Here is a 127,796-nt window from a genome sequence, read left to right on the forward strand (position 1 = left end):
CCTAGTGTATCCGCAAAAGAATCTATTATTGTTTAGTTTGATATTAAATGATCAAATTATGATATAATTTTAGGCAAAGTCTATTTGGGAGCGCAGCAGTTAATCCATTCTTTCGTTTGTTGTTTGTTTTCAATGTGTAACTAAATAGAAATATGCCAGGTAAATAAAGGATTTCCAACGGCGAAAGAGTAATCTCCCCTGACCTATCAGTCTTATCGATATTGACATGTGTTTTGTTTTTATAGCTTATTGGGTGCGCTGAATAACTGTACTGCTAGAAACCATTTATAGAATTATTAATTATTAGAATAATAAGAGCGCAGCTCTCTGCGCGGCCGAATGCCGCGTAGAGCGAAGCTCTACTAACCATAACACGTGTGTGAGCATATAGATTCCAATACACTCCAGTACCCCTTGGACTTTGAAATTGTGTCCCGCGGGAAAAGTCTCGCGCCTCCATGTAGGCAGCCATGTTTTAATTCTCGTTATCAGCACGACGAGATTTGAAATTTCTGTACTAGACTAAATGTGTTATCAATATACGCTTTAAAATTACTGTGAGTAGTTTTAATTTACACATGTACAAGAACAACGCAATAAATGTAGTTGTCCAATATGTACTGTGTATGTTCTCAAGCGCACGGCACCGTCAGCAGTGACGTCACAAAACCTGACGCCAAAGATGACGGCACAGATTCGCGCGTATTTTTGATAGCATGGCATGTTGCCAAGTTTTCTCTGCATCTGATAAAAACAAGATTGAAGTACGTGTATATTGAACTATTCCATTTGGATTGTTTTGAATTCTTTCTAACTATAGATAGTATTTGCATGTCAGTGAAATATTTTATTGTTAATCTCATAGAAAAATATAGACAATATAAAGTTATGATGTTATAATCTTTTACATGTAGCTGAGCTCTTCTGAGGCTTTGCCTTAAATTCATATTAGCTTTGCTGAATTACTGGCATTGAGTTTATAACAAGAAAAACAATATTAGACATAAGATACTTCTACTTTCACTTTCTGCAAAAATACGGGACTGCGGCTACAAATTATATCTCAACGTCATTCTCCGTTGCCAGGCGGAAAATTCCAAAGCAACTGCTCACGTAAAACGGCTTTTAAGTTAAGATTCAGGACAAAATGTAATTGTTAGATTCAGGTAAGAATAAATTGGAAGTTTTATCTTTCACTAATGTTTTCATTTTGAATTTTTCCAAGCGTTACTTGTTTGTAATCACGCGAGAGTGTTATTTTGTAATCACGCGAGAGTGTGACTTTGGATACTGTCTTGCACGATGCTGGACCTTGTGTTGACTTCCTGTTTCCGGTTTACGAGAAAATTTTTCCAACTCTACATATATTGGGTGATTTACATAGAATAACGTTACCGTGACACCTTTATCACAAGAGTTCGCTTCGATGACAGTGTAACTGAGAATAAGTATGTGTCCGAAATACGTTTTTCAAGAATCTCCCTGGGTCGTTTACAGAGGTGATACTTTTGGGACCACTTTTACCCTGGGAGAGATTGAATGACTGTTCCATCCTTGATTTATTCCTTACAGATGCAAAATCCCTAGGGATTTCATCTTAATATGAATCATGCATGGCGTGGGAAGAGCGAAGCTCTACTTGTGTATTTTATTTTCTATTTCATGTTGAAGACATAATTCAGAAATAAAAGGACGTACTTCAAACTATAGAAGTATATGATATAATAATTGTCTAGCGTAAACTCAAAGAAATTAACTCAAAGATTCGGATTTCTCTGTGTCCATGCAAGGCCTGGAGTGCCGCGTATGTGAATCCTATGATTTCGCGCCATTTGTTGACGTGATGTGACGTCATGATTCCTTGTGCTCATCTTCGCTTGGAGGATATTTTGACTACATATCATAGCTTTTAATTTTCAAATTGATATTATTATTATTTTAAAAAATAATAAAAAAAGTTTCATTTCTCCTTTTATGAATTTGCATTAGTTAAATATATATTTACTTGGGAGAGCAGTACCGGAGCATCGCAGGCAAAACCGGAAGTACGAAATTTTTTTAGCCATCCATGCCTGCAAGTCATTGATCTCGATATGTACTTTTGCTTATGTACATGTTACCGGAACAGAGCTTCGATTTTCGACGCGCTTCGCGCGTCGAAAGAGCTTCGCTCTTATTAATTATTTTGACATCATAATATAATTTTAGGCAAAGCCTATCTGAGAGCGCAGCAGTTAATCCATTCTTTCGTTTGACATGTAAATAAAGGATTTCCAACGGCGAAAGAGTAGTCTCCCCTGACCCATCAGTCTTATCGATGTTGACATGTGTTTTGTTTTTATAGCTTATTGGGTGCGCTGAATAACTGTACTGCTAGAAACCATTTATAGAATTATTAATTATTGGAATAATAGTTTTGTTGAATTACTGGCATTGAGTTTATAACAAGAAAAACAATATTGAACATAGATTACTTCTACTTTCACTTTCTGCAAAAATACGTGACTGCGGCTACAAATTATATCTCAACGTCATTCTCCGTTGCCAGGCGGAAAATTCCGAAGCAACTGCTCACGTAAAACGGCTTTTAAGTTAAGACTCAGGACAAAATGTAATTATTAGATTCAGGTAAGAATAAATTGGAAGGTTTATCTTTCACTAATGTTTTCATTTTTATTTTTCCAAGCGTTACTTGTTTGTAATCACGCGAGAGTGTGATTTTGTAATCACGCGAGAGTGTGACTTTAGATACTGTCTTGCGCGATGCTGGATCTTGTGTTGACTTCCTGTTTCCGGTTGGTGAGAAAGTTTTCCAACTCTACATATATTGGATGATTTACATAGAATAACGTTAGGGATACACCTCTATCACAAGAGTTCGCTTCGCGAACGGGCCTTCGGCCCGTTCGCTGCGCTCTCTAATATTGTAACCAAATGTATAATAAGCCAACGTTTTGAAAATAACAATGCATTCGTTTATTGTTAAAAAGTAAAACAAGAACTCAAATTGAATTTTGACAGTATTGCCGAAAATGAGTATATTTACGCTGACAATAATGTAAAATGAAACCACTTTAGTATATGCTCAGCAAGGATCAATCCCAAAAGTGATATATATGTTATGAAAATTTCATCTTCAAGAAAAATAATTAATTTTAATTGCTTCCATATCAAATCCAACAGTCTGATTTGCCGCTTCTCCTTTTCTGAATACCTCTAATAGAAAAAAACAAACCGAAAATGACACGAAAACCCGACGTTATCGTGACGTCACAATAGAGACATCGCGACGTTGCGTATTGATGTGGTAAAATAATAAGGAGATGTGAAAATCCGCTACCTACATTTCAAAGAATCTCGAGTCAAAATCTATTTCAAAAATCCACTGGAGGCTGCCACTTCCCCCGCCGTCCTCGAAATCATGACGTCGCATCATTTTCTTTGACGTGATTTGATTGTTTCTGTTATGATGTCACAATGAATTTCCAGCCAATGAATGTTTCTGTTATGCCGTCACAACGAATTTTCAGCCAATGAAAATCGCTCAATGTTCTGTTACACTAGCGACATATGTACAACTATTACTTTGGGCGAAATCACTGAACAATGAAATAAAACAAGATAATTCACAATTTGTTATATAGAGAATACACGTTTAGTATCTTACAATACAAGGTTTATTTTGATGCGAGAGGAAAGCCGAAATGACTTAACTTTGCCGAAACATCTCGGCATTCCATGTCGAGCACCAAAACTAAAACTTTTATTAAGATACTAATAGTGTATTTTGTTTATCCTGCAAACATTTCCTTATAGACGGCATCCAAAACGGCTGCAAACTGCCGGTTATTTACTTTGTTTCGCACAAAACGAGAGACTTCTTTGACGCGCAAAATATCTGTCAAACAAATGCGGTTTACATACCAGTAAACAACAAAAAATTAAAATCATTCCTTATATTTACATTTCAACCGATTATTTCATTTAAATTTGAATGTCCCGATAAAATAAAACTTTGCTTTTTTAACGTTTTAAAGGAAATGTTATCAGTTCAGAAAGTACACAAAATATAGTTCCAAAATAACGATATATTTTTCATTCCATTGGAAAAGGTCCACCACACCTTCTAAACAACTTTATTAAAATATTCAAAACGTTAATTTTCATCACGCAGGTCGTATTATGTTTCCCGACGTCGCTCTAAATACCAGGCGTCAGTTGACTATTATTTCGCCAGATGGCAAAAGAGACACTAATATTCATTGTTAATATAAAGAAATGAATCAACTGTTTTAAAGTAAATTTTAATTTTTGTTTCGGACAAGTAACCTTGTGGCCCTTTCATGAATATCAATGAATTGTCATAAAAACTATGCCAGCTAACTAAGAACAGAACAATTCGTCAAGCTTTCCTATCATTGCTTCCTAATAAATAATACTGTATGTTAGCCTTCTTAGCTTTTTCGGAAGAATAACTAGGCCGGGCACCAAAACTAAAACTTTTATTAAGATACTAATAGTGTATTTTTGTTTATCCTGCAAACATTTCCTTATAAACGGCAATACCAATGTTTTTCTGAAGCTAATCCAAAACGCTTGCAAACTGCCGGTTATTTACTTTGTTTCGCACAAAACGAGAGACTTCTTTGACCCACTGATAACGAAATCGAGAGGTAACATTGTATATACCGGGATGAACTTCCGGTTATGACGTCATCAAGATGGCCGCCATCTCGAATTTCACTAAAGATTGAAAAATAGTCATAACGTTGACATTTTTCAACCGAAGAAGACAAATGAGGCATCAAAATGACCACAATAGAACAACAAATACATATCAGGACCATTTAATCCAATATATGTAGTTATTTCTACGCAGCAATTGAAAAAATCGGATTTTAAGCTCAAAAATGGTATTTTTTTAGCAAATTTTTCATATTTGGCTTGACGCAGCAAAAATGTTTACCAACAACAAACTATTTTCGTAAACAGTAATTTGACCTCTAATCACTCAGTAAAACATTTAAAAAATATAGAGATACAAAAAAGAATTATTGTTATACCATCATTTGGTTTACAAAACATCACCGGGTGCGTTTACAGGGTATATGCTATTTTTCTAACTCCAAACCGCTGACACTACAGTTTCCTGGTGTATTATAAGTTCCTTAAATAAGTTTGACTATTGGCGATTTATAAGTAGGAAACATGAATGTAAAGTTGACAGAATATCTAGGTAGGACAAGTCACCGTTTCATTTATTTCCTATGCATAGTATAAGCAAAATGTCAGATGGTTACCACAATGTCACATATTTCTTTCACTGAATCTCAATTATAGCCATTATCATTGTGCGTGCTTTCCCGCCTCATTGCACTATCCTCTGACGTGACTCGGCATGTATGGTAGCTGGTACATGCAGTCCAAATCAGAGTAATCGAGATATCAGTATCCAATTCGTCGAAAGCCAGAGCGTCGTCTTCGATGTCGATGAGCTGATGTGACACTACATTACCAGTGGTGTTCTAGCCTGTCATCTTTCATGACCCATCCATGGCCAGAGTTTATATCAGGAACAACAGGTTCAGGGATGTGGGATCTCCTTCAGATTCTAACATATCGTATATGCTGTTTCAGACCTCTCAGAAAATTACACCAGATCCAGATTCTTCGAATTGTGGAATGATTCAAGCACCATTCATCAACCTTGTGGACACTCGTGCGACTATAGATGGCACAGGTGATATCCTTGAGGTCTTTAATGAGGTCATAAATGTTAAATTTTACTGGTCAGACTTTCCCCAGTCCCTTGAAGGTACTGGTTGTGTCGCATCTGGTGTATGCAAGGATACACCATTGAAGACTCTCCAGAAAAATTTTTCTACAGTGCTCTCCAGACTTGGCAAAGAGAGAAACTTCACTGTAAACCTCATTCATTTGCTACCTAGAAATCACTATATATATTGAATTATGTGGACCCGATATGACTTTGTTGTTGTATTATTATTTGTCTACTTCGGTTGAAAAATGTTAATGTTATGACTATTTTTCAATTGTTAGTGAAATTTGAGATGACGGCCATCTTGATGACGTCATAACCGGAGCTTATACAATGTTAACATTGTTTTCTTTGTTGGTGTTGTTTTTACTGATTGACAAGAGGTCAAATAACTGATTAGAAACAATAGTTTGCTGTTGGCAAACATTTTTGCTGTGTCAAGCCAAATATGAAAAATTTGCTAAAAAATTACATTTTTGAGCTTAAAATCCGATTTTTTCAATTACTGCGTAGAAATAACTACATATATTGGATTAAATGGTCCTGATATGTATTTGTTGTTCTATTGTGGTCATTTTGATGCCTCATTTGTCTTCTTCGGTTGAAAAATGTCAATGTTATTAATCTTTAGTGAAATTCGAGATGGCGGCCATCTTGATGACGTCATAACCGGAAGTTCATCCCAGTTTATACAATGTTACCTCTCGATTTCGTTATCAGTGGGTCATAAGGCTTAAGGCTTCAGAAAAAAATTGGTTCGTTAAGTTGTGGGGGGAGGTGCACTTGGACCCCCCTAGATCCCGGCCTAAACTCTATATGACAAATTGTATAATTTGATTAAACAAGTAAGGTAACTCCTTAAGATTTAAAGTAACGAACAATTTATACAAGGGAGGTAATTCACTAAAATTTAAAGTAAAAAGGCGATGAACAGATTCTCTATTTGATAGATCTCGTGCAATCAATTACGGAATTTTCAGTAAATGTTTAGAATGATTAATACAGTGAAGTGGTTTCCAAAAAGGAATATAAGTGATTCGAATGTGATCATATTTTGATTTTAACAAAAATAGCAAAAATGATAACTTGCAATGAAATACATACATAGTGCTAGGAAGAACAATGCCTGAACAATAATTTAAGTATAACAAATTAGGACTGTTTAAGAGTTATTAAAATGTGACCATTTATTTATTTCTAATAAAATAATTTAATATTGTGTAATGAAAATGCATGTAATGCAAGAAAAAGTACAATATAAGAACAATCATTTTAAAATAACAATATAGAATTGTTCATAAAAAAATAAAATACAAAATCATATATACAATTGAAATTGTTAAATAAAACATTTTCTCACCTGTAAAATACAATTGGAGACAGCTTTTCAAATTGATGTTCATGTTTATTCGTCCAGTCCGAAAATGAGGACCTGGGCGATTTTTCGGAATGTTAAATATTGCTGCCTAAGGTGGGAGTTAATTACAAGATTTGATTGGGCATTTTGGAGATTTCCATTTTACATGTAAATGAGATAATCCTACCGACTGTAGAAGCATGCGCAGAACTTCGCGTGGTTTCGGATCCTGAAGTGATTGATACAAGTAATCTTACGTTAAGCAAGACAAAAATAGCCATTTTCACAATGTTAGCTATATTTTAACGACATGCTGAGTCCTGCTACCATTCTTCATATCTGGCATCTCAAAAGAAATTTTTTTTCTAAAATCAGCATTAAATTAAACAGTAAATGGCTAATTTACGAAACGTTTATTTTTTTTCTTTACAAATATTGGGTGGTCTCAAAACAAATACCAAAACTGTTTGATCAAGGTTGAAAAGAGAACTTTACGTGACTGTAACTTAACAATAGAGAATATCATGTATTCGAAGTGCTTTGTTAGTTCCCACCAGATATATAATTACATACTCTCAACTCAAAGACTTGAACTATTTGAATGTTTGATAATTAATCCACTGACAACATTGATGATAACACATTACCTATTATTAGTTTTTATAAGATTTAGATGCTTGATAAAAGGATCCCTGCCTTCCCCGACCTTATATTTGTCAAGTCGTAGTTGATCTGCACCCCCTCCCCAAAAATTTAAGAATACGCATTATACCCGTAGTGATTCTTAAATAGATATCAAAATGCATTTTAGTGGCCAATAATCATGAAACTCTCATTTGAAACTTTCGTTTAGACGTATTCGTCCCATATATATGTTTATGCTGTTTTTAATGTTATTTGTTATATATTTTTTGGCCTCGTTATTTTTGCTATTTATAATTTGCTTTAAATTTTGACACCATTGAAGTTTGATTGTTTCCGTATTGTAATGCATTTTTTTAATTCTTTATAGTGATTTCTTCATTTGGAAAAGATGGCAGGTCTTGGGGGAACAATACGAAAAGTCTATAATACTTTACCGTCTGATGGATAAATTTATTGGTAGTAAGGAAGCAGTCGCAGTAAGGAGAACAATTAACATTTTACAAGAGCTCATGAACAAATCCGACAAAAACCTAAAAACCTGATTTTACACCGGAAGCAAAGCTGAGGGAATCGAAATGAAAGGCTCGGACCAGGACTGCATGTTAATCATTAAAGATGTGATAGTCTTGTGTCCCGATCAGTACAGTGACATGCCAATTAATCGTGATATCAAAACCGTTTTGTGGATGAGAGCTACTGATAGCAGGCCTGGATAGGTTACCTTAGATTTAGATATACATGGGCGGAAATGTTCTCCACTATTGAATCGATCGGTAGTTTCTGTTGGAGATCGGTTATTTATTTCAAGTGAAATGTTTCAACGATCATTTGTTGACGATTCCTCAACGGCATTCCATATTAACGCAAAAACACATGGCCCAGCTTCAAATATGCAGGATAAAAATAGTAGGATTCCAATTGATTATGATATTGTGCTTTCTCTCCAATGTCTGAACTGGCCGAAGGAGGCGAATGAGTGGATAAATCGACCACGCCCCCATGGGTAACCAGATCAAGCGTTGAGGGATGAGATAGTACGTGGAGGCTACCTCAGTTATCAGTGGAAGAATGCGTACGTGATCTAATTGTATTCCCCGTGTCTACATTGCCTTACTGTAGTCCAAAAGCTGTCCCGATATTGATGAAACTCCTATCGGAGTCAAAGTCGGATCTGGATGAAGCCGTAGCTTACGTTACTACAACAAAAGGTATTGCAAACAAAGCAATTGAGATATTCGAGAAGCAAACAACCTCCGGGGGAAATAAAACCAAATATAAATCTTTAAGGAAATGCAGGAACCAGCTTTTACCAAATGCCGAAGTTTGTAAGAAGCCGGGATTATTAGCAACATAACATTCCAGACAGAAAATTACACAAAAGCCCTGACTATATGTGGATCCATGATTTGTTCAGTTCAGATTTATTCATATTCTGATATGAAGCTTAAGGATAAACTAAAATATGAATATCTGTATTGTGGTTGTGGGTATACCCTGCTATATGAATTCCAAGAGGCATTCGCACAATCAGTACGGATAGCGAAATAGGTTCCACATTTCTGTCCTTCGCAGTTACATCTGGAACAGTCAAAGCTATCTGATCGAGGGTATTTAAGTATACCTACGCTACCGTATGCATTATTCCTGTCCTTCCTGTGTTACCACGAGCTTGGTGACATCGGGAGGCGTAATTCAACACTCTTACAGCTCCGAACTGTAAACTATGACAAGCACCAGGGAGGCGATACGAACTGGATAGTCCACAATATGTTGGGTATTTGTTACGAAATGGTCGGAGACACACAGAGAGCGTTCGGGGAATATAGGGACTCTCTGGCTGTAAGAATGCCTTGGCAATATCAAAATCCTGCCAGGGAGAGGATTGAACGACTACTATGGGTCAAGTCATAATGACTAAAATACCGATTCGAAGGATTCTGAAGGAATGTGTAGATATGATGCAGTAATGATCGGAATATCATTTCCTGTTAAGGAACGATAAAGCAAATCAAAAAGTTGGAGCATATATAAATTATTGTACATAATATATACTACAATATTGGTTCCTTTTATGCTAGGTTTACACTATGTTCCCGGCGACCACGGTAGCCCCGTTTGCCCGGAACGTGGTGCGCCGTGGAATTTTGGCTATTTTTGTCTCTGTATTCAAGTTGAGCTAGGTCTTGTAAAGTTTTGCCACGGTCTTTTACGGATTACGTACGTGGTAGACCGTGGATATAGGGGAAAGTGCTGTTCCCGGAGGTTAAAGGTACACTACGGCTTTAGCACGGTCTATCAAGGATACCACTACGTTCTCTCTAGGCCTGTTACGATCTGATGAGGTCTGCTACGTTTTACACGTTTTGATCAAACTCCGATACGTTTTTCACGGTCCGCGAAGGCTTACTAGGGATGAAAGTCTGATGCCGGGCTTTTTTGGAGCAAATGAAACAATATTTATTGCCGAAAATGTCATTTCAAACACGTTTTGATTACAAAATTATAATTATCATAGCCAAGTGTTTCTACGCAAATATTTTTTTCTGAAATGGTTCTCACTTAATCTGCCTTTTGAAATAATAGCTTTGGTATAATATGATGATTTAAATGTGTTTGATAATGACTATTTCTATTTATTAATACAAATTACTCCATGAAGTAGCAAATATGTACCGGGCCAGGCAATCATATATTGCTTGCAACGCAAGACCGTAAACAGACGCAACACGCCGTATCACGTCGGGCTTTCAACCGCTACAAGCCGTGATGTGTCTTGACAGAACGCATCGAAATGGCTATCTTCCACCTTTGCTTGCCGTCAAAGCCTTGACAAACCTGGACAAAACGGCACAAAACGTGCAGCAAATCTGCATCGACCGTGAAAAAACATGGAAAAAAACCCAACAGAACGTCACAAAACATGAAATCACCGTGAGATTCCGGGGAACGTGCTTGCTGCCCGTTCCACCACGGACCGTCTGGACGTTTTGTTACGGCCTCGTACGCACTGTTAGGTTTTGTTACGTCAATCCCGTTTTATTACGTCCTGTGGCGTTCACCATCAGTACCGTGACTGCCGTGGCAAAGTTTTTGACAGTTTAAAAATCTGGCACGGCATCCACGGTATTCACGGCCGCTTACGTTTGTCTATCACGACCTTCTGCGCTGTCTCACGTTGTCTCGCGGTCACCACGTTTTGTCCACGGTGGTCTGAAACGGGGCTGCCGTGGCCGCCGGGAACATATATTAGGCCGGGATCTAGGGGGGGTCTACGTGCACCCCCCCACAACTTAACGAACCAATGTTTTTCTGAAGCCTTATGACCCACTGATAACGAAATCGAGAGGTAACATTGTATAAACTGGGATGAACTTCCGGTTATGACGTCATCAAGATGGCCGCCATCTCGAATTTCACTAAAGATTGAAAAATAGTCATAACATTGACATTTTTCAACCGAAGAAGACAAATGAGGCATCAAAATGACCACAATAGAACAACAAATACATATCAGGACCATAAAATCCAATATATGTAGTTATTTCTACGCAGGAAATGAAAAAATCGGATTTTAAGCTCAAAAATGGTAATTTTTTAGCAATTTTTTCATATTTGGCTTGACGCAGCAAAAATGTTTGCCAACAGCAAACTATTATTTCTAATCAGTTATTTGACCTCTTATCAATCAGTAAAAACGACACCAACAAAAAAACAATGTTAACATTGTATAAGCCTCGGTTATGACGTCATCAAGATGGCCGCCATCTCGAATTTCACTAACAATTGAAAAATAGTCATAGCATTAACATTTTTCAACCGAAGTAGACAAATGAGGTATCAAAATGATCATAATATAACAAAAAAAATCATATCGGGACCATATAATCCAATATATGTAGTGATTTCTACGCAGGAAATGAAAAAATAGGATTTTAAGCCCAAAAATGATAATTTTTTAGCAAATTTTTCATATTTGGCTTTACGCAACTATAATTGTTTCCCAACAAGAAACTATTATTCGTAATCAGTTATTTGACCTCTTATCAATTAGTAAAAACAACAACAACAAAAATATATAGAAATGCAAAAGAGAATTATTGTTATACCATCATTTGGTATACAAAACATCACCGGGTGCGTATACAGGGTATATGATTGCTGTTTTTTCCAAACCGCTGACACTACAGTTTCCGGATGTCTTAGAACTTCCTGAAGATAACATTGGCAATTGACGATCCATATCTTAACACATTTGAATTATAAGTTGGCTTAATATCTAAGTGGGACTTGACAATTTCCTAACAAAATTCATTTTCATGTTCGAAAGTTTGTAGACTAGTAGCGTCTCAAAATGAATTTTTACTGCACAACGCCAACTAATAGGGTATCAAATTAAAACTGAAGAAAGCATTTGTTTCCGTTAATACCACGACACTTTCCGAAATTTGTTTCTTTTAGAAATAGCGCATCCACTGTTAACTTTATTTTTCTGTGTGTAACGTAAGGAAATGTCAGATGGTTACTGCAGTATCACATATTTCTTTCAATAGTTCTTAATGATAAGCATTATCTTTGTGCGTGCTTTCTCGCCAGAGTGTCGATGAGCTGATGTGACATTACATTACCGGTTTACCATCGTGGTTCAAACTTGTCAACCGTCCATGGCCAGAGGTAACATCAAAAACATTGGGTTCGCGGATGTGGGAGCTCATCCTGTTTTCAACCTAGTGATTCACATATCGTATATGATGTTCCAGACCTCTCCGGTAGGATGGAAAAGACACCAGAGCCACATTCTGCAAAGGGTTGAGTTGCATCTCCTTAATTCGTATGAAGCACAATTCCTCATTCTTGTGAACCCTCAGTGACCATAGATGACACAGGTGAATTATTTGAGGTCATAAATGAGGTCTACAGTGAAGTTCCTCTCTTTGCCAAGTCTGGAGAGCACTGTAGAAAACTTTTTTCTGGAGAGTCTTCAATGGTGTATCCACGCATACACCAGATGCGACACAATCAGTACCTTCAAGGGACATGGGAAAGTCTGACCAATGAAAAACATTTAACATTTATGACCTCATTAAAGACCTCTAGGATATCACCCGTGCCATCTATAGTCGCACGAGTGTCCAGAGTGTTAATGAATGGTGCTTGAATCATTCCACCATTCGAAGAATCTGGATCTGGTGTAATTTCCTGAGAAGTCTGAAACAGCATATACGATGTGTTAGAATCTGAAGGAGATCCCACATCCCTGAACCTGTTGTTCCTGATATAAACTCTGGCCATGGATGGGCCATGAAAGATGACAGGCTAGAACACCACTGGTAATGTAGTGTCATATCATCTCATCGACATCGAAGACGACGCCCTGGCTTTCGACGAATTGGATACTGATATCTCGATTACTCTGATTTGGACTGCATGTACCAGCTACCAGACATGCCGAGTCATGTCAGAGGATAGTGCAGTGAGGTGGGAAAGCACGCACAATGATAATGGTTATAATTGAGAACCAGTGAAAGAAATATGTGACATTGTGGTAACTATCTGACATTTTGCTAATAATATGCATAGGAAATAAACGAAACTGTGACTTGTCCTACCTGAGGCTAGATATTCTGTCAACTTTACATTCATGTTTCCTACTTATAAATCGCCAATAGTCAAACTTGTTTAATGAACTTGTAATACACCAGGAAACTGTAGTGTCAGCGGTTTGGAGTTAGAAAAATAGCATATACCCAGTATACCCACCCGGTGATGTTTTGTAAACTTAATGATGGTATAACAATAATTCTTTTTTGTATCTCTATATATTTTATTGTTTTACTGAGTGATTAGAGGTCAAATAACTGTTTACGAATAAAAGTTTGCTGTTGGTAAACATTTTTGCTGCGTCAAGTCAAATATGAAAAATTTGCTAAAAAATTATCATTTTTGAGCTTAAAATCCGAATTTTTCATTTCCTACCTAGAAATCACTCCATATATTGAATTATGTGGTCCCGATATGAATGTGATGTTCTATTATGATCATTTTGATACCTCATTTGTCTACTTCGGTTGAAAAATGTTAATGTTATGACTATTTTTCAATTGTTAGTGAAATTCGAGATGGCGGCCATCTTGATGACGCCATAACCGGAGCTTATACAATGTTAACATTGTTTTTTTTGTTGGTGTCGATTTTACTGATTGATAAGAGGTCAAATAACTGATTAGAAATAATAGTTTGCTGTTGGCAAACATTTTGCTGCTTCAAGCCAAAAATGAAAAATTTGCTAAAAAAATTACCATTTTTGAGCTTAAAATCCGATTTTTTCATTTCCTGCGTAGAAATAACTACATATATTGGATTATATGGTCCTGATATGTATTTGTTGTTCTATTGTGGTCATTTTGATGCCTCATTTGTCTTCTTCGGTTGAAAAATGTCAATGTTATGACTATTTTTCAATCTTTAGTGAAATTCGAGATGGCGGCCATCTTGATGACGTCATAACCGGAAGTTCATCCCAGTTTATACAATGTTACCTCTCGATTTCGTTATCAGTGGGTCATAAGGCTTCAGAAAAACATTGGTTCGTTAAGTTGTGGGGGGGTGCACGTAGACCCCCCTAGATCCCGGCCTATATAGTGTAAACCTAGCATTACAGACTTGCATATAAGGTGACAAGAGGTATGCTCTCAAGATGGAATAACGAAACAAACTAAATGAAGACTTTTGTTAACAGAACGAAACAGAATAAATGAAGACTTTTGTTACCTAAGTAATCGGGCGACGTCTTATTTTGATTATGACGTCATTATTATTGTGACGTCACAATAGTGTTAGCTCATGTGTCTCCCGATATGATGACATGGCCGTAAGGAATGACTGAAAATGACATTTATGTGATTAAATGAGATACTATATAAAATCCTATTATTGCTGCAAGCTGTCTGGCGATTCACTCTGATATGTAAATCTTTTTTGTTAAACAAATTTTGTTGTCCCTTCCCAACAATATGCTATCCCATACTCTAACTAATTTACATTTCATTAGGTTTAAATGCTTTCCTTTCAAAATGATTTTTATAAGGTTATTTTATTTCTTTTATACACTTTAATTGTAATAACTTGTAATAGGAATTTTCTACGATTTAAATGTATCAACACAAGTATGTTATGTTGGCGGATTTGTTTTATAGATTTATTACCAGTTACTTCTTCGATGAAGTCATCTTAAGAAATCTATAATCATTAGGGATTTCCATTTACGGATGGAAATCCCTATTGTTATTGTTATGTTTTTTCTTATTATTTTTCTTTTTTTTCTTATTTCCACAAATCTTGTTAGCAGGATATCTCACTAACGGACTAATGTACGACGCTCAACTTTGGACACGTTAAGAACGTACATAAGATCTTGAAATGTGCGTTCGATTTTTTACAACAATGTTCAAGGTCAAGGTCACAGACGTAAAAAACAACTTTTTTCGACCAAACTTTAAACGTTCATAGCTTCATAACCGTACGCTGTTCAACGTGTGCATTTCGTTATTTATGTAGATCGCGATATCGAACGTTTTTTTCTTATTATTTGTTATCAGAGATTATGTCTAGGTCAAGAGTTCGCTAGAGGGTCAAATGAGGTCAAACAAAGATCAAAAATGAGCTTTACCATAGAAATGTTTTGAAAGGCGCATATGAAAGAATATGCTCTCAAGCACATAAAATGACCAATTTCAAGGTCATATGATTCAAAATGGCGGAGATATTGGACATTAAAAATCGAAATTTTTATTTTTACTTGGCGCAGACGTTTCAGCGCCTTTAAACCTGTATGTACAGTGTTGATTTTTCATATCTATCTTGTATGAACTTTTGTCTTCAAAAGTTATGGATTTTAAAGGGGTTATAAAGAAAAATGGCGGAAATATAGCTCTCCAAATGTGGCAATTTGTTCCATTTCCTTATTTTTTTCCCATAATTTGTGAGCTCATAGGGCCTTTATCATTTATTGTAGGGTGTTAATTTTTTGTAAATAAAGACATTGGCATATTGTCTGTACAGGGTTATTATTTCAAAGTAATGAATTTGAAAATGGCGGAAATATAGCCCTCCAAACATGCCGTTTCGTTCATTTTTAAATGTAAATTTCACTGTATTTTATGAAATTTCAAAGAGAAATGTTTTGAATTGGATGTTAAAAAACATGCTCTCAGACACATATAATGACTAATTTCATGGTTATATTATTCAAAATGGTCGAGATATAGGACATCAAAAATCGAAATTTCTATTTTTTTTTGTCCTTGCGACAGTTGTTTCAGCGGCTTTAAACCTGTATATACAGAGTTAATTTTTCGTACCTATGTTGCATGAACTTTTGTCTTCAAACATTATGAATTCCAATGGGTTATATAGAAAAATGGCGGAAATATAGCTCTCCAAATATGGCAATTTGTTCCATTTCCTTCTTTTATTCCGTAATCTGTGGCCTCGTAGCGCCTTTATTATTTAATGTAGGGTGTTGATTTTTTGTAAATTGAGACTCTGGCCTATTGTCTCTACAGGGTTATAATTTCGAAATCATGAATTCGAAAATGGCGGAAATATAGCCCTCCAAATATGGCAATTCAAATCCCATTAAAATTGGGAATTTGTTTTTCTCACCAGAGTCCCGCTGATTGGCTCAGCACTGTTCGTTCGTCCTTGTGTGCAAATTGAAATCGTATATCGTGCGTGTCTGCCTGTCCATCCCTCCATCCATCATTCAGTCCGTCTGTCTGTCCATTCGTTTGTTCGTGGGTTTGTTTTGTTTGTCTATCTGACTTAATGAAATATATCTCAAAGTATGTGCGTGCTGTACGCAGTGTGTGTCCTGTCATTTCGTACGAGCAGACAGATTAATAGACTGTCTATTGAGACGAAACAAAATACCAACCACTTAGATTTGTTATAGTGGAATCACGGTCGACATACACGACATGTTGTCAAGCATTTAAATTGAACATGGCGGCGATACCGCATCTACATGTAGCTCACTACAGGCCTACACATGGCTGGCATTTTGTTTACCTCTCAACTACACGTGGCTTTTTAAATATAAAACCGGAAACGATGGTGATTTGCTGCCGTTTACTCAACTAAATGTGTAGTCGGCGGCCATAACAAATGTGTGAAATAGAAGGGTCTCAGAAGTATTTCATTGTGCAGAGTTGTTTAATTTCACAAATGAGATATACCATGGGGGCAGCGGGGTATGACGACGATGCATTAGAAATATGCCGCTGACGTAGCGTAGGCCAAATCTTTCCTCCGATTTCACGTTTAAGAGGTATCGCGAGCTAACTATATATTAGGCAAAAACACATTTTAAAAGCCTAATAATATAGGCAGGTTTAGCGAACTGACACCCGCGCAGTGTTGCGTGTTAATAATCACATAAAATTGGTTGTTAAAATATGGCGGCTTCCTTTCACATACATCACACAAAATGAGATTTCATTTAAAAATATAGTATATATCTTTAATATCCCATCATAGGCAGTGATTCGTTCAATACACACGTATGTTTCACACTACAGGCAGTGATCCATTCAGTTGATTTTATTGCGCGAGTCCCATAAAATTGTAATTTGAAAACAAAATTTCAAAACTTAAAAACTTTTTAAGTGATAACATCAACTAACAACAACTTGGTGCATTGTCTAGACAGTTTATGCGTCGAAGTCTAGATGAAGAACTTTTTAAGGTAGTCCCTTCATCTTCGACTAATTGAGATTTTACTGTGTATCTTTACAGCAGGCAAAAAATATGCCACTTCATGTATGTGTTATTTATGTGTATATTTATTTCATCGTAATGCGTTCTAACTTTCAACTTTTTCAGCGCTGTTTGTTCGTCCATGTGTGCAAATTGTGATCACCGTATCGTGATTGTCCAATCTGTCTGTCCATTAATTCATGAGTTCGTGTGTTTGTTTGTCTGATCATGAGTTAATAAAATCAAATATGGAAGTATGTTCGTGGCATATGTCTGTAACCGGAAGTGTACACAGTCCGATTAAAAGACGGATGGAATGAAGGACACGTTGATACCCGTGTTCAACCAGATACATTGTGTATGTAATTATTATATTCGTTCTTTCTTTTTTTGTTCGTTTGTTATTTTCGTTCGATAGTTATTGTTTTCTTTCTTTCACTCGGGTGTGCGTTTGTTCGTTCTTTCGACCGTTTGTTCGCTCATTAAAGATAGTTCGATTTTATGCAAAGAGAAAATTATCAAAATGATCATCTGATCGATAACATGATTATTTGCTGGATGGAAATCCCGTGTTTTGATCGCGATCAAATCTAGTTGTTCTTGTTTTTATGCATTTGTTTTTTGCATTAAAAATCTTTTGGTGATCATATTGTAACATTTTTAAGAAGCTGTAATTCCCCATAGCTTAGTTAGAATAAATGTTTGTACATTGTTGTTTTTCTAATTGTGAACTATTAATGAAAAAGATGATTGAATAAGAGAATGGGTGTCATTTTCATGGTAATGAAATAGTGGTTTCTGATTGTTAGATTGCAGCGAAAATATGTATATAAGGTTTTGAGGGATGCCAAATATTATATAGTTATATCTTCAAGTATTCCATTCACAATCTGAAATCGGATGAACATTTTTATCAATTAAACATATACCGTTAAGGTGGAAATTTTAGCGAGGGAGAAATTTACGCTAATTACCCGAAGGACGTTTTAGACCGAAAATTGCCCCCGTCCCAGCGCGTCATGTTTCGTATATGTATGAAACTATGTTAAGAACATAGCATAATTTAATTGATGTTTATCCATGTTAATTGCGAAATTAAACGCTTGCGAAAATATTCACGTTTACAGTATGATTCCGGCATAATGATTTTTTTAAAATACTATGATTTCAGTGATGCATGACGATATCATGGAATATTGATTTATTGGTAATCTATTCAAAACTCATTAATAATATACATAAATGTATAGACCTGAATGAAGCATTCCCAAGAGGAAGGAACTAATGGGCATTCATAGTGAGCATTATTGTCAAGAACCCGATGTATTACCTTGATGGTATATTGTATCATGTGTGTTTGTACAAGAATAGTTAACGTATTGTCACGAAGTTGTATGTCTAATTATTGTGCTGTCAAAAGAATCTACTGAGAGATCAGAGCATTACAGTGCATACTATTTCTATTTTTGTCTCAACATTAGTAATCATGAGAAAGTGTCGAAAACTTGATCACATGCATACCGTGTATTCCGAACAAACCTCTCGCTTCAGGGAGTTCGACCACTGTAGAATCTCCATCTACAAAACAAAGCCTAGTCGTGTGTTTATGATTACTGAGGCATGACCTCTCTTGCTAGGATGTACTTAAAATCGATTTAGTGTTCAGCTGAGTATGACGGAGTGTTCAATACAGGATACAACAGGACACAACTGATGTGGAATCTGCTTACAACGAAAAACAACATTATTGTGGCTAGGATGATATTGTAGTCTTTAAAGGTTGGTATATAGATTGTGTTAATGTATTTAAAGATTACAATGTCCATTTAAACCTTTCTACTTTTGAAGAGGTACTACTTTGTTGAAAATACTTGATATGAACACTACAGGTCGAAACACGTCATACGAATTTAGTTTTCATATTCAAAGACAATGATAACCATGCTGAGTATTTTGAGGTGTTAAAAGGTAGATGTATCAAGTTCTATACATTAAGAAAGTTTCATTGATAAGAAAAAATAATTGTTACAACGTGTTCATGAAGACAATTCATTGATGCCTTACGGAATTGTGGCTGAGCTTTACATGTGGTACGTACACAGCCCATTTTTGTACAACATTAGGATGTTTTCCTCTTAAATCCTCGTTACAGTGTTTTGTCATTTATGCTGTTGTAGTGTCAAAATACAAATAAAAAATGACATTGTAAACTCGAATTTGACCTGGATAAACTTTAAATATCCATATACACCTACATTTTTACATCGAAATGACCGTAAATGTTGACATTCGGTGCCGTAAAACCATTCACCGGCTATTTATGTTACATTTCGATACGTTTTACTAAAGGTAGATATATTAAACGAACATCTGTACTCCTTCACTTATCATTTCCATGACGACACTTCTTTTTATTAACGCAGATAACCACTTTTCAGAGCGAACTCCGCATTTCAAAATCTACGATTCGACATTTTTGTTTTTACTACGAATCCACTTGTCTCAACTTGCTGACTAAAATCGATCTACTAGACCAGGTCTACAAAATCTACATAGACTGATTTATTTTGCCTTTGGTGCATGCGCAATCAGTATTTTATTCTATAAAGGATATAGTGACACGGAATTTTTCGGGATGCAATTAATTGTTTTTTTTATATTTTTAGCTTATATTGAAATTAAAAGCTCTTACTTTTCAATGGTGGTAATGGTGTAAAGTAAGTAACTTTTGTAACTGAAGAAAAATATTAAATTGTCTGCTTCTGTTTTTTTGACAATGAAAAAATACTATTTGTCAGCGGTGGAGCATCTTTAAAGATCTGTGAGAAGAATTGTAACAATATCAAAGATTGTATGTTCAGCGCACTGTTTAAATAAACATATACATGTACCTCACTAGGCCCTATAGAGACCGCAGAACCAAATTATTTCCCATAGACGACAATGTTTGCCACTGTCCAGGTTCAATGGAATTTTCAAGTCTGGTCACCTGTCACTAATTTTGAAGAACGGCATCTCGCATACCTGTGAATAAAAAAATATTAAGATCTACCATCTTGCTGAACTTTTATATGGGGTGCCATCTTATGCTGAATTCCGCACAAAAATGACCAAAATATTCATGAAATTCCAATATTGATTACCTCCCCTTGTCAGAAACACACTTGACAGAATTTGAAAATTTCTCATACTTTACATTAACATGTATTGCCCAACCCACACATTAAACATTTGAAACTGATGCTCACTGAATACCCAATCAGCAGGGTCCGAAACATTCACCTCTCTATGAAATTTTGCCCACGAGGTGATTTCCAGGAATCTATTTTTGGTTTGATTCTGCTGTCTATTGCATCCAATTCCCAATGTAATGGAAACACCAAACCACCTTTCAATTTTACAGAAAGTACAAGAATAGCCTCGCCAGGTTTAGGTCATGATTTGAATGGCGGTACTTTTTGAAATAATCGTTGCTAAAAACCAAAGAGAAAGTCGCACAGAATGTTGAATTCATACTTTACCTTTCAAACAGAGTGAATAAACCTCAATTTCAGCACACCAATTAAAAATCTCAAAGCAAAATGTCCCGAGTACGAAGAAAGGTCCCCTCGCTAAGTATGTCTAAACCGGACGTGACGTAGTGAGAAATAAAACCGTTCTATTTTTAGCTTGCAGTTATGATGATTTCTTTTTACTATGGACGTATGCCCCTAGGGCAGTCCTTGTCAGAAACTGGCAAATATTCAACCACGAGGAATGCATATTGAAACAAGAGGCACATAGGGCCTGTATCGCCCACAAATAATGTTCTGAATATAGGTTCATTGTTCCTTTTCTGAGGGATTTAAGTATTTACCTATAATTTCGCTATTGGGTCCCAATCCAGGAGGTCAAAGCCGAAATGTATACAAACTCTCTTCCCCTTCCCCAAAGGATGTTTCTGGCCGAATTCGGTAACAATCCATACATAACTCGATGACTAGAAGAAGCAATTTAAATTATTTACCTCTATTTCCCCTATTGGGCTCCGATCATTCTGCCCCCAGAAGCTCAGAGATAAAAAATTATACAAAATCTGCTCCCCTTCCCCAGAGAATTTTTCTGGCCAAATTTGGTTACAATCCATGCAGAAATCCATGACTAGTAGCGATTTAAATGATTTACCTCTATTTCCCCTATTGAGCCCCGCCCTTCCTGCACCTGGGGGTCAAAGCCAAATCTTACACAAACTTTGTTCACTTTCCCCAGAGGATGTTTTTGGCCTGGTTACAATCCATGAAGAGCTTAGTAGTAGCGATTTAAAGGAAATGTTGACGGACAGACGACGGACCCCGCGCCATGACATAAGCTCGCCGGCCTTTTGGGCCAAGTGAGCTAAAACTCGCGAAAAATATGTCAAATTTGTATCAAATGGGATAGGGTAACGTTAACGTTGCTTTTTGAAGTAATTGTCTGGTCTCGAACTCAACATGAATTGCCGTTAACAAAACGTTTGGTTCGTTTATGGACTAGCTAGAGAACGAAAGCGCTTTTAGCTCGGCAGATTTTGAGACATGTATTTGAAACACAAAATAGCAAAAAACATAAGGAAAACATATAATATGTAAGAATGAATGTACGGAACGAAAAACAGTTGAAATTAAGTAAATAACGTGACGCTACTCAAATTGGTACAATTTTTAAAGAAAATTGTTAAAATTTTCTAACGTATGCTTGAATCCAGATTTTTTATTTTAACATTCCACCCATAGAATGATGCACCCAGTTTTAATTTCATAATTTGTTTACTTGTCAGCAGTGCATATATTTATTAAAAGAGAGCTTTGAAGCATGCCCGGTTAAGCCCTGTATGTCAGCAGGTTTGATTTCCCAAAATGGTACATCTTCTAAATTTTATTTGATAAATAAATGTCTAGATATGATAAAAAAAGGTCTGAATTCATTTCAGGAAATATTTTAGTTGATTTAAGTCACATAACTGTCAAAAATATCCCATTCAAGCAATTGTTTTCCGTGTTTTAACATATATGGTGTTTTTAGGGTTGTCGCACGACATCGTATCCCGGTTTTTTTTCATAATTTCATTATTTTTATGTTTGAGATAATAAGCAACACGAGAAGCATATATGACATATGAAAATGCCAAAGTTACTGTTAAGCACTTTATTTGTTTTTTCAGGACAGTTAATGTTAGTTTATATTGTAAACTGAAAATTCTAAACATTACAAGTTTTGGTAGCGTCACGCTAGCTTGCATTTCATTACGGTCCACGCGTTTGCAGCTTTTACATTATTGATTTAAAAAATATTGACGTGTGGCGAAAATATGCCTTACCGCTGTGTCACACGTGTAACATATGTGTTTTCTTATTGTAAATGTTAGACAGATGTTTTATTGTTTTTGTAAGCGTTTCAACGACTCGGTGTGATTACAGTTATTATATTTCCCGCAAGAGGCCTGGTACAGACGTAAGACATGGATGATGCTATCACAGAATAAGTCCAATATTTCCTTTATTTCAAGCCCAGTCCTTAACAGCCCTGGTCATTTAAGGAAGTGACAGGTTGAGAAGGTGGAGGAAAACCACAGACAAGCTGTCAGTACCTGGCCAAATGCTCCACATGTGGTAATATGTTGGAACATTTCACCATGTTAATACAGTACATTAGTACTGGACCTGACATTCATTTATATGCATGATAAGTGTTACCAGGCTATATTTGGTCGGTTTAAAATATTAAAATAGTAAACTGAAGTACTTCACTAATTACAAGCAGCAACATTTATCTGTAAATCAGTTTGAATGTTCATTAGCTATATGCGTAAGGAGGAAGCAACCACGGATCATTGTTTCCATTCGTTAAATCTTCTTTTGTTGGTATTGTTTTTTTTATTTGCTTTTTTTTGCTGTTACTTTTTTTCCTTTTAATTGATTGGGTTTTTTTCTTTTTTTTTTTAAATTTTGTTTTTCTTTTTAGATTACCAATATTTACTCAATGTTTCTGTCTGATTCTTTCTTTTTCAGATTACGGTATGAAGTTCAACAATAAAAGGAAATGTTCTATTGCAATCGTCTGCATATTTATCGCATTGTTGTACCTTTCTTCCAAGATTTGCAATTTCCCTCGTACGCTTGTGTGTAATGTGACTAATATCAGTGAAGCACATTTTGGAACGACTAGAAAAGACGACGCTCCACTGGTCACATTATTTACATCATGGCGGACATTCCCGAAAAGGTACGAGGTCTATAACAACACATTACGTAACTGGCTGACACTACAACCTCACGTGAAACTCCTGCTGTTTACTAATGATAAAGTGTCGGAAAAGTATAAACAGTTAGGATGGACTGTCTTACCCATTAAACATCAAATAAAAAACTTCACTGTATTAAAATCGATGTTTCTTGAGGCAATGGAATTGATACCAAAGTCAAAACTTTACGGGTTTTCTAACGGTGATTTACTATTTACTGGATCATTTGTCGACAGTTTACTGGCTATAACTAAGTCACCACTACTTAGCAACAAAACATACATGGTAGTTGGACGTCGTCTAAGCACTCCGAAAGTCACACGTGAAGAGGCAAGTTCATGGGAAAACATACAGAAAGCATCCAAGCGAGGAAAACTAATGCCAGACACATATGGAATCGACTATTTCATCACCACCCCAAAGTACAATTGGAAAAATGTTCCCGATCTTCAAATCGGAAGAGCATTTTACGACAACTGGGTTGTGTATGACGCTCGGAGAAAGGGTTACAGTGTTATCGACGCCACTGGCAGTCTTCTGGCAGTTCATCAAGATTCACCGTTTTTTCCGGGCAGCCTTTCAGGCAGGAAAAATAACTTTGGATACATCAACAATACCAGAGCGAAGCTGAGCAAGGGCGTTATTAGATGTTGTGACCATCATACCATATACACTAATCAAACAACTCGGGTAGAACCGAGCAAAAAAATTCCCAGATATTGTCGTCTGTGATTGGCTATTACTGTTTCAAATCGCTCTCAACTTTTTGAAAATGTATATTTTGATATTAACGTTTACATTTTATTGTAACAGTTTGTGTAATCAAATGTAGACCGTGCTTTATGTTATAATCCGCGTTTTAAAGTTGTTTTCTATTTTAGGATTATTTTCGTCATTTTGATTTTAAATACCACACCTATATATAGCACATCCTATCACAAAGCTTTTCGCAGATGATACCAATGTATATGAGACAGTCAACAACATCGACGATTCGGGGAAAGTACAAAATGTCCTAAATGCATTGGATGATTGAATAATTCTGTAAATGAATCGTCACTCAACTCAGACAAATGTAAATGAATGCATTTCGAAAATAACAACACGGAAAAAGTATATTGAGAAGTAATGGTCGAACCATATTATGTAGTACACGCGAGCAAAGTACTCGGAGGTGATGTTTCATCTAAAAATTTCATCACACACGATCGACTTCTGGGAATAATAATGAGAACGTTTGGAACACTTAGCAAAACATGTGTTTGCTTTTATACAAATCTCTCATTCGGCCACAGCTAGAATATGCTACTGCAGTTTGGATTCTGCTGCTACTTAAAGTGATATGTACGAATAAATTGAATATTATTTTGCAATAGGTAATCTATTGGTAGTCTATTGAAGGCGTTTGATGAAATCGCTGTGAAAAAACATTTAGAACAACACCCGATTATATAGGGGCATATGTAAATATAATTAAATTCATTTTTTTTTATTTCCTTAGATTTACAAATTATTGGAATTGTTAAACATAACAAAATACACACATAATATATACAAATACAATCACATGGAAATTAGTCAAAGATAATTTATAATTGTAATATACATTGTACATTGAAAGCTTAAATTTGTATTTGTACATGAGATTTGTGTAGATGTATTATATGCAGTCACTTTGTATAATGTAAAAGATAATATTAGTTTACTATATAAAGGCTACACAACTTACAGGTTAAGTATGCAGTACTAATTTAAATAACTATACTGAAATAATTGGAGGCGGGATCGTTTTGTCATGGCCTCGAATATAAATTTTGCTAATTTACGTAGATCACTAATATTTTCGCAACATCACAATTGTATAACTTGTACCTAGGTGGTTTAGGTTTTACATATTTCTTTCTTAAATCATGATAATCAATACATGTTAAAATAAAGTGATATTCATATTCCACATCTAAATTGTAACCAAGGCAAATTCTTTGTTCACTCGCAGTAATAGTATATCTGCTTGTTTCGATGGCCAAATTATGAGCAGATACAAACAATAATGTAGTTGAAATTTAGACAAAATAATTCGGTATCTAGGAGATACATATATATTTGTATATAACCGAAAACTGTACAATGTTCGTCAGAGCCGAGATCTGTTCCCACTCCCAAATATTGTACAGTTTGAGGCTTATCTCTAACTTAAAACAAAGCAAGTCTTTGTGTTGATAAAGTGCACTTCAATTTCTAATATAAGCCAGTTTTAGCCTTCGTCTATGAGCTCAGGTAACTCTATTAATGTGCATTCAACCATGACAAATCCAATATAGAAAATGGAAACACAGAATTAGCTTTACCTGTGTTATATGTAATGAATAGCATTTATGAACGGAATGCAGAAAGCATGCTTTTGGGTTGGACAACTATCTGTAAATTCACTTTCATCATGTCCACCTACAGTGATGTAGGGATATTACTTTCTTAATTTAAGCGATATAAAAAGGTGACTTTCGTGACTTTTATTACTAAAAGGACATTTCTTTCCTATGTCTGATGTGGTAAAGAAATGACATATGAAACTAGACTTTCAATTTGGCGTTTGTTTTAAAGCGTCTTGCTAAAATGATTGCATATAAAATTGGTTTCCTGGCTAGTTCAAAACAGTCGATGCCCACAGAACTTACATTGAATTCAGAGAATTTAAAATTTCGACCTCTCTAGGGATTTATTTATACTTCATAATTAGACGGTTTCATATGATACTAGCAAGTCTCTCTTATTGTAGTTTATTGTACATATATACATAGTACATATATACATATGTTATATTCTCATTAAAATCTCTCTCCAAATATAGATTAAATATAACTCATTTTATTGGTAATTCCCACCTCCATGCTGACCAATCAGAATTGACCTGTGAACCATATGTGCAATTTCATTCAACAAACCAATGGGATTTAGGTTAAACTCTGAAATATTGTTGAAACAATATCAAAATAAGTGTTAAACTTCAGTGTAGATGATTTGGAAATTTTAAATTAAAAGTGGTGTACCTAAACATCAAGGTTTCAGAACCGGAAATTGGAGTTAATCCTGTAGATAAGTGTTAAATGGTGAATTCATAATAGGGATCGAGGAAAACTCAATCTGGGATGTATACAGAAATTCTGTAATGTGTTTAATTCCGCATCAATAGAGGATTAAATTCTCTCCATATTCATTGTGTAGGATGTTTTTCATGTAATTTGGATTAAAAAATTATGGAATATTCTTGCAGGTTGTGTGTTGTGTGTTAACATAATGGCTCTGTCTCTATGTCTTATCAAGAAAGATGAAGTTGTATACTAGATGTAAATTGGCTGATAAGCACATTAAACAAATGATTGCCAGAGTTCAAGGTTTTGATTTTCTGACCACTCATTCTATTAAGATATATTATTCATAATGCACTCAAAAGCTTGATGCTTTCACAAAAAATGTAGCTATCATGTTAGAAAGCAGCAATAGCCAGCTTTGGTTATAGATTGTCTTATCCAGGATAAACATCCAAAAATGAATGAATGCTTATGGTCAAAAGATTCTAATGCTCCAATTTGTTGCTAAATAGTATGTTATGTCTCTTTGAGAATTTGTTAAAAAGGTTGAAGTTAAATGTGGATAATTGCTAGGGTTGTAAAACCAAAGTTATGTCAAGAATTCTGAACTTTACGCGATAATGGTAAGGTAGACAAGAATGCTGTGGTGGACGATAGATTATATGATGATAATTACTGGATCTAAAAGCGAACAAAAATGTGCAATGGCTTTATTGAAGTCACGTGTGGACTAAACCACAAAACTCAGGTGTTATTCAGGAACATTTGAATAGATCCCATCTATAAGCAATCTTGTGAATACGCCGCTGAATGAGATTTCAAAGTGGAGCGTCAAGATAAAAGAATTACTAATAAAGTACAAAGATCAGTTTTATCAAATTAATCCCATGATTTGGGTAGTGACAGGGATCTTGCTGAACACAAAATAAATACTGGTCTCAACTCCAACCTATCCGACAACCGCCTAGGCGGGTTCCTCTTATCAATGGTTAAGGAGGTTGAGAAAGAGATAGAAGAAATGGCACAAAAAGGCGTAATCGAACCCTTCCGAGAGTCCATGGAGAACTCCAGTGGTCTTAATACGGAAAAAGGATTCAAGCCTAAGATTTTGCCTAGACTTAGGAATATTGTTTGATGCAAACTATCAAAGATAGTCATCCAATTCTAGGATTGATAGTACTCTTGACTCACTATCAGGTCACAACTGGTTTTCAACCATTTGACCTCAAAAGTGGCTACTGGCAAGTTAAGGTAGCCATTCTGAAGATAGACCCAAAACAGCATTTTCCAATTACCAGGGGAAGAGGACTTTGGCAATTTGTATCAATGCCATTTGGTCTTTGTAATGCCACCAGCAACCTTTGAAAGGTAATTGGAATAAAAAGTACTTATTCACCTATATCCCATGATATTTGCATGGTGTATTTGGATGATGTATACTAGTACTAGCCAAGACATTTGATGAACCACATCAATAACCTTGATAAAGTGTTTGGGAGGCTTCAGGAAGCTAATCTTAAGATGCATGCTAAGAAAATGTTTCCTAGTAAGAAACAGGTTTCATTTTTTGGGCCACATTGTTAGTGAAAGTGAGGGTATATCTCTAACCGATCCAGAAAAGATAGAGTCAGTCAAAAATTGGCCTGTCCCTAATTCTGTTAAAGAGGTGAGACAATTCTTAGGGCTATGCTCCTACTATAGGAAGTTTGTCCAAGGTATTTGCTACCATAGCTAATCCACTAATACATAAGTTGACGGAGCAGTACCAAAGGTTTACCTGGTCCTTGGATTGTCAAAGTGCCTTTGACACATTGAAACGGGCATTGACAAGCTCGCCGATACTGGCATATCCAAGGTCTGAAGGTGAATTCATACTGGATACAGATGCTTCTGACTCAGGTTTAGGTGCAGTCCTCTCTCAGCTACAAGAATGGGAAAGAGAAGGTCATATGTTACTATAGTAAAATAGTTCAGCAGATCTGAGAGAAAATATGTGTGTGACAGTAGAGAATTACTGGCAATAGTAAACTCTCTTAAACAATTTCACCACTATCTTTATGGCAATATTTCTTGGTCAGAAGTGATCATGGTGCCCTTACTTGGTTGATCAATTTAAAAACCCTGATAGGACAAAATGGCTCTAGATGGTTTGAATTATTATCTGCTTATCAATTTAAAATTGAATATAGAGCAGGTAAAGCTCATGGCAATGCTGATGCCTTATCTAGGAGGACCTTGTTTAGAGAGAAATTGTAGCCATTGTGATAAAGCAGAACAAAGGTATGATAATAAAAACCTGTTCTGATGAGGCTACAGATACTATTTGTAGAGTTACAAACAAGATCTCATAAAACAAACCATTGCCCAATGACTCTAGGGGAGACAACTCTCCAATGTCAAGATCCAAGGGTTCTGATCCAAACCAAGATATGTCTGATATACCCAAGGCAGCAGCTAAGGGTTCCACACCGGGACATCCGGATGTATCTGAAAAAGGAGAAAGGACTATTAATCTCCTACAAATTAAAGATAGTCAGAAAAATGATCCAGTCCTATAAAATTGTTGGAACTGGGTTAAACGTGGGGGAAAGACCTAAATGGCCTGATATATCTCATTTTAGGTGAGAGCACCAAGTTTTATTGGATGCGATTTGATTCCCTCACTATAAGAGATGACATATTATGTCACAAAATGGGAAACCATCCAAGGGGGACAACCCTTGTACCAAATGGTTATACCCAAATCCCTAACAGACTATGTGATGAAGCAGTTACACAATAGTGTGTGACTGGAGGTCATTTAGGGGAGTAAGAAAACACTCTCAAAAGTGAGAGAGCGATATTTTCTGGGACAGAATGTCGAGAGATATCAAACAGTGGATTAAAAGCTGTGACAAATGTGCAGCAGCTAGAAAAACACCACCAAAATGGCCGAAGGGTCCATTACATATCATACAATGTGGGTTATCCCTATGGAGAGATGGGCCATTGATGTATTGGGGACCCATTGCCTTTAAGCAATAAGGGGAATTCTTATCTCCTAGTAGTAGCAGAATACTTTACTAAATGGGTTGAGGGCAATACCCATGCGTAATCAGAAAGCTACACAACACAGTTGGTCACAAAAATTCATAGATAGAATTGTCACCATTTTCGGTGTGCCTATGCAACTTCACTCTGATTCAAGGGACAAACTTTGAATCAGATGTATTCCAAGAAATGTGTAGAATCTTGGGAATTGAGAAGACTCGAACCACACCATATAGACCGCAGTCTGATGGAATGGTTGAACGAGCAACACAGAACAATTGGAAATCATGCTCTCCTCATTTTGTGGCAGAGAATTTAAGGGACTGGGATGAACACATTAACTTACTCATGATGGCTTACAAGGTCATCTTCTCATGAAAGCACCGGGGTCTCGCCTTGTGAGATGGTGTTTGGTCGTAAACATAAATCTTCCTGTTGATCTTGTTCTGGGACGGGTTGTACCTGAAATGAACACGTGTACTAATTACACAACAACACTAAGGAAGCAAATGGATAAAATTCATGAGTTTGCTAGAGATAAAATTTACACTCTCAACAAACAAAATGAAACTTGAACATGACCGAACACTCACTCCTCAATCAATTCAAAAGAGGTGATCCAGTTTGGCGTTACAATCCTAAAAAAGTAGTGGTATTGGCTCCAAATTACGGTGCTCATGGGAAGGTCCATATGTCGTTATTGAGAAAATAAATGATGTGGTGTATAAAATCCAAAAATCTCCAAAGTCAAGACCTAAGGTAGTTCATCACAATTACTTGAAATCTCATATGAGGGTGATGAAAAACCAAATTGGCTCAAGAATTAGGAGATAGTCCTTTAATAAATGTAGGACTGTTGTCTAAATTACTATTCCAATTATTGTTCTGTCTCAGCGATATCTGAACACAATATAATTGCACTTTCTCTGCAATATGGATTTTGGAAAGAAGTCGTAAAACAGATATACCAGTGTACCACCTGTAAAGCTACCTTCGGAAGACGGGATGACAGGATACAAGCACCAGCTACACCAGGGGATATGGAACTCAATGGACGTGTCCGGACGCCAGGAAAATTCCAGTGAAGGAAGTGAACTGTGGAAAACATGAACAATTATTCAATAATTATTGAATTATAATCAAGATATTAATGTGAAGTTTTGTAAATATTAATTTAGTAATAATCAAATTATAGAGTATTATATTAATATACATATTTCTCATAATTATTGAGAATTAATAAAAAATTATAAATAATTATAACTATATGTATTGATATAATTATAGATACTAAGGAAGTGATAATTCCTCATTGAATTATACATGTAAGTATACGTATATAAGATGTTGATGTAGATTATTTTGTGTATTATATTGAACATATTTTTTTTAAAGTATTACAATCTCTGTTTATATAAATTCACAGCGTGTACTATATTACATTGGAATATATATGTGAGCAAATTATGGCTGCAAAGACTTACCACAGTAAACTCACCATACATGCATAATAGCTGCTAATTGGTTGTTTCTGAAGTCAAGCACCTGTGTTGTACATTGTGTACAAGCTCCAATATCTTTGGTTGAGTAAAACATGACATGCAGGCCATGACTTAATTCCTAAAAATGAAAATATTCGCAAGTGAACTACTGAAATCTCCTAGGATGTATATTACATTCGGGGACGAATGGGGTGGTTTTTAAAGAGGAGGGGGGTAGTGTTACGATCCGTAACGGCGAATATTTATACACAGGAATGTAAATTCATGACATCGTCATTATTTCCTAGTTCAGAACAATGGAGGCCTAGCCCCGATCTGAGAATGGTTATAAACTCAGCTATACATCAATGTGATATACGTGATTAAAAGACAGAGAGTCGTAATTATATTCATTATTGATATTGACATGATTAATAGAATGTATGTTGTATTATTATAATTACTTGTGCGACGAATAACTGTCGAACTATCTGACGATTTGAATCTGTAGCGTTAACGTTAGAGTTAAGTATGTAAGATTCGGATCAGATAACGAAATTGTCACAAAGTACACATATATTTTTTATCTAGGAAACATGTATAAATATGTTCTTGTTATGTTCATGGAAAGTCACCTGAACCATGCTGCAAGATTAGTATGTCAAAAACGTCTAGTCGATTCTAGCCAAATCACGTCTCTGTAAACGACAGCCTGCTTTCCGTGTATTCGCCAAATTTGTACCCAAATGGTTTGGATTTCGCGGATTTCCGCACGCGCTATGTAACAAGCGTTTTTGATTGGCTCGGACTCGTTGGATGATCACCAGCGCAGGCTATAAAAGGGGGTACAAAAATCGGACGAAAGTCAGAAATCATGTTGAAGCTCACCAAACGTTCACGATTGGTCGCCCTTATGGCCCTAAATCTTTGGAAAGCCTGCATGAGAGTTTCATTTCTGCATAACCATGACAAAATAGTGGTTCAGAGATGTTGAGAGATGTGAAAGTTCTGGGGGGGTATATAGGGAACATTAATAACGTTCCAAGGGGGGAATAAAACTCTTATAGGAGTTTAAGTTACAAAGCTGGGGTAAGGTTCAGTGTTGTCCGTTGGCTCGAGAAAACGGGGAAACGTTCTCCCGTATTCGGCAAAACACTAATTTGTAGAACGGAAGCACCAGTTGTCTATAGGTAATTACATTATTCTTATCTAATAATTATGTGGGTATTATAATTTGCAGTAGAATTTTTTTATAGTAGGTAATTTACTTCTCATTTTCGGAGCATTATACCATAAAAATAGATGGATTCACCTTTTTTGTTATGGAAATGTTATTATATTCTTGCAATGCCTAATGTATTCAAGAGATATAGATCAGTTGTTTAGTGTAGAATTATTTGTTATAGCCTTTGTAAATCTCTCCTTTTATAGCAGTACTGGTTACTTTGATGATTTATGATTTTAATAAATCATAAGTTGATTTTTATTACTGACTTTGTTCTTTTATGGAGTAGTGCACTATTGAAGCTGGATAAACTGGATCAGTAATTTCTTACATTCATGACGTAATTGATGTGTTTCAGCAACCCATTTGAAAATGTTACAAACAAGTTCCAGGTTTTGGTCCCTGTCTTTGAATAAAGTACATGAGTCTCCTCAATTTGAAGAATCATGATCTCAGACGGTATTGACAGCAAATTAACGTTCCATAGCTGATAATTCATACATTACAAATGTTTCTTAGAAAAATAATGTTTTACATGTTTTTGCCAAAAAAAGATCTCCCAGTATTTCGGATTCACTTTCAATTGATACTTCCATGAGCATCAATGTTCTATAAATTAAATATTCTTATGCCCTAATAGGAAGTAATGTACCTGATTATACCAGCTTATCATGTAAATATATAATTGAAATAAATAATTTCAATTATTGAGCTTCCTTACCAGCCCCAATTCTTAGTGGAACGCCCGGCCAGATTAAAGACACATGTTTTGTTTTGAGTTTGAATTTTGTTTCAATTATTATTGACCTCAAATGGACTTGGTTCATGTTTGTTTGAACCTTTGTGTCGTCAATGTATTAGTAAAATTGTGAAAGATTAGTGTGGAACCTTCGATATCAAAGTTGATCGATTGTCGGCTGACATTAATTTACAAGACCTTTTTTGAAGTGGTTCGGTTTGGAGAAAGTCCTTGCCGAAATTTATCGATTTTATTGGTGATTGCGGCGATTTAATTTTCGATTATAAACTGTCGTTTTGTTTACAACACCTGTTGCAACCACAGGTATACCATAAGTGTTCGTTTAAAAAAACCGAGTAGGGGATATTGCATTCAAGTTTGTGAATGTATCGCCTTCAAAAGAGTGAAAATCATACGTTTAAAAGGAATGGATTACAGCAATACTTGACTTTGTTACCGCTTTATTAAACGTAGTTTAGTTAGTTAGTATTTGCGTGAATGTTTTCTTGGGGATGTTCTCGCGATCGTCTGCAACCTATGGATACGGACCTATCGCTTCGGGTTACGATCAAGTAATCAAAATTTATATGGTCTTATTTTACCCACGATGGTTCAGTCGGACGATGCAGGTCATTATATGACATAGTCATTTTATAAACACATACATGGCTTCGTGGGCTTCTTCATTACAGATAATTTACGTTATGCCGACAATACATAGTTTCGTAAATAAAAAAAAAAAACGTAGTGATCTTGAATTCGAAACTTTCTCTTTATTACTAGCATGGCATGCAACAACTATGGTACAGGTATGTGTGTATTTCAGGGTCGGTTGATCAGACCTCAATGCAATCTATCGGTGTCGCTCAGGTAAGGCCGGTTTTCAGAAGTGTATTTTAGTTACATTTGACTATTCCGATCTCAAAATCGGTCCGGTATTCGGAATTGGGAGGGATCGGTTTTGGGAAGTTTTATATACTATTAATAAAGAGGAATTAATTCCATACATGACATCCATGTTTGGTTTCTAGAGGTGATCGGTTTTGAGAAGGTTCGGTTTTGGGAGGTTCCACTGTACTAGTCGTGGGCATCGGACTAGTTGTAGCTGTTGGAATCGATATCAATAAAATATAATTTAATTTTTACCAAACATACCTCATAGTGTTCAACATATACAAAACTGTTGGGGAAGACGCCCAGGAACACAATGAGACTGAGGATCCCTAGAGTGGCACCAATAAATATCAGCAGACGAGTGGACGAGGAACACACGCCTTCCTTACGTCGTAAAGTGAACCGGGCAACCCTGGTAAAGGCTGGATTCATACGACCAAAGGAAGTACACTCGTAGGTCTCACTGAAAATCATTAAAATAATCAATTATTGCAAACATACAGTAAAATATGTTTATAACAATAACGCTTACGACAATAACTAGTAATTTCCATTCCCTACCAATGTTATATGTTATTTGTTAGATGTGTATAATAAACTATACTTATAACGAAATAACTAATTTTTCTTTGTTTTCATACCAAATCTGGCTTTCTGAATGGCCAATATTTTTTTTGCATACCACTATGGAAAACAAAATATCTGAGAATGGCGTGAAACCCCGACGTTATTGTGACGTCACAATAGAGACATTGACGTTGCGTATTGATTCGGAAAAAAGAATCCCTTGAAAAACCACTATAATGTTACATTTAAACATACTTCATTTTATCAAATAGAGTATAAAATTAATTATAAGTATTGATGTCACTATTTTTTAATTTTGTCGGGTTATAAAAAAAAATTGTTTGCAAACTTTTGTGAGAATCCGCTACGCGGATTCACACACTTTGCAAACTTTTTCTTTTTTCATACCCGGATAAAATTAAAAAATAGTGACATCAATGCTTAAGTGATTTAATTGGTCTCTGTTTTACTATACTGTAACTGCAATCAAATTTTAGGGCAACATATTAGTACAATAATTTATTGGCAGAATCATACCAATTAATAGCTATATAAATGATACACAGAAAATATAATAAACAAAGCCATATTTTAGCACAGCATTTTTATCACTAAATGTGCTACACAGCATTTCTATCACTAAATGTGCTAAAATAAGATTACCATAATATGTATGTATTAACAGTATGTGTAATGAACAAGGATACAGATTGTGTTCAAAGAATGTTGGTACATTTATATGGTTACCTAATTTTAAACTTAATATCAGTAATCCTGATCTCAATAAAAATAAGGTTGACCTGCTTTACTGTGAAATATCTTTGATCATACTACTGACCTTACTATCATAGCACTAACCTTGACATAATGACTGACCTTGTTACCATGGTAACAACCTTGACCTTACCTTGCTGGTTCCCTCCTTCCTCTTTCCACATCTCTTTCAGGTCTTGAAGTCGTTTCTGAAACTAAGAATTGTCTGAAATGTTATTTCGGATGAAATTTAAAAACAATTGGCATATTTATCTTCAGAAACATAAAATATGAATAAAACTCTATTGATACTAATATGTAGTATAGAAACCAACCTCAATACTTAATGGAATATAGGAAATGACAATTAAAATGGACCTTGACCTTGACTCCTGCCAGATACATACGTGTTATACTTTGTGGTGGAGGGAACTTTTCCTCCACACCAGGAGGGAGGTCAGAAATATCCTTGTCCATGACTATAGGGTCGGCGGTCGCCCCTAACGACGACTCTCTATATGTGTCCCTCGTAGGTCCCTCGTCTATTGGTGGCTCCTCATGGTAAGATATCCTCCTTGGGTTTATTGACATCTGATTAAAATATAATTCAACGTTACTTGTATCTGAATAGGTTATTATTTTGTATTTAACTCACTCACTTCTGAAATTCTTATGGACTGGTTAAGTCTTAGATTGAGAATAGCCTTAATGTGTCTTCAGGGGGGAATGATTTAAATGAGTATTTAATGTTTAATGTTTAAATATTTATGTTTAAAATCAGTGCCATATCCTATTTCCGTCATTTTGGAACATTTTTATTTGCATTTATTTATTCTGTCTTAACATATTACAGAGTTATCTCCCTTCCAGGTCGGTATTAATTTGATGTCATTACTTTGTGAGCAAAATTACACTGTTTTCTCTGAAGAATATGACATGTATAGCACATAGGGTAAATGTTCACCGTAGATAGGCTTTGATGTATTCAGTGTAAATTTCCACGTCACTTTAATGTCCATGTTTTCAGAAATAACAAGGTTCTAAATCTATATATAAACCAAGTAATACCTGAACTGTCTGTTGAACATATAATTCAACAGGTATTGAGACTTTAACACCTACTCAGCAGTGAATTTGTACCTGTCATCCACATCAATACATAATGAAGCCATTATGATATTGAATTCTTCACAGGCACATGCCATTTTAAACCATATCATACTTGTGTCTTTTATTTTCAACATATGTATATTCGCAAATACATTAATTTGTGATCAAGGTATTTTACTTAATAATTTAATATACAATTATTAGTAAAACAACTGAATTCGTGTTCAAGCTCTATTGTGAAATAACATGAATACTTGTAAATGTAAATATGTATGTTGAGAAAATGAAGTGGTTGATAGGATATTGAGATTAAAATCCTTCATAGTTATATATAGATACAATTTCAAATCATACAGTTATATAGATACAATATCAAGCACATCATAAACTCAAATAATTATACTCTGTCAAATTACCAGGCAAGCATTTTAGCAAATTTAAATAGCTGTCACAGCCATAAACTCTATCAAAATCATTAAGATATTTTGTTGGCAAGCTTTTTTTATATTTTGACACTCGGGTGATTTCTATAACAAATATGGTATGTAGATTACTATATACAACTCAATAAACACCCAGGGTAATTTTGAATAATTGAAATAAGGGGGTGCTTACCCAGTAATAGGACCAAATTTGGACCGTCATTTCACAAAATTAAGTCATAACATCAAGTTGCAAAAGAAGTTGTATATAGAAACCGGTGTATAAGCTAAACATGGATATTTATCATGTAGCATTTACTCAGGAAAATTGTACAACATGTTTTCGTGTTTTCAATGTGCGTTTAATTCAAGGTAAGTGAAATTGAGGTCTCAAAAACGAAGAGGCACGCTTATAGGGACGGGGGTGTTGACTGGAACGAACACAGTATATCAATATGTCCAAAATCTCAAGATATATCTGCCGCCCCCGCCGTTATAGCTTGTTTGTACACAAAAGCTATGTCCTAAAGCTGCCGGTATAGCTTGTTTGTACACAAAAGCTATGTCCAAAAGCTGCCGGTATAGCTCGTTTGTACACAAAAGCTATGTCCAAAAGCCGCCGGTATAGCTCGTTTGTACACAAAAGCTATGTCCAAAAGCCGCCGGTATAGCTCATTTGTACACACAAGTGATGTCCAAAAGCTGCTAAATTGCTCTCATCAATTGTTTTGCTTATAAGTCATAAGATAGCTTATAAGGTTGATGACATGTTGTGTGAAATATCAAGATGTTGTGCACACAAACCTGAACAGGTTGATTTAAAAGATTAAAACTAAGAGATATTAAGGTGCTTAGGAAGAGAAATTACCCATGTAAACATGATACCAAAGTCTGTTTGTCGGCCCTGACTATACCTGTGAACATTACAGAATTATTTGCCCTTAAGGGTAGGTATCAATTGTGACACAAAAATTACATCATTTTCCTGAAAACTGTGACATAATAATAAGACATATATATATGCTCATGAAAATGTGACGTTAAAAATCATTATCTACCCACAAGGCCAGACAGAAACTGTAATGTGCAAATGCAGGATACCAGAATCCTAAAAGTCACATTATCACATTCACCCCTGAAATTTCAAAATAGACTGGTCTAGTCTTTGATATGGAAGAGTCTAAATTTGTCTTCAGGGGTAAATGAGCTAAGAATCTCTATATCTAAATCTAACAGTGAGTTTTGAGAGAGAGAGTTTTCAGAGATTCACTTTACTGACGTAGACTATTGTTACGGAACTGGTGCAGACACAACCGGTGGACCACGATCACAACACCATGAAATCAAACAAAGTGTACAAAGACACATTGCCTTACCCTGGTAGCAACAGGGGCAACCTGTATCTGTAATAGCCAAATTATCTTGGTTAATCAAAGGTAAAAAGATTTTATAGTAATTAGATACCCTTATTTTACAAGATCTGATATGGAGAAAAGTCAAAGACAAGAATCTGAGTCTATGGCTCATTCATAAATTAATCATCCTCAATATTAAAGGGGTTACTATCAATGTTACATGGGATATTAACACAGTAATGTATTGACTCATTTACTCCGGATATTCCAAAATGGACTATTCTGACCTTTGAAGAAGTGGAGTCTTAACACCTTTTCAGGGGTGAATAGGTTAAAATTCTACTTACAAGTTCCACCTCCTCTTTTGGCATTTCAGAATCCTCATACAGTTGTTTCTTCTTTGGACGCTGTGCAGGGTCAAACTTCGGTTGGTATCCCGTAGCCAGTGCTGTTCTACTTCCAGTGGCCAGAGCCGTTTTGTCTTCAAATTTCTGATAAGATGGCGGCGGGGACATGGGTAAATCAGGTATATCAGGTGATCTGTAGTCGGGAGGGGGCGTACTACAAGGGCTGTCAGGTTTGGGTTCGGCGATATTTGGTAGAGGGGAATTCGTTGGGCGATACAGGTCTTCAGGTTTGGGGAGATATTCTTGTTCATCACTGTAACTTGAGCCATCTTGAGATGCTCGGTCCTCCAATGGGGTGGAAACATCTCTCTCAACATCTTTAGGTGGAAAAGCTGAAATGCAAAGTTACCATTGGTAAGAATTTAACATCTTGAAAAACTGCTACAAGATTTCCATTACAAGTTACAAGCTAAGGTTATGTGAGGATAAGCATTGCATGCAACTGTATATTTTTATAATGCATAATCTTTTTAAACTCTTTTTGAAACTGCAATTTTTCACAAAACCTATACAGTGGACAAGTGATAATCTAGATGCTGTTATTCCGGAAATCCCCCAATTCAGATGGAAATATCTAGGAGCAGAATCTGGCCTGTAAACTAGTGTTTCGATTATCAAGGTCCCTTGTATCGACTTTTAAGGGTAGTGAAATTTAAAATATATATATTTGTAATAAAGCAGACAAAAAAAATACTCCTTTACATATCACAGATTTATCTGTCTTTGAGGGTAGGTATCGATTGTGGATTCATCATTTTGTAAGCGAACATTTTGTTATATTCCTTGAAAAATGTAACATTAAGCTCATAACAATGAATACCTAGCTGCAAGGGCAGATAACTCTGTAATGTGTGAATGCAGACTAGAAACATGCACAGGCAGCTGATGAGCTGATGACCAGTACCCATTACAATAACCTTTACTGACAAATACAAGTGACAAGCAAGTTTAGGCTTAAATTTGTGGTTATAAGGCTTTGTAACCATCACGTTAAACCAATGTTAGTTACATTCTTGTTAGTTCTAAATATTAGATTGATGAACTTTCTCCCTCATATTTACAATGTAAGAGTTTCTGCGAGTAAATTCTTCATGCATCATGCATACCTGTCAAAGAGTCAAATGTTGGCAAACCAGAGATCTCAAGTTTGCTAAATATCTCCAACTAGAGATTACAATATTCGACCCACTAAGCACCCAGCTGGGCACTTAAAAAAAAAGGAAGAAATATGGGGATGCTTAATAGAACCCAATTCCTAATGTAAAGCAAATAAACCTACATGGTTTTTATATTTTCAATATACATTTTAATTAATGTAAGTAAAATGAGGCCTGAAAAAGCAGGAGGGGATGCTTATTTGGGGCGCTTATTTTGCTATACACTATTTATGAAATTATCTGTAAGTAAACCATCTAATACTATTGCCCTCTTATTTCTTTTTACCAGTAGGCATTTTGTTAAGTAATGGTTAGATAGTCTTTAATTTTCCTTGAAATGTAAGTCTTTAATTTTCCTTGAAATGTAAGTCACAGTGGTTTAATTTTGGGGCACTAACAAAACCTTCATCTTGTAAAAGTGAATTAAGTTGTGTCTAAAGTAAGAAGTTCCAGTGACAAGATCACAGACACTTGCTGATGGAGAGAAGACAATATAATTGACAAATTTCAAAGCATTACCCCCACCCCCCCATCTCTCATCCCCTCCTTCTCTGCTCTACTCATGTATCTGTGACACACTTTACACATGGAAATCACATCACTTGGCTGCTGTTTGAAGGCAAACCAACCAATCACCCCTGAAGAGTCATTTGAAATCTTCCCAAAACTAAAGTTGGAACAGTTCATTATAAAATTTTAGGGGTGAATGAGTTTATGCAAGGAAGAAACAAACATGTCTATTATAGAAACTATGTCTTAGTAATTAACCTCTTTGTAGAGTTTCTTCACTGAAGGCATTGGGTATAGATCGTGCTCGCCTCTGCTGTAATTCGAGTTCCGGTTGAACCGATCTCCTCATGCGTTTTACTGAGGCTAAATAAAGCAAAGACAAAAGCAGGTCATGCATAACATAACATAACAATTAAAAAAATATTTCATATTTCTTATCTTCAAACATGATGATTTCTATGATGGTTCTGATCCCTGATAGATGTCTTTTTTCTTAAAGACAATAATACACATACAAAAGTTAAATAATTAGTTATATTAAAAATTGTTTTAAAACATAATTTTTCCCACCATTTTTTTTTCTTTCTCTCTTTCAAATGTTCAAATTTTCATTAAGTCAAAGCTGGTCTAGCATTCAATTTTGATATCATCTCTGTTTAAATTTATTCCAAGAAATAAAATTGTGTGAGTGCAGTTCATGCATATTGTGCTGTATAAATATTATAAAGAAATGTGAAATATCTGGGTCAGCAGTTTCACAAACAGTCCTTAACACTAAGGAACATCTTAACATAAAACTCCACATAGAAAAGCATTACCAGTAATTTACAGATTTTAAAAAAGGCACCAAAACTTTAGATTTCACTCTTAATTTCTGTAATGCTTTCCTATGGGGAATTTTAAGTTTAGAAATTTCTTAAGTTAAGGAATGCTCATGAAACTTGATCCCACATGACAATATGGTCCGTAACTACTATGGGTATGAATGAAGGTAGGAATAAAAATTTGACACACAAATGAAAATGTCAACTAATTTTAAGTTTTTTTGTTAGTATTCAATGTATACAATCTGGATAACTAATAGAAACATGCAGACCATAAACCAAAGGCAGTAATTATATAATGATAATTCTATATTTATGTATCTTGAGGGAGCTGAGGGCACACACAGATACACTAGTTGTAATAGCTTGTGACAAGCCAAATTAGTCACAGTGGATTTTTTTTAAGCAGCGATATTATTTTTAAGACCTTAATTACTAATTAATTGATAGTTTAATACTTAAATTACTTGTATGTTATAGTTGATATGACAAGCCCTAACAATAACTAACTTGCTATCAGGAAAAATTGAAAGCTAAAAATATTACAGGATTATGAATTGTAAAACTAATCCAATTAAACTCTATATTTTAATCCTTTATCAAAATATTTCAATAAAAGGTATTTCAAAAATTAAAATTAAAGGTAAATGAATAGCTTTGAAATATAGCTATATTTGGCATTTTTTCCTTTCATCAAATTATTATAAATGTTTAGATCTTTCGCGGCAGATCACAGATCGTTATTTAACCTGCATATTCCAATTGACGAAACCAATTTTTGACCCAAAGCTAGCCCTGTGTATATACCTTTATACTTCTTTCATAATATCAAATATGTAAATTGTACTGATTTTCAATGAATATTAAGGCCATACAAGGTACTGAAACATGAACAATATCAAAATGGTTTTCCACTCTGGTGACTGAACTTCTAGCATACAACATCTACTCTTTTTACTTATGATACATTAAGGCAGAAGGAAAAAGCATAATAAAACAGTAAATATCGCAAATTGAAGTCAGAGTAATCTTGATGCCCACCTCAGAACAATTAATCAATGAGATAAAAGTGTACTCAAACTTTCTTCATCTCTTTCTCAAATAAACACTATCTTCAAGATTTCTGTAATCTAGAATAATGCTTAAACCAAGAGATAAAAGATAAAGTTAATGTCACAGATGGAAAATTCATATAATCATATTCCATTTTCCATATCACAGAGTTATCTCCCTTCTCAGAAGGTATTGATTGTTAAGTCATTATTTTGTGCTTGAACTCATTTCCTTTGATGTTATTTTAACAAATACATGACATTCAAAATCAATACCTACCCAAAAGGGCAGATAACTCTTTAATATGCAAAAATGAAATATGACAATGAAAACAGTTTAAACAACTATTTTAAGCACATAAATTACACGACAGACAAAAGGCAATCTGACAGTTAACAGTCCATGGTCTGATGACTTAGGAGGACTGTGTACTGAAAATACTCTTACCAGCTGAGGACACACCAACTAACGGAAAAACAGAAATGGGCTGGCATGTTAGTCAGGACAATCCTGGATTCATTCGAGATGCATGGAGTTTGATAGTTCAGATTTAAACTGCTTGATTTGGATATGTTTTTAACAATTACCAATTCCACCATTAAGACTGTACAGTCTATATAGATATTTTGTGCTCATCTTCATAAACAGTTCTAAGATGATTTATCCATGACTATATGGTAACAAGGGCTAAGTTACCGTAATGCATATTCTCAAAATCTACCAAAAGTGCTAGAGCCAGTTAAAATATTTCCTCCCCTCCATCCATTTTTATCAATCTTTTCCCATGTATTTTGACTGATGCAAAGAGCAAACTGACCAAGTTTCAATTCAATCAGATTTTGATATGGTAACTTTGTCAAAAATGGACTATAATGCAGATGTCAATGATGACGCAGGAAAAAACACATCTTAGTGTCTCTTTCCTCGACTATCTTGAGGTTGAAGGTGAGAAAAAACAATAACATGTAGGCCAAGACTACATCCAATTTTCGATAAAAGATTCTTTTTAAGTGCTTTTAGAGACTTAGTTGCTTTTAGCATAACAGTTACAATTCTTTAATCTCCACATGGATTGCTTAACACTACTTGAAACAAGCTTACTTCTACAGTGACATAATTTTGTGTTTTAAAAATCTTTCACAGCGACTTTATTTCACAATTTAATGTACTTGTCATATAGATCTAATGTATTGCTTAACACTACTTGAAACCTGGTAAAGCTTGGTTTTATGGTCTCCTACATACAAATGAGCACTGATGAAAACTATGATCACCTATGTCCTATACTCAGATGAACACTGATCAAACCTACTGGTATGAATAATGATGTCAAAGTTTGTTAAGTATGATGATATGAAATGGTAATTTAACGACATATGAAGATGCTACACCTATGACATCTTTGTGACAGGTATGAATGTCTCACCTACAGTATCGTCTATCAGAGATGACCATTTTCTGGATACCTGCGGCATTGCGAAAATAGGCCCCTGGTCATCGTAAGCCCGTAAGGCCCTCTGCTGTTGTAAAACCTTTCTAGTCGCATCACGAAAACTCTTCTTTTCCTCATCATCTAACAGTAATCAAACCATAACATTTGACATTTCCAAGAAACCTTAAAATGAAATTTCCTGACAGTACGGAATCTTTTGAATTTAGATCAAAATTTTGTGACTGAAATCAAAATACTTTAATATTGAATGAAAAGTCAAGTTGAGGTAGGAACAATTTAGTATTAAGAGAAAGCATCATTTTAAAACAAATCTTCTTTTTGTCTTTTCTTATGGCACCTTTTTTTCCTTTCTTCCTTACTCTTTTTTAGAAAATTCATCTTTATGTGCCTTTAGTTTGTTTCTCTTTATTTCCCCAACTTCATTGCAATGTTTTGTACATCATTACATTTGTATCAATTTCAGTTGTTATTTCTATAACAATCATCTTTGAATAGAATCATATGTGTTCACTTTAGAACCAATCCTGTTCCTCAAAATGTTCAAGTGTTCAAAAATCATATGCACGAGTACCAAAACTTCAACCTATAAAATTGGCAATCTACAATGTTTACCATACATATCATAAGTGAGCAAGTAAACCAATTCCAGCAATACAAAATCACAAGACTATCATATTGATTGGCTAAAAAAAACAACGAAAATTTAGCACATAGAACATGATAATAATGAGCATGCACATAAAAGAGTGATTAGTTATTTTAATATCATGAATACATAGAATGCAGCATGCACAGATTAAGTTAAAAGACTCAAAATAAAATAAATTAAGCATCTGATATGAATGGCCGAAGGATATTACACGTACTTTTTAATTATGTAGCATAAGCATTAAGGCTATATAGTGTACATCAAAATACTCAAAATCAGGAATAAGAAAATTTGAACTAAAAAAAAACCAGAGATTTATTCTAATTGATTACAAATTAATAAGACAATTCTGAACTTGATTGATTATCAATTAACTTGTTCATGCACCCCTGAAAATTCATAATGGACTGGTCTAGTTATTGATTTAGAAGAGCCTAAATGTTTCCAGGGGTGAATGAATTGATAGCAGGATATAAATACTGTAAACCATTTTATTTTTGTGAATACAACATTTCACATCTTTGTTATTTTAACACATTTGCAAATACAATGTACCGGTATATGAATTTGCTATCAAGGGTTCTTCCTGTCAATCGAGTAGTCACATATACATTTCATCTGAATTCATGTTATTGCCCTCTTGCCAAATTACGAGAAAAATTTGTATCTCACAAGAAGCATCAACAATTTAGATATTTTAGATAAGGTTTCCAGTACAGATTAATGTCTTATCATGATATTTCTTTTGAATTTGAATATTCATGGGGCACTTCAAATTACACAGCATTTTTCAATATTCGGAACATATAAATATCTTCTTGACAAATGTATTCACACACAAAAAAATGGTTTAGATGATTTTTTTTCCAAATCATCTTGATTCAGCGGGCACACTTTCATTACCTGACGGTTGCGGAGTACTCTCATCTTAAACAGAATTTCAAAACATAGTTATCTCCCCCTACTTTCATACTAAAAAAACTCAAGTTTTTACGACATTTTTGACAAATGGTTATGTTTTTTTTAATTTTTTTTGTTATAATACTTTGGTTATCATTTATATAATGTTTCATTGCACCTTTCAACAACAAAAATTCTAATGTTCGGCTGTATGGAATGAGCAAAGAACATGACAGATAAAAAAAAAAGAAATTGAAATTGCTTTAAATCTGTCTGATATCTTTGATTCCCCTTTTAAATAAAGTATGAAAGCAGACTTACCATCTAGGCCTTCCACCCAGCCTTTGGGGTCACGCTTCTCCGCCATAATCGGTCAGAAGAAAATCACTTGTGTTTGTCTTATCTTGTAAGTCTAAGACTACAAAGAATTTAAAGAAAACACAGAAATGTTAAAATATCCAATTTATTAATAAACGACTCAAAAGCAAAATGTACTGTACAAAACTAAATAACATTTATTCAACTATCATTTTGGGCTGAGGGGATATAACAGCTGTGGTGTTGACTCTCCAGCAAATGACCTGGCCTACAGATACTTAAACTTTTAAAACATCTATTCTATTGATAATTAAGTTAATAGCTATGTGATTGGAGCTAGTGTGAAAATGTGTAAGCAAAGCCATGTAGGTACTGAAAAGAGTCAATTGTATAAGATTATAAGATAAACAAATTCTTGGGGGACTTACGAATTACAAATGATGTAAAATGCCCCATAACAAAAGGAATATTTTGCTGCAGAGCGGGGTGCCTAAACCCTAACTCCAATCATGGAAGGGGGAAGGTAACGATTTGTTCATGCTCGGAAACAGCTGGCAAGTGTTTACTCACTTAAAAGCCTTATTGAATTTTGAAACACAACTGTCATAAAAACTGCTGAAGAAACTTGGGCTGTGGTGATCGAGTAATTTAGAGATCCAGACATATCACAAGCTCTAGGCGTCAGATACAAATTCCATTATGCGATAGTTGCCAGATATCAACCATAATTCAGTGGTTTTTCTTCGGGTACTCTGGCTTTCTAATGCTTGATATTTTAATACCAGGTTCAACAATTTAAGGAAAGTAAAACACAGAATATAAAACTAAAAATTTTCAACTGCACATCAACTACAACCATGAACCTGCCAGTGTATATGCATTAGCTGAATTAGTAGGGGATACATCAATATCATTTTCCTAATCAAATTTCTGTTTCAATCTTTTACCGACAAAAATCAATATTTCATTTCCCAAGGCTACAGTCACAGCAGATATAGCAGATGCTTTGTTTTTAGAAATTTTCAATGTTGCTTAATCATAAGTTAAAAATTTTGAAGCGAGAAAAAGCTAAAGTAGGATTTCTATAGGATGGCATGGTACATTACACACATTCTGTTCATATTGCATGTTTCACATCTGTTGATGTAAAATCATATACCACAGTTACATGCATGTAGTGATGTCTGATATGCTTTCTACCAACATACCATCCTCAATACTCCAGGGGTTACGATCACTTACGATATCTACACCCCTGGACTATCTCATAGTGAAATTAAAGGCAGCTCAGCGAAAAACATATGATTAATCACAGGCTAACAAAGATTTCCCTTGAAGACTACAGAGAGAGTGACGCCTAACATCAAAGCCACACATAGTCAACCACAGTGAATCATTATACGGCTCTTTTGATGTACATCAAATGACTAAATTACCTATTCTATTCTGTTGCCTCCAGTTTTACTATGAAATAGTCCAGGGGTGTAGAGATCGTAAGTCCCTTATACATGCTTCGAATAAAATGAATAAATTCTTAAAAGGTATCCGTCCTAATAATTAAATATACTGTGAAAAATATTTAATCTACTTCTTACATCCATTCAGGGATAATGTGAGATGTTAATTAGGTAATATATTCAATTACATATTTTATTTTATCTACTCGAGTGACTCGGCTCTATAGACGTTTGCCGAATTAATAGTTTGTACTAAGTATATCAAAATCATTGATAAAGCGAACACCTAACAAAAGACAATCCGAAGAATGCATGCGCCTATCATAATATACCCACCGGGGTCGTCTGACTGAGATTCACTTGCTTCAGCCTTCTTTGGTGTTTCCTCTGATCCACCAGGTTTTGGAGTTGGTACAGCCTTTTTCGGTTTCTTCTCCGACTTACTGGGACATGTGATAGGTTGTGCTTTGTCACTTTTGCTCTTTCCAGCAGGCGGAGGAGGGATTGGAGTTGAAACCTTATCCACATCGTCACGTCCAAAATCCACAGGAATAGTTTCAGTGTACTCAATATCTGGACTAGCTGGTATTTCTGGACTAGCTGGTTTTTCTGGACTAGCTGGTTTCTTGGATGTCTTGGATGATTTCTTTGATGACTTCAGAAACTTCGCTTTGGTACTTTTTAAGAACTGATTCAGCCTCTTATGTGAGGACTCGGACTTCTTTGGCAAGACATTAGGATCCATCCAGTTGTTGATCATTGGTGCAAAAGGTGCCTGGAATGGGAACAATTCCAAAACATAATAAAACTCCATTTGTTCTGTAATGGTAGTAACACTAAGATTGATTCAAATAAAAAAAATACAAATTGGATGTTAACGCTTACATACCTTAAGTCATTTAGGAAAAAAGATGTATTCATAAATGACATGTACATAGTATCAGATGCAATATCAGGTGACAGAACATGTAAAACTGTTAAAGTGAACAGTCGGGCAAGGATGGCTAAAGTCGGTAAAAATGGTGTGAATGTATCCAGTATAATTTGTTATGAAATGGAAAAATAAAATCTCTCGTCAAAATCTGTCTGCGTACGAAGAAATTAATTTAAAGTATGGGAATTCTAAAACGTCCTCCCGGCTCATTATGTCCGTGGTTACATTTCCACACAGCCTCGCTTTCAATGCTTTCAAATTTTCTTTACTTTAATGGTCAGAACTGGGAAACTAAGCAGAACTTGACCGTCGTATTAATATGTGAGAACTTTTGGACGGCCAATGAACGCATTTAGACTGGTTTTCTTTGCCCGACTATTCACTTTAAAGTTATATGTGCCGTAACTGGGCGATAATTTTGACATGCTATTTTTTCATCATTAATTTATTAAAAACCATAAGGTTTGATGAACAAAGCTGTAAAAATCATTCAAATAGCTTCAGATGACTTATAAACGTTAGCTATAACACAGAAATTTTGTACTGTAAAATTATTGTTTTTATGCCTTAAATATGTTTAAATGAAAACATACCTGCAGAAGTCACTTTACAATTACTAAAAACATTGTAAAAATGTGTAATGAAATTGTAGACCACAATTAGGCTTCATGGTCTCACCGTATGTACTCATTTCACTTCATTATTTATGTAAATAAATTATTATAAAATAAATTTTAGTATTGCCAAAAATCATTTTCAGCTCTTATTTGTACATGTAAAATCAAAACCTATGCATTGAAAGCACTGTAATTTTCAAATAGTTGGTAATTTTTGGTGCTGAATAACATATTAAAAGCTCATCTTGATTTGTGAGTATGAAAAATACGGCACACATAACTTTAATTATTATGCTACAACTAGTGTTTGATTGTGTATCGTTTCCTGTACATTGACACACAAACGGAATATCGTGTACACACGTGTCGTGAGTGTTGAGAATAAGAAACTTACGAAAGACAAGGCTTGTATAAGATGAATGGTTTGTTTAGCTTGTGTACATTATACATTACAAATACTGTTACTCAGATGTTGATGCATCCTTATCTTGGTTCGGTCCTTGGTGATTACACGCCGGAGACTCAAGTTTGATTCTTTTTCAGACATTTGACGAAAATGTGTACATAATAACCTGTTTATCTTCACACTTAATAAAATCAATGGATTTCGATGATTCCCAATGGTCTCTTTGTAACTTTGAAAGAATTAAAAATAAGTAAAACAAAGAACTGAGAGTATATAAAACACTTTTAAAAGTGTACATGTTACAACTTACCGGTGGTCTTTTTGTGATACTTTCAGGCAAGACGAAAGTTTCAAGGTCCTCTGGATCTCCCTCTGCATAATACGGATGATCAGTGCCAGTGTAGGGGATCCATTCCCTTGTTCCCCGTGTGGGAGAGGTTATTGTGTCTCTTTGTACGAAGTTATCTGATTGGCGGACACCTCTACTACCACTAAGACGGCATTGCTCCTTGCGTGCATGCATGCTCTCAAGCTCTTCCTCAGACGATGCGTAAGTTGCACCTCCAACGGCTGAATCCTGGCTTTTCCTTTTGCCCTTGTTATCACTTCTATCTGGAAGCGTCTTCCATCCATTTACTGAAGATTTTGGTGAACTTGGTCTTGGTCCGACTTTTCTGCGATTGGCCTTGAAGCGATTATTTGATAAACCCTCCTTAGAAGGACCGCACATAATTACCCTAACCTTAGGCCTGGAGCGATCCTTGGATTGATCAGTGGTAGTTTCACTGGACTCGGATCTAAATATGCAAAATATATAATAAAGATATTTAAATGGTATGATGGCCATCTAGGATACCACAAAACAGCAAATGTTACACCATTCACCCTGAGGGTTAAACATGTTCGCATACAGGCCAGGGATGTTCTAGCTACTGTACTTTCGTCAACTTTGTCCTTTTTTAGATCGTCTTCCATTATATAGCAAACGTCCAAAGACCACTTGTAACAAATCATACTTTTATTAGATTGAATGGTAAGTACAAGATACATTCATTATTTTACAGACCATTTGATAGTCGTAAAATGGCTTATTGCGCATGGATCGGATACATGACAATATTTCTTTCGGTCAAGATACTGCTATATAATTTTAACAACGAACTCATAAATATCAACACCGAGAACACACTTGTTTATTAGTACATGTCCTAAACATTTATTACTCATGCTAGACATTTAAACGGCTACAAATTATATATGTTTGGGCATATGTATATATTTTTAAGAGTTTCTAAACAGAAAATTTGAAATAAAATGCCACGTATAATCTTATTTAGACTATTCTTGCATATTTATTTTTACAAACGTTAAACATTCCAACTTGTTAATATTTTCTCGTAAGAAATTGTATACGGACCAATAATTTTCAGTTTAAAATTTGCATAAAATTACTCACTACAAAATAGAAAAAAGACAGATGAAGAAATCAATATAAATGCATTTCAACTGAATATTTACAGAATGAATGACACTGCATAGTGCCATTTATAAGCTATTGTGATCCAAGCCGGTTCATCAACTCTCTTGAAGAGAGCATTTGCTATAGTGTAATTGTAAAATATATGATGTGTGATACTTGAAATGACAGACATAAACATGAAATGCTTACTGAGCCTGCTCAGATTCCTGGCTATCTTGGCTGGTGCCCTGCTCAGCTTGATCAGCACCCTCATAAGGGGGAGAAGGAGGATTGCTAGTGCTTGGGCTCGCTTCATCGCTGGACTCTAAATCTAAGATAACAAAATTTAATTTTTAGGTTTTAATATCAAGGAAAAAAACCATGTGTTGTGTTTGGGCTTTTTTTTCGCGCTAGAATACCGTATACCGGGAATTTTCACGATAATATGGGACATTGCTATGGTCACAAAATAATACTTAATTGAAGAAATATATACTTTCAACCAAATTGCGATATTTGAAATCGTTAAAATATCTTTTTTAGGTCTAAACCAAATTTGTACCCTAGAAAATAATCAGCTATCTAGTATATATATATCGAAGAATATTTTCTTTGATGTATGTTCATTAACTTTATTGTTGTGATATTAACTATAAAAAGAGAACTTTCATTGACATAATTTGTATAGGCATTTTAAAAAATGTTATTTAATGTTACTAATTAATGATAATTCGATTCGGTACCTGTGTCAGATGGAATCTGTAGATTGGCTGGTATCTCTACATCAGCCACATTGTTGGTTACGATGCCCAATCCATATTGCCTCCAGTTGGCCTGCAAAGCAAATTCTCATTTTGTCTCCACAATTCTTATAAATGCAGGTGATATTTCACATTTAAAAAATAAAATCCCTTCTGAGAACATAGGCATATTAAACCTTGAATTTTAGCAATATCATTTAGAATTCATGAAACATAAATAAGTGACTAACCATAAAGATAACATAGTTTACTGACACTCGCAATATGCATTATTATTTAAAAACTGACGGTCGCAACAGACCTATTAACTTTGATCAATAAACAGACACATTGACATACCGTGAACAACTGAAATGTGTAGGTCTTGGTTCTTTCCTTGGCCCATTTGTTAAATCTTTTCATGTGGACATCTACAAAAGATGCTGCCATGTCTCTCATATATTTGATAACAGCTTCTCTCCTTGGACTGAAAAAAACCATATGCAAATCAGTAATCGACGCTGTTTCTTCTAAAACGTTTGTTAGATGGATACAATATAATCAAGATAATTAAGTTATATGAACAATTTTGAAAGTCACAAATAAATATCACATGTTGCAAAATACTAAAAACAAGAGCTGTTGGAGAACAGCAAAGCTCGCCTATTCAGAAGAAGTTGATGTTCAAGTATTTACTATTTAAACATGGAAATATGACAAATTCACAGACTCAAAAACCCCCTAAAGGGCCCCAAATTGGTGATATTATCACGTTCAGCATCCATACACCTTAGGAAAATGAAATCATAAACATTTATGATCACTTTGCTTAAACAATTGACAAAGTAGAAACTTGCTCAAAAACTGTAACATGGAAATATGACAAATTAACAGACTCAAAAACCCCCTAAAGGGCCCCAAATTGGTTGTATTATCACGTTCAGCATCCATACACATTAGGAAAATAAAATCATAAACATTTATGATGACTTAAGCTTAAACAATTGACAAAATAGAAACTTGCTCAAAAACTTTAACATGGAAATATGACAAATTAACATACTCAAAATACCCTAAAGGGCCCCAAATTGGTTGTATTATCACGTTCAGCATCTATACACATTATGAAAATAAAATCATAAACATTTATGACTTAAGCTTAAACAATTAACGAAACAGAAACTTGCTCAAAAACTTTAACGTGAAATGGGACGCCAACGCTGACGCCGACGCCGGGGTGACAACATTAGCTCCCCCTATTCTTCGAATAGGCGAGCTAAAAATAAGATGTCGAAATAATGCGTCATCCTTCAAGAATTTTGACAGTTGACAATTTTGAGTGTAGGTATATAATTATCTCACAGCATTTGTGGAAGATCTTCAAATAAAAATAGCAGATAAGATATTTTGTCAATTATATCACCGTGGTCTCTTTATGATTTAAATTCAAAATTTGACAAAAATGCAGATCTTATGGCACCTTATGGCATTTATGTTATTACACAATGTCACACAAATTACACAAAATTAATCCTTTTATCATTAAACGAGAACTCAAACGCATTCTAGTGAAGATTGCCAGTTGAAATTCAGTCAAACCTGAAGACCTAATTCGGCAAACGTCAGTAACCAATGATCCTACATTATATTATTTCATATCTAGACCAATTGGTGGTGTGAAAGGAGAGAAGGAAATGTAGTGGCAAGACTGGGGATCAAGTCCTGACCTTTGAACTCTAACAGATTTCTCTACCGATTGAGGGTCGCCGTCGATCACCCAATACTTGTAACAGAGTTTGGTCACGGCACCAAATTTATTAGGAGTCGACAATTGCACAGCAGGACCGGAGTTCAAACAAGAGACCTTTATACACTAACCGCTGATCAAGAGCACTCTACCGACTGAGCTTCATTTACTTGGTTTCTTGCGATCGTAGTCTAATGTGTAGATACAAATGTACTTACTTGAGAGGTTCTGCTTTTTCCAGGGTATCAATGTATAGCTCAAAGGCTTGGGTAATAACATCCAGACGCCTTCTTTCAACAGCAGCAGCTCGATTGAAAATTGAACTGAACGCCTGAAATACCATACCAATTACCCTAATTATCTTAAGATTGAAAATAAATGCTTTAATATGCATGTAGTCTGTATTCTCATTACATTACAGGTTTGACATTAAGTTTTTATGGAATGAAGGCATGATAACAAATAAAATAGTTTAGAAACGGTAATATAAATACTATCTTTATTTAAACACAGAGTTGTCCATTTCACAGCCCAAAGCCATCTGCACATAAGATAATATAGACTATGAATATAGAATATGAATTAAGCCTAAAAGTTAAACTGCTTTTTAAAATATCTAAAAAAAACTCTCACCTATCCGAACGCCTAAAAAAAATCTTATTTTTGAAATTTAGAAGTGAGAAAATAAATGTATACAAGAAGAAAGTAACTATTAACTCAATAAACTGAGTTAAAACTGTGCCCAGGGAGTGAAACTGTCAACATATATTGTGCCACAAAATTCAACTGCATCTTCATCCTTCTATAAATAGATAGTTACTCTCCAAAATTCTCACAAAATGTGCATATTCACAGCTTTCTGATTGCCGGGCACATTCATAAAGTTTCTTTTGTATACCCTGGATGGATGATTTGCAAATACCTGCAGGAAATTTTTCCGAGCCTCAACTTCGCCTGCGACCAGCGATAGGAGTTTCTGGTAAGATTTGTTGATTCCGACTCTCAATCTCTCATCGTTAGACTCCAATTGGGTCCTAATTTTCCTGGAAGTTGAAGACTCCTCCTTATCAAATCCTTGCAAGGAACCTCCATATTTGCCTAGGCGGGTCTGGTTCACATCGTATTCAGACAGCTTTTTCTCTAGGGCCTTTTATAAAATTGTACACATATCAATAGAATCATGATGAAACAGTAAACAAGTTAATCAAACACTTTTGATACAAATCAGTAGAATGAAAGTCATTTTAATTTTATATGTGATAAACTGCAAATAAATCTATATTATTTTTGCAGTTTACCTTTTTAGCACTTATAAATGGCAGAACATTCGCATTAAAATATTCTTAATTATTGTGAGTTAGCGAAGAAACAAGCATTGGCTAAAATTGTGCCCTCGATCAGCCCCATCCCCACTCAGCCTTTCTTCCACCATTTTATCGCAAAAATTAAACAAGATTAATATATTAAAGCAAAAAAAAGTTGAAAAGTCAAATATCTGATTACAATCACCGAAAAATGCATGATAAAGCACAAACAAATTATCAAAGGAAGCATGCTTAGAGAAAATATGAAACAAAACAACGTTTGAAACACTAACAAACATCATCAAGGACAACAAACTCCAAGTGGTGATTGATAAATATTTGAATTTGACAAAAGTGACAACACATGTATACATACTGGCAGGCGACCAGTTCTCGCCGAGTACCAATTGTCGCCATCGGTATCGCATCTGTATCTGTACGATTACCACACAAATTACATCAATAAAGTCATCCTTCGATAGAAGACACCACCATGCTGATTTCCATAACAATTGTTTAAAAATGTGTGATCATACAAGTACACATGCGATGGCGAGAATTGGTCGCCAGCCAGTAAAGATAGGTGTCAGAACAGAGAGAATGAAGGTGACATTATACACACATAATGGTGATAATATATAGAGCAAAAGAAGATAGTATTATAATATACCTAAGTATATAGTGATTAGGGTGACAGCATAGTGATAAAGGTAACAGTACATACAAATAAGGGTGACAGTACATAGAGATAAGGGTGACAGTATATAGAGATAAGGGTGACATTACATAGAGATAAAGGTGACAGTACATAGAGATAAAGGTGACAGTATATAGAGATAAGGGTGACAGTACATAGAGATAAGGGTGACAGTACATAGAGATAAGGGTGACAGTATATAGAGATAAGGGTGACAGTACATAGAGATAAGGGTGACAGTACATAGAGATAAGGGTGACAGTACATAGAGATAAGGGTGACAGTACATAGAGATAAGGGTGACAGTACATAGAGATAAGGGTGACAGTACATAGAGATAAGGTGACAGGATATAGAGATAAGGGTGACAGTACATAGAGATAAGGGTGACAGTACATAGAGATAAGGGTGACAGTACATAGAGATAAGGGTGACAGTACATAGAGATAAGATAAGGGTGACAGTACATAGAGATAAGGGTGACAGTACATAGAGATAAGGGTGACAGTACATAGAGATAAGGGTGACAGTACATAGAGATAAGGGTGACAGTACATAGAGATAAGGGTGACAGTACATAGAGATAAGGGTGACAGTACATAGAGATAAGGGTGACAGTACATAGAGATAAGGGTGACATTACATAGAGATAAGGGTGACAGTACATAGAGATAAGGGTGACAGTACATAGAGATAAGGGTGACAGTACATAGAGATAAGGGTGACAGTACATAGAGATAAGGGTGACAGTATATAGAGATAAGGGTGACAGTACATAGAGATAAGGGTGACAGTACATAGAGATAAGGGTGACAGTATATAGAGATAAGGGTGACAGTACATAGAGATAAGGGTGACAGTACATAGAGATAAGGGTGACAGTACATAGAGATAAGGGTGACAGTACATAGAGATAAGGGTGACAGTACATAGAGATAAGGGTGACAGTACATAGAGATAAGGGTGACAGTACATAGAGATAAGGGTGACAGGATATAGAGATAAGGGTGAACAGTACATAGAGATAAGGTGACAGTACATAGAGATAAAGGTGACAGTACATAGAGATAAGGGTGACAGTACATAGAGATAAGGGTGACAGTACATAGAGATAAGGGTGACAGTACATAGAGATAAAGGTGACAGTACATAGAGATAAGGGTGACAGTACATAGAGATAAGGGTGACAGTACATAGAGATAAGGGTGACAGTACATAGAGATAAGGGTGACAGTACATAGAGATAAGGGTGACAGTACATAGAGATAAGGGTGACAGTATATAGAGATAAGGGTGACAGTACATAGAGATAAGGGTGACAGTACATAGAGATAAGGGTGACAGTACATAGAGATAAGGGTGACAGTATATAGAGATAAGGGTGACAGTACATAGAGATAAGGGTGACAGTACATAGAGATAAGGGTGACAGTACATAGAGATAAGGGTGACAGTACATAGAGATAAGGGTGACAGTACATAGAGATAAGGGTGACAGTACATAGAGATAAGGGTGACAGTACATAGAGATAAGGGTGACAGTACATAGAGATAAAGGTGACAGTACATAGAGATAAGGGTGACAGTACATAGAGATAAAGGTGACAGTACATAGAGATAAGGGTGACAGTACATAGAGATAAAGGTGACAGTACATAGAGATAAGGGTGACAGTACATAGAGATAAGGGTGACAGTACATAGAGATAAGGGTGACAGTACATAGAGATAAGGGTGACAGTACATAGAGATAAGGGTGACAGTACATAGAGATAAGGGTGACAGTACATAGAGATAAGGGTGACAGTATATAGAGATAAGGGTGACAGTACATAGAGATAAGGGTGACAGTACATAGAGATAAGGGTGACAGTACATAGAGATAAGGGTGACAGTACATAGAGATAAGGGTGACAGTACATAGAGATAAGGGTGACAGTACATAGAGATAAGGGTGACAGTACATAGAGATAAGGGTGACAGTACATAGAGATAAGGGTGACAGTACATAGAGATAAGGGTGACAGTACATAGAGATAAGGGTGACAGTACATAGATAAGGGTGACAGTACATAGAGATAAGGGTGACAGTACATAGAGATAAGGGTGACAGTACATAGAGATAAGGGTGACAGTACATAGAGATAAGGGTGACAGTACATAGAGATAAGGGTGACAGTACATAGAGATAAGGGTGACAGTACATAGAGATAAGGGTGACAGTACATAGAGATAAGGGTGACAGTACATAGAGATAAAGGTGACAGTACATAGAGATAAGGGTGACAGTATATAGAGATAAGGGTGACAGTACATAGAGATAAGGGTGACAGTACATAGAGATAAGGGTGAAAGTACATAGAGATAAGGGTGACAGTACATAGAGATAAGGGTGACAGTACATAGAGATAAGGGTGACAGTACATAGAGATAAGGGTGACAGTACATAGAGATAAGGGTGACAGTACATAGAGATAAGGGTGACAGTACATAGAGATAAGGGTGACAGTACATAGAGATAAGGATGACAGTACATAGAGATAAGGGTGACAGTACATAGAGATAAGGGTGACAGTACATAGAGATAAGGGTGACAGTACATAGAGATAAGGGTGACAGTACATAGAGATAAGGGTGACAGTATATAGAGATAAGGGTGACAGTACATAGAGATAAGGGTGACAGTACATAGAGATAAGGGTGACAGTACATAGAGATAAGGGTGACAGTACATAGAGATAAGGGTGACAGTACATAGAGATAAGGGTGACAGTACATAGAGATAAGGGTGACAGTACATAGAGATAAGGTAGTAATAGATAAGGGTGACAGTACATAGAGATAAAGGATGACAGTACATAGAGATAAGGGTGACAGTACATAGAGATAAGGGTGACAGTACATAGAGATAAGGGTGACAGTACATAGAGATAAGGGTGACAGTACATAGAGATAAGGATGACAGTACATAGAGATAAGGGTGACAGTACATAGATATAAAGGTGACAGTACATAGAGATAAGGGTGACAGTACATAGAGATAAGGGTGACAGTACATAGAGATAAGGGTGACAGTACATAGAGATAAGGGTGACAGTACATAGAGATAAGGGTGACAGTACATAGAGATAAAGGTGACAGTACATAGAGATAAGGGTGACAGTACATAGAGATAAGGGTGACAGTACATAGAGATAAGGGTGACAGTACATAGAGATAAGGGTGACAGTACATAGAGATAAGGGTGACAGTACATAGAAATAAGGGTGACAGTACATAGAGATAAGGGTGACAGTACATAGAGATAAGGGTGACAGTACATAGAGATAAGGGTGACAGTACATAGAGATAAGGGTGACAGTACATAGAGATAAGGGTGACAGTACATAGAAATAAGGGTGACAGTACATAGAGATAAGGGTGACAGTACATAGAGATAAGGGTGACAGTACATAGAGATAAGGGTGACAGTACATAGAGATAAGGGTGACAGTATATAGAGATAAGGGTGACAGTACATAGAGATAAGGGTGACAGTACATAGAGATATAAGGGTGACAGTACATAGAGATAAGGGTGACAGTACATAGAGATAAGGGTGACAGTACATAGATATAAAGGTGACAGTATATAGAGATAAGGGTGACAGTACATAGAGATAAGGGTGACAGTACATAGAGATAAGGGTGACAGTACATAGAGATAAGGGTGACAGTATATAGAGATAAGGGTGACAGTACATAGAGATAAGGGTGACAGTACATAGAGATAAGGGTGACAGTACATAGAGATAAGGGTGACAGTACATAGAGATAAGGGTGACAGTACATAGAGATAAGGGTGACAGTACATAGAGATAAGGGTGACAGTACATAGAGATAAAGGTGACAGTACATAGAGATAAAGGTGACAGTACATAGAGATAAGGGTGACAGTACATAGAGATAAGGGTGACAGTACATAGAGATAAGGGTGACAGTATATAGAGATAAGGGTGACAGTACATAGAGATAAAGGTGACAGTACATAGAGATAAGGGTGACAGTACATAGAGATAAGGGTGACAGTACATAGAGATAAGGGTGACAGTACATAGAGATAAGGGTGACAGTACATAGAGATAAGGGTGACAGTACATAGAGATAAGGGTGACAGTACATAGAGATAAGGGTGACAGTACATAGAGATAAGGGTGACAGTACATAGAGATAAAGGTGACAGTACATAGAGATAAGGGTGACAGTACATAGAGATAAGGGTGACAGTACATAGAGATAAGGGTGACAGTACATAGAGATAAGGGTGACAGTACATAGAGATAAGGGTGACAGTACATAGAGATAAGGGTGACAGTATATAGAGATAAGGGTGACAGTACATAGAGATAAGGGTGACAGTACATAGAGATAAGGGTGACAGTACATAGAGATAAGGGTGACAGTACATAGAGATAAGGGTGACAGTATATAGAGATAAGGGTGACAGTACATAGAGATAAGGGTGACAGTACATAGAGATAAGGGTGACAGTACATAGAGATAAGGGTGACAGTACATAGAGATAGGGCTGACAGTACATAGAGATAAGGGTGACAGTACATAGAGATAAGGGTGACAGTACATAGAGATAAGGGTGACAGTACATAGAGATAAGGGTGACAGTACATAGAGATAAGGGTGACAGTACATAGAGATAAGGGTGACAGTACATAGAGATAAGGGTGACAGTACATAGAGATAAGGGTGACAGTACATAGAGATAAGGGTGACAGTACATAGAGATAAGGGTGACAGTATATAGAGATAAGGCTGACAGTACATAGAGATAAGGGTGACAGTACATAGAGATAAGGGTGACAGTACATAGAGATAAGGGTGACAGTACATAGAGATAAGGGTGACAGTATATAAAGATAAGGGTGACAGTACATAGAGATAAGGGTGACAGTACATAGAGATAAGTGGACAGTACATAGAGATAAGGGTGACAGTACATAGAGATAAGGGTGACAGTACATAGAGATAAGGGTGACAGTACATAGAGATAAGGGTGACAGTACATAGAGATAAGGGTGACAGTACATAGAGATAAGGGTGACAGTACATAGAGATAAGGGTGACAGTACATAGAGATAAGGGTGACAGTAATAGAGATAAGGGTGACAGTATAGAGATAAGGGTGACAGTACATAGAGATAAGGGTACAGTACATAGAGATAAGGGTGAAGAGCATAGAGATAAGGGTGACAGTACATAGAGATAAGGGTGACAGTACATAGAGATAAGGGTGACAGTATATAGAGATAAGGGTGACAGTACATAGAGATAAAGGTGACAGTACATAGAGATAAGGGTGACAGTACATAGAGATAAGGGTGACAGTACATAGAGATAAGGGTGACAGTACATAGAGATAAAGGTGACAGTACATAGAGATAAGGGTGACAGTACATAGAGATAAGGGTGACAGTACATAGAGATAAGGGTGACAGTACATAGAGATAAGGTGACAGTACATAGAGATAAGGGTGACAGTACATAGAGATAAGGGTGACAGTACATAGAGATAAGGGTGACAGTACATAGAGATAAGGGTGACAGTACATAGAGATAAGGTGACAGTACATAGAGATAAGGGTGACAGTACATAGAGATAAGGGTGACAGTACATAGAGATAAGGGTGACAGTACATAGAGATAAGGGTGACAGTACATAGAGATAAGGGTGACAGTACATAGAGATAAGGGTGACAGTATATAGAGATAAGGGTGACAGTAAATAGAGATAAGGGTGACAGTACATAGAGATAAGGGTGACAGGATATAGAGATAAGGGTGACAGTATATAGAGATAAGGGTGACAGTACATAGAGATAAGGGTGACAGTACATAGAGATAAGGGTGACAGTACATAGAGATAAGGGTGACAGTACATAGAGATAAGGGTGACAGTACATAGAGATAAGGGTGACAGTACATAGAGATAAGGGTGACAGTACATAGAGATAAGGGTGACAGTACATAGATAAGGGTGACAGTACATAGAGATAAGGGTGACAGTACATAGAGATAAGGGTGACAGTACATAGAGATAAGGGTGACAGTACATAGAGATAAGGGTGACAGTATACATAGAGATAAGGGTGACAGTACATAGAGATAAGGGTGACAGTACATAGAGATAAGGGTGACAGTACATAGAGATAAGGGTGACAGTACATAGAGATAAGGGTGACAGTACATAGAGATAAGGGTGACAGTACATAGAGATAAGGGTGACAGTACATAGAGATAAGGGTGACAGTACATAGAGATAAGGGTGACAGTACATAGAGATAAGGGTGACAGTATATAGAGATAAGGGTGACAGTACATAGAGATAAGGGTGACAGTATATAGAGATAAGGGTGACAGTACATAGAGATAAGGGTGACAGTACATAGAGATAAGGGTGACAGTACATAGAGATAAGGGTGACAGTACATAGAGATAAGGGTGACAGTACATAGATATAAGGGTGACAGTTCATAGAGATAAGGGTGACAGTACATAGAGATAAGGGTGACAGTACATAGACATAAGGGTGACAGTATATAGAGATAAGGGTGACAGTACATAGAGATAAGGGTGACAGTACATAGAGATAAGGGTGACAGTACATAGAGATAAGGGTGACAGTACATAGAGATAAGGGTGACAGTACATAGAGATAAGGGTGACAGTACATAGAGATAAGGGTGACAGTACATAGAGATAAGGGTGACAGTACATAGAGATAAGGGTGACAGTACATAGAGATAAGGGTGACAGTACATAGAGATAAAGGTGACAGTACATAGAGATAAGGGTGACAGTACATAGAGATAAGGGTGACAGTATATAGAGATAAGGGTGACAGTACATAGAGATAAGGGTGACAGTACATAGAGATAAGGGTGACAGTACATAGAGATAAAGGTGACAGTACATAGAGATAAGGGTGACAGTACATAGAGATAAGGGTGACAGTATATAGAGATAAGGGTGACAGTACATAGAGATAAGGGTGACAGTACATAGAGATAAAGGTGACAGTACATAGAGATAAGGGTGACAGTACATAGAGATAAGGGTGACAGTACATAGAGATAAGGGTGACAGTACATAGAGATAAGGGTGACAGTACATAGAGATAAGGGTGACAGTACATAGAGATAAGGGTGACAGTACATAGAGATAAGGGTGACAGTACATAGAGATAAGGGTGACAGTACATAGAGATAAGGTGACAGTACATAGAGATAAGGGTGACAGTACATAGAGATAAGGGTGACAGTACATAGAGATAAGGCTGACAGTACATAGAGATAAGAGGTGACAGTACATAGAGATAAGGGTGACAGTATATAGAGATAAGGGTGACAGTACATAGAGATAAGGGTGACAGGACATAGAGATAAGGGTAACGGTACATAGAGATAAGGGTGACAGTATATAGAGATAAGGGTGACAGTATATAGAGATAAGGGTGACAGTATATAGAGATAAGGGTGACAGTACATAGAGATAAGGGTGACAGTACATAGAGATAAGGGTGACAGTACATAGAGATAAGGGTGACAGTACATAGAGATAAGGGTGACAGTACATAGAGATAAGGGTGACAGTACATAGATGATAAGGGTGACAGTACATAGAGATAAGGGTGACAGTACATAGAGATAAGGGTGACAGTACATAGAGATAAGGGTGACAGTACATAGAGATAAGGGTGACAGTACATAGAGATAAGGGTGACAGTATATAGAGATAAGGGTGACAGTACATAGAGATAAGGGTGACAGTACATAGAGATAAGGGTGACAGTACATAGAGATAAGGGTGACAGTACATAGAGATAAGGGTGACAGTACATAGAGATAAGGGTGACAGTACATAGAGATAAGGGTGACAGTACATAGAGATAAGGGTGACAGTACATAGAGATAAGGGTGACAGTAGATAGATATAAGGGTGACAGTACATAGAGATAAGGGTGACAGTACATAGAGATAAAGGTGACAGTATATAGAGATAAGGGTGACAGTACATAGAGATAAGGGTGACAGTACATAGAGATAAAGGTGACAGTACATAGAGATAAGGGTGACAGTACATAGAGATAAGGGTGACAGTACATAGAGATAAGGGTGACAGTACATAGAGATAAGGGTGACAGTACATAGAGATAAGGGTGACAGTACATAGAGATAAGGGTAACAGTACATAGAGATAAGGGTGACAGTACATAGAGATAAGGGTGACAGTACATAGAGATAAGGGTGACAGTACATAGAGATAAGGGTGACAGTACATAGAGATAAGGGTGACAGTACATAGAGATAAAGGTGACAGTACATAGAGATAAGGGTGACAGTACATAGTGATAAGGGTGACAGTACATAGAGATAAGGGTGACAGTACATAGAGATAAGGGTGACAGTATATAGTGATAAGGGTGACAGTACATAGAGATAAGGGTGACAGTATATAGAGATAAGGGTGACAGTACATAGTGATAAGGGTGACAGTACATAGAGATAAGGGTGACAGTACATAGAGATAAGGGTGACAGTACATAGAGATAAGGGTGACAGTACATAGAGATAAGGGTGACAGTACATAGAGATAAGGGTGACAGTACATAGAGATAAGGGTGACAGTACATAGAGATAAGGGTGACAGTACATAGAGATAAGGGTGACAGTATATAGAGATAAGGGTGACAGTACATAGAGATAAGGGTGACAGTACATAGAGATAAGGGTGACAGTACATAGAGATAAGGGTGACAGTACATAGAGATAAGGGTGACAGTACATAGAGATAAGGGTGACAGTACATAGAGATAAGGGTGACAGTACATAGAGATAAGGGTGACAGTACATAGAGATAAGGGTGACAGTACATAGAGATAAGGGTGACAGTACATAGAGATAAGGGTGACAGTATATAGAGATAAGGGTGACAGTACATAGAGATAAGGGTGACAGTACATAGAGATAAGGGTGACAGTACATAGAGATAAGGGTGACAGTACATAGAGATAAGGGTGACAGTACATAGAGATAAGGGTGACAGTACATAGAGATAAGGGTGACAGTACATAGAGATAAGGGTGACAGTACATAGAGATAAGGGTGACAGTATATAGAGATAAGGGTGACAGTACATAGAGATAAGGGTGACAGTACATAGAGATAAGGGTGACAGTACATAGAGATAAGGGTGACAGTACATAGAGATAAGGGTGACAGTACATAGAGATAAGGGTGACAGTACATAGAGATAAGGGTGACAGTACATAGAGATAAGGGTGACAGTATATAGAGATAAGGGTGACAGTACATAGAGATAAGGGTGACAGTATATAGAGATAAGGGTGACAGTACATAGAGATAAGGGTGACAGTACATAGAGATAAGGGTGACAGTACATAGAGATAAGGGTGACAGTATATAGAGATAAGGGTGACAGTAAATAGATAAGGGTGACAGTACATAGAGATAAGGCTGAAAGTACATAGAGATAAGGGTGACAGTACATAGAGATAAGGGTGACAGTACATAGAGATAAGGGTGACAGTATATAGAGATAAGGGTGACAGTATATAGAGATAAGGGTGACAGTACATAGAGATAAGGGTGACAGTACATAGAGATAAGGGTGACAGTACATAGAGATAAGGGTGACAGTACATAGAGATAAGGGTGACAGTACATAGAGATAAGGGTGACAGTACATAGAGATAAGGGTGACAGTATATAGAGATAAGGGTGACAGTACATAGAGATAAGGGTGACAGTACATAGAGATAAGGGTGACAGTACATAGAGATAAGGGTGACAGTACATAGAGATAAGGGTGACAGTACATAGAGATAAGGGTGACAGTACATAGAGATAAGGGTGACAGTACATAGAGATAAGGGTGACAGTACATAGAGATAAGGGTGACAGTACATAGAGATAAAGGTGACAGTACATAGAGATAAGGGTGACAGTATATAGAGATAAGGGTGACAGTACATAGAGATAAGGGTGACAGTATATAGAGATAAGGGTGACAGTACATAGAGATAAGGGTGACAGTATATAGAGATAAGGGTGACAGTACATAGAGATAAAGGTGACAGGACATAGAGATAAGGGTGACAGTATATAGAGATAAGGGTGACAGTATATAGAGATAAGGGTGACAGTATATAGAGATAAGGGTGACAGTACATAGAGATAAGGGTGACAGTACATAGAGATAAGGGTGACAGTACATAGAGATAAGGGTGACAGTACATAGAGATAAGGGTGACAGTACATAGAGATAAGGGTGACAGTACATAGAGATAAGGGTGACAGTACATAGAGATAAGGGTGACAGTACATAGAGATAAGGGTGACAGTACATAGAGATAAGGGTGACAGTACATAGAGATAAGGGTGACAGTACATAGAGATAAGGGTGACAGTACATAGAGATAAGGGTGACAGTACATAGAGATAAGGGTGACAGTACATAGAGATAAGGGTGACAGTACATAGAGATAAGGGTGACAGTACATAGAGATAAGGGTGACAGTACATAGAGATAAGGGTGACAGTACATAGAGATAAGGGTGACAGTACATAGAGATAAGGGTGACAGTACATAGAGATAAGGGTGACAGTACATAGAGATAAGGGTGACAGTACATAGAGATAAGGGTGACAGTACATAGAGATAAGGGTGACAGTATATAGAGATAAAGGTGACAGTATATAGAGATAAGGGTGACAGTACATAGAGATAAGGGTGACAGTACATAGAGATAAGGGTGACAGTACATAGAGATAAGGGTGACAGTACATAGAGATAAGGGTGACAGTATATAGAGATAAGGGTGACAGTACATAGAGATAAGGGTGGTGACAGTAGATAGAGATAAGGGTGACAGTACATAGAGATAAGGGTGACAGTACATAGAGATAAGGGTGACAGTACATAGAGATAAGGGTGACAGTACATAGAGATAAGGGTGACAGTACATAGAGATAAGGGTGACAGTACATAGAGATAAGGGTGACAGTACATAGAGATAAGGGTGACAGTACATAGAGATAAGGGTGACAGTACATAGAGATAAGGGTGACAGTACATAGAGATAAGGGTGACAGTACATAGAGATAAGGGTGACAGTACATAGAGATAAGGGTGACAGTACATAGAGATAAGGGTGACAGTATATAGAGATAAGGGTGACAGTACATAGAGAATAAGGGTGACAGTATACATAGAGATAAGGGTGACAGTACATAGAGATAAGGGTGACAGTACATAGAGATAAGGGTGACAGTATATAGAGATAAGGGTGACAGTACATAGAGATAAGGGTGACAGTACATAGAGATAAGGGTGACAGTACATAGAGATAAGGGTGACAGTACATAGAGATAAGGGTGACAGTACATAGAGATAAGGGTGACAGTACATAGAGATAAGGGTGACAGTACATAGAGATAAGGGTGACAGTACATAGAGATAAGGGTGACAGTACATAGAGATAAGGGTGACAGTACATAGAGATAAGGGTGACAGTACATAGAGATAAGGGTGACAGTACATAGAGATAAGGGTGACAGTACATAGAGATAAGGGTGACAGTACATAGAGATAAGGGTGACAGTACATAGAGATAAGGATGACAGTACATAGAGATAAGGGTGACAGTACATAGAGATAAGGGTGACAGTACATAGTGACAGATAAGGGTGACAGTACATAGAGATAAGGGTGACAGTACATAGAGATAAGGGTGACAGTACATAGAGATAAGGGTGACAGTACATAGAGATAAGGGTGACAGTACATAGAGATAAGGGTGACAGTACATAGATAAGGGTGACAGTACATAGAGATAAGGGTGACAGTACATAGAGATAAGGGTGACAGTACATAGAGATAAGGCTGACAGTACATAGAGATAAGGGTGACAGTACATAGAGATAAGGGTGACAGTACATAGAGATAAGGGTGACAGTACATAGAGATAAGGGTGACAGTACATAGAGATAAGGGTGACAGTACATAGAGATAAGGGTGACAGTACATAGAGATAAGGGTGACAGTACATAGATAGGCTGACAGTACATAGAGATAAGGGTGACAGTACATAGAGATAAGGGTGACAGTACATAGAGATAAGGGTGACAGTACATAGAGATAAGGGTGACAGTACATAGAGATAAGGGTGACAGTACATAGAGATAAGGGTGACAGTACATAGAGATAAGGGTGACAGTACATAGAGATAAGGGTGACAGTACATAGAGATAAGGGTGACAGTACATAGAGATAAGGGTGACAGTACATAGAGATAAGGGTGACAGTATATAGAGATAAGGGTGACAGTACATAGAGATAAGGGTGACAGTACATAGAGATAAGGGTGACAGTACATAGAGATAAGGGTGACAGTACATAGAGATAAGGGTGACAGTACATAGAGATAAGGGTGACAGTACATAGAGATAAGGGTGACAGTACATAGAGATAAAGGGTGACAGTACATAGAGATAAGGGTGACAGTACATAGAGATAAGGGTGACAGTACATAGAGATAAGGGTGACAGTACATAGAGATAAGGGTGACAGTACATAGTGATAAAGGTGACAGTACATAGAGATAAGGGTGACAGTACATAGAGATAAGGGTGACAGTACATAGAGATAAGGGTGACAGTACATAGAGATAAAGGTGACAGTACATAGAGATAAAGGGTGACAGTACATAGAGATAAGGGTGACAGTACATAGAGATAAGGGTGACAGTACATAGAGATATAAGGTGACAGTACATAGAGATAAGGGTGACAGTACATAGAGATAAGGGTGACAGTACATAGAGATAAGGGTGACAGTACATAGAGATAAGGGTGACAGTACATAGAGATAAGGGTGACAGACAGTACATAGAGATAAGGGTGACAGTACATAGAGATAAGGGTGACAGTACATAGAGATAAGGGTGACAGTACATAGAGATAAGGGTGACAGTACATAGAGATAAGGGTGACAATACATAGAGATAAGGGTGACAGTACATAGAGATAAGGGTGACAGTACATAGAGATAAGGGTGACAGTACATAGAGATAAGGGTGACAGTACATAGATAAGGGTGACAGTACATAGAGATAAGGATGACAGTACATAGAGATAAGGGTGACAGTACATAGAGATAAAGGGTGACAGTACATAGAGATAAGGGTGACAGTACATAGAGATAAGGGTGACAGTACATAGAGATAAGGTGACAGTACATAGAGATAAGGGTGACAGTACATAGAGATAAGGGTGACAATACATAGAGATAAGGGTGACAGTACATAGAGATAAGGGTGAGAGTATATAGAGATAAGGGTGACAGTACATAGACAGATAAGGGTGACAGTACATAGAGATAAGGGTGACAGTACATAGAGATAAGGGTGACAGTACATAGAGATAAGGGTGACAGTACATAGAGATAAGGGTGACAGTACATAGAGATAAGGGTGACAGTACATAGAGATAAGGGTGACAGTACATAGAGATAAGGGTGACAGTACATAGTGATAAGGGTGACAGTACATAGAGATAAAAGGTGACAGTACATAGTGATAAGGGTGACAGTACATAGAGATAAGGGTGACAGTACATAGAGATAGTATAGTAATGAGGTGACAGTACATAGAGATAAGGGTGACAGTACATAGAGATAAGGGTGACAGTACATAGAGATAAAGGGTGACAGTACATAGAGATAAGGGTGACAGTACATAGAGATAAAGGATGACAGTATATAGTGATAAGGGTGACAGTACATAGTGATAAAGGTGAGAGTATATAGAGATAAAGGTGACAGTACATAGAGATAAGGGTGACAGTACATAGAGATAAGGGTGACATTACATAGAGATAAGGGTGACAGTACATAGAGATAAGGATGACAATATATAGTGATAAGGGTGACAGTACATAGTGATAAAGGTGAGAGTATATAGAGATAAAGGTGACAGTACATAGTGATAAGGGTGACAGTACATAGAGATAAGGTGACAGTACATAGAGATAAGGGTGACAGTACATAGAGATAAGGGTGACAGTACATAAGAGTACATAGTGAAGGTGACAGTACATAGACAGTGACAGATAAGATAAGGGTGACAGTACATAGGGTGACAGACATAGAGATAAGGTGACAGTACATAGAGATAAAGGTGACAGGTGACAGTACATAGAGATAAGTGGTGAGGTGACATGGTACATAGAGATAAAGGTGACAAGTACATAGAGATAAGGGTGACAGTACATAGAGATAAGGTGACAGTACATAGAATGGTAGACAGTGTATAGTGAGGACATATAGATAAGAGAATGTCATTTGTTTAGTGAGGAAATATAGAAGAGAATGAAAGTTGTATAGTAAGGAAATATAGACGTACATGACAGTGTATAGTGAGGAAATATAGAAGACAGAATGCACAGTGTATATTAGTGGTTGGGAAATATAGAAGAGAATGGACAGTGTACTATAATAGAGAGGAAATATAGAAGAGAATGGACAGTTGTTAAGTGAGGGAAATAATAGAAGAGAATGGACAGTGTATAGTGAGGAAATATAGAAGAGAATGACAGTGTATAGTGAGGAAATATAGAAGAGATGACAGTGTATAGCAAAGAAATATCGGAAGGAGAATGACAGTGTATAGTGTGGAAATATAGAAGAGAATGACAGTGTATAGTGAGGAAATATAGAAGAGGAGAATGACAGTTGTAAGTGAGGAAATATAAAGAGAATGACAGTGTATGTGAGGACAACTAGTAGAGAATGACAGTGTATTAGTGAGGAAATAATAGAAGATGAATGAACAGTGTATAGTGAGGAAATATAGAAGATAAGAACTGGTGACATGTGAGGAAATTATAGAAGAGAGATGACATTGGTATTAGTGGAGAAATATAGAAGATAGAATGACAGTGTATAGTGCGGAAATATAGAATAGAATGACTTTGATTTAGTGAGGAAATATAGAAGAGAATGACAGTGTATAGTGAGGGAATATAGAAGATAGAATGGACAGTGTATAGTGGAGGAAATATGAGAGAATGACAACGGTGTATAGTGAGGATATATAGAAGATAGAATGACAGTTTATAGTGAGGAAATATAGAAGAGAAATGAAGTGTATAGTGAGGAAATATAGAAGAGAATGGAAAGTGTTAATAGTGAGGAAATATAGAAGAGAATGACAGTGTATAGTGAGGAAATATAAATATAGAATGACAGTGTGTATAGTGAGGAAATATAGAAGAATGAAGAACAGTTTATTGTGAGGTATATATAGAAGATAGGAAATAGACAGCTGTATAGTGAGGGAAATATAGATTAGAATGACTAGTTGTGATAGTGAGGAAATATAGAAGAGAATGACAGTGTATAGTGAGGACAATATAGAAGATAGAATGACAGTGTATAGTGAGCGAAATATAGAAAGAGAATGACAGTGTATAGTGAGGAAATATTGATAGAGGAGAATCTGGTCAGTGTTATAGTGAGGAAATATAGGAAGAGAGAGAATGACAGTGTTACTAGTGAGGAAATATAGAAGAGAGAATGACAGTGGTATCAGTGAGGAAATATAGGAAGATAGATGACAAGTGTATAGTGAGGAAATATAGAAGATAGAATGACAGTGTATAGTGAGGAAATATAGAAAGAGAATGACAGTGTGTAAAGTGTATGAAATATAGAGAAGAGAATGACAGTGTTATAGTGAGGGAAATATAGGAAGTGCAATTGACCAATGTATAGTGAGGGAAATATAGAAGAGAGAGAATGACAGTGTATAGTGAGGGAAATATAGAAGCGAAATTGACAGTGGTATACAGGGGAAAATAGAATGAGAATGACTGTGTATAGTGAGGAAATATAGAAGTTAGAATGACAGTGTATAGTGAGGAAATATAGAGAGAGAATGACAGTGTATAGTGAGGAAATATAGAAGAGAATGACAGTGTATAGTGAGGAAATATAGAAGTGAATGACAGTGTATAGTGAGGAAATATAGAAGATAGAATGACAGTGTATAGTGAGGAAATATAGAAGATAGAATGACAGTGTATAGTGAGGAAATATAGAAGATAGAATGACAGTGTATAGTGCGGAAATATAGAAGAGAATGACAGTGTATAGTGAGGGAATATAGAAGAGAATAACAGTGTATAGTGAGGAAATATAGAAGAGATTATGGACAGTGTATAGTGAGGAAATATTAGAAGAGAATGACAGTTGTATAGTGAGGAAATATAGAAGAGAATGAACAGTGTATAGTGAGGAAAGTATAGAAGAGAATGACAGTGCATAGTGAGGAAATATAGAAGAGAATGACAGTGTATAGTGAGGAAATATAGAAGAGAATGACAGTGTATAGTGAGGATAATATAGAAGATAGAATGACTGTGTATAGTGAGGGAAATAATAGAGAGATAGATTGACAGTGTGTTTAGTGAGGAAATATAGAAGATGAAAGATGACTGTGTATAGTGAGGGAAATATAGGAAGGAGAATGACAGTGTATAGTGAGGAAATATAGAAGAGAATGACAGTGTATAGTGAGGAAATATAGAAGAGAATGACAGTGTATAGTGAGGAAATATAGAAGATAGAATGACAGTGTATAGTGAGGAAATATAGAAGATAGAATGACAGTGTATAGTGAGGAAATATAGAAGATAGAATGACGGGTGTATAGTGAGGAAATATAGAAGATTGAATGACAGTGTATAGTGAGGAAATATAGTAAGATATAGAATGACCAGTGTTATAGTAGAGGAAATATTAGAAGAGTAGATGACAGTGTATAGTGAGGAAAATATAGAAGAGAATGACAGTGTATAGTGGGAAAATATTGAAGAGAGAATGACAGGTGTATAGTGGGGGAAATAAAGAAGATAGAATGACAGTGTATAGTGAGGAAATATAGAAGATAGAATGACAGTTTTTAGTGAGGAAAATATCAGAGGAAATATCAGTGTATAGTGAGAGATATAGAAGATGACTGACAGTGTATAGTGAGGAAATATAGAAGATAGAATGACAGTGTATAGTGAGGAAATATAGAAGAGAATAAACAGTGTATAGTGAGGAAATTATAGAAGAGAATGAACAGTGTGTTTACTAGTGAGGAAACTTGTCTATAGAAGAGAAATGACAGCTGTGAGTGTGTGATGGGTGTGTTGTGAGAAGCGGTTTCACCATATATAGAAGAGAATGGACAGTGTATAGTGAGGAGGAAAATAGAAGAGATGACAATATACAGTGGGGTGAGTTAGGAAATATAGAAGAGTCTTGACTATAGGGAGAAAATGACAGTGAGCAGTGAGTATTGGCTCCGTAGGGTGTTAGGCTTTGTATAGAAGTGGTAAACAGGACATGTATAGGTGAGGAAAGTTATAGAAGAAGCAAATATACAGTCTTATTGTTATCTGTAACGGGCACTATAGGATGTAAATATAAAGACTTGATATGAAGTGTAAATAGTGATTTGTATAGTGTATTTACCTAGTTGATAGTGGATTAGTGACAGTGCTATAGTACAGTCCTAGAGATCGAGTTGAGATACAGGCCTGTAAGTGGAGGAAACGGGATAGTAGAGATTGTGATGACTGTGGACCTCTGTTGTATACAAAAAAGATATATACAGATGTATTTAGTGACTTATAATATAGAAGAGAGAATGACAGTTATGAAAACCCTCCCTATTACAGTAGCAGTGACTTATAGTGATCCCGAAAAGTATGAAAACAGATGTAAAAATACGATTCGAATACGGCCCTTGTGAGAAGAATGACAGGATGTATTTTATAGTGATTGGCTGGCTATATGAATTTCAAAATTAAAAATGTTTTCTGACAGTAATGTATTAAGTGAGGTGATAACCATGATATGAATAGAAGAGAGAATGAATTTGTTCAAAATATGACAATTTTGATGTGAAGGAAATATAGAAGAGAATTTCAGTGTTTTTTAGGAAAAAGTAAGAATCTTGACCAATACGGAATAACAGTACGAAATTAGAGTTTGAGGATATAGATATCGATTATGGAATGATCAGTGTGAGTGAAAGTGATAAGTTCTATACCTCCGCCATTTTGAATGATATGACATTGGTCATTTATATAGTGAAAGCATGATATTTAGATCCAAGAGAATATGACAGAATGTATAATTACCCTAAAATATAGAAGAAGAAATGACAGTGTATAGTGAGTGAATGTACTTTGAAATAAGAAGACAGAATAAAAGCTTACATTTACATGAAGTAAAAAGTGTATAGTGAGGAAAATAGAAGGCCCTAGAGAATAACGGACAAATAGAGTAAAGAGTGAGAAACAGTGTATATTGAAATATGAAGAGAGATAGATTTTTCTAGAATGACAGTGTATTAGAGGAAATATAGAAGAGAAGTTGACAGTGTATAGTAGAGAAATATGTACATAAGGATGATGTGAAACAGTGTGACATAGTGACAAATAAAAATAAAATATAGAATGACAGTGTATAGTGAGGCCATTTTGAATATATGACCTTGAACTTGGTCATTTTATGTGTCTGAAAGCATGATCTTTGAAATCCAACAGTATAAAGTGTCACCTTAGTGATGACAGTTCATGAATTATAAAAAGAGAAAATGAACGACAGCCATGTATAGTCTGATTTCCGCCATTTTCAAATATCATGTCTTTGAGAAATTAAAAACCTGTATAGAGCTGACATTTACAAAAAATCAAGCCCTATATGAGACGATAAAGGACAGTCACAAATAGTGACAAAATATAGAAAATGAAACAAATTGCCATATAGTGGAGAGCTACAGTTTCCGCCATTTTTCTATATAACCCCTTAAAAATAAATAACGGGTGAAGAGAAAAGATGTAGTGAAAAATCAACACTGACATAACAGAAATGTTTAAAAGGCGCTGAAACGTCTGTGCAGTGAGAAATATGAAGAGAAACGATTTTTGATGTCCTATATGAAGCCATTTTGAATCTTATGACCTTGAATATTGGTCATTTTATGTGTCTGAAAGAATAGACATCCAATTAGAAAACATTTCACCTTTGAATTTTCAGTAGCTAAAATAGTAGTAAAAATGAACGAAATATTCGGAGGTCTATATTTGACATGGAAATAAAAACCTGTACAGAAATAGTGACAGTAAAATGTGATAAAAGAGAGAAAACACTGTATATGATGATAAATAGGCCCTACAGCTCACAAATATAAAGGACAAAAATAAGAAAATGAAGGAAATATATTTGGAGAGCTAATGACAGTGTATAGTGAGGAAATATGAAGACAAAAGAGGAAACAGTGATAGTGTATGAAAAATCAACACTGTACATACAGGTATAGTAAAGAGAATGACAGTGTATAGTGAGGAAATATAGACTAGAAATACAGTGTACAGTGTCCTATAGCCATTTTTGAGGATATGACCCTTAATTAGTGTCATTTTATGTATGAGAACATGCTCTTATATGTCGAAACATTTATATGGAAATAAAGTTGACATTTTTGACCTTTGTGTTTGATCATTTTGATAGTGAAGTGAGACCTTGACATAATTTAGAAGATGAAGTGAATGACAGTGTATAGTGAGGAAACATGGAGAATGACAGCACATGTATAGTGTAGGAAATATGAAGATTGACATGAGCGTTTAAAGTATAGTTCGAGAAAAGTGCAGTTTTTATATAGAGAGATGAAGTGTATCCTCCAAATATGAGAGAATGACATAGTTCAAGAAATATGAAGTATAACAGTGTGAATTTCAGCGCTCTACACCTTTTATTTATAAAGAAGAAGAGAATGAAAGTGTATAGTGACCTTGAAAATGTAGGTCAATAAAAATGACAGTATAGTATGTAGAGATTCGAAATATCTAGTGATAAAAGAGAGCATGTATGTTAAGTATTAAAGGCGCTGAGGACAGTTAATAGTGAAAATATAGAAGAGAACGCCAAAATGACAGTGTATAAGTGCCTATATCTATTTAGGATCTCATGACCTTAAAACTTGTCATTATATGTTATGAGGGCATGAGGAAATCATATTCAACTTTCAAAGTAAAGTTATTGAGGACCTTTGTTTGACAGTAGTAAGTGACCTTGACATAATCTCTGATAAATGGATGGAAATATGACAGAATGTATAGTGAGGAAAACATAGACGAGAAGAATGTACAGTGTACAGTAATGAAGTTATGAGATTTAAATGACAGTGTATTAGTCCAAAAAATAGTGACCTTGACCTTGAACATTTTTGTAAAAAAGAACGTACATTTCCAGATGTACATTCATAACATGTCCAAAGTTGAGCGTCGTACCTTAGTTCCTGAGATATATGAAAGAATGACAGTTGTATAGTGATAAGAGTGAAATATAAAGAAAAAAGAAGAAAGAAATATAAGCATAAGAAGAAAAAATAACAGAATAATAACTTTAGGTGATTATGTACAGTCTATAATGAGGAACAAATCAGAAGGGAGAACTGACAGTGGTAGTAATGGAGTGAAATATTGAAGAGAGAATGACAGTGTATAGTGACAGTGCAAATGATAGTAAGAAGAGAATGGACAGTGTATAGTGAGGGAAATATAGAAGAGAATATACAGGTGTATAAGTGAGGAAATATAGAAGATAGAATCGACAGTGGAAAATTGATGAGATTTGAAGATAGAATGAAGTGTATAGTGAGGACTAGAATTAGAAAGATAATTAGAAGTGTATAGTTAGGAGAAATATAGTAAGAGAGTGACAGTGAAAGTGAGGAGATAAGATAAGAATGACAGTGTATAGTGAGGAAATATAGAAGAAAGAATGAGACAGTGTTTAGTGAGGAAATATAGAACGATAGAATGACAGTGTATAGTGAGGGAAATATAGAAGAAAGAATGACAGTGTATAGTGAGGGAAATTATAGAAGAGAATGACAGTGTATAAGTGAGGGAAATATAGAAGAGAATGACAGTGTATAGTGAGGAAATATAGTATAGTGAGATAGAGATAGAATGACAGTGTATAGTGAGGAAAATATAGAAGAGAAGAATGACAGTGAGGGTATAGTGAGAATGACAGTGTATATGTGAGAATTATAGAAGAAATGACAGTGTAAAGTGAGGTGATGGACAGTTTATAGTGAGGAAGAAGGAGAATGACAGTGTATAGTGAGGAAATATGAGAATAGAGAATGACAGTGTATAGTGAGAGGAAATATAGGATTAAGTGAATGACAGTGTACACTATATTGAGGAAATACATCCCTTAAATAGAAGAGACTCCTGACAGTGTATAGTGAGGATTCCTATACATATCTTCCACAGAATTTCCCTATAAGATCTTCCCACAGTGTCACTCTACTCTCGTGAGGAAATATATGAATCTTCCCCACACTACTCACTCAATCCCTATACAGTCTTCCATAGTGAGGAAATTACTTTCACAGAACTAACTCCATTCCCTATACATATGACAGTGTCCATAGTGAAGGAAATATAGAAGTGAATGACAGTGTAATAAATTAGAGGAAATATTAAAACACTAAAGAGAATGATAAGTGTATAGTGAGGAAATATAGAAGAGAAGAGACAGTCGTATAGATGACGGCCCCCACACCCAATATAGAGAGAGATAAGAGAGAGACATGACCAGTGTATATACGTGAGGCACAATATAGAAGATCAGGAATGACCAGTGTAAAGTGAGGAATAACTATAGAAGAGAATGACAGTGTAAAAGTGAGGAAATATAGAAGAGAATGACAGTGTATAGTGAGGGAAATATAGAAGTGAGAATAACAGTGTATAGTGAGGAAATAGAAGAAGATAGAATGACATTGATAAAGTGAGAGGAAATATAGACGAGAATGACAGTGTATAGTGAGGAAATATAGAAGAGAATGACAGTGTATAGTGAGGAAATATAGAAGATAGAATGACAGTGTATAGTGAGGAAATATAGAAGTTAGAATGGACAGTCGTATTAGTGTGAGAGAAATATAGTAAGAGTATGACAGTGTTATAGTGAGGAAATATAGAAGATGAATGACAGTGTATAGTGTAAGGAAATATAGAAAGAGAATGACGAGTTTATAGTGAGGAAATATAGAAGATAGAATGACATTATGAATTAGTGGAGGAAAATTTAGAAGGATAGAATTAACAGTGTATAGTATGAGGAAATATAGAAGATGAATGACAGTGGTATAGTGAGAAAATATAGAAGAGAATGAACAGTGTAATAGTTGAGGAAATATAGATGATAGAATGACAAGATGTATAGTGAGGATATATACGAAGAGAATGACAAGTGTATAGTGAGGAAATATATAAGATAGAATGACAGTGTATAGTGAGGAAATATAGACGAGAGTGACAGAGGTATATGAGGAAATATAAAGCGAATAGATCAGTGTAAAGTGAGAGGAATAGTAAGAAGAGAATAGTAAAGTGAGGTGATATTGGACATGACAGTGAGAGAAATATAGAAAGAAGCGATGACAGTGTTTAAGGTGAGGAAATTATAGAAAGAAAGAATGATCAGTTATAGTGAGGGAAATATAGAAGAGGAATGGACAGTGTATATTGAGGAAATATATGACAGTGAAAGGGGATAGAGAATGACAGTGTATAGTGAGGAGAATAAAGAAGATAGAATGATCAGTTAATGAGGAAATATAGAAGAGAATGATCAGTGTATAGTGAGGAAATATAGAAAGAATAAATGACAGTGTATAGTGAGGGAAATATATATTGAAGATAGAAGAGAATGACAGTGTATAGTGAGGAAAATATAGAAGATAGAATGAACAGTGTATAGTGAGGAAATATAGAAGATAGAATGACAGTGTAATATGTGAGGTACTAAAGAAAGACATGTGTATAGTGAGGAAATATTAGAGGTAGAATAGTGTATAGTGAGGAAATATGAGATGACAGTGTATAGTGAGGAAATATAGAAGATAGATATGACAGTGTATAGTGAGGAATATATAGAAGAGATGACAGTGTATAGTGATAGAAATATGACAGTGTATAGTGAGGATAATATAGAAGAGAATAGAATGACAATTTTAGTGAGAAAAATATAGTGATAAAGAAGGACAGTGTATAGTGAGAAATATAGAGTATAAGAGTGAGGAAATATAGAAGATAGACAGTGTATAGTGAGGAAATATAGAAGATAGAATGACAGTGTATAGTGAGGAAAATATAGAAGTAGAATGAACAGTGTATAAGTGAGGAAATATAGAAGATAGAATGACAGTGTATAGTGAGGAAATATTAGAAGAGAGAATGACAGATGTATAGTGTTAGGAAGAAATTGAGATAGAAATGACAGTGTATAGTGAGGAGATAAATAAGATAGTAATGACAGTGTATATGAGGAAATATAGAAGGATAGAATAGACAGTGTATGTGAGGAAATATGAAGATGAATGACTGTCGTATAGTGAGGATATATAGAAGAATAGAATGACAGTTGTTATAGTGAGGAAATATAGAAGAGAATAGAATGTATAGTTAGTGAGGAAATATATAAGATTAGAATGACAGTGATAGTGAGGAAATATAGAAGATAGAATGACAGTGTATAGTTGATGAAATATAGAAGATTAAATGACAGTGTATAGTGAGGAAATATATAGAAATAACAGTGGTATAATGAAGAAATATAGAGAAGGTAGAATGACAGTGTATAATGAGGAATATAGAGAAGATAGAATGACAGTGTATAGTGAGGAATATAGAGAAGATAGAATGACAGTGTATAGTGAGGAATATAGAGAAGATAGAATGACAGTGTATAGTGAGGAAATATAGAAGATAGAATGACAGTGTATAGTGAGGAAAATAATAGAAGAGAATGACAGTGTATAGTGATGGAAATATAGAAGAGAGAATGACAGTGTATTAGTGAGGAATATATAGAAGGAGAATGACAGTGCATAGTTGAGGAAAATATAGAAGAGAATGACAGTGATATAGTGAGGAATATATAGAAGATAGAATGACAGTGTATAGTGAGGAAATATAGAAGATAGAATATACAGTGGTATAGTGAGGAAATATAGAAAGATAGAATGACAGTGTATAGTGAGGAAATATAGAAGAGAATGACAGTGTATAGTGAGGAAATATAGAAGAGAATGACAGTGTATAGTGAGGAAATATAGAAGAGAATGACAGTGTATAGTGAGGAAATATAGAAGAGAATGACAGTGTATAGTGAGGAAATATAGAAGATGAATGACAGTGTATAGTGAGGAAATATAAGGAAAGAGAACTACAGGTGTTTATATTATTTATCAACTCCCCCCCCCCCCCCCCAAAACCCCCCCCCCCCCCCCCCCCCCCCCCCCCCCCCCCCCCATTATAATGACAGTTGTATAATGAGGAAATGTTTGACAGTGAGGAAATTATAAGAGGAAATATAGAAGAGAATCGACAGTGTATAGTGTATAGTGAGGAGTACAATATAGAAGAGCCAATGACAGTGTTTAGTGAGGAAATATAGAAGATAGAATGACAGTGTATAGTGAGGAAATATAGAAGATAGAATGACAGTGTATAGTGAGGAAATATAGAAGAGAATGACAGTGTATAGTGAGGAAATATAGAAGATAGAATGACAGTGTATAGTGAGGAAATACTAGAAGATAGAATGACAGTGTATAGTGAGGAAATATATAGAAGATAGAATGACAGTGTATAGTGAGGAAATATAGAAGAGAATGACAGTGTATAGTGAGGAAATATAGAAGAGAATGACAGTGTATAGTGAGGAAATATAGAAGAGAATGACAGTGTATAGTGAGGAAATATAGAAGAGAATGACAGTGTATAGTGAGGAAATATAGAAGAGAATGACAGTGTATAGTGAGGAAATATAGAAGAGAATGACAGTGTATAGTGAGGAAATATAGAAGAGAATGACAGTGTATAGTGAGGAAATATAGAAGAGAATGACAGTGTATAGTGAGGAAATATAGAAGATAGAATGACAGTGTATAGTGAGGAAAATATAAGAAGATAAGACAGTGTATAGTGACGAGGAAATATAAAGTAGAACTGACAGTGCTACTGCTAGTGATGGAAATATAGAGAAGATAGAATTGACAGTGTATAGTGAGGAAATAAAATGAGAGATAGTAATGACAGTGTATAGTGAGGATGAGTAATATAGAAGAGAATGACAGTGTATAGTGAGGAATATAGAATATTAGAACTCGTGTATAGTGAGAATATAGAAGTATAATGACAGTATATAGTGAGGAAATAAAGCAAGAATAATATGTACAGTGTTATAGTGAGGAAATATAGAAGAGAATGACAGCTTGTATAGTGAGGAATATAGAAGATTAGATAGACCAGTCATTGTATAGTGAGGAAATATAGAAGATAGAATGACAGTTGTATAGTGAGGAATATATAGAAGATAGTAAATGACAAAGTATAGAGAGTGAGGAAATATAGAAGATAGAAAGAATGACAGTGTATAGTGAGGAAATATAGAAGATAGAATGACAGTGTATAGTGAGGAAATATAGAAGAGAATGACAGTGTATAGTGAGGAAATATAGAAGATAGAATGACAGTGTATAGTGAGGAAATATAGAAGAGAATGACAGTGTATAGTGAGGAAATATAGAAGATAGAATGACAGTGTATAGTGAGGAAATATAGAAGATAGAATGACAGTGTATAGTGAGGAAATATAGAAGATAGAATGACAGTGTATAGTGAGGAAATATAGAAGAGAATGACAGTGTATAGTGAGGAAATATAGAAGAGAATGACAGTGTATAGTGAGGAAATATAGAAGAGAATGACAGTGTATAGTGAGGAAATATAGAAGAGAATGACAGTGTATAGTGAGGAAATATAGAAGAGAATGACAGTGTATAGTGAGGAAATATAGAAGATAGAATGACAGTGTATAGTGAGGAAATATAGAAGAGAATGACAGTGTATAGTGAGGAAATATAGAAGATAGAATGACAGTGTATAGTGAGGAAATATAGAAGAGAATGACAGTGTATAGTGAGGAAATATAGAAGAGAATGACAGTGTATAGTGAGGAAATATAGAAGAGAATGACAGTGTATAGTGAGGAAATATAGAAGAGAATGACAGTGTATAGTGAGGAAATATAGAAGAGAATGACAGTGTATAGTGAGGAAATATAGAAGATAGAATGACAGTGTATAGTGAGGAAATATATAGAAGAGAATGACAGTTGTATTAGTGAGGATGAAATATAGAAGATAAAGACAGAATGAAAGTGAGGAAATATAGTGATAGAATGACAGTGTATAGTGAGGAAATATAGAAGAGAATGACAGTGTATAGTGAGGAAATATAGAAGAGAATGACAGTGTATAGTGAGGAAATATAGAAGAGAATGACAGTGTATAGTGAGGAAATATAGAAGATAGAATGACAGTGTATAGTGAGGAAATATAGAAGATAGAATGACAGTGTATAGTGAGGGGAAAGAGAATGAATATATTGAAGAGAAATATAGAAGTGTGACCATAGTGAGGAAATATAGAAGAGAATGACAGTGTATAGTGAGGAAATATAGAAGAGAATGACAGTGTATAGTGAGGAAATATAGAAGAGAATGACAGTGTATAGTGAGGAAATATAGAAGAGAATGACAGTGTATAGTGAGGAAATATAGAAGAGAATGACAGTGTATAGTGAGGAAATATAGAAGAGAATAACAGTGTATAGTGAGGAAATATAGAAGAGAATGACAGTGTATAGTGAGGAAATATAGAAGAGGAAGAGAATGACAGTGTATAGTGAGGAAATATAGAAGAGAATGACAGTGTATAGTGAGGAAATATAGAAGAGAATGACAGTGTATAGTGAGGAAATATAGAAGAGAATGACAGTGTATAGTGAGGAAATATAGAAGAGAATGACAGTGTATAGTGAGGAAATATAGAAGATGGACAGAAGGATGACAGTGACAGTGTATATTGTGAGTGAAATATAGTGAAAATAGAATGACTGTATATAGTTGTAGAAATATAGGTGGTATAATGAGGATATGACAGTGTATAGTGAGGAAATATAAGAAGATAGAATGACAGGGTAGTAGTGAGGAAATATAGAAGATAGATAGAATGTACAGTGATACTAAGTGAGGAATTATAGATAGTGTATAATGAAGTGTATAGCGAGGATAGAATATAGAAATAGATATTGATGACTCGTGTATAGTGAGGAAATATAGAAAAGAGAATGACAGTGAGATAGTGTATAGTGAGATTGACAGTGTATAGTGAGGCAGAAGAATGATAGAAGTGAGACATATAGACGTTGTATAGTGAGGAAAAAATAGAAGATAGAATGACAGTGTATGAGGAAAGTGAGAGGAAACTATAGAAAGATAGAATGACAGTATTATAGTGAGGAAATATAGAAATAGAATGACAGTATAAATGTGTGAGGAAATATAGAAGAGAATGACAGTGTATAGTGAGGGAAATTAAATATAGAAGACATATAGTAAGATATGACTGTGTGAGGAAATATAGATAGAAATGACAGTGTATAGTGAGTGAAATATATGAAGAGAAGAGACGAAGTTGACAGGTGATAATAGTGAGGAAATATATAGAAGAGAATGACAGTGTATACGTGAGGAAATATAGAAGAAATAGACTATGTGTAGGGACTGTTATGTTGAGGAAATATAGAAGAAATGACAAGTGAGTGAGAAATAAATTAGAATGACCGTGTATAGTGAGAAAATAATAGAATAGTATTTTAGTGTGGAAATAATGAATATATAATTCCAGTGTATAGTGATAGGAAATATAGAAGATAGAATGACATAGTCATATAGTGAGGAAGGAAGAATATGACAGTGTTATACGTGAGAAATATTGAAGAGAATGACAGTGTATAGTGAGGAAATATATAGATATAGAAATGACAGTTGTATAGTTGAGAAATATAGAAGAGAATGACAAGTGTATAGTGAGGAAATATAGAAGATATGACAGTGTATAGTGAGGAAAATATAGAAGATTAGAATGACAGTAAAGTATGTATAGTGAAGATATATAGATAATAGAAATATAGAAGTGACAGTGTAATAGTGAGGAAATATAGAAGATAGAAATGACAAGTGTATAGTGAGGAAATATAGAGAAGAATGGACAAGTGTATAGTGAGGAAAATATAGAAAGATAATGACAGTGTATAGTGAGGAAATATAGAAGATAGGAATTGACAGTGTTATAGTTGATGGAAATATAGAAGATGAATTGACAGTGTATAGTGAGGAAATATATAGAAGAGAATGACAGTGTATAGTGAGGAAATATAGAAAGATAATGGACAGTGTATAGTGAGGGAAATCTAGAAGATAATTAGAATGACAGTGTATAATGAGGAGAATATAGATAGGAGAATGACAGTGTATAGTGAGGAAAATATAGCAAGTAGAATGACAGTTGTATAGTGAGGAAATATAGAAGATAAATGACAGTGTTATAGTAGAAAATATAGAAGAGAATGACAGTGTATAGTGAGGAAATATAGAAGAATTAGAATGACAGTGTAATAGTGAGGTAATATAGAAAGAGAATGACAGGGTATAGTGAGGAAATATATCCAAGTAGAAGACAGTGTATAGTGAGGAAAAAGAAGAGAATGACCGTGTAGGAAGTGACTGACTATTATAGAAGAGAATGACAGTGTATAGTAGTGAGGAAATATAGGAAGAGAAATGACAGTGTATGAGTGAGGAAAATATTAGAAGATAGAATGACTGTGTTATTAGTGAGGACAATATAGACAGAGAATGACAGTGTATAGTGATGAAATATAAGAAGATAGAATGACAGTGTATAGTGAGGAAATTATAGAAGATAGAATGACAGTGTATAGTGAGAAAATATAGAAGAGAATGACAGTGTATAGTGAGGAAATATAGAAGAGAATGACAGTGTATAGTGAGGAAATATAGAAGAGAATGACAGTGTATAGTGAGGAAATATAGAAGAGAATGACAGTGTATAGTGAGGAAATATAGAAGAGAATGACAGTGTATAGTGAGGAAATATAGAAAATTAAATGACAGTGTAACAGTGAGGAAATATTAGAAGAGGGTGTGATAGTGTATAGTGAGGAAATATAGAAGAGAATGACAGTGTATAGTGAGGAAATATAGAAGAGAATGTGACCAGTGTAAAGTGAGGAAATATAGAAGATAGAATGACAGTGTATAGTGAAAGGAATATAGAAGAGAATGACAGTGTATATAGTGAGGGAAAGTATAGAAGAGAACTATTGACAGTTGTAATAGTGAGGAAATATAGAAGATAGAATGACAGTGTATAGTGAGGAAATATAGAAGAGAATGACAGTGTATAGTGAGGAAATATAGAAGAGAATGACAGTGTATAGTGAGGAAATATAGAAGATAGAATGACAGTGTATAGTGAGGAAATATAGAAGAGAATGACAGTGTATAGTGAGGAAATATAGAAGAGAATGACAGTGTATAGTGAGGAAATATAGAAGATAGAATGACAGTGTATAGTGAGGAAATATAGAAGATAGAATGACAGTGTATAGTGAGGAAATATAGAAGATAGAATGACAGTGTATAGTGAGGAAATATAGAAGAGAGAATGACAGTGTATAGTGAGGAAATATAGAAGATAGAATGACAGTGTATAGTGAGGAAATATAGAAGAGAATGACAGTGTATAGTGAGGAAATATAGAAGAGAATGACAGTGTATAGTGAGGAAATATAGAAGATAGAATGACAGTGTATAGTTGAGGAAATATAGAAGATAATGAATGACAGTGTATAGTGAGGAAATATAGAAGAGGAATGACAGTGTAAAGTGACGGAAATATAGAAAGATGAGTGACATAGTGAGGAAATATAGTATAGAATGAGGTATGTGAGGTAATATAGAAGAGAATGACAGTGTATAGTGAGGAAAATATAGAAGACAGAATGACAGTGTATAGCTAAATATGAGAGAATGAAGTGTATATAGGAGAAGATAGATTGTGACAGTGTATAGTGAGGAAATATAGAAGAGAGAATGACAGTGTATAGTGAGGAAATATAGAAGATAGAATGACAGTGTATAGTGAGGTCAGTGTAATTATAGAAGATAGAATGACAGTGTATAGTGAGGAAATATAGAAGAGAATGACAGTGTATAGTGAGGAAATATAGAAGATAGAATGACAGTGTATAGTGAGGAAATATAGAAGATAGAATGACAGTGTATAGTGAGGAAATATAGAAGATAGAATGACAGTGTATAGTGAGGAAATATAGAAGATAGAATGAACAGTGTTATTAGTAGAGGAAATATAAGAAGAGAATGACAGTGTATAGTAGGAGGTAGGAAATATAGAAAGATTGTATGACAGTGTGTATAGTGATGGAAATATAGAAGATAGACTAGTGTAAAGTGAGGATATAGAGATTGAAATGACAGTGTATAGTGAGAAATATAGAAAGATAGAATGACAGGTGTATAGTGAGGAGAATATATAGTAGAAGATAGAATGACAGTGTATAGTGAGGAAATATAGAAGATAGAATGACAGTGTATAGTGAGGAAATATAGAAGATAGAATGACAGTGTATAGTGAGGAAATATAGAAGATAGAATGACAGTGTATAGTGAGGAAATATAGAAGAGAATGACAGTGTATAGTGAGGAAATATAGAAGATAGAATGACAGTGTATAGTGAGGAAATATAGAAGAGAATGACAGTGTATAGTGAGGAAATATAGAGCTGTAAAGATAGAATGACAGTGTATAGTGAGGAAATAGAAGGGGAATGACAGTGTATAGTGTAGGAAATATAGAAGAGAATGACAGTGTATAGTGAGGAAAATATAGAAGAGAATGACAGTGTATAGTGAGGAAATATAGAAGAGAATGACAGTGTATAGTGAGGAAATATAGAAGAGAATGACAGTGTATAGTGAGGAAATATAGAAGAGAATGACAGTGTATAGTGAGGAAATATAGAAGATAGAATGACAGTGTAGTGTATAGTGAGGAAATATAGAAGAGAATGACAGTGTATTAGGTAGTGAGGAAATATAGAAGATATGACAGTGTATAGTGAGGAAATATAGAAGAGAATGACAGTGTATAGTGAGGAAATATAGAAGAGAATGACAGTGTATAGTGAGGAAATATAGAAGAGAATGACAGTGTATAGTGAGGAAATATAGAAGAGAATGACAGTGTATAGTGAGGAAATATAGAAGATAGAATGACAGTGTATAGTGAGGAAATATAGAAGATAGATAATGACAGTGTAATAGTTGAGTGAATATAGGAAATATAGAAGATAATGACAGTGTACAGTGAGGAAATATAGAAGAGAATGACAGTGTGTAATAGTGAGGAAAATATAGAAGATAATGACAGTGTATAGTGAGGAAATATAGAAGATAATGACAGTGTATAGTGAGAGGAAATATAGAAGATAATGACAGTGTATAGTGAGAAGAAATATAGATGAGATATAATGACAGTGTATAGTGAGGAAATATAGAAGAGAAATGACAGTGTATAGTGAGGAAATAATAGAAGAGAATGACAGTGTATAGTGAGGAAATATAGAAGAGAATGACAGTGTATAGTGAGGAAATATAGAAGAGAATGACAGTGTATAGTGAGGAAATATAGAAGAGAATGACAGTGTATAGTGAGGAAATATAGAAGAGAATGACAGTGTATAGTGAGGAAATATAGAAGAGAATGACAGTGTATAGTGAGGAAATATAGAAGATAGAATGACAGTGTAATAGTGAGGAAATATAGAGAGAAGACTGTATAGTGAGAAATATAGAAGAGAATAGACAGTGTAATAGTGAGGAAATATAGAAGATAGAATGACAGTGTATAGTGAGGAAATATAGAAGATAGAACTGACAGTGTATAGTGAGGAAAAATTATAGAAGATAGAATTGACAGTGTATAGTGAGGAAATATAGAAGAGAAAATGACAGTGTATAGTGAGGAAATATAGAAGAGAATGACAGTGTTAGTGAGGATAGTGAGAGAAGATAGAACGACAGCTGGTATAGTGAGGATAGAATGAGAATGACAGTGTATAGTGAGGAAATATAGAAGATAGAATGACAGTGTATATGAGGAAATATAGAAGAGAGAATGACAGTGTATAGTGAGGAAATAGTAGAAGAGATATGATCAGTGTATAGTGAGGAAAAATATAGAAGATAATGACAGTGTATAGTGAGGAAATATAGAAAGAAGAATGACAGTGTATAAGATAGAATAGTGTATAGTGAGAAGAGAGAATGACAGTGTATATAGTGAGGAAATATAGAAGATAGAATGACAGTGTATAGTGAGGAAATATAGAAGATGAGTGACAGTGTATAGTGAGGAAATATAGAAGATAATGACAGTGTATAGTGAGGAAATATAGAATAACGACAGTGTAAAGTGAGGAAATATAGAAGATAATGACAGTGTAAGTGAGGAAATATAGAAGAGAATGACAGTGTATAGTGAGGAAATATAGAAGAGAATGACAGTGTATAGTGAGGAAATATAGAAGAGAATGACAGTGTATGGTGAGGAAATATAGAAGAGAATGACAGTGTATAGTGAGGAAATATAGAAGATAGAATGACAGTGTATAGTGAGGAAATATAGAAGAGAATGACAGTGTATAGTGAGGAAATATAGAAGATAGAATGACAGTGTATAGTGAGGAAATATAGAAGAGAATGACAGTGTGACAGTGTATAGTGACGAGGAAATAATAGAAGAGAATGACAGTGTATAGTGATGAAATATAGTAAGAGAATGACAGTGTATAGTGAGGAAATATAGAAGAGAATGACAGTGTATAGTGAGGAAATATAGAAGATAATGACAGTGTATAGTGAGGAAATATAGAAGAGAATGACAGTGTATAGTGAGGAAATATAGAAGAGAATGACAGTGTATAGTGAGGAAATATAGAAGAGAATGACAGGATAATGACAGTGTATAGTGAGGAAATATAGAAGAGAATGACAGTGTAAAGTGAGGAAATATAGAAGATAAATGACAGTGTATAGTGAGGAAATATAGAAGAGAATGACAGTGTATAGTGAGGAAATATAGAAGAGAATGACAGTGTGTAAAGTGAGGAAATATAGAAAGAGAACTACAGTGTATAGTGAGGAAAAATATAGAAGAGAATGACAGTGTATAGTGAGGAAATATAGAAGAGAATGACAGTGTATAGTGAGGAAATATAGAAGAGAATGACAGTGTATAGTGAGGAAATAATAGAAGATAATGACAGTGTATAGTGAGGAAATATAGAAGAGAATGACAGTGTATAGTGAGGAAATATAGAAGAGAATGACAGTGTATAGTGAGGAAATATAGAAGATAATGACAGTGTATAGTGAGGAAATATAGAAAATAGAATGACAGTGTATAGTGAGGAAATATAGAAGATAGAATGACAGTGTATAGTGAGGAAATATAGAAGAGAATGACAGTGTATAGTGAGGAAATATAGAAGATAGAATGACAGTGTATAGTGAGGAAATATAGAAGAGAATGACAGTTTATAGTGAGGAAATATAGAAGAGAATGACAGTGTGAGGAAAAAGTGAGGAAATATAAAGATAGAATGACAGTGTAGTGAGGAAAATAAAAATGACAGTGTATAGTGAGGAAAAAGTTGTTTTAGTTTAGATATGTAAAAGTGTTAAGATTGCATGCATTTTAGTTTGGGGTATTTGTTTTCTGCTTGAGAGCATAACTTTTTGTAACCCTGTATTTTACCTTCTACCCATATATACAATGTAGCTATATCTACCAATAGCCAGAAATGTCTGCAGCCTATATTTTGTTAAAGGTGTTTTCCATGGTTTGTGAAATCATATTGTAATTAATGGCTTGATATTTTAGCTAAGTGACATCTTTTTTACAAAGTATTTTACATGTTCTACAGCTGGTTTCAAATAAATTAAATTATAGAAAAATCTTCAATCAACAATACAGGTTATTTTTTACAACTCTCAAGCAGACAGTTTAGGCCACAATGGATAAATTACAATGAAGCTATTAAGGAGCAGTGTTGAACTATGAAAAAGCTTGCAGTTGGTGACTATAATTCACAAACATTAATTTTACTGTTACCTCTCTTACATGCAAATCTGTAAAGAATACAAATTACACCAAAACTGTCATGTAAATTAAATGTATAAAACATGTGGGTGTTGAATGTAGAGTGTAGTTATTGTAGCATTAACAGGCCAATGGCAAAGTTCAGACCATGTTGATTAAAGTTTAAAAGTACTACAATTAAATCAATGAACATGGACAAATTCAAAACTTTTCTCTAAATAAATTACAAAAAAAATGTCTACCAAAGTCAATGCCATGCTTTCAAACCAAACTTTCCTTTCATTGTCAAATGTTGTAAATCATACTATAAATATGAAAGGAACTGATCTTAAAAGACAACAAAAAACTTCAAAAATCAAATCCAATAAAAGGCATTAACCAAAGACTTAAAAGTACCTTGAACTTAATGAACTATTTTTTATTGGAAGGGCAGACAACTTGTGTCAAAAAGATTTGTTGATAATCATTGTGATCCACCTTTTAAACAAAATTCATTTTTCTCCCTTTATTGGTAAGAATAACTCAGATTTTGAGCATATACTACTAGAAACTTCAAGATAAAAAATAATTACACAAAATATGCAATTCAGAAGTACATGTAATATTTATTCAAAATGTCAATCATTAACTGCCTTTAACTAACAGATCACCAGCTGTCAATCAAACCGCACATGACTTTGTATTTTGTATTGTGTGTGCTACGATGTTACCTCCGACATTGAATAGAAACACGTGCATTTGTGAGCACGAGGCATGGCTATATTACACCTGGCGATCGGTCAATTGTACGATTAAAATACATTAAAAAAGGTGAAAAAAGTGTTATGCTTCTTGTAAATATATTTTACTTTCAAATAAGTGGAATTAATTTTTTTTCAGAGTTGCTAGCACAAGAAACCTGCCTTAGCAACCACATCTGTATAAACACAACCTGTTTAATCAGACCAATTTCAACACAATTTAACTTGTGTATAAAGACTGCCTGTTTAATAATTTTCTAGTACATGTATGCCATTAATGAACAATTTGCACACAATTTAACCTGTGTATAAAGACCAACTGGCTACATATATTTACATTTAGCATTTGTTTACCTTTTTCTCAGACATGAGGTCCTTGCTGTATTCTTCATACTTTTTCGTAATTTTTTTACCCATACGATAGAGGCTAGATCCTGTATCACCATGGTTTTCCTTCCACCTGTGAAAAGATCATTATTATTCATGATATAATCTTGTGTTTAAAACTAAAAGCAATATTCATTATTTGAATATTTTTCAGTCCCTGAAACTATGAATTCATTTACATGTATGGGGATGAATATCTGATCTAATTGGTGCATGCATGAATTCACTATATGTACAGTAATTAATTGGTTATGACTTCACTTCAAAATGAAAATTTCATAATATACAAGAAAATTTATTAGTGCTGAAGCAATTAATATTAATGTCCAGGTGTGAGTTGACTGCAAGTCCCTGGAAACTAATTGACTGATCTCCAAACAGTACTTGTATATTTTTATTGTAGCCACACCTCATGCTCGTTAAAACTTATTCGTTGTTGGAGCAAAACATTGTACAGAAACATACACAATTAACAATAAGAGGCCTAATGGATTGTAACAGTTAGTATAGTAGAAAATAGAAGAACTTAAATACACAGTAAGTTGTTTACAGATTGTAGCATATTTGATTCCTGTGACCTTAACGCAAACTCTGTTGAATGAAATTCAAGGTCATTCATTGAACAAACTTGGTAGCCCTTCATCCCAGCATGCTACAGGCTAAATTTAAGTACCCTGGGCCTTTTGGTTATTGAGAAAAACGTGTTTAAAGATTTTAGCCTTTTTGAGCCCTGTGACCTTGAATGAAGGACAAGGTCATTCATTTAAAAAACCTGGTCGCCCTTCAATTCCCAGCATGCTACAAGCCAAAATCAGTACCTTAGGCCTTTCGGTTTTGAAAAGAAGTTTGAATGAAAAGTTAACAGGTGGCACACGGCGCATGGCGGATGACGACGGACGAAGCATGATGACTATGGGTCAGATGACGTTAAAAGTAAAGTAGCCCTTCAGTTAAATTATCATTATAATGTTTAGAAAATGAAATGTATAATATCTTTTGTTTTTATTTTGATAACATTGATTATGACTTACTTCTGAATTTGCTCAAGTGCACCAGAAAATCCACTCGCTATGTCTTTTCTGTGTTGTGATGGAAACAACATCTCCTCCTTCAGTGAAGTGTTAAGCATTTTAAAATGCGAAGTAAGAGTTGCTGAAATAGAGAAAATCATCTGTAGCTAATTATTTACATATTAGTATCTTTAAATTATAATCACTTGATTTTATTTTACATTAAGTCAATATGAATGCAGATCAATGATAAAACGAAAAATTATTTTACTGTAATCTTTATTGAGTGACAGACAGTTTTTACCGTATTCTCTCTACCTAGCACCACTCCCCCTATAAGTTAATATAAGCCCATCCCTCTTCTGGATTAGTTTCAGTTATATAAAAGTCCCCCTCACATCCCATAGATTTAACAATTTTTACAACTTGTTTATATAATATTGGCATTGTATCCTATATTTCCTATATTACATGAATTTGCGAGTCTTACATATAGAATAATGATGTACCAAAATAATGTGCATCGAAGATAGGAAGGCATATATCCATGTTTACTGCGACAGATTATTGTGTTGGACTACAGAAAGAGTTAAAAGAAGGGTTGACATTTTAGAGGTTTTTACACCTTACATTTTCATAACCTAATAAGTACCATCCTCTGTTATATATTTTAAATGCCTTGGGCGCTAATTACGGCGAATACGGTACCGTATTCGATCCAATAAGCGCCCATGTCCCTATTAGCGCCCCTCCCCCTTTTGATTTCTCAATTTCAATTGCCCGGGTGTAAAGAGAGACTTAAACTATTAAAACTGTATAGGTTTGCACTTTGCTTTTGCACTAATTTTGTCTTAGTAAGCATCTTTTCATTTTTTCAGTTTTCTAAATGCCCTGGGCCCTTATTGGGTGGAATACAGTAAGTGATATTGTATCCAACCCAATAAACTTCCAAAGGACGTACGAAATACATAAAAAAGAGACACTTAAAAGAATAGAACCAAATCTAGACTAGCCTACTTCTTAAAATAGCTCTTTTTAAATAAGCTATATCAATTAATTTGCAAAAAGAATTCAAGTAAGGAAACCTATGATTTTCAAATCTTTAGTAATGTTACATTTATTTCAATGTCAGCTTAGGGCAATAGGGTGGGTGATGATTAAGGATTGGGTTACTTATTAGTGTTGGAATCAAGAGGCACATTGGAGACAATGTAATGAAACTTTGTCACTATCGAAATGATAAAATATTTACAATTGTATGCAACAAACAAAGGCAATAATTATAAAGACTCTGTAATATGAAATATTCAAAATCAAACTATATGAAAAAAGTTTTTAACAGTTGTACAAATCTATTGATAATCAATCGGGTTATGCGCGGCGCCAATTAATTGATTGTGATTTTTCTGTCCGACACCCAACACTATTATTTATTGGATGAAATATTGTAAGCATAAACAGAATAACAGACCGTGATGTTGCCCAAATGGTCAAATCATGGATTATTTATATCTACAAGGTAAAATTTTTTAAATTTACAACTTAATTTTGATATGAAAATCATAACAGATTCCAAAATCTTCAAGGAATTTTAAATTGCCTAAAATATGAATCCAACAGTGATCTTGTTCTACATTTTACATACATATATTTATTTTGATTTTTGGATCAATTGATGAACAAAATTAGTATTGATATCTAATAGAATTTTAATTAATTTATTCATAAATACAAATCAACCACTTTTAAGAAGTTAAATCATAAGAATTAATAATCAAAGATATCATGTTTAAAATTATAGCTTAATTATTAAATGCCTAGTGATTTTTAGGGGTATATTTGTGGCTGAAAATTTGGCCCCTAGAAAATTTAGCTATATTTTCCAAATTTCATGTAAATTTTTTTTATGTACCCCCCCCCCCCCCCCCCCCCCCCAAAAAAAAAAGAACTCAGCTAAATTATTTATATATACATATATATTCATTTCAAAGAAGGAAAAATGTACTTTTTTAATATTTTCCCAAATTAAAATGTACAGGCCCCTGAAATGATCATATCAAAAAATCATTGATTGAGTGTGAAATGATGAATTGATTAAAGATCGGCTACCTTTTCGAAACAAAATTTATAGGTTGGCCCAACTTCGCTAGCCAAGGGTATTAAGTACGATTCTCTTCCTACTACCCTTGGCATATCTAACTTCAGAACAGGTGTTTTTGCTTTCAAATTCTGATTGGATGAGGCTAGGTTCAGGCGACCAATGAAAACGCAGCTTTGAAATGTCACCAAAACTGAACTGAAGCGATAGTATAGTAAAGTACATGTGTGGTTTATGTTTCACAAATTAAACAATTAAAAGATATACTGCGATCTCATTACAAAATTGGACATTGCAGAACTTCTGCATGAAACACAAAAACTGGTGTCGGAACTTACTAATAAACAAATGACTCACACACATGTTCATTTTTGGTATTTTGAATCTGTCGCAAATAACACGCATGTTTCATAGGGCGCTGCCATTTTTTCAACCATACAACAATGATACGAGCTTTTTAATTGGTTGCTTATTACGTAAATGGAAGGGGTGCAACTGCGGTGATCCAGCAGGTGGCGCAGTGCGGGACCACCCGTTCTGAAGTGAGATATGCCAAAGGGAGAAGAAAGAGAATCGGACTAATACCCTTGGCTAGCGAAGTTGAGGTTGGCCAAAAGTTTGGTAACAACACCAAACAATTCAAAATTTCCTGCATAATCTATGTAATCACTGAAGATTAATTTCACTGTTTTGTTTTCTGGCGCAATGATCATCAACTCGTGCACAGTAATTAGGATGACAGCGGGAAATATAAAACGACCTTCGTTGTAAATATTTACATTTGATTTATTTTAACTACATTATGTATATTATTCCGAAGGTAGTGATAATGTAGTGTTAACGGTAAGCTATAACCTCTATGACACTACAAAATTATCAATCTCATTTTAAAAATTAAAAGCCATTTGTGAAAGGTAGTGGGCCTTTAAAAACATTTCTACTTACTCCCAGCATCAAATATGGGTGCACTCTTTTCCTGAAATTCCTCGAGCAGTTCAGTTGAAGCCTTCTCCTGGTCTGCTCGTAACTCAAAAAGTTTACTGAAATATTCGGTTTCACTGAAATAAAAATAATTAATACAAAAGTATGAGCTAAACAAATGCTAAAAATGTTCTTACTGAATGAGGAATTTGAATAAATGAACTGCCTAAAATGTCCATATATGGCGCATGCGACTGCTTTCTTTAGGCAGTTCTTAGGCAGTCTATTTCAAAATGAACTGCCTAAAATGTCCAAATATGGCGCAAGCGACTGCTTAATGTACGAATCAAAACTGCCTAATATCTATAAATAGCTCACAAAACTGCTAAAAACAATCCAAATATGGAGCATGCGACTGCTTATATTTATGAATCACAATTGCTTAATACTTATAAATATAAGTTCAAGAAACTGTTAACACATTTCCAATTATATGGGAAAAAATGAAAATACTATAATGTGGAAAATATACATATAGACAGTTATATATAATTACACTAACTCTAAGATAAAGTTTGCAGTTTTAAAAAAATAACTTGCCTTGCATTATATGCATGTATTTACCGGTATTCATTTTTCAGAAATTTATAGGAAATAAAAGATTGAATAATATAAACCAATCCAAGATATATACACATAAATCATAATGTTTATTTTGTGTCATACAAATTGTTTTAAAAAGAAAATGCATCATCTATATTATACTGGGGGTGTATAAGAGTAAAATGAAAAATGAATTTGAATTTTATCAATAAAAAAAAATAGAAATAGTTAACTTCTAAGTTTCCAAATTTAAATGCATGGTTCCCATGCAGCTATATATACATGCACATAGATTGCAAGCTCATGCATCTTACCTTCTACTTTTGGGTTTTACAGCAAAATTATAGGGTTATAATCCAGTACAACACCAGAATGCATACATCCAAAACTGAAACGTTTTACCATTTCTATTCCTGGCTATACACAATTCCCTTTATACTTACACTTATAACTATGTAAAACTGCATGTTGAAAACTACACCTCACTTATTTAGATGTCCAAAATATTCACCAAATGGTCCAAATTATGTAGAAGATTATCTGTGCACATGCTTTCTCACACCAAACTGTTCAAACTGACCGCTGGAATTTGGAGGGAGACTACAGGTTCAAAGGTCACCACATGTGTACACACAGCAACACTACATGTGGGGGTCACCATCTCTGTGTATAATGACCCATGGCTGTAGCTGCCTCCCCAGGGTGTTAGAGATAAGGGACTGTATATGCATCTATGTTTATATGTACAAAATAGTATTATTGAACACATATTTATCAATAATATGAGAAATTATAATAGGACTTTGATATTTTATGAATATACATGTATAGAATAATTATGTTGATCAAACTGACCTTTATTTAGTTTTGAATTGCATTTAAATGGTTTATGGGGTGTAAAATTAGTAGGAAAGTAGGAATTAATCACACATTTAAAATTTACAATTTAATGATGTATCTTAATTCATGTTCCTTTGCATTTAATAATAAGTTGCAAGACAACTTCACTATATAAGTTTTATTTTGCCATGCAATTTCTTGTCTTTGTCCATTTGGTATGTGAACTGCTCTGTTAGACTGCTAAGGTCTATAAGCAGTCAATGACAAGCAGTTTCAGTCTATGATAAGCAGTCAATGACTGCTTACAAATATAGTTAGCAGTTCAACAAGCAGTTTTAAATCTTGTATGGTGAAATATTAGCAGTTTTCAGTGACTGCTTAAAACTGGACTGCTGAGAACTGCCTAAAAATTGTGGGACTGCTACAAAACTGCCTAATAACTGCTTATATTAGCAGTTCAGTTTGACATGGGTATTGACTTGGGTATTGATTTTTCGCGTGTTTATATAATTTGAACAATTTTGTTGCAAAACCAATATACTTTATTCACCGTAATAAACGCAACTTCCCCTAAAAGTTTCCCTCCCTTTTTGTTGAGGAGTTGAAGTTCTTGCGAGTCTTTTACATGTGAATCATGACATAGTTATGCATCTCAAAGGTTAAAAGGCATGCATGTTTACAATAATGTATGAATACAGAAAGAGTTACAATTTTTTAAGGGCCCTGGGTGCTAAATTCCACTAAATATGGTATATTATCATTTGTTTCATTTATCAGTGAAAATAAACTTCTATTAGAAGAACAGTATTTATTTTAGACAAAAGAATCTAATTGCCAGCTATAAATTAGTCTGTTGCATGTCTGATTTCTGGCCCCAATATTATTTTATGGCCCTCATTTTCTTAAAATATTTAAGGAGACCCACAGTCTCCATTTCCTGTACTTAAAGTTACTTAAAGTTAGAAGAAAACCATTAATTCAAAAAAACTTTATATTTTTTGTTAAGCACCAAGATCTGAGCACCTTATATTCTTTTTTGGCTTCTCTTTTACTCAGTATTAAATATACTGAGGGAATTCATATCAAATCAGAGGTGGTATGCAGGGCTTTTTTTCAGGATGATTTGAGGCTGAATTTAGGAAACCTTTCCCAATGGCAAAGCCTCTATATAAATTTTCCTCAATTGAAGCCCTAAATTTCCCAAATAAAGTTACTTGAAAACTTTCCAAAATTTTGGAATGTCTTAGTTGGATAATGATTAATGTATTTGTGTATTTGCTTAAAGAAAAGTACATAAACTAGTCTACTATACACTGGATGTAAATAGCCCCATTCTGTAAATTCATTATGTTTTTATTTCATATTTTATTATGTTTCCCAAATATTATTTTTTGAATTTTTTTCCCAAATTCAAAGCCAGAGGCCCTTGATTCTAAATGGAGTGAAAAAGCCCTAAGTTAGTATGCACATATTGAACCAAGATTGGGATACTATATTTAGGTAAAGATGTTATCCATACACAACACTTTTTGAACAGACAATTTGGGTCATTCTTAGAATTGGAATGCTGCATTTTTCATACTACATACCAGACTCTAATTTTCTTTATTTATTAAAATGGTTTGTTTAATCAAAATTCAATTGACTGATTTATTATTATTCTTTTTAATGATAATTGATAAATTAACATAATTTCTTAAAATTACTAATTCAAAAGTTGTTTTTAAAAGTATGTGGAAGTGGGTGTGAAGCAGGTTGTATTACGGTAACGCCCCACCTCTACTAGCATTATTCTGACATTTGGGCCCACTGTGGATCAATTGTGACGTCATAAGTAAACAATGGCATGACGTCATGATTGAAGTGTATGGGGTTACAAAATGGCGGAACTGCCCTGCAACACTTTTTGACTTAGAAAAGTAAACCTTTCTGGCTCTCCTGGCGTCTTTACTTGCAGATATACTATTAAACTCTGTTAACTACAAGTATGAGATTATTTCGAAAGAAAAAAAAATTGACATTTGTCTTTCTGATCGGGCTTAACTTAGCTCACAAATAGAATCTTAACAATTTTATGTAGGCCTAGTGATAATCAGATTGCCTTGAATGATGTCAAACGAGGGTACAGTTAATATTATTCTTAGTCCTGTGTCAACAGCCTGAGTCACATTTTTCTTTACTTGAAACATAGGCCTAGCGATAGACTACCTAGAACCAAGCTACATTTGTGGTAGATTGAAAGTGTTTAGGTCTACGTTTCCCGTTGTTGTTTTTTTCCAGAATTTCCCATGCAAAAAGTATCAACGAATACTTTATATGGTATTGCTTCTATGACGGATTTATAAAAGACAACACTTACCGACCGCTGACTTTGAACATTTCATAATAAGCCTTTGCAGGCGTCAAGACCTCCATGACCGTTCTTCGGTCCATCTTGACGACGCTCTCAAGAGGCTGCTGTCAAACAAAAGCGCGCCTAGCAACTATCGTCACGTGATGGTAAGGACTATTATACCCTCGAAATAAGAAAAGATAAATAAAAAAATAGAAACTTAAACATTTCAAGTAAAGATCACAAAAAGGAAGGTGTGACTTTAAACGAAATTTGGTAAAAAGTATAGAGCCCGCTGGTTTGTCAGTTTTGTTTTCTTATTTTTTTTTTATCTTAGAGACTATTTAGGGAAAATGAATACGAGTTACCTCCCTTGTCACGTTAAATATATATACAGAAACGTCTTATACGTCGCTGTTCAACGTAACTATTTTCACGTGGAGTTTGTATTTATATAATATTAATAGGCCTTAAAAGGGCGCAGTCAGATTTTCCAGTAACCATTAATTATGCACTGTTAAAAAGTTCAATTTACGGAAAAAACGGAGCCGAATTTTCTGTTTATTTTTTATTCATATATTCACACTCTATCCTTGTCACAAGACCCCCATTTGAGAAGGAACTCCGCAAAAGAGAAGGAAGATTTTTTATTAATTTTGGTAACAGATATTCCGTTTTTGGTCAGCTGATTATATTGGAAGGTGGTCTATCACTTGAACGCTTGCAAATAGAGAGCAATAGCACTTCAGCTTTTCCCGGATGAAGATTACGTTCGTCGGATCATTAAAGCATTTGAACCACTTATAAGGTAGCAGTGTACAGTTAGACCGAATAACCATGAGTGAGATTTTTATTAAGCAGAAAGCCCCTGTTTTATTATATGCATGAAAAAGAAAGGACCGCCATTTTGTACATTTGTATTTCAAGATGGGCGCTAACTTTGCGAGCTATATCTGTGTATAATACATCTTATTGGCCAAGCTGACTTTAAGCAAATAAACACCTTCAAATATAGTAAGAGTATTTATACTTTTGTAGTGTTTGATAATTAATATTTTGATTCTTATTTTAATTTCAAAATGACCGCCGTTTTGAAATCCAAGATGGCCGTATAAATTAAAGTTATCAGTATTTCACTCTGTAAGTGATCGAACAAAATATCAAGTTAACATTCTTAAACGTCCACACTCATATTATTGATACTTATTAATACTGATACTTGGATTATTCTGGTAGTGTTAAACTTCATGTAGAATTACATTTATGGGGGTCATCTTCCTAGAGTTAGATAGTCGACGTCGTCACAACATTAAAATTTGGTGCAGACGTAACTGAATGGAAAAGTAAATCGACTGAAGAGATTTTACTGGTTCAGAATTTTTGCAGATCTTTACAAATAACACGTGTACGAGACAATTAGAGACTAACAACAAAAACATTTATTGTTTTAATGTATTATTGCTGTTTGACATGAATAAAATACATGTAACTGAAATATGAGAACTATTTTTATGACGTCATGGAAAAAAGGGCGGGATTAAGCTGTCAGTCAATGGCAGTCGGTAAATTGTACGTAAAGGCTTCGCGCTGTTTGACATGAATAAAATACATGTAACTGAAATATGAGAACTATTTTTGTGACGTCATGGAAAAAAGGGCGGGATTAAGCTGTCAGTCAATGGCAGTCGGTAAATTGTACATAAAGGCTTCGCGTTTACGCAATTTACCTAGTGCTCCATTGGGTTTATCATCTCATAAACTAAACAAAGTAAGAGGTTAATCCTTAAATGAAAACTGAAATTTTCAGGGAGAAATATAGAGGTAGTAGATCAGTTTTGTAATCTAGGATTAGTTTTTAATTATAATGTTCAGAAGACCTTAGCCTCGTAAGGAAGGAAGTCTTATTATCTTTTTAAAAAATAGAATTAAGAATTATATGTTAAATGCCGAAACTAGAATTTCATCATTTGATATATATGTAGCACGTATACTCAATTATGGTTATGAGGTTTGGGGGCATCATCAGCCTCCTCAAATCCAAGCAGTACATCTTTTATTTTTAAAAGAACTACTGAATGTTTAGAGAACCAATAATATAGCTCAACGGTGTATTTTAAAACGGGCAGATATAGTTTGTAGTACAACGTAACATTTCTTATAGCATGATATACTGTTAAAGTTGTTAAAAATAAATATTTTTGTTTGTTTATTTGATTAATTAACGTCCTATTAACAGCTGTGGTCATGTAAGGACAGCCTCCCATGTATGCGGTGTGTTTTGGGAGACTGCGGTATATTCATGTTGTGTCTTCTTGTATAGTGGAACTATTGTCCTTTTTATAGTGCTATATGACTGAAACATGCCGTCGAGGACACCAAGCAACACAACCCACCGGTCACATTATACTGACAACGGGCGAACCAGTCGTCCCACTCCCTGTATGGTGAGCGCTAAGCAGGAGCAGAAACTACCACTAAAAACAAATAACTGTATATTAAAGTCATGGTATGATGCTTTGTTTGACCTGAATGTCAGAAAGCCAAATTGTAAGTTAAACTGGATATTTGATGTCAAGAATGATTTATGTAGCAATGGCTTTAACCATATATGTATTGCTCAAAATGTACATAATGAGAAGCAATTTTTGGAATTATATTCTCAACGCTTGTATGACATATTTATTTAAGAATTACGTAAGGCTTTTGATAATTCATCTAAGTGTATCATATACGAATACCTTGTTGATAGCTTTCAGATTCAGTTTTATTTTATAAATTAATTTAACTATAATATTAAACACATAATGAGTAAATATCGTATGCAAGCATAAACTCTTCGTATAGAGTCCGAACGCTACAATAACATTCCAAGAGGCGAAAGAACAAAATAATAATGATATTGAAGACGAAGTACATTTTATTTTACTTTGATCAACCTATCTTGAAAAAGAACTATATTTCTACAGCCATACTATTATACACATCCAAGTGTTTATAAATTAATCGAATTGTATTGAATGTTAACATTTTAAGTAGATAAGGTATATATCTAATGCAAGCTACATGTACACGTAAAAGAAAACTCCTTATGGGTGAGTAGATGGGAGATATTTAAGCAATAAACTGTTACCAGATTGGACATACATGTACAGTTGATATGAAGCCCATCCGGAAGGAAGATAAATAGAATGGCGCCCGTTAGGGCGCCATGAATATTTATCTTTCGGACGGATGGGCTTCATATCAACTGTATGTCCAATCTGGTAACAGTTTATTATTTATATTTCCATTACGATCATTCAAATTCAAAACTATACATGTATATCTTTTGAATTTCCCGCTTGTGCTAGTGTTGACGTCACCAAGTTCAATAAACGGAACAGCCATAGCATCATAATGAGGAAAAACGGTATAAAGCTAGTATATTAATAATCCGAAATAAAAGGCCAAAATAAATTCAAAGTAAAATCAAAATCATTTCTATGAAATATATATTCAGCCACTATAGGGCCTTCTTCAGTCCGAAAAAAATAGCATCAGCTTCTGAATATAGTTCAACGCAAAACGGTTTGAAACAAGCGAACAAATGAAAATTATGCGATAATATTTTTTAATACATGCTATTTTTTCAACACGATAATACCATTAGATTGCATAGACCGCACAACTTTAAAACCACTTTTAAAAATATTTGACCGTTATGTATAGGCGTAAGTATACAGTGTATACATTGTCAGTGACGCGGCGGAAACGTCAAATATTCATACGCTTGACCAGATTGGAGTTCATAGCCAGATATTGCTCATCTGGTTTAACATAGATTAAACGGGAAACTCAAAGTAGAATGGAAATATATATATATATATCTAGGTGAAAATATACATTGTATCAACTTTTTAAGTTGTACAAGAAATTGAATGAGGAGTTATCTTGTATGAATTACTATAAAATGCTATTCTTGTTTTTATGAACTTGTATCATCTATATGCTGTGTTGAATTTGTTCTATCGATTGTGTAGGGACATACTCGATACTTTAGGGGTTACTATAACTGACGTTATAATATCTACCCTGGACTATCTCATAGTAAAACTGGAGGCAACAGAACAGGTACTTCAGTCCTTTGATATACCGTATTTGATCCAATAAGCGCCGCTGTCTCTATGGTAAGCGCCCCTATCCCCTATCCCATTTTAGGCTTCAGTTTCACTTACATCGAGTTAAATACAGACTGAAAATATTGAAACAGTGTTGGTTTCCTTACTGATTTCTTTTTCACACTGATTTGCAGCTCACTTTGTAGAATATTTTATGAATGACTTTTCCAAATTTGTTTCCATTAAGCGTCCCCTTATTTGCTTCAATTTTTAAGGGCTATGTACGCTTATTGGATCGGAAACGATACATCAAAAGAGCCGTGTCTGTGACTTTGAAATTGGATGTCGCTCTCTCTGTACCCTTCAAAGGAAATCTTTGAAGGCCTATGATTAGTTCAGATTTCTGAATATTAAAAATGAAACAAATGTGGAAAGTTCACTTTTCATTTATTAATATTTGTCAAAAATATGTCAAATATCTGATGCATTTCCTTCTCTGAATAAAACATAATGAAATACACTGGTCATTATTTTGTAGTTGTTTCAACAATGAAACATGCCTATGCGTAATTAATCTAAATTGCGGCTCTGATATACACAATCTAGATCAGATTAATGCGCGGCCGGGTGTTTGTTTACAATCAGGGGTCTAGTTACTTCCCTAAGAGCTTAAAGTACCCGATAAAATGTAGTTGACAAATTTATTTCTCAATAAAGTAGTCAGCATGAGACCTAGCGCATAAGCAGTGTGTATTAAATAGTCACAAATTTTGATAAATAAAAATAATTTTCTATTTTGCTGATTTACATTGCTTATACAGTCATGTGTGTAATGAAACAAGTGTATCATGATGTGTATATTGATAATGATATTATTGAAGAGTAATGTATGTAACTAATGTACATCACTGATGTGTTATTTTGCACATTTGTAAATGTTAACAGATTTTTTAAAGTTAGATAAGTTAAAAAAAAACCTACTTTTGGAATGACTTTTTTCTTAATAAGGTAGATTGTACGGTAGCCGACATCAACCTGACGAAAAAGCATTACTTCGAAAGAAATTTGACCCAAAAACTATTTTTTTCGATTACAAAAAATAAAAAAGGAAAGAAAGAAAAACCTTAGCAGAGTAAAAATTTGTCCCATCCTTATTTTTACCAATGACAAAAATAGTCAGTAGAATTGAAATTTGCCCAATCTGCATATTTTGTCGATGACACATAATTACTGAAATAGAAATGAGCCAGACCCGTGTATTTGTTATATAAAGAAAATTATTTAACCAAACATTTGACATGGTATAGTATCAGGGATGATACAATGTGTGTGTCTGTCAACTGTAAGGAGAAAGGGCAGGTCAAAGGGGGTCAGTTTAATTACTTTGGTGGTCAGGTCCCTGGTGGTCATGATACGATATCAGCTAATCTTAGTTATAGGTAGGCCCAATTAAGATTAATGGGATATGTTGGCTGGATAATTTGATAGAAGTTTTGTTGGGAAGTTACAATGAATTGCACAACGGCGGAAACAGAGAGGGTTCGTTTCGAATGAAGTTCCGCGTATTTGAACGTATTTCAAAATGGCGGATCATAGTTGCAAAATAGTAATTTTTTAAAGCAAAATACTTTTTCAAATGTGTATATGAAGGATAGGGATATTCTACTTTCGGTATTATAACTTTTCATGAACATTCCTTAAAAATAAGGAATCCCTTAACTTAAAATTCTCCTTAGGAACGCAATACGAATTTTAAGGAAGACTACTTATCTTAAGATTTTTCCTTAACATCCTTAAACTTTAACTACATTTTTGAACCTCGTGTAGAATATCACAACCCTTCATATCCAATGCTTCTTGACCTCCTAAACCCATTTTCTGTTCATAATTATAATTGCGCAATACTCCTTCGAAAGTCAAAAACTTGAACTAATAAAACTTTGAGCACATTTTATATAATTTAATAAACGCAACACATTAAGGGTCACAACTTTTAAATTTTAAGCAAATAATTTGAATATGACTTTATAATAATTTATTATCAGTTTATTATAGTCTATATGCACTTTATATCATTTGCTTTCTAGTCTGCTTATAGTAATGCCCTCTAGCTCCCTTGCGGATAGCTATCGATTGTTATTGATTGGTTATGTTTTGTTACCATTTAACCTGTTTGATATTATTGTTTAACACTGAGATTGATGGTGATGATGTCGAAAATAGACCCGTTTTTAAATGGAAAGAAGTGGATCCATATAAATTTATTGAACCAGTAAGTCTTAACTTAGACTCTGTGAAAATGTCGGTATTAATTAGCAATGAAGTAAACCAATATTCTGTATAGGATGTCCTGCTTGGTATCATGCAACCATATTTTTTCTAATCAATTCACAGAATAGTAATTCTAGAAAAACCCCTGTACATCCAAATACCAGTACTCTTTCTAGTTTCAACGATAAACCATGTATTAATGACTGTTTTAAATCAATAAAACTCCTGTATTGTTGTTTTGTAGATTTCCGGAGAGCGTTTGACTTGATAGGTAAAGCTTATGATGTAAGCTGACTAAATTAGGCATAAGAGGGAAAATGTTATTAAGTCACTATACAAATCGCATAAAGTTGTATGGTCTATGACTTGTTGTATTTTATTTGTTAAAGAAAAAATATTTAAAGTGCTTTACATATTTTTCTCTGCCTCTCTAGGTTTAAAACTTCCGATATTTACCGACTTTTGTAAAGTTCGTATTCGCAAACTTATCAAACAATTGAATTAAAATATTGATTTTTAACGTATACACAATTGAAATAGCTGTTCCAATCTTTACGGGTATTGTCGATATTGACCACGTGATACGACTCATAAGCTTCCTGTCTATGCCGGTATCGCTGATGTCGGGCACGTGACGCAACTCGGTTTTCCGATATTACCCGAAAGTTTGAAACATGGCGTTGACTGTGTCGGTTCTTTCAAAACGTGTGATATTTCATGCGACATTTACCGCTATGTCAATATTATATTGTATATAAGAAATACAACTTAGAATCTTGTGCTTTGGTAAGTGAGAAATGTTCTATTTTCTAGAACAATATTGGATTAATGCAAGGTGAAATATTATCACCGATTCTATTTTCACTTTTTGTTAATGATTTTGAAACTTCATTTATTTCGGCGAATTGATTTCTGATAATATATGACCTGATAATGTTCCCTGAAACTGTTGAGGGACTTCAGTACCTCTTAAATAGTCTTCATAGTTACTAAGTGGAAATTGTCTGTTAATACTGATAAAACGAAAATAGCCGTATTCAGAAATGGAGGACGTAGATTTGAAAAAGAATCGTGGAGATATAATGGCAATGAAGTTGCATAGTTAAACGATTTTTGCTATCTTGGTGTAAAGCTGAAGTATATTAATTATATATAATAAATCTAATCAAATTCAGAAACATTTATCTGACCAAGGTCGTCAAGCCATGTTTGCACATTTTTTCTAAGTGTTCTAATTTGTATTAAAATTTTGAAACCTTGTACGTTTATTTTACAGATATGTTTCTGGTATCTTGCATTAGGCTTGCGACGTTTGGGGATCATCGAAAGGGTGTGATACACAATAAGTTCACTTATCATTTTGTAAGAAGATTCTAAAAGTAAAGATATCAACTCGTAACGCCATGGTATATTTTGAATTAGACCGGTATCCACTAGAATCCTTAAGGAAGTCAGAATGATAAAGTATTTACTTCAATTAATGGTTTCAAATAACTGTATAACTCCGCTCCGCTCTTTTATTTTTAACTCCGCTCCTTTATATTTAAATAATGGCAAAACTGATCAGTCTTTTAATTGGATATATCATGTTAAACATTGTCTTTTTTCTATCGTTTTTTGTTATGTATTGAAATATCACTATTTGTATAATCATAAGCTTAAAGATGCTCCACCGCCGACAGAGCATATATGATATTAATACCTTGAACAATAATTGGTGTTTAATCGTGTATATATATGTCTAATTACACAAAAAATAATATAGAAATAATTTATTTTGCCCTTAGTGCATGCGCAATCAGTACTTAATTCCATATAGGATATAGTGCCACGGAATTTTTTCGTGATGCAATTAATTATTTTTTTGTAACTTTACTTAAAGTAAAATTAGAAGCTCAAACTTTCCAATGGTGGTAATGGTGTAAAGTAAGTAACTTTTGTAACTGAAGAAAAATACTAATTCGTCTGCTCGTGTTTTTGATAGTGAAAAAATATCATTTGTCAGCGGTGGAGCATCTTTAAAACATAGTTGTGATGTCATCTATTGTTGTTTCTGTACTTTAACTCCCGGATTATGGGACCATTACCTGTAACTGTCCTATACGTTACCTTTTACTGTCTTATATGTGACTTTAGTATAAGACAGTCACTTATAAGACAGGAAAAGGTAACTTATGGGCGAGTTACACAATACAGGTGAGTATATGTCTCCGGACATAATTCCGTAATTATGTTAACACACAACACACAATCTGCAGGAATATTCCAAATATTTCTTCCAGGTTTTGTAATTTTTTTAATCCAAATTACGAAAAACATCCTACAAAATGAATATGGAGAAAATATTGAGGAACTCAATATCACTGAAGCATGTCGCCGAAGACACCAAGCAAATACACTCCATCCAGTCACGTTATACTAACAACGGGCAAACCAGACGTCCCACTCCGTTTGCTGAGCGCTAAGCAGGAGCAGGAAGCACTATTATATAGTTTGGTGTTTCTCAACCAGGAGACAGAACCCAGAGCCTTTCTCACAGGGGCGAACGCTCAACTTAAGGCCAAAAGTGAGGCAGTGCCAAGGGGGGGCATTAGGAAACATAAAGTCAGTTAGGATGAAGTGAAAAGATAACATCCTAAATTTAGTCACCTTTCACGATCATGCAATAGGGGCAGCAGGTACAATTCTAACGCCCTACCTGCAGGGCCCGAAGAACTGATAGGCCTGATAAAACACCATATAATTTAAGAAACACTCAACATTGAACTGTCTTTTGTATTTCATATATAATTAATATTTATATATTTCTTGCTTGAGATAAGCTCCCTTGAGACTGTAAAGTTCATCACAACTGAGAGGTCCAAACATATACCCGTTCTACCCCCCCCCCCCCCCCCCTTTGGTGGTTCATCGAATAACAGCAATTTTTGCTCGGGTTTTGTAGTGGTTTTAGCCACTCGCCTTTCACCTAGCCGGCCGGGGTTTGATCCCCGGCACGGACGTGAAAAGGTCAAGGGTCATCTACCCGATTACGTAGGTTGTCCCCCACACTAAGACCCTTCGCGCGCTTAAAAACCGGGCCATCGAAAGTGATTTGCATAAGTTGTATTACATGTTTCACAATCGATGTTGAATAATAAAGTTTTTTTTAATAACACAGCAATATCAATAATGACAATTTTAGGAGTCGGATTTTTCAAAAACTGTATAATTTCGCTTGGTTTATACAGTTTTTTTGATGTAATTTTGGAATTTTTTTTACGAGTCAGTAAACACTGCTCAGACCAACAGTAATTTAGATGTTCATTACACAATTTCAAAAGAGATGATATCAACTGAATATCCAAATTGCATCTATCCATCACAATTTGTGCAACGTAATGAAATATTCTAAGCTGTTGAATTTGAATTATTTCTGACTTCATTACAAACTACAATGGAAAATCATCCATCATTTGCCAACACTGTATTACATGGACAAAGGCATTTGTCATTGATTAACATATGCTACAATTTTGCATGCATGATTTGTGCACAAAATAAACTTAAGAATAATTACAATGTAATAAAATAGCCGTTTCTGAATGAGCTCATCACCCACAAACGTTTTGGTCACGGGGAAACATCCCAAGCACTGCGTCTAGTTTGTCATAAGCATTTTGCAGTGGATTTTGCAAATAATATTTTATCTTGTCATAGAACAGTACAAACAAATTACGTAAAATCTAACGACACGCTAAAGCGCTCATAAATAGAAACAAAGTTATTTTAGCGTAGATCTCGCCGGTTTCATCTGCCACATGATACATGGTAATGATTTATGTTTAAACAAACCAATTGCCTGGAATTTGCCCGTATTAATTATAGGAAGACACAACACGGCTGTATTATAAGTGATTTTCAGGTGAAAAATGCCAGGTAAGACAAAACGTTAAATTAGGGAAAGGATTTAACCTTAATAGTCTAGCTATATTTAACCCAAATTAAAGATTTAATTTAGGAAATTAACATGAACGGTTTCTTTATGTTATACTTTTAGAAATTTCGGGTAATTATTACTAGTTTACAGATCAATTTCAATTTGACCTAAAAATATTTTGCCTGTGAAAGTTGGAAACAAGGCATTATCACTTGTTAGGACAAACAAAAAACAGGATACCTGTAATTCGGCGGTTTTGACATTAAAATGATATGAATATCGGTCAACACTGTCCATTAAGCTATTGTGTATATACAAAGATACGTCTGTTTAGGATGATATATTGCTAGTTATCTTAATACATTACCATCAGTTGAAAATTCTTTTTATATTTAAAACTTTCTTGATAGCAATATTACAAACTATTATCTTCAAAAATGTATTCATGAAAATCCTTATAGCTAAAGTAACAATTCATATTTATGCATGAAAAATTATGCTAAACAAAATCTGATATTAGGTGGATTTACTCGCAAAAAATAGCATTTTGGTATGTGGCATTTTGTGTTACAACTGAGTAAACAATTAAAATGAAGGTATTAGTTCATTTACTGAGATAGATTTTATTGTTTCTCTGCAACAAAAAATTCATATTAGAGACTTTTCAAAAGATAATAGGATATTTTGAGACGTTGTGTACTGATTCGTCTATCTGTTGAACTTAATGCCGTCTAGTGAGTAACTATATAAACCAATTGATATCTTCCACCACTTCATTTATTATCTACCTAGAACAATTACGGTCTATAATGGGAAAGCAAAATATTGGAGCATAAATGACGATATAGGTAGGAATACCTTCGCCACAGAATAATTAATGAAAAATTTTAAATTGTTAATATACTTCTCCATTTCCATTTTTCACTCGGCAAGTTTAAGCTTAAGATTTAAAGATTTTGAGTGTTTTTGATATTTTCAGTCCATGTAACATGAGATAACTATATAAATATATGATTTATGCCATCGTAGTTCGAGATTGCTCAGGTGCTCATACGCCTAATTAATTGTTGCATTTTAATTAAATGATACTGGGATTAGTAATCATTTTTTCAGAAAGCAAAATTTGTTATGGTTTTACTATAAAAAATGATGTAAAGCAGTATAAACAAACCTAGAAAACAGAAAGTAACTATGAACCAAGATTAGAGATAGAAAACACCTGAAACTCCACAGTTGGTGATGATAACTGGGATATGACCTTAAAATATGTGTTTGAAGTGTCGGGAACAGGGACACGATAAGTGAAACTAATCATTTATTCTTATTTACAATGAAATTGCTAAAAGAACAATTATTAATTTGAATATAATTTTGTAGTATATATGTATTATTAATCTTGATAATCTTGAAAATAGTTAATTTTTTATCAACATACTATTCTCTGCAAATTAACAAAGGAATCACTGGGGCAGGTAGAATAGCTTCAACACTGAACTGTTGTGATTGAAATGAGAGAACATTTGAGCTCTGAATACGATGGCCACAATTACACGCAGATCGACTATCAAACAGACCCCTTACTCGAGTTTATACACAGCATGAATCATACCCGAAACAAATTAACACCTGAAATAGCACTCATTATATCTCTTCAAACGTACACGATAAGGTTCGTGTAGTGCATAGAAATACGGCCTTTCCAACTATCTCAACAAAAAAATAATAAAAAATATGAGTTATGAGATGAGTATTCCCCGTAAAAGTTCATTAAACGAATAAATACGATGAATACGTCAATTGAAGTTTTTAGGTGTGTAATGCTTTTGCAGACATAATTATTTTAAATATACAAAAATGTTTATCATATTCATAAGCAATATCAACATACATATAATCAAATAAGGTAACAATGACAAAATTGTATAAAAATACATAAATATACACTTATGTCAATTGAAATATGTTCACTCAATATGAGGAAGGCTCGGGATTTTATACACTGGTCAAGGCACACCAGTCTATAAAACAGGTAACTTGATATTGCTTAGCGCAAAGCATATATAAAAGCAGTGGGACGACTGGTTTGCTTGTTGTCAGTATATGACCAGGTAGATGTGTGATTAAGGTGTCTTCTGCGGCATGCTGCATTGATATAACACTGTATGAAATGGGCGAGAATTCCACTCAGACATAACACGAATATAGCACAGCCTCCCAAAATGTCACATACGGAAAATAGTACTGTTGCTATGAAACCATAAATGAATCTAGAAATGTCTGCAACAAATAAATGACTCCATCTTGATACATCTAAGCTGGACATGATAAAGTCACGAATAAATCTAGAAATGTCTGCAACAAATTAATGACTCCATCTTGATACATCTAAGCTGGACATGACCACCATTGGTGTAAGTCATATATGCCCCAATTTGTTTGTTTGTTTAATAACGTCCCTACCATCAGCCAGGGTCATGTTAGGATGACCTCCCATGTATGCGGTGTGTAGTGTGTATGTAGTTCGTGTTTTGGGAGACTGCGGTGTATTCATGTCAAGTCCTCTTGTATAGTGGACCTTTTGCTCTTTTTATAGTGCTATATCACTGAAGCATGACACTGAAGACACCAATCAACACACTCCGTCCGGTCACATTATACTGGCAACGGACAACCCAGTCGTCACACTCCCAGTATGCTGAGCGCTAAGCAGGAGCAGAAACTACCATGTTTGTAGACTTTGGTGTTTCTCGGCCTCGACAGAAGCTAGAGCCCTCCTCACAGGGGCGAGTGCTCAGCCAAAGACCACAAGTGGTGCAGTGTCAAGGGAGACGTTAGGAATAAGAAAGAAAGTTAGGATGAAAGAAAAGATAAGATCTTAAGTTTAATCGCCTTTTACAATCCTGCAATTGGGGAAGCATATACAATTCTAACGCCCTGCCTGCCCCAAATGACCAAATAAACTATTCTACAAACGCAATAATATGAAAGTATCAAAACACGTGAATCATGAAACGGTATTTAAAATGCTACATGACTAGATACTTCTGATACAATGGTGGTAATTCATATTTGGTTTGACAAACGTTAAGTCACCTTTTTCTTTTCAAAAAACCAAGCTAAACACAAAATGTTCAGGTAGTCACCATGGCTGGACCTAATGTCATAATTATAATCCAAATCGTAATATATCTTTATGTTTGGAGTGTGAAAGTATTTAGACTACTCTCATTCATTATTAATGGGTTTTAAAGTTACCAAACTTTTGGGTGATCAGTTTACATTATCTTATTAACAAGACAGATCATGTAAGTTACACGTATACAAAGTTTACATTATCTTATTAACAAGACAGATCATGTAAGTTACACGTATACAAAGTTTACATTTGTTGAGAGAAATAAGATTTTTTTCACAAAAAAAGAGAGTTGAAAATGAATATAATTATTTTAGAAATCCATACCATTTAAATGTCAATATTTATTTCATATAATGTAATATCACATCAATGAATGATATCTACATGCACCACACATTATGGAGGTTATTGGTTATGTGTTGTGTTCTAAGAAGAAGCGTCACTATCAGCACCGTGTATGAAGAATTTCTAACTCTTACGGCCAGAAAAAAAATCAGATCGATAAAGGGATCAAGTAGACTTTGTTTGTTCGAGCCATTTAGGACCAAGAAGAGTAACCATGTGGTGTTATCGGTTATCATGTAAACAAAAAGTGAAATTAATTATCATTATCAATAGCTACAGAACATTAATGTTTTATATATTTCATATAGAATGAACCTTCAATAATCCGGATATTGCGTCCAAAGTCCAAACCGACCGAATTGTAAATTTTCCGGACTACCGGATTCCATTAACTTAGTCAATAATCAAATAAATTTCCTGATAATTTCGTAGTATCGGCGTCCGGATTATCGCGGGTCCGCTGTATATATCATTGCACTGAAACTGAAAAGAAATAGGTGAAAAGCTGTATTATCTCTACAAACCTAACTTACCCATAGTTTAGAGATCTTGACAAAGAACCGGTAAACTTGTCCCGATGTCGTCTTTACCGAGTTATGGTTTGGTATCGGAGAAACACCGAGAGTATAGCTCATGTCCTGTGATACCCGTCACGGGACAGTGATCCCCATAAGGTCACTCGAGTGTGTCGACGATGACAAGGCTGATATATACATACATTTTATGTAGACTTTACTAAAGAAGGAGAAAAGACAAGCCTTTTATGTCCAGGTTTATCTTAAATACTATCAGATCCAAGTCTGTGTCCGCATTCTTCCATCACAACATTAAATATGAATAATCATATTTGAATTCACACATATGTGATATCATACTAGTGGTATGTAAAGATGAAATATTATTTTTGATTATAGCATTAGATTATATCTATATAATTGTACTAGTTCTGGTTTGTCGTTCTGGCCAAGCTTCTGTACTTGTTGTTACACTAATACACGTCACTTCTCACACTCAAACGCTATGAAACTGCTGTACCATGCGCTTTTTTAAATAAGGTACACAAAACATCAATTTAGAATATTCGGTAAACAAATGTTAATATCTTCCTTGGGTATTATTTTTGATACAAAGGTACTTCAAAAAGCAAATATTTTTTTGTGAAAGAAAAGAAAATCACATGGTTGATTCACTGGGCTATTCACCGTATGTCCTATTAACAGCAGAGGTCTGCTACATCGTCGACAGAGCATAAACAATACTCAGCATTGGAACAATACCTGAGAGTATCTATGTCTAATTAACACGAAACTTCATGTACATATAAATTTTAAAAGAATTTCTTTCGATTTTGTCGCATGTACAATCAGTACTGCATTCAACTTAGGACATAAGTGTCATGTTTTTTTCCCGGAATTTTTGATATTATTTATCGTGCAGTAACATAAGAATCTCATATTTGTCGATGGTGATAATAGTGTAATATAATAAGAACTAATGGTCTCTCAATTAGTTCAGTTTATCAGATGAAGACAAAAGAGTTACGCCCCCTGTCCTTCTATAGCAGTGGAACTCTCCTGTTGGGAGGTGAATAAAATCCTTTTTAATCTAGTTTACGTACAGGGAAGGTGCACAATATTTGCTCCCATAGATTTGTTTGCCAAAAAAATCGCTTGTTGAAGTTTTGTGGTGCCAGCAGTAATTTAGTGTTCATACGGACATTCTTTGTGTGTCTGTTATACAGAATTGGTTTGTATAATCTATTGAAGCGGATGTCGTTCGATTTTGATATATCGTGTGGTCAGCCGTACCGCATGGTGCGGCCATGGCCTTCCTACCATCGAACACGTGTTCGTCCCGGTTCCAGTTGTTAACACCGTTTAAAAAGAAATGTCTTGTTCCTGGCATCGTCGCTAATATTTTGCCGGAATTTTACTGCATTATCCCATACCGGAATTTATTTCGGTATTTTTATTTTATTGTAGAATTAATCTTGCACTTCTAGTTCATAGCAAACGGAGTTAGCATTAGCGGAGACATGAATTAGGTATTGATTTTGAGTATTACTATTTTTATTCGTATCGTGATATATTTTCAGACTGTAAGTCGTCATTATTTTTAATGTAAGTGGCGATAATTAATTCGTTTAAGTTGTGTTTGGACTTTGGTATTGTCGTTGATGGGAGTTGCTGCCCTTTGATCATGTGTAAGTGTTGTCATCCTCGGTGCCCCGGGCGTTATATATGCTAACGCTGATAGGTAAATGTCCAATGCCGAGTTACCGAGGATGTAGGGGCATGTTTGTATGTCGGATAATGTCGACATGTGTTCTATATGTCCTTATTTGAGTTTCAGTCGTGCGGGGTAAGGGAAAGCGACCCTCGAGGCTCTCTACCAGCCCCTATGTAAGGAACAAGAATGGTTCCATGTCGTTGAGTGCAGCAGCCAGTCGGAGTGAGAATGGTCCCAGTACTTCGAGTGTTACAGCTCCAGCAGTAGCTAGTGGGGGTAACATTGTAGATGATAAAGACAAGGCAAATCTATTAAATGAATATTTCTGTAGGTTTACTAATATTGACGATAGCAAGTGCCTATTTTACAGTTGAAAACTAATAGTGTTTTAAATAATCTACTTGTTAACTTCTAATGAAATTTGTGATGTTTTAATTAATTTAAAAGCTTGGAAAAGCTTCAGGTGAAGATGGTATAAGTCACCATAGACTTAAATACATGGCTGATACAGTTTGTAAACCTCTTAAGGTTCTTTCATCTACCTGTATATTTCCAAATGAATGGAAAATGGCTAAAGTTATGCCTCTCTTTAAAAAAGGAGATAGACATTCTATATCAAACTATCGTCCCATTTCTCTCCTTTCTACTGTTCACAGTATGGGAAAGTGTTTAAAAGGGTAATGTTTAAGCACGTGCATAAATTATTTAATAACAATAATAATTTATTTTACCAGTTTCAAGACGGATTTATGCCTGGTCATTCAATAGTAGTACTAATCAGGAGTGAAGACAGAATTGAAATAAATATACCATAACATTTGTCTAAATCTCATACCCGGTATTTGTATGATATTCTGTGACATTTCTAAAGCCTTTGACAGAGTCTGGCACAAATGTCTTATAATTAAATTAAAATCATATGGTATTTCGATTGGGTAACCTATTGTCCTGGTTAGAAAATTACTTAAGAGAAAGAATCAAAACGTATTTATAAACAATTCTTCTTCTGATATTGGTATGATATGAGAAGATGTCCCTCAAGGCTCAATTCTTGAACCACTTCTTTTCCTTATTTTATATAAATGATTTAGCTGATGAACTTCAATCAACAACACGTTTATTCGCTGATGACACTACCCTTATAAAGTCATCATCTTCATGTCGTGAATTAGAAACAGATTTACATAGGGATTTAGATAAATCAAATCGATGGGCAAAACGTGGCTTGTTTCTTTTAATCCTAATAAAACTGAGGTAATTTTTATATCAAATTTTGATAACATTGACAAATATTTGGACTTAATTTTTGATGGAACATTTTAGATTTTAGTAGTTTTCATAGACATTTTGAGGTCATTTTAATTCAAATGCTAAATGGTCTGATCACATCAATGAAATTTATAAATCAGTTATAAAAAAAAAAAAAAAAAAAAAAAATAATAATAATAATAATAATATCCTAAGGAAAATCAAATATATGTTAAAGCATGATGCTCTTTTAAGAATTTATAAGTCTTTTATTTTACCTGTTCTTGAATATGCATGTGAAGTTTGGGACGGATGTTCTCAGGCTAATTATTAGCGGATTACCGTGTTATACTAGAAATGAATCATTATATTTTGAAACAAATTTGGAACCCCTTTCAGACAGAAGAGCTAAAAGAAAACTACAGTTACTTTATAAGATAAATAACTTATTACCTCCTACTAGGCTATCATAATCCTTATACTTTAAGAAATTGTGAAAGTTTCCAAATTCCAATTATCGACTCCACTACAACAAAATCTTTCTTTCCCACTACTTAAAGAAGCTCGAACAACTTAGATGTTAAAGTTAAATCTTTACCTTTTTCTTCCTTTAAACTAGCTCTTTCTCAGTCTATATCTATGAGTCTACCATGTTATTTTAATTATGGAGAAAGAAAATTTAATATTATACATACTAAATTAAGTCATCAGTGTAGTTCTCTAAACGATGACCTTTTCCGTGTAAATTTGGCACCAAATTCTATTTGTATAAATTGTGGCTACACTTGTGAAAATGCTAACCATTTCTTTTTTGTATGTTAAATTATGCTGCTGCCCATACAGAAATGCTCCAAGTTTTAAATGATTTAGATATACAAGTAAATTTAAATTTATTACTTTATGGAAATGAAAACTTGGCTTTGGAAGTAAACTGTCATGTATTTGAACTTGTGCATTCATTTATAAAGTCCAGCAGAAGATTTGGAATTCTACATAATATTATAATACATAGTATATATCTTGTTGTTATATACTCTGACAAATATACCCGTAATTATTATTTATACCTATAGTATGTATGTCATCACATGTAAATATTTTATGTTGATTGAAGAAGGCTTCTTAAGTTGAAATAACTGCCTAATCCATTTGTGCATTTATGACAATAAATTATGTCAAAAGTCAAAGGGTAACAGGGAACCGGTCCATGGTCCTTTACCAGCGGATCAGCTGGAGTCTGTTTTTGAGCAGTTGTCTGCCAGGGTTGCCCAACAGCTAGTGGAAGCAGTCCATCAGGCAACTGAGCTGGTTTGCACAACTCCCCGGCCTGAAGGTACTAGTAATTCAGAATTCATTACAATCTTTGGCATGAAATGTAAGCCATTTTAACCCAATCCTACATCAGGTTCAAAGCGTTTTGTGACGATTTGGGTGTTTCAGTATCATGCACTATAAGACAAAAGATAATCATTAGGGAATTTGTTGGCCTTGGGCAGCTTTTGTCAAAACCTGCCCCAATTGTTGAAGATAAACATTTTTCTGTTGTTAACGGGCAGTTGGTAATGTAAGAAAAACAAAAGAGTGTGAAGATAAATGACATTGATATGTGGACGGATGCTTTTACTATTTTCATTTCTGTCTATATATCTGCCCATCCTGAGGATATTTCTGGGTTGTTAAAGTATATGCATACAGTTAAGTTAGGGGCCAGGAGAACTGGGGGACTGACATGGAAATCTTATGACGAACAGTTTCGCCTTAAAAAGGTTCGTCACAATTCATTGCGATGGTATCAGGTGTACCAGGAGTTGTGGCTCCTCTATATGTATGGAAATTCTGGAGTAGTAGGTAATAAGTCTGGTCAAAAACAAACAGATGTCTGTAATTCATGTTAAGACTAAATGATAGAGTTGATAGCCATCTTCCTATCTCATGATTACCAGAGTTGTTAGTTAAGTTAATACAGATATTATCAGTGGTTTGTAGTCGGTATTATTTTCAGCTCGCCTTTTTACAATTGTTGAACCACCAGCCCATTTAGTTATACATTGTGGGGGTGAATGATGTAGCACAGGTTAATTCATGCGAGTTAAGGCATAGGCTGATATTAAGGATTGTTGACGAATTTTCAGGATATGTTCCCTACCAATAGACTGGTGTGTCAGCCATTTTACCTCGCATTAATTGGCGGGGTGAAGTTAATTTACAGTTAAACTGATTCCAGTGAGAATCATTAGCCAGATAGGGTCTTGCAATGGTAGGTGAGGTGGTTGTTACATTGAGACATCCAGAAATAACTGATAAGAACTAAGTTTTGTTTTCGGATGGTGTTCACTTGAGTCGGATAGTAATCTGTTTTTTGTATCGTTTGCAGCATTTGTAACTAGCACAGAAAGAGTTTCTTCTCCTTTTGGCGAATTAGGCACTTGGGCCTGGTTGCTTTAGTTTTAAGCAAATGTAGTTGGTAATTGTTTGGTGCACGTTTCGTTAAGTTGGTGCTTGCAGTCAGGACAATCATAAAAAAAAAAAAAAAAAAAAAAAAAAAAAAAAAAAAAAAAATTGAATACAAAATTTATTGATTGATTTTGTTTTGCTATGCTGCATTGATTTGTATATTTTGGAGGAAGAGTTTGATATTGCTGGTTTTATTTGTGGTCGCCCTAATACGCCCAAATTTTGGTTGGGTCGGTGTCCTCTTTTATGCGATTTGCATAATTTTTGTGCGTACATTTGTTTGGTTACGCTTCCAGCAGAGCAATTGGCTCATTTTGACATCTGCTCTTCCTCATATTTGTTATTTTGGCACTTATTTGTATGGTGCATCTTGTTATTTTAGCATTTTATCTTCCTCATATTTGTTATTTTGGCACTTATTTGTATGGTGCATCTTGTTATTTTAGCATTTTATATGCCATTTTTGATATGGCTTTACGCAGCAAATTTATTTATATTTGGCCATTTTTTCTTGGAATTGTCCTGACTGTAACGCATTTCTGTTGGCGGTGACAACATCTAATGTTGTCATTTGGCGGTGTTTCACTTGGAGCAACAGAAAATGCTGATATAGAATTTGTAAGTCTATTATATACAACAGCTTCTATTTTGTGGAATTTCCTGTTCCCAGTTTCCATTTTAATATTAGCTGTTTTTAATTCTCATGTTGAAGCTTTGGCCAACTTCTGCCATTCCTATTAGGTTAAAAATATATTCAAATATAGTTTAATATTCCCATTGAATGCTAAGTATTATAATGAAGGTTGTTATTGATTGAATATTGATTGGATATTTTCAATTAAAATTAAGTCTTGGTAAATATCAATTTTGTGTTTGTCTTCTATTTGATAATAAGAACTAATGGTCTCTCAATTAGTTCAGTTTATCAGATGAAGACAAAAGAGTTACGCCCCCTGTCCTTCTATAGCAGTGGAACTCTCCTGTTGGGAGGTGAATAAAATCCTTTTTAATCTAGTTTACGTACAGGGAAGGTGCACAATATTTGCTCCCATAGATTTGTTTGCCAAAAAAACCCCCCCTTCCCACCCATTTTTCTATTGCTAGTGTGCTGATTGATATCTTGCGTTTCTGCTGTCGGTTTTTAATTTGTATGTTTCAGCTCATCACTTCCTGTGTGAAGATCCTTCGTCGAGGCTTCAGCATGATTTCCCAGAGTGCAGTGGAAGTTATTCCAGGGCATCACAGATTGTTTGGGACATATTGCGGTAGCAAGAATTATCTGAACTTTGTCGTGAAATTAATTGTTCCGTGTAAATTCCATTTGGCGGTGTTTCACTTGGAGCAACAGAAAATGCTGATATAGAATTTGTAAGTCTATTATATACAACAGCTTCTATTTTGTGGAATTTCCTGTTCCCAGTTTCCATTTTAATATTAGCTGTTTTTAATTCTCATGTTGAAGCTTTGGCCAACTTCTGCCATTCCTATTAGGTTAAAAATATATTCAAATATAGTTAAATATTCCCATTGAAGGCTAAGTATTATAATGAAGGTTGTTATTGATTGAATATTGATTGGATATTTTCAATTAAAATTAAGTCTTGGTAAATATCAATTTTGTGTTTGTCTTCTGTTTGATAAATGAAATACAACAGATAAACACCTGACATTTACTGCTCTAAATTTACTGGTCAGGCGGATAGGCTAATTATACTTAATTGGCGTGTCCATTGCCCCGAGGCTAAGTGTCATACCACCTGGTTGCCCCGTGTACGTAATACAATTACTCAATTAACTTTATGTGACACTGAAGCTGATATAATTACCGCGGTTAATCCAACAACAATAAAATCAAGGAAATTTGTATAGCAATGTCAAATGTAGTGTCTGAAATAAATATATACATCCATCTGTCCGTTAAAATTATATGTAGTTACGAGTTCACTGTTTTACAATATTGTATTCAAGCACTAAAATCCTTATGATAGGTCTGTGCTATGGCCAAATTAAAGTTGCCTATTAGAGGTGTATGACAGGGTTCCCTTTTTGATCCAAAAAGGTATCAAAATAATGTTTTATGTCATTAAACTGTATTATTTTCTAAAGAGAATAAAAAATTACATATTATGATCACAAATATGTAGGCAAAATGTAACAAATAAATTTTTGGCAACATTTTTAAGACAGAAAATGTTGAAATTTTGGTTGTTATTTTCGGCCATGTCAATTATTAACAATGGTGATTCACCCACTTCCAGTTTGAGTGCACCAAAGATATTTTCTAGAAAGTTGGCTCATTACCTGAAGTAAATATTGTGAAGATTTCAGAAAAATTGTGGACCGGCAAATTTGTCGTTTAAAGGTTATAATATGGCAAGGTCTATTTTTAGGAACATTACATACAAGTGTAATGATACGAATATGCTTAGTATGGATCAGTAATCACGAATCTAATGGTGTCAACATTTATATATAACCCAATACTCATCTGTAACGCTTGATATGATTTCAAATTGATTTATTGATTGATACTTCGTAGAAAAAACAGGTTTTACAAGTATCAAAATTACAAATTTGTACAAAATTACAACACATTTGGGTGTTTTAAAACCATAATAAGCTGTTTTGCATTTGAAATAGCTTCACTATAATGTCCTGTTTTAACGATTTATTTTGTGATTATAGAGCATATTTACAGTGAAGAGAGTGATTAAAATGGGATTCTGTAACTGTGTGGTTTGAGAGGGAAGAGTTACCAGGTTACACGGGTCATGTTACAAACCTACAGTAGTTAAATTATTTGCAGGACTAACACTTCAGATAAATTAAGATTTACGTTGATTCATGCTAACAAATGTAAATCTGATCACTTTTACATATTATATTGTTTTAGATTTTAGTTTAATTTGGTCGGGAAACTTATCATGTATCATTTTAGATTTAGATACATTAATGCCAATTAAATACTTCTTTAATCTTGCAAAATAACAAACTGAATGTAGCAGTTTTAATAATGAAAATACATGTTGTCTGTAAGTAGATCATCAGAACTTGATTATATCTTTATTGTCAATAATCATATTTGAATTCCATTTTAGTATTATTTGATAATTAGAAAATTAAATAGCTTTACTGAGTATTAGACACAAAAGAAAGTCTTCGATCACAGCACATGTACATGGTGTGTGTTTCCCCCTGGAAAATAGTGTGTGGCGATGAAACCGTTTTATTCCAAACTATACACCTGGTAAACTGACTTTGAGTTTAGAATTATATGAATTTTATAAGTAATTCTGCAGTAATCCTTATGAAAAACATCTCTAAAATGTTAATTGGCGGATATGGTATTAATAGTACAGAGATAATGGAGAAACAGTCAAACAGAAAATGAGATTGTCTGATCAAACTCGAAATCATTTAGATTTAGTGTATTACATAAACTTTATGTTACTTAGCTTTGTGTCACGTATAAATTAATTTATTTGGCGATAAACAAAGCTAATTATAAAAAATTAAAAACTGTAGACCCCAAAATCTTTTGAATGTTTCATTAACCATAAATGATGCTGTTAGTTTTTAAACTGAAAACAATTTATTAGTTATCCCGTATGGAACTCATGAAAATTCGGAAGAAAATTCGAAAACTCGAAATAAAACTTCAGTTAATTGATCACAAAATGTTCTGAACAATCTAAATCTTAAACTGGTAAGAAATATTAAATATTGTAAAATAAATACAATTTTGAAAGAAAAAAAATATATATCAATTTGTGTTTGTTCTTTTTAACACAAAACTTGAAACGGTGTGATTTGATGCCATTTCCAACACTTTGAAAGCACAATATCTTGAAAAACAACAACATTATACATGTATGTACTGATATCTTGGATGTATGGAAATTGGTAAAAACTATGTTCTCTTACACAATAATCTACTCCCACCCATTTTTTTCTAAATTGTGTTATTATTTTACTTTATATATGCATTTCAGCTATAAATAAAAAGAATATTTCCGAGAATGCAATTGCAATCATCATCTAGCTTGAAAAGTTAATGATAATGCCCTAAAATTCCGAGATACTTTGTTATTGTGATTCAATATATTGATTATTCTACAATATATAGTTATAAAATCATATATTACTTTAATTTAATATTACTAATGATTATAAAATAAGGTTAAGAAATTACTTTTTTTTCTCCATTTTATGATTGAAAAGGGCCATGGTGTGACCATGGTGTAATATTGCTAAAAATAGACCTTGCCATATTATAACCTTTAAACGACAAATTTACTGGTCCACTTTTTTTCTGAAATTTTCACTACAGGTACTTCAGGTAATGAGCCAACTTTTCAGAAAATAGTTTTGGTGCACTCAAACTGGAAGTGGGTGAATCACCATAGTAATAATTGACATGGCCGAAAATAACACCCAAAATTTCGACTTTTTCTGTCTTCAAAATGTAGCCAAAATTTAATTTGTTACATTTTGCCTACATATTGGTGATCATATGTAATTAATTTTTGTTTGAGGAAACTTCACTGAATGTTAACCCAATGACGTATATGAGACCAGATATGATAGTAGTTCTTCCATGCCGCACATAAAGTGACTTAATCCTTATAAATTGATAACATTAGTAAGGTGAGCTTAGGACATCTGAACGTTTATCAGTGTAACAGAATGTTCCGTCACAAAATGGATTTCAAGGTTTCGAATTTTATTTTTTATTTCATTAATTTTCTAAATCGCTATGACATCAACAAACTAATTTGCTTATCTGAGCGTAGTTTAAAGGATTTGTGCAGTCAAAAATGATAATTTCAGTTTATGCTGGAAATGGCTTTATTAGCACGTGTAGAAACCTCTCCGTGCCGCGCGCGACCGGAATAACATGTAAGCCGCCGATATCGAGGTCAAATTTTCTGACCATACGATTATGCATATTTTCTAGCTCTAAACCGTGTTACGTCATAATAGTCCGTGGCTTGTAGCTGTACTATAACTGATGTGCTATCACTTACATCGACGGTCACAGGAAAAGCCGATCAAATATATTTTTTTTATGATTACTTTTTAGTGAAGTTAATCGTACAATAACTTCGGCTCGAATATAAATAACTCAAAGAGTGAAATTCGATGTTTCAAATATAAAAGTTTGTGAACAAACAAATTTTTGTAAAGATTGCATAATTTTATTGAATTGTTAATTTTATATGTGTTTTATTATGTTGTTTGTCTTGTTATGAAACATGATAGTGACGTCATACGTATATATATATATATATATAGATCAGTAGGCTCCGCCCATTCCCTGATAAGGGACACTGTGCATCCGGGCATATGTGAGAGGTCAAATGTCATTGGTCAACGCAGGATAAAGTTTGGCCCCTGTTCAGCATCCCTTGAACCCCACAGCACATTTCCTCCTGAGAACCCATCTTGACGACGCCATATTGATTTTAAGGAAAAGAATTGTTATAATTTCTAATCAGTAGTTAAAATTCAATTTTAATTGCTTCAAACTGAAAGCGAAAGTGAAACACATCTGCACGTGCAGTACCACCTAAAATGAAAATCCCTTCCCTTTCCCACCCGTTGTCAAAATTTATTCTTGTTCACCTTGACATTTCTTTTAATTCGTACACATATTTTTATAATTACATGTTTATGTATGTAAAGCTTAATTTGGCCGCTCAACTTTGCGGTCCACATCATGTATTTTCTAATAAGTATTCTGGAATTTTTAAAAAACCATATCTTAATGAAAAATAAATCATAAAGGCCACTTTAAGTGTGCCAATTTCATCGTGTAATTATAAAAGAAAATCCACACAGAAACAAAAGTTTCGGATTTTTTGTCGAGGAGTTCAGCAACGAATACATGTAAGCTATAATCAGATAATATTTTCATGTAGTCTGTAACTTTGATACATTGTGAATTGCAAAGTTTGTGACTGTAAAATGAAATTTTACGCAACAATTTAAGAAATCCTTGATTAAAGCATCAAGGATATGATGCTTGACATACGTACACGCCGATGATTGATCATTACAAACATTGTGTTGTGTGTTGCTAACCGAATAAATCGAGATACATTTATTACAATACCGTAAAACGTTTCAACATGTGGTAGAAAGAATATATATTTTTGATATTATAAAATATCAAAATATTGAGATATTAAGCAAAACAAACTGGGTTTTTTTCAGACCGTGCGGTCGCTTTCAATTTTTAATCGATATACGAGTAGATACACCGATATAGATATATAATTAGCCATGCCTTTGGTTTGATGGTTATGTAATACCTTGACCAGGATGTTGTTTACCTGTACACAACGCCATTCATCGAACTCACCTGTAATTACCTGGCCGCGGGCAATTTGCTATTCGGTGGACTATATCGGGTATTTGCTATTGTCTTACTGTCAATCAGGTTCAGACATCCGTTAATTGGATTGTGATTTGATTATGGAAACCCTGTACATCTACATTGTATGCTCTAGGTTTTTTTTATTGTCGCCTCCATTTTTAAAATGAAGATTTTATGATGGCATATACATAATTGTAGCAATCTTCCGTAATTTCTAAGGTATTACTAAAAATTCTAAGCATGTATTTTCACCGTTTCGAATCTAAATGTACATGTATAGTCATACAAGAAGGGTTACAACATTATCACACTAAATATACTTATTTAAATATCACTTAGTATATTTTTAAAAAAGGTACAAGATATTATCTGATATTATATCTATTTATAATGCCTGTATGCAAGTAATTTCAATTTTCATTTGAACACTTTATGTTGTTACTTATTGGATTATACGATAAATGTTCATATATCAAACTATTAAATCTCGGTATGATATACAAAACGGTCGACAATGAATATACTATTTTAAGGATTTAGTATAATTTTGACATAATGAATTTATATCTACACTTAAACTGTAATTTAGGAATATATATCAGAAATATCATTGATGTATTTCTGCTTTTTAGTAAACGTTATGGATAAAGTTTCAAAGGCAACAATATAGATATACATATTATTTTCGGTATCAGTTCGGTACTGTTACTCCAATATTACATAACTGATATCTGTCCACATTTTATTTTTACTCAAAAACTGTGCCGTGTTTGCATCGTTATAGCAGAAGTTTGAAATAAAAACACGGATTCTAGATATATTCATGCTAAATTTTACTCGTAAAAAGATAGTGTTACATTATACTATTTTTTTTATTACACAGGAATTTATATCATATGCTATCTAAATCTCAGTCCAGACTGATCTGAACATCATTTTGATATCGCTATCAAATTGGACTGATTATCTAATCTAAAGTTAGATATGTGCTTGTTTGAATTTTTGAAATGGTGTAAATGGAATGTTTTGAAACTGAAAATATCTACATCAAAAAGCCAGAATAACCATTTACTCGAAAAACTCAAATTGTAGATCTAATGTATACGTATATATGCTGTATACATGTATAGTACTAGGCTTACCTTGTGTAGCCGCGGACTATTCTGACATCACAAGACCACGTGACCACCTAGCTCATTATCTCTGAACCGTAGTCGACACTACCCGTAAATCACGACCAAGACCGACCGATAGCGCTAAAAGCTAGTCGATTCGTTGGGTGGGACTTAATTTTTCATTCATCCAAAGCAATATCCTGACGTATTATCAAAAAAAAAAATGTTTGGCTGCACAAATCCTTTAATTTTAATTGTACGTTTAGATTAGCTTTTTAATAGTAGAATAATTGACTACAGAAGAACGGTGATCTAAGTAAACTACCACGACACTATAATTTCATTTTGTATTGTTTGAGCATTATCCAAACAATAAGAAAAATATAATGTGCATTGTACTCAAAGTTATGTTTTCATATTTAAACACTTGTTAATCGAGCAAGATCGTAATATTCAATCAGAAATTACAAAGCGTCGATCGGTATATTGAAATACAATATAAAACTTATTACACAATAAAATGTTTTAAGCGAATAGAAAAGCTATGATCTATATATCACGTCGCATGATTGCCTCAGTAGACGTAAACGTTACAACCGAGCCGGATTTCTAGTGTTTCACTTATATTTCTACTATAAAAGTTATGCTGGTCATCGAAGTAACGTCTTATGCGAAACTACTTTCTTTCAAAAATCATTTCTGTCATCTTCTATTGCCCTTTGGAGTTCTCTCCCTCCCCAAGTTAAAATTAACCCATCATTAAATTATTTGAAAACAGTCTACACAGAAATTCCCTCCTTATTATCATTACGATAACCGTCTTGATCAGATCCACCATGCTAGTTTGCGAATGAACTGTAACACTTTAAAGCCTCATTTGTTTAACTGTAATCTTATAGAAAGTCCACTTTGCTCCCGTGGTCAGGCAAACGAGACCACTGAAAACTATGTTTTGCATTGCTCCAATTATAGAGATATCAGACATACTATACTTTCTAATCTACCTCTTGGATACATCTTTGATATTTTACTTTACGGAGATCCTAATATGTCCATTGCTGACAATAAACTCATATCCCGCTGTTTCTATAATTTTATATCTCGAACTAAACGCTGTTAAATAAAAGTGATTCGTTTTGCAGGTCCCTAACGAGGCATTGTTCTCATATTGTACATACTGCCCTGAGCTTCGCTTCACTGCTCCGTAAAATTCTTCTTACATACTAACCCAGTTTCGCTATAGGCATAAAATCCGGGTTCATATAATTTAACATGTTGGCTATAAGTATCCATTGCGTAAGGGTTTCCATATTTCATCCAGTCTACACTTTCTCCTTCTCGTTATTTCATCCCTTCTTTCTTCCTCCCCTCCTCTCCTCTCTGTTTTTCTCCATATTAGAAACATCAAATAAATTCTCCGTTTTCAATACCTAGCTAGTTGTCTATTTAGTGCTATATATACTAAGGAGACAGATAATTATAAGAAGTTTACAAGTACTTTATACTTTTTTTTGAATTCTAACTTAATAATATATTGCTATTTATATGTACATAATTGAAAATAAAATATGGTTTAAACTAAAAGTTATCTGATCAATAAGGGCGCAGCCCTTCGTTCCTGAAGGGCACGAAGTGCGAAGCACTTCTAAGGTAACAGATACACAAAAATATGTAAAAAAAACAACAACCCCACAATCTTCAAAATTCATTCCTACACACTGACAGCTTCAGTTTGCGGCCGCCATTTTTTCATACATATCGGGAGGTTGTGCGTTGCTCCGGTACAGCTCTCCCCAGTAAATATATCTTTAAAGGCCTAATATCCGTATCTTTCTTATTTTTGTCATGATTTAGAGGAATGTTTAAAAAAATCCTGTTGTAAATCATGCAGAAACAGGACTAAATCGAAGTCAAGATGAGCGATATTGATTCGGAATATTTTGATAAAAATCAAATAAATATTAAACATTGCGCTAGGTGGGTCCCACTTAGTCAAACAAGCCGAAGTTAGTCGACTTTGTAACGTCGTTGCCGAGAACGTCATGTGACTACCGTAACGTCTGTCTGAACTCTTCCGAAAACGGGTCATGAAATTTCCGACTTCCGTTCGGCAATAATCGTAACTTCTATGGCGACCAGTTTAAAATGAAGGCATGTTTACATGTATCGACTTTCAACAACTGATGTACCAAAGTTATTGAAGATATATTATAAACATTCTTATTGTATCTTAATTTCAACTACATCTACAAATACTTAAAATATCGGAGTCGAATTTGACTTGAATTTTTGTTGATAGTTACGTATAGTGTGG

At 34.7% G+C, this 127,796-nt stretch overlaps 3 protein-coding genes and 1 long non-coding RNA gene across 10 annotated transcripts; 2 read left to right on the forward strand and 2 right to left on the reverse strand.

The window, feature by feature from the left end:
* The first annotated feature begins 19,087 nt into the window (after positions 1-19,087).
* Positions 19,088-24,854, forward strand: LOC138331442 (uncharacterized). Its single transcript, XM_069279077.1, has 2 exons — positions 19,088-19,313; positions 23,561-24,854. The coding sequence occupies exon 2, from the start codon at positions 23,569-23,571 to the stop codon at positions 24,523-24,525; it is 957 nt and encodes a 318-aa protein (XP_069135178.1). The 5' UTR covers positions 19,088-19,313; positions 23,561-23,568; the 3' UTR covers positions 24,526-24,854.
* A 9,313-nt stretch (positions 24,855-34,167) lies between these two features.
* On the reverse strand, positions 34,168-45,867 carry LOC138331443 (uncharacterized). Of its 7 annotated transcripts, XM_069279078.1 has the most exons (10): positions 45,733-45,848; positions 45,415-45,438; positions 43,836-43,982; positions 42,857-42,874; positions 40,791-40,895; positions 38,806-39,197; positions 38,480-38,506; positions 35,979-36,162; positions 35,726-35,786; positions 34,168-34,714 (listed from the first exon to the last, which is right to left on the reverse strand). In XM_069279078.1, exons 1-10 carry the CDS (start codon positions 45,776-45,778, stop codon positions 34,453-34,455), a joined length of 1,266 nt encoding a protein of 421 aa, XP_069135179.1. In that variant the 5' UTR covers positions 45,779-45,848; the 3' UTR covers positions 34,168-34,452. The 7 variants fall into 7 exon arrangements, with proteins under 7 accessions (XP_069135179.1, XP_069135182.1, XP_069135180.1 ...); XM_069279081.1 differs by lacking the exon at positions 45,415-45,438 and having other exon boundaries at positions 45,733-45,867; XM_069279079.1 differs by lacking the exon at positions 42,857-42,874.
* A 1,605-nt stretch (positions 45,868-47,472) lies between these two features.
* On the reverse strand, positions 47,473-98,409 carry LOC138330521 (neurofilament medium polypeptide-like). Its single transcript, XM_069278089.1, has 11 exons — positions 98,317-98,409; positions 94,539-94,651; positions 91,517-91,637; positions 90,453-90,558; positions 54,012-54,236; positions 53,308-53,420; positions 51,703-51,829; positions 51,346-51,436; positions 50,813-50,933; positions 49,454-49,940; positions 47,473-47,961 (listed from the first exon to the last, which is right to left on the reverse strand). Exons 1-11 carry the CDS (start codon positions 98,388-98,390, stop codon positions 47,473-47,475), a joined length of 2,067 nt encoding a protein of 688 aa, XP_069134190.1. The 5' UTR covers positions 98,391-98,409.
* A 15,126-nt stretch (positions 98,410-113,535) lies between these two features.
* LOC138331444 (uncharacterized) lies at positions 113,536-114,568 on the forward strand. The gene is made up of 2 exons (XR_011209693.1): positions 113,536-113,803; positions 114,410-114,568. It is a non-coding gene; the product is annotated as an uncharacterized lncRNA (long non-coding RNA).
* Positions 114,569-127,796: the final 13,228 nt, after the last annotated feature.

This window comes from Argopecten irradians, chromosome 9, assembly GCF_041381155.1.
Source record: "Argopecten irradians isolate NY chromosome 9, Ai_NY, whole genome shotgun sequence".
Classification (NCBI taxonomy): Eukaryota; Metazoa; Mollusca; class Bivalvia; order Pectinida; family Pectinidae; genus Argopecten; species Argopecten irradians.

Bases quoted from the DNA above. Each gene is read 5' to 3' on its own strand.
- LOC138331442 (XM_069279077.1), top strand. From the start codon at position 23,569: ATGAAGTTCAACAATAAAAGGAAATGTTCTATTGCAATCGTCTGCATA.
- LOC138331443 (XM_069279078.1), bottom strand. From the start codon at position 45,778: ATGGCGGAGAAGCGTGACCCCAAAGGCTGGGTGGAAGGCCTAGATG. The intron at 43,983-45,414 runs GTAATGAAAGTG...GATTACTGTTAG, and splicing joins GAGTACTCCGCAACCGTCAG to ATGATGAGGAAAAGAAGAGT. The intron at 36,163-38,479 runs GTAAGGCAATGT...TATTTTAATCAG, and splicing joins TTGCCCCTGTTGCTACCAGG to ATGTCAATAAACCCAAGGAG.
- LOC138330521 (XM_069278089.1), bottom strand. From the start codon at position 98,390: ATGGACCGAAGAACGGTCATGGAGGTCTTGACGCCTGCAAAGGCTTAT. The intron at 54,237-90,452 runs GTAAACAAATGC...ATTTTATAAAAG, and splicing joins ACCTCATGTCTGAGAAAAAG to GCCCTAGAGAAAAAGCTGTC. The intron at 50,934-51,345 runs GTACCGAATCGA...TTGTTATCTTAG, and splicing joins ACAGATTCCATCTGACACAG to ATTTAGAGTCCAGCGATGAA.